We start from the raw sequence: 118,247 nt of genomic DNA on the forward strand, positions 1-118,247 counted from the left end.
CCCCCACACACTGCAGCCAACCTTGTCTACACGTGTTTGCTTAAGAACGAACTGCAGATGCTGGAAAATCGAAGGTAGACGTATGGAGATTGTACGTCAAAAACCGCGTGGGTTTTCCCCCCGGGTTGTGCTCCGGTTTCCCCCCCACACTCCAGAGACACAGTGCAAGTTTGTAGCCTAATTGACTTCTGTATAAAATGTCCCCAGTGTGCAAGACAGAACTAGGACTAGGTGGCTTAGGGCTGCATCTCAAAATTAAACTACGCACCCACACTAACCTCAATAACAAAGGGGTGCACATTATCCTCCATATAAGCAAGGAGAGGGTGGGTGCGGAGGGACCCTCCCTAGAGTCTAGTCCATGATTGTAGGGTGAAGGGTCACTGAGACTCAGATAATCCGATAATCCACTCAGTCTGGTGTGTTCAATAAAAAGCCATCGTATTGAGTATAGGAGCAGGGAGGTTCTACTGCAGTTGTACAGGGTCTTGGTGAGACCACACCTGGAGTATTTCATACAGTTTTGGTCTCCTAATCTGAGGAAAGCCATAGAGGGAGTACAGAGAAGGTTCACCAGACTGATTCCTGGGATGGCAGGACTTTCATATCAAGAAAGACTGGATAGACTTGGTTTGTACTCACTAGAATTTAGAAGATTGAGGGGGGATCTTATAGACACTTACAAAATTCATAAGGGGTTGGACAGGCTAGATGCAGGAAGATTGTTCTCGATGTTGGGGAAGTCCAGAACAAGGGGTCACAGTTTAAGGATAAGGGGGAAGTCTTTTAGGACCGAGATGAGAAAATCATTTTTTACACAGAGAGTGGTGAATCTGTGAAATTATCTGCCACAGAAGGTAGTTGAGGCCAGTTCATTGGCTATATTTAAGAGGGAGTTAGATGTGGCCCTTGTGGCTAAAGGGATCAGGGGGTATGGAGATAAGGCAGGAACAGGATACTGAGTTGGATGATCAGCCATGATCATATTGAATGGCGGTGCAGGCTAGAAGGGCCAAAGGGGCTACTCCTGCACCTATTTTCTATGTATTGATCACCACTTCCCTTGCATTTCATTAACCATGTACACCCTTGTGGCCAGCTGCCTTGCTTCATCAACATAAAACTATTTCTGCTGAAACTTAAAACGTCAATGCAGGAGCGGTGGAGTTGCTGCCTCACACAGCACCAGAGACCCGGGTTCCATCCTGACTATGGGCGCTGTGTCTGTACGTTCTCCCTGTGACCACGTGGGTTTTCTCCAGGTGCTCCGGTTTCCTCCCACACTCCAAAGACGCAGTGCACAGGACCAGTATTAGTGGAACCATGTGTGCAGGAAGGAACTGCAGGCGCTGGTTTAAACCGAAGACAGACACAAAATGCTGGAGTGACTCAGCGGGATCAGGCAGCATCTCTGGAGGGAAGGGATAGGCGACTTTCAGGCCTCGACCCGAAACGTCACCCATTGCTTCTCTCCAGAGATGCTGCCTGTCCCACTGAGTCACTCCAGCAGTTTGTGGCTATCTTTGGTGTAAATCAGCAGCTGCAGTTCCTTCTTACACCTCAGTGAAGGATTGTATTGATGACAATGGGTGGCACCCAAACAAAGTATTTTTGTTTTTTGCCTGTGTTGACTGCTGTTGTGGGCCAGCTGGAAACACTGAAACCCTCTAGGGTCGTTGCCGTAATCCCAACCATCCATGTCCAATGGCCATGAAATTCCACAACCGTTTCAGATTCCCAGGAGAACCTGTCGCCGTTCACATCATGCTGCTTCGGGAGATCCAGCCAATCTGTTCAAACCTTCCCTGAGAATTCCAGGGAAAGTGGAGCATAAAGGTAACATTTTCCCGGCCTATACCACGGTGGCTCAGTGCCACCGCGGTAGAGTTGCTGCCCCACAGCGCCAGAGACCCGGGTTCGATCCTGACTACGGGCGCTGTATCTGTACAGATTTTGTACGTTCTCCCCGTGACCTCCTGGGCTTTCTCCGGTTTCCGCCCACATTCCAAAAACCTACAGGTTTGTTGGTTAATTGGCATTGGCGAAAATTGTAAATTGTCCCTAGTGTGTGTAGGATTGTGCTAGTGTACAGGGTGATCGCTGGTCGGCACGAACTAGGTGGGCCGAAGGGCATGTTTGTTTCCCCAATGTATGTCTAGAGCTAAACTAAACCTGGGTTTAAGCTCCACATAATCCACCCGCTTCTCTAATTACTTCTTCTTCTTTCGTGTGGCGTGCACAGCCTAAAGTTGTTGGACAACTTGTTCTATTTGATCTTCCGTTTGTGTACGTCGAGTTGATTGCATTAGTCGAAACAGGGTGGACCACGTGAAGGTTGCAATCTTCCCACCCCCTCCAATTACCGTACATCTTTCCCTTTGCCCTCTGCCCTTTCGCTTTCTACTTTGTCACCCATGTGTCAGCCTTTAACATGCATCGTTTCAGCCGGTCCATGTGAAAACGAATCCCATATTCTCATCACTCTGCAAAAACATTCATCTTTCTTTGATCTGTTCGTGACAAGTTCATGCTAATATCTCTCAGTTCTGGACCTGCCCATGTGGAAACACTTTCTCCACGGTCATTCCATTTGTACATCTTTGAGGCGATGTTTGAAATTCCAAGGAAAGAAAGAAAAAGTATTGGAATACAGGGTGCGGTGGTGGAGTTGCTGCCTTACAGCGCCAGAGACGCGGGTTCGATCCTGACTAAGGGTGCTGTGTGTGTGTGTGTGTGTGTGTGTGTGTGTGTGTGTGTGTGTGTGTGTGTGTGTGTGTGTGTGTGTGTGTGTGTGTGTGTGTGTGTGTGTGTGTGTGTGTGTGTGTGTGTGTGTGTGTGTGTGTGTGTGTGGGGGGGGTTTGTACGTTCTCCCCGTGACCGCATGGAGCTTTCCCCGTATGCTCCGGTCAATGTTCATACCGCTGGGGTGTAAACTACCCAATGAAATATGAGGTGCTGCTCCTCCACCTGGGATTAGTAACCATTTAGACTGGACACATGAAGAATACAATTATACATTATTTCTTCCAAACTCCCAAATTTCACTCCGCTATATTGCTACATCTCATCGCAGGGTTTTCTTTCCCCCCCTTGGTGTTATTGACAACGTCTCAGAGTGTCTTAGAGTCGTACAGGATTTGGGATTTGTCTGAGCCCAAATGAGCAGACGGATGCCTTCATTACAACAGGCACTAGGCCCCATAGCAGAAGCATCCACGTGGCGGGGCTGGAGTCTGGAAGTATCTTGAGCTAATTCTGCCACCATCATCATCTATTGCAACAAGTGATGGCTTCCCACTGATTGTCGCCGGAAGCTTGCATCCTTTACAGGACTGACAATGACAGCGAGGCCAACATTTGTAACAAGATGGACACGAAAAGAAGAAGAAACAGTCACTACACTTCCCAAAGTTATGCACTGCTTGTAAAATGCTTCGGGATGCCCTGACTGTTTAAAGAGTCTTCCTATCTCGGGACTGGGCGAGTGCCAAGGTCACTTTGGTTTTGGAGAAGCTGATGATAAAGTGGGCTGGGGCGATAGACTCTGTCCAAACTCTGACAGATATCTTACTCATGTGGTTCCTTTGATCACCCCACAGTCCCTCTTCTTGGCACATCTACAGTCAACCTCGAATAACACGACTGCTTATCTGATGCTATTCTGTTCCAAGAGTTTACTTTAGTTTGGAGACACAGCATGACCAGCGATCATCCCGTGCACTAACACTATCCTACAAACACACACACACTAGGGACAGTTTTAGTGATAACAAGCAAATAAACCTGAAAAAATGCTAGTCTTTGAAGTGTGGGAGGAAACCGGAGATCCCGGAGAAAACCCACGCGGGTCACGGGGAGAATGTACAAACTCCGGTCAGACAGCATGCGTAGTCAGGATCGAACCGCGGGAATCTGGCGCTGTGAGGCAGCAACTCTACCGCCGCGCCACCGTGCCATTCTGACACTGGAAAAAGAACACACCACAGTTTCCAGGGTTAGACAGTGATGCTCCCTCTACCGTCTCTTCACACAGTGAAGGTATTGGGTAAAGTGTCCTCACCCTTGAAAACATACCCACACCTAATCGTACCTAACCCTGACCAGAATGGGCCAATGACCTGTAGACACAAGGAACTGCAGATGCTGGTTTACAAAAAGACATAAAGTGCTGGAGTAACTCAGTGGATCAGGCAGCATCCCTGGAGAACATGGATCGGTGACGTTTCGGGTCGGGGCCCATCTTCGGTGGGAGTTGTGGGAGAGGGGGGAGGGGGAAGAAAGCCGGAAGAGAGATGGGGATAGGACAACTCTGGCAAGCGATAGGTGGATACAGGTGTGGGGAGTTACTGATTGGTTGAGGTCTGGACAAAGGCTAGAGATGAAAAGACAAAAAGTGTGAGATAAGGATTAGAAGTGTGAAGCTAGAGGATGGAATATTGGTGGAAGGGAAGGGGATGGGGTGAGGGTGAGGAGGGGGTTGGGGGGGAGGGGTGGTAGGGATAAATGGGTGCGGATTCAGATGGTGAACAGGGAAGAGGGGAAAAAGGTGGAGCAGGAGGTGGTTTATAGAGCAGTTACATAAAATCAGAGACTTCAATGTCGTTGTGAGCTGGCCAAATGGAATATGAGGTGCTATACCTCCAGTTTACGTGTGGACTCACTCAGGCAATGGAGGAGGCCCAGGAAGGTCGTCCCCCACCAGGAAGGTCTTAAAGCCCTCTGTACCGTCCTTGACTGGCCCAGTTTGAGGAGTTGGCCACATCTCGAACCAGAAACGTCACCCATTTTTTCTATCCAGAGATACTGCCTGTCCCACTGAGTTGCTCCAGCTTTTTGTGTCTATCCCAAGACAGAAAGGTCAGTGTGGGAATGGGGAGGGGAGTTAAAATGTGAACATCTAATGGGCATCCTCATTCCCTACGCTGTTGATGCGAGAATTGTGCGGATTTCTCCAACCAGTCAGTGTTTAATTGAGACTCTTTCTTTAAGGGGAGGGGAAACACGGAGAGACTAATATTAAAGGTAGACGCACAATGCTGCAGTAACTCGGTGGGACAGGCAGCATCTCTGGAGAGAAGGAATGGGTGACGTTTCGGGTCGAGACCCTTTTTCAGACTGATCTATTGAGACTAATATTGACCTTTCAGTGAATGGATCAGGGATGGACTACCACGGTTGGAGATAATGTTGGGCCCGCAGTTGGTTCTGGCAGCACAAAGGATTTCAGGCTGAGCGGCAGCTGTTTGCTGACCCCTTGTGTTCAAACAATATCGCCAGTGTAAGAGTCAATTTCAAGAGTATTTTATTGTGTAAGAAGGAACTGCAGATGCTGGTTTAAACCGAAGGTAGACACAAAAAGCTGGTGTAACTTAACGGGTCAGGCAGCACCTCTGGAGAGAAGGAATGGTTGACGTTTCGGGTCAAGACCCTTCTTTCGACTAGAGTCAGGGGAGGGGGCGGGACAAAGATAGAATGCAGTCGGAGACAGTAAGACTGGTGGGAGAACTGGGAAGGGGAAGGGGATGGAGAGGGAAAGCAAGGGCTTTCTGAAGTTAGAGAAGTCAATGTTCGTACCGCTGGGGTGTAAACTACTTATGAGGTGCTGTTCCTCCACCTGGGATTAGTAACCGCTTAGACTGGACAAATGAAGAAAGGTGTAGATGGTGATGTAGAGAGATATAGAACAAATGAATGAAAGATATGCCAAAAAAGTGACGAAGGTGAAGGAAACAGATCATTGTGAGCTGTTTGACAATGGCCTGCTTCCTTCATCTCCGTTACTTTTTTACATGCCTTTCCCGATCTCTCTGTCTCCATCACAGTGGACAGGCTAATGTTGTAAGCTGGCCAAATGGAATATGAGGTGGAGGAGGCCCAACTACACCTCCTCCCACCCTGCCTCTAGCCAGGACGCTATCCGCTATTCTCAATTCCTCCGCCTTCGCAGATCTGTTCCCAAAATTAAACTTTCAGCTCAAGAACATTTGAGATGTCCTCTTTCTCAAATATACATGCCCCCCCCCCCCCCCCCCACCCTCCACTTTCAGACAAATTTAAACTTGTAAACTTTAGAGATCCAGCCTAGTTCCTGGGGGTCAACATCTCCGATGACCTCTCCTGGACCCACAATACCTCAACTCTGGTCAAGAAGGCTCACCGGCGTCTCTTCTTCCTGAGGAGGCTGAAGAAGGTCCATCTGTCTCCTCAGATCCTGGTGAACTTCTACCGCTGCACCATCTGCCCAACGCATCACCGGTTCCTCACTCCCCTCCATTGAGTCTGTCCAAAGCAAGCGTTGTCTGCGAAGGGCGCTCAGCATCGCCAAGGACTGCTCTCACCCCAACCACAGACTGTTTACCCTCCTACCATCCGGGAGGCGCTACAGGTCTCTCCGTTGCCGGACCAGCAGGTCTAGGAACAGCTTCTTCCCTGCGGCTGTTACACTACTCAACACTGTACCTCGGTGATTACCCCCGGACACTCCTCCCACAGGAAACAAATAATTGCACTACTATGACTGCACGTAAATATATTTATTTATTGCTCATATTCGATGTCACTCTTCTAGGGAGATGCTAACTGCATTTCGTTGTCTCTGTACTGTACACTGCACAATGGCAATAAAGTTTGAATCTGAATCTGAAATAGACCCTTCGATTCAGCGAGTCTGTGCCGACCAGCAATCACCCCATACACTAGCACTATCCTACACACTAGGCACAATTTACAGAAGCCAAATAAACCACAAGCCTGTGCGTCTAGGGGTGTTTCCTAGTCTAAATAATTTGGAAGATGACCAACCAACCAATGCCAACATTATTCGAGTGGTCACAAATGGAACTGCAGATGCTGGCATCCTGAGCAAAACACGAAGTACAGGAAACTCAACACTATTCCCATGGCTTCCTCTTTTCGTACTCGCCTGCCGGTCATCAGGCCCTGGGAATTTCTCAGCTTTCAGTCCCAATTCTTTGCTCAGCATTGTGAAGTCTCAAATCTGACTGTCAGGAACCTAATTCCTTGGTCCTTCATGTCTTCCTTCACTGATCATTTTCTATTTGCATATGCTCTGATAAGAAGTGAAAATGAAAGTGCAAACTCAAAACATATTACAAACTGTGGGAGTTTCCAGCCAAACTGAAGGTTGAGTTGTGGTTTCTGGTGATCAAACATGAAGCCACACCCTTCACTTTCTCTTCCCCTCTCTTTTCCCACTCCCTCTGGCCTCCTTTCTCTTCCCTCTGTCCCCCTCCCTCCCCCAGCTCCCAATCTCTCTCTTTCCCCATCCCATCTTCTTCTTTCTGTTCCCCTCACTCCCTGCCTCCTTCCCGAGCGTTTGACGGCACTGGGCCTGTACTCACTGGAGTTTAGAAGGATGAGGGGCCCCCTCATTATTAAAGCTTTATTTCAGACACAGGTCCATATACACATCAAACAGTACAAAGAATTACAAAGATACATTAAGAAATTGCATATTAGCCTAAAATATATATAAGCTATTGCACCAATGCCGTCTTAGCCTAGAAGTGAATCTATAGCAGCTTTTCAGAGGGCTGAATAAGGTTTCAATTATGTGGTTCTCTGACTTGTCCAGGCGACACATAAAACTAAACATCAGCTGTCTTAAGAGTGCCTCACAGGTTGGCACTCTAGTGGACACAAACAATTGACTGGCACTATGCCACCTAGGGACACGAAGTAGCAACCTCATTGCATCATTGTATGCTACCTTAAGCCTCTGCATACTCTTTTTCTTATACTTAGACCACAATTGAGCAGTATATAACGGTGTGATGTAGGTTCTGAACAGGGAACACTTCACATGGTCAGAGCACATATAAAACTTCCTTATAAGCATGTTGGCTTGAAGATAAATTTTACTTCATTGAATCAATCATTGAAACTTACCGAATAGTGAAAGGCCTGGACAGAGTGGATGTGGAGAGGATATTTCCACGAGTGGGAAAGTCTAGGACTAGAGGTCACAGCCTCAGAATTAAAGGACGTTCCTTCAGGAAGGAGATGAGGGATGTCTTTAGTCAGAGGGTGGTGAATCTGTGGAATTCTTTGCCACATAAGACACTGGAGGCCAAGTCAATGGACATTTTTCTTACATAGATGGATTGTTGATTAGTATGGGTGTCAGGGGGTTATGGAGAGAAGGTGATGGGGTTTGGAGGGAGAGATAGACCAACCACAATTTTCTTTTCTCTCACCCCTCATCACCTCACCCCCCTCCTCTCTCTCTCCCCCCGCCCTCCCCCCCCCCTTCCTCCTCCTCTCTCCCCCCTCCTCTCTCTCCTCCCCCTCTCTCTCCCATTCTCTCTCCCCCCATTCTCATCTCCCGTCTATCTCCCTTCTCTCCTTCCCTTCCCTCTCTCCCCCTCCTCTCTCTCTCCCGCCTCCTCTACCCCCCTCCTCCCCTCTCCCCCTCCTCTCTCTCCTCCTCCTCCTCCTCTCCCTCCTCTCTCCCCTCCTCCCTCCCCCTCCTCCTCTCTCTCCCCTCCCTCTCTCTCCCCCTCCCTCTCTCCTCTCTCTCCCCTCTCCCCTCTCTCTCTAACCAATCCATCTCTCCCCCCCCCCTTCCCTCTCCTCCTCTCTCCCCCCCCCCCTCCTCTCTCCCCTCCTCTTCCTCTCCTCTCTATCCCCTCCTCCCTCTCCCCCTCCTCCGTTATCTCCACTCCTCTCCCTCTCCCCTCCTCTCTCTCTCTCTCTCTCAGGCAGGGGCGGAAAACCCGGGGGGGGGGGGGGGGGGGTGGGGGCAGAGAGGACACGTCCCCCCCATGTTTTGATAGCGTGTTCCGCTCTCTCTCTCTCAGGGACTCTTCTTCTTCTTCTATGTAGTGTTTTTTAGCGGTTGGCAAACAACTTTTTTGGTGCATTACCGCCACCAACTGGCATGGAGTGTGGATCAAACAACACCATTACATATACTAATATCCTATATCCTTCCGAACAAATTGGTTACCCTAAGATAAAGCAACAGGATTTGATAGCACTTATATGAACTCCCTTGCAAAATATCTACCAAATCAAATTGTACTCTTTCTTTTCTGAACTGCTCACTCATCCGTTCTCTCTCCTCCTCATACCTCTCACAATGTACAATGACATGCTCTATTCATCCCAGTTTGGGGATCTTATAGAAACTTACAAAATTCTTAAGGGGTTGGACAGGCCTAGATGCAGGAAGGTTGCTCCCGATGTTGGGGAAGTCCAGGACAAGGGGTCACAGCTTAAGGATAAGGGGGAAATCCTTTAAAACCGAGATGAGAGGAACTTTTTTCACACAGAGAGTGGTGAATCTGTGGAACTCTCTGCCGCAGAGGGTAGTCGAGGCCAGTTCATTGGCTTTATTTAAGAGGGAGTTAGATGTGGCCCTTGTGGCTAAGGGGATCAGACGGTATGGAGAGAAGGCAGGTACGGGATAGTGAGTTGAATGATCAGCCATGATCATATTGAATGGTGGTGCAGGTTCGAAGGGCCGAATGGCCTACTCCTGCACCTAATGTTTCTATGTTTCTATTGTCTCTTCTTGCCCACAGTATTCACATCTGCCTGTATTATGCTTGCCTATTATAAAAAGTGTACTGTTCAGCCCAGTGTGTCCAAATCTAATTCTTGAAATTACTGTCTCCTCTTTTCTGTTTTTTCCTGCACATCTCATCTCTCCCACTTTCCTCTGGACTCTGTAGAACCACCGTCCTTTCCGCTCTTCCTCCCATTGCTTTTGCCATCTTTCCTTCAGTCTTTGCTTAATAATGTCTTTGATTTCAGTTTTACCTATGTAGGTATGTTACAAAACCTACCTGAATCGTCATTGGGAATCTGCCCTCAGCCATGGCCGCGATTTTGGCGCTGTTTGGAGGGGGCGGGTTTAAAACGCGATTTTTACTAGGCTGTACTAATCGCACATGTTCAGCCTAGTAAATCATTAACGAAAAATCGCTGCAAGACCCGGTCGCAAAAGGTATTATTAGTTTTATAGGCCTCGATAATATAGTTCTAATAGTTTTAAAATTACTGTCTCATTCCGCAACCTCTCGCAGCCCCAGGGTTTTATAAAGCAAACAATTAAAGGTATGTACCTTATTTTTACATTAAATGGGACATATATATAACCCTATGTATCAAGTTATCTATAGCGAGTAGTTCATTTTGGGCTTTTTATATCCCGCAGTATTTTTCTCGGCATTTGAGGGCACTAATCCAGCGCTATGTCAACGTTCTAAACCAGCGCGTTCCACATGAACCCACTACAAAGCCGATTTAAATGGGCATTTATTTACAGCAATTGAACACTAAATTCCTTCCATTTGGCCTATAAATTAATGTAAATTAGATATAAAAATCATGTTATATTGTGAATTATTTGTGAATAATCTTTGGACACTTAGGCTATTTAAAAATGTTAATCTTTCCTTAAGAAATGGGCTTTTGACTATCCAAGATCACAGCTTTTTTGTAATGTCCATTGAAAATCAATAGGGAACAAGATGCTAATTTCCGAGTATGAAAATGGCCATAACTTTTTTAATACTTGAGATATGAAAGTGAATTTGGTGTCAAATTAAACTTATTGTTATGCTTTATCTGATGGGATAAATTGCAGACTTGATTTTTTAAATCTCAAAATTTTGTAACATTGCTAACCTATGTTAATACTTAAATCAATCTTATTTCTTTTTGTTACCTCTTTTGCTACCTTATCTGCCATTTCGTTTCCTCTAATGCCAATGTGTGCTGGTGCCCATACAAATATGACTGTAAGCTCCATCATTGTCTCTCAGGGACTCTGTGGAAATTTCCAGATTTCGAGTTCTCATTCCACTGACGTCAACCGGACGTCTGACGTAATGAAACGAGCGTTACCTCAGCGCGCGCGGCGCGCAGTTGTCTGGCAGTTGGCTGGCAGTTGACGCCGGGGTGGGGGGGGGGTCAGTTGACGTCAGTGCGCTATATAAGCGTGCGGGCGCGGACTGACGCACACACACACACTCACGGACGGACAAGGACAACAACAACAACGAGAACGACATGGAGCTGAGAGAGACGGATGGATCTAGCACTAGAGACAGCATCAGCGCAGCGACACGACGGGCACGGAGGCACCGACGACTCACACACACTCGCAATGCACGGACACCGCCCGACGGGGACTGATCGCCGCGACAGGTATGTGTGTGTGTGTGTGGCTGGAGCCGTCACCCCCACATAGGCCGGGGCAGGGGAGTGGGGGGGGGGGGACAGGGTGTGGGGGAGCATGGTGGGGGAGGTGGGGGACAGGGGGTGTGGGGTGAGGGGGAGGTGGGGGGGGACAGGGTGAGGGACAGGGTGTGGGGGGTGGTGGGAGGGGGACAGGAGGGGGTGGGGACAGGGTGAGAGGGGGGGACAGGGTGGGTGGGGGGAGGGGGACAGGGGGTGGGGGGTGGGGACAGGGTGGGGGGGGGGGAGCATGGTGTAGAGTGGGGACAGGGTGGGGCGAGGGGGAGTGGGGGACAGGGTGATGGGGCAGGGTGTGAGGGGGACAGGGGGTGGGGGTGGGGTGAGGGGGGTGGGGACAGGGTGAGGGTGTGGGGGACAGGGTGCAGGGGGCAGGGTGAGGGGGGTGGGGACAGGGGTGAGGGTGTGGGGATAGGGTGAGGGGGGGACAGGGTGAGGGGGGGGGGAGGGGGACAGGGTGAGGGTGTGGGGGACAGGGTGCGGGGGGCAGGGTGAAGGAGTCGGGGTGTGGGTGACAGGGTGAGGGAGGGGTAGGGATGGGGTGGGTTAGGGCAGAGAGAGTACGGGAGAGGGGCAGGTGAGAGAGAAGCTAGTTGTGAGGTGGGCTAGTTGTGAGGTGGGCAAGGTCGGGGCAGGTTAGGGTCGGGGAGAAGTGGAAGAGAGGATGGCCGGGAGGTGGGGAATGGGTGCTTGTCTCTTGCCCAGCAGCTAAGCCCCCTCATCTATTGTAAGTCCAATGCGTACATCCCAGTGCTGATAATCTACTTTTCCTTTTTGTTATGCAGTTGTACTGTACACTTTGACGTGGAGTTGCTCAAAATGGTTCCATCTTCACCCTACGATGGACCCTTCCTGGAGAAGAACCACCTTCTGCCCTGGATTACTGGTGTGTGGTGGACACTTCTGAAGGTCTGCCTGTTCCTGCTCAATGAACTATTTTCCACAGTTGGAGGTGGAATTCTATTTTATAAGCTGCCAGAAGAGATGCGGAAGAAAGGCATTTGCCACCATCCACTAGGCACCAACATGGCGGGCATGGAGAATAGAGACACTGAATTTCACACCAGGAACTGTCTGAGTCCGTTACAATACACTGGTGGTGTTGACCCTTTGCTACCTCATTATATTCCACCGGGAGACGGATCAATGGCTGAAGAGATGTTAACCGGGGAACGTGACTGCCAGATGGATACTTGGCCTGAAGAGCAAAGTGAAATGGATTTCAACTGCACAAATCCACTCATTCTAACTATGATCTGGCCAAGCAGTGAAGAGAAGGCCCGGTCTTCGGACCGGGCTGATGAGGATGAGGAGAACATGGATGACGCAGAGTCCATTGACTGGTCCACTGACGATTCCGATGATGATTCCGGTGATGAAAGTCAGTCTCAAGTTCTGTGGGACTCCTTTTTTCAACATGACCCGTACAACCCATTGAATTTTTCGGCAACCACTGGACATCAGGACCTGGCCGGTAAGACTGATACGGAGGAAGATGTGGAGGATTCTGCCTCGAGCCAGATTAAATCGGAAGAGTCTGAAAATGACGAGTTGTGGGACTCGTTCTTTCAAAGCGCCGACCCTTTCAACCCATTGAACTTCTCTGCTTGCACCACCACAAGTGAAGCCAGCAACCAAGGAATGAAGGGAGGCAGCAAGCTGTCGGAGGAAGGACAGCCAGACACTCCTGATCTGTGCCACAACGCAGATCCTACTGGTGTGGACCAGGCCACCGCAACTATAAAACACGAAACCAGTGGGAACCAGAGAAAAACTACCAAAAAGGTATGCTTTAGCCTGGTTTCATTTACCTAGATACCGTGAAAAGCATTTGTTTGCATGCTATACATGATTGCAATCAAACTCCCACAGTGCAAAGAGGCAGGAGGTGGGGCGGCTTTATCCTGCAGGAAAAATGTTCCCAATGTTGGGTGAGTCCAGAACCAGGGGCCACAGTCTTAGAATAAAGGACTGAGATGAGAAAAAACTTTTTCACCCCGAGTTGTGAATTTGTGGAATTCCCTGCCACAGAGGGCAGTGGAGGCCAAGTCACTGGATGGGTTTAAGAGAGTTAGATAGAGCTCTAGGGGCTAGTGGAATGAAGGGATATGGGGAGAAGGCAGGCACGGGTTATTGATTGGGGACGATCAGACATGATGACAATGAATAGCGGTGCTGACTCGAAGGGCTGAATAGCCTCCTCGTGCACCTATTTCCTATGTTTCTATGTTTATTCGGATTGCCATGGGTTTCTGTTTAACCCAGTAGATGTACCTGTGTCTCTGGTATCTGTAGAAGTCTCGACCTCAAACATTCACTTATCCTTGTTCTCCAGATATGTTACCCGACTTGCTGAGTTACTCCAGCACTTTGTGTCCTTTTATGTAAACCAGCACCTTCAGTTCCTTATTTCTACATGTACTGTGAAGGTTGTATTCCATTCCCCAGTACAGTCCCATCTCTGGAACTTTGCTCCCACCTTCCATAGCACTCCCTTTACTCTGACTCAGCTGTTGCGTGGTAACCTAATGCAATGTGTTCAGAGAAGAATGGTAAATGCAATCTATGACTCAGCTGGGCATGGTGACTCGTGATCAATAACTCCCTGTTCAGCTTCCTGCTTTATTTAGCTGGATTTGAGGGAGCCAACAATAGAAACATAGAAAATAGGTGCAGGAGGAGGCCATTCGACCCTTCGAGTCAGCACTGGCATTCATTGTGATCATAGGTAGACAAAAATGCTGGAGAAACTCAGCGAGTGAGGCAGCATCTATGGAGTGAAGGAAATGGGCAACGTTTCGGGCCAAAACCCTTCTTCAGACTGTGATCATGGACTCTAGACTCTAACTCGCTCTTGAATCCATCCAGTGACTTGGCCTCCACTGCCCTCTGTGGCAGGGAATTCCATAAATTCACAACTCTGGGCAAAAAAGTATTTTCTCACCTCAGTCTTAAATGAACTCCCCTTTATTCTAAGACTGTGGTTCTGGACTCGCCCAACATTGGGAACAATGGTTAACAAACCAGAATTTGGTTGTGACATTAAGCATGTGTATGAAGTGACTGTATCTGGGGTGTCATAGTCATGCAACCAAGCCTATGCTGACTGAAATGCCCCATCTACACCAGTTCCACCTGCTTCAAATTGGCTCATATCCCTCAACCTTTCCTATCTGAGGTGGCTGTGAAATTTCTTTTGTCCGAGGTACTACAATACATACACAATCTTGGTTAAGTGCAAGTGTATAGGAACAGTATGCTGAGACGGTATACAAGAATCAGTACGTTTTGTTCCCAGTTCGAGTCTACAAGTTGATATAAATGTTGAGGTCCTGACCACGGGGGGAAATGGAGGACTGGCCAAATTTTGTGCCTTCCACTACAGTGATGAATGCTGTGGTGGATATTTGTGTTCAAATTTTATTGTGTTTTTGTGTGTTCTTTCTCATTGTACTGCTGCTGGCAAATTCATTTCACTTGCACTTTATGTGCAATGTGACGAATAAAACTTATTGTATTGTAAATGTGGCATTTTATACAAAGGACATTTGTAGCAGATGTGCCAAATGTGAACAAAGGATAAATGTGGGTGTTTAGCCAAAGTTGTGGGGGAATATCTTCATGGCCAATGTTACTTTCTTCCCCAGGTTCGATTCTGTCCCGATGTTAAAGTTCACCGGATGATTGTGTGGGACTTTGCCTCTCGAGCTGCTCGCAAGGGTCCCTGGGAGCAGCATGCGCGTGATCGGAGCAGGTTCCAACGCCGCATTGCCAATACAGAGGCAGCGATTGGCTTCTGTTTGGATCCAAAGCACCGACTGGCTGTGTGGACTAAATACCAAGGAGAGACAGACCAAGTACTACTGCAGAGAAACAACAACAGAAAACACTGACAGTCTCTCAGACCCAAAACATTGACTCCATTCTCTTCCACAGATGAGCCATGACATGAATATTTCCAGTATTTTGTATTTATCTGGCATATACTACAGTTGTTTGACTTTAGTTATGGAAAGATGTTCTTGACACTCCCTCTATTAGTGTTCCCATCAGAAATTGTATGAGCAGTCTCATTATTGGGCCTCCCTAACTTGCCCGCACCGGCCAACATGTCCCATCTACACTAGCCTCCCCTGCTTGCGTTTGGCCCATATCCCTCAACCAGTCTTATCCATGTGCCTGTTTAAGAAGGAACTGCAGATGCTGGAAAATCGAAGGTAGACAAAAATGCTGGAGAAACTCAGCGGGTGAGGCAGCATCTATGGAGCGAAGGAATAGGCGACGTTTCGTGTCGGGACCCTTCTTCAGTCTTATTTTGTCTATTATCCATGTACCTGTGTGTTTCTTAAACATGGTGATAGTCCCTGCCTCAACTACCTCCTTGTGTATTTGAAACTTGAATGCAACTCAGTGCAATGTAGACATTTGATATTTATTCTGTTGTTTGTCTAATAAAGGATTATTTCTGACACTATTCCTATTCTCAATTACCAACTCCTGTCTGTTTAATGAATTTGGGAAGTGGAGTTAATAGGTGGTAGGTACAACTCAGCGGGTGCAGCAGCATCTATGGAGTGAAGGAAATAGGTAACTTTTCGGGCCGAAACCCTTCTTCAGACTGACAGGTGGTAAGCAGGCAAATTGGACCAAAGCTTGGAATAAAAGCACAAAGCCACAAAATCAATTATCCCTAGATTTTTTGAACTGGCTAATTAACTATTTATTTTGTGGGGGGGTGAACCTGTGGTAAATAGAGTTTATCATCATATGCACAAATACAGCGAGGTACAAGTATAATGAAAATATTGCAGTAGCAACACAGGGGCACAAACTTGGATGATAACACAGACATTTGTACTCATGGTAGTCCCAGAGGTGGTCTGTAGCATTCTGTTTCTGAGGTAGGATTCAGGTGGAGGGTTAGTTCAAGAGCCTGATAATGGTAGGGAAGTAGGTGTTTCTGAACCAGGTAGGTTTTGATCCTTCGTGCCTAATATTAGCAGTGAGAAGAGGGGTTTAACTGGATGGTAGGGATGAATCCTTGATGACATGCCATCATTACCTTGGAGACAGGGTCTCATGCAGATGCTTGTGATGGACTGTGCTAAGTCCGCCACTCTCTGGAGACTCTTGCATTCCCGAGTGTTGTAATTGAAGTCCCAGGCCATGATGCAACTGCAGGAAATACGTGCAAATTCCACACTGAGATAAGGATTAAACCAGCTCCAGCTATTACAAAAATGTGGCAGAAGTGTGAACAACGCTGAGAGCCGAATGGTCAAAGATATTTAACATTAGCGGTGACGAGGGAAGGGTGGGTAGTTCTTAAGGATGGGCTTAATATAGCAGAGGGGAATCTTTCTCCAGGCAGATCTTATAAAATGTAGATTGATTTGGGTGGTGCTAAGATATGGTAAAGGTCTAAATATTGGAAGTTATTAATAAGCCACCAAATTGTAGTAGTTGTAATTAGAAATTGTAACTAGAAACATGAAAGGTTTAGATTAGTGTGGAAATAGACCTTTCAGCCTGATATGTCTGCACCAATCAGCGATCATCCATTCACTAGTTCTATCCCACACTAGGGACAATGTACAAAGCCAATTAACTTACAAACTCGCACGTCTTTGGAATTTGGGAGGAAACCAGAGCACACAGAGAAAACCCACGCGGTCACAGGGAAACTCCGTACAGACAGCACCCGTAGTCAGGATCGAACCTGGGTCCCTGGTGCTGTAAGGCAGCAACTCTACTGCTGGATCAACCTAATGGTCTAATCATGGAATACTTTGTGTAGAAGGGACAAGTTTCAAGTCGTGAAAATGCGAAGGATGAATTAAAAATGTTTTTTCTAGATCAGCAGGTTAAGGATTCAACTGGGGAAAAAAGGCTATCGAGAGCTCATTTTGTGCAGTGAAAAAAATTAATTGACAATCTTATTGTAAAAGGGCTGTCAGGGAAGAGCGACCATAATGAGCTTTACATTGAGTGTGAATGTGCTGCAGTTTCATCTGAAACTAGGGTATGAAAGGAATTTAAGGTAGGAGAGGATGAATTAGCTGTGGGCGGTTGGAGAAAATGCTTAATTACTGGTATGACTGGCAATGATTATAAGTTAGGAAATATTGCATAATTTGCAGAATGAATCGCTTTCATCTTTTCGGGGAATCCAATTTAAAAAGTGGTTCGTCATTTGCTGACAGGAGAAATTAAAGTTCGCTGAAAGAGGATTGAGAGCATTTTAGAAATTGGCAAAGAAAGGCCAAGAAATCAATCAAGCCAAGAGAATGGAGGTAAATGATCAAGAACCAGAAATAGATGTCATGAGTTTTTATAGGTCGGTAAAATGGAAAAGACGAGTGAGGGCAAATGTGATCTCGCCAGAAATAATTTGTACAGAGCCACCCATTTAGGTCAGCAGTTCTTGCCATGTGTTGATAGGATGTCACCATTACTGACCAAAGATAGATTCATCGAGTCATACAGCATTGGACTAGTTGAAACCATCCTCTCCACATCCACTCTATCCAAGCCTTCTGTACGTTCTATTCTGTGCATTTCAATTAGGTTTCCCCCCCCCCCCCCCCACCCTCATTCTTCTTAATGAGGCCCAGTTCCATCAAACGCTCATCATATGCTAACCCACTCATTCTTGTAAACCTCCTCTGGACCCTCTCCAGAGCCAGCACATCCTTCAGTGGGCTGAAGGGCCTGTTTCCTGTGTTGCTAAACTAAACTATGTATGTGTTCTACTCTCGGGAAAAGTGGAATAAGACGTCACCACAATGGCCCAGTCACACCCTTTATTTCACAAATGCTCATTAATCAAAACACACAATTCTCAACCTTGCATCGAATGCTTAAAAAGTGCATTATTTTAAAAATCAGATGCTCAATTCCTCCCTCGCTGCTCTCAGCAGGGACAGCACGTGGCCAGGAAGCTCGAGCTCCTTTGGTAGAATTTCCACCATTAATGTATATTATTCTCTGTTGCTGTGGGCACAGGTTTTAACTCATTCTGCAATATTCTAAAACATTGAAACACCTTTGCACACCGGGATCCATTCAAAGTAAATGGGAGAAACCAAAACGGGATGAGTCAGCGGCCTGGGACACAAGGTTGGGCATCATTGCGGAAACAAAGCCTGGGCTTGTGATCGCTCATCTATAGCACGCACTTGGACACCTGCTTGTCCTCCACTACAGCGTCGGGTCATCAAGCACAAAAAAAAATCGTGCCCGCTTTCCCCTTTGCCCAGTACGCAACGAGGAGCTTCCTCTCAACTCAACCCTCCGTGACCAGCGGCCAGCGTAATGTGGGATTATGCTCCCAGTCAGCAGAAGAGGGAGGCGTGGTGATGTGACGTTCAAAGCTGGAGCGACAGGGACAAAAGATGGGTACAGTGCAAGGTGTGAACTATAAAATATTCTGTATGACTGACTCAGACTTACACAGGATGAATACCCCTGATTGAGCAGAATCTGATCCTGCTGCTTCGAAACAGTGATTTATGGGACAGTCAGATGTTTGAGGTCACTATAACGGCACGGCCTGTTCTGCTTGCTTCCCCTCGGGGTCATGGGCGGCCGGTGCTGGTGGAGCGGCCTGGTGACCAGGTGGCAGTGGTTGGTTAGCCTGGTGACCGGGTGGCAGTGGTTGGTTAGCCTGGTGACTGGGTGGCAGTGGATGGTCAGCCTGGTGACTGGGTGGCAGTGGATGGTCAGCCTGGTGTCCAGGTGGCTGTGGATGGTCAGCCTGGTGTCCAGGTGCATGGTCCAGCCGCTCTACCTCAGGCTGCACCTGCGCTGGTTCATTGACCGGAGCTCGGACATCTGAAAGATCCAGAGATGCAACAAATTTTACTCAAAAGTTAACAGCTGGCAGAGCTGGGGGGGGGGGGGGCTCAACATTCAAACAATCCCATCATTGAGCACAACCCCACTAATGCAGATGGTATTCAGCACTGAACCTCCGAAATGTTGGCCTGACATAGACATTCTGGACCAAATCCCCTACTGAGCTATCATTTTCCAAGATAAGCCAAATCCCCATGTCTTAATCCCCATCCCCATGTCCCCAAGAAGGCTCATCAGCGTCTCTCCTTCCTGAGGAGACTGAAGAAGGTCCATCTGGGATCCTGGTGAACTTCTACCGCTGCACCATCGAGAGCATCCTTACCAACTGTATCACAGTATGGATGGCACTGCTCTGTCTCCGACCGGAAGGCATTGCAGAGGGTGGTGAAAATTGCCCAACGCATCACCGGTTCCACGCTCCCCTCCATTGCGTCTGTCCAAAGCAAGCGCTGCCTGCGGAGGGCGCTCAGCATCGCCAAGGACTGCTCTCACCCCAACCATGGACTGTTTACCCTCCTACCATCCGGGAGGCGCTACAGGTCTCTCCGTTGCTGAACCAGCAGGTCGAGGAACAGCCTTCTTTCGGCGGATGTCTACTAAACAACGTACCTCGGTGCTGCCAATGACACTTATTATTTTTTTTTTAAATTCAAATCGTTTGCTATGTCGCTCTTCAAGGGAGATGCTAAATGCATTTCGTTGTCTCTGTACTGTACACTGACAATGACAATTTAACTTGAATCTGAATCTGAATCTTACAATGCTGTGAACGTTTTACATTGGGTATGCAAGCAAAGAACTTCACTGTGCCTTGTCACACATGACAATAAAGTATTCCTATATTCTGCACTCTGTACCTTCCCCTTTGGTCTGTCTATCCTACTTAACTGTCACTTGAGTGTGTTTATATAAAGTAGATATATGATATGATTGGATGGCATGCAAACTAATGCTTTTCACTGTACCATGGTACCTGTGATAATAATGAACCCAAAGCTAAATAATAGAAGGTACACAAAAAAGCTGGAGAAACTCAGCGGTTGCAGCAGCATCTATGGATGCTGCTGCACCCGCTGAGTTTCTCCAGCTTTTTTGTGTACCTTCGATTTTCCAGCATCAGCAGTTCCTTCTTGAACGCTAAACAATTGAATCCTGAGTAGACACAAAGAACTGCAGATGGTGGTTTATACCAAAGATAGACACAAAGTGCTGGAGTAACTCAATGGGTCAGATAGTATCCCTGAGAAAAAGGGAGGGTGACGTTTTGGGATGGGATCATTCTTCAGATTGCTTTTTAACTGTTCCAGGCTAAAGAAGGATCTCAACCCGAAAGGTCACCCATTCTTTCTCTCCAGAGATGCTGCCTGTCCCGATGAGTTACTCCAACATTTTGTGTCTGTCTTGGGTTTAAACCAGCATCTGCAGTTCCTTCCTACCCATTAGTCTAAAGGGCCTGTCCCACTTTCGCAACCTAATTCTCGACTTCTGCCGAGTTTGCCCTTGACTCATACTCGCAGCATGGTCGTCACGAGGTCATAGGAGATCGTGATGCTAGTCATAGGTACTCGTGGCATCAAGTAGGTCGGGGCGTTTTTCTAGCCTGATGAAAAATGTTCATGAGTAAAGGAGGTCGTGAATTAGGTCGGGAAAGTGGGACAGGCCCTTAAGTAGTCTGACATAGACATTCAGGGCCAAATGAACCACTGAGCTGTCATTTAACAAGATAAGGCAGATTCTGATCAGCTTTAACTGCACCTACTGACATTTGCTTGTGGAGTTTCTCAGTTATGAAGGACCATTAAATCAATATGGATTAGTGGTTGTTGCCCATATCAAGTCACCTGTAGTTGGTCATGCCATTTCAAAGGGGAGTTAACAATCCAACATGTTGGTCTAGGATGGCGCCCAGGCCAGGCGAGTGCGTGTGCGTGTGCGTGTGTGTGTGTGCGCGTGTGTGTTTGCTGGCCACAGAAGTGGAATATGCACAACTCCAGAATCGGGGACGGACAGTTTCTTCCAAGCTATTATCAGGCAACTGAACCATTCTCTCAACAACCAGAGAACAGTCCTGAGCCACCATTTACCACATTTGAGACCCTCGGACTATCTTTAATCGGACTTTATCCTGCACGACACGTTATTCCCTTCATCATGTGTCTGTATACTGTGGATGTGGATCGATTGTAATCATGTACTGTCTTCCCGCTGACTGGTTAGTGTGCAACAAAAGCTTTTCACTGTACCTCAGCACACGTGACAATAAACTAAACTACGTTGAGTTGTGAGTTGTGAAACTTACAAAATTCTTAAGGGGTTGGACAGGCTAGATGCAGGAAGATTGTTCCCGATGTTAGGGAAGTCCAGGACAAGGGGTCACAGCTTAAGGATAAAGGGGAAATCCTTTAAAACCGAGATGAGATGAACTTTTTTCACGCAGAGAGTGGTGAATCTCTGGAACTCTCTGCCACAGAGGGTAGTTGAGGCCAGTTCATTGGCTATATTTAAGAGGGAGTTAGATGTGGCCCTTGTGGCTAAGGGGATCAGGGGGTATGGAGAGAAGGCAGGTATGGAGAGAAGGCAGGTATGGGATACTGAGTTGGATGATCAGCCATGATCATATTGAATGGCGGTGCAGGGCCGAAGGGCCGAATGGCCTACTCCTGCACCTAATTTCTATGTTTCTATGTTTTTGATTAGACCAAAGCAGAGGTGGACCACAGATCTACATGGCTTCTGGTTAATAATGTGGCAGCTTCTAATTTTGTGCAATGCCTTCATGTCCGGAGTAGGCTTTCAATGCCATGGTATCAATGGGAGAGGAAAGGACAGGCAAAGTCTTGGTGAAGGTATACACATTGAACATGGGTGACAAGGTTACCAACACCACCGATCACCAGAATGATCTGGAGACGATAAGGCTTATCTCAACATCAGATCTCCTTACCTGCCGCTGCTTCAGGGGGCTGGAATTTCAGCTCTCCTCCGGGACCAGAAGGGGGGGCTTTGTCTTTCTGCTGGGATTTCTTCTGCTCCATCTGCTGCAAGGCCTGGATCACAAGAAAGAGAGAAGTCAGGGAAGGGCCGCCAGGTGCCGAGTGCGAGAGGTAGCAACGCCATCCCCGTACTGGGATGGTGATTGTCAGTGGTCTGCATAAGGACTCACCAACCCATGGTCAATACCGAATTACTACCTCAGTAGCAACAATTGGTCTGAGAACCCATGGCTAGGGAAGGAAGTATTTGGGTCGCAAACAGTGTCAGTGATACTTTCCAATGGCCACCAAAAGGATGTGCAGTCACAGAAACAGGCCCTTACATCCCTCAAGTCCCACCAAGCACCCATTTCACATTCATTCTGTTTTTCCTTCACACTCCCATACCCCTCGCTCCCACTCTACTAATCACCTTCTCACCAGAGGCAATTTACAGCCAATTCACCTGTTAACTTGCACGCTGTGTATGAGGATATTGCATGGTTCAAGAGCCTGAGCTATAGGGAAAAGTTGGGCAGGCTAGGCGTTTATTCCTTGGAGTGCAGGAGGCCGAGAGGTGATCTTATAGAGGTGTATAAAATCCTGCAGCAAATCAATAGGGTGAACTTCATTTTTACCCAGGGAAAGTGAACCATGAATAAAATAGGAACCACATGGGCACATTTTTCACTCACAGGGTGATGGGTTTATGAAGCAAGCTATCAAGGGGGGTAGACACACTGAACTGCAGATGCTGGTTTATTATAAAAAAAAGTCCAAAGTGCTGGAGTCATTTAGGTCAGGCCTGCCTGGACATCTAAGTTACTCCAGCACTTTGTGTCTTTTTTTGTCAAAGGAGGCAGTTTCTATAATACGTGTAGCATTTAAAGGACATTTGGGCAGGTATATGGATAGGAAAGGTTTAGTGGGACACGGGCTTAACATGGGCAAATGTTGACAAATGTTGTCCAGAACAAGGGGTCACAGTTTGAGGATAAGGGGGAAGTCTTTTAGGTCCGAGATGAGCACATTTTTTTTCACACAGAGTGGTGAATCTGTGGAATTCTCTGCCACAGAAGGTAGTTGAGGCCACAGTTCATTGGCTATATTTAAGAGGGAGTTAGATGTGGCCCTTGCGGCTAAAGGGATCAGGGGGTATGGAGAGAAGGCAGGGATGGGATACTGATTTGGATGATCAGCCATGATCATATTGAATGGTGGTGCAGGTTCGAAGGGCCGAATGGCCTACTCCTGCACCTATTTTCTATCCTGCAGGGACACAGGGTCAGAAGGGGGGGGGCTCTCACCTGTTGGTATTCCTTCTTCTGGGCGTCGAGCTCACTCTGCCTCCGCTGCAGGTCCTCGTGCTCCTTCCTCAGCTGCTCCACCTTGTGGGCGATCTCAGCCTCCTGCTCGGCCAGTTCCCGCTCGTACTGACGCAGCTCCTCCTCCGTGTAGATTTGCGTCTCGTCCAGCGTCTGCTCCAGAGTAAGGGGGAGAGGTCAGTGGATCGGCAGCCCAAACCTGTGCCCACAAGCCCACTGACCTAACAGAGTCACACAGTGACTGCATCTCTTCCCCCCCACCCCACCCCCGTCATCCCCACTCTCACTACTCTCACCCCAACCATGGACTGTTTACCCTCCTACCATCCGGGAGGCGCTACAGGTCTCTCCGTTGCAGAACCAGCAGGTCGAGGAACAGCTTCTTTCCGGCGGCTGTCACTCTACTCAACAACGTACCTCGGTGACTGCCAATCACCACCCCCCCCCCGGACACTTATTATTATTTATTCAAATCGTTTGCTATGTCGCTCTTCCAGGGAGATGCTAAATGCATTTCGTTGTCTCTGTACTGTACACTGACAATGACAATTAAAATTGAATCTGAATCTGAAGTTCCTATGAGTTTAGTTTAGCGTCACGTGTACTGAGGTACAGTAAAAAGCTTTTGCTGCGTGCTGACCAGTCAAGCGAAGTACAGTACACATGGTTACAATCAAGCCATCCACAGTGTTTAAGAAAGAACTGCAGATGCCGGAACAATCGAAGGTAGACAAAAAATGCTGGAGAAACTCAGTGGGTGAGGCAGCAACTATGGAGTGAAGGAAATAGGCAACGTTTCGGGCTGAAAACCTTCTTCAGACTTTCCTATCCATGTATCTGTCCAAGTGTCTTTTAAAAAAAACGTCACATGAGGAAGGGTCTCGACCTGAAACATCACCTCTGTGTTCTCCAGAGATGCTGCCTGACCCGCTGAGTTTCTCCAGCATTTTTTGTCTACAGTGTACAGATACGAATGAAAGGAAATAACATGAATCGCGTTTACTTTAAGATAAAGTCTGATCAAAGATAGTCGGAGGGTCTCCAATGACGTGGATAGTATCTCAGGACTGGTATCGAGTTGTTGGTTGGATGGTTCAGTTGCCTGATAACACCCGAGAGGAAACTGCCCCTGAATCCGGAGGTGTGCGTTTTCACACTTCCATACCTTTTGCCCGATGGGAGAGAGGAGAAGAGGGAGGGGGCTGGGGTGCGACTCGTCCTTGATTATGCTGCTGGCCTTGCCCAGGCAGCGTGAGGTATAAATGGAATCAATGGAAGGGAGGTTGGTTTGCGTGACGGGTATAGACAACATCGGCAATCTGCCTTGGACTAGCCACATCGAGGCTGTGGGCCAGAAAGCACACCGACACCTCTACTTCCTTAGAATTTCCTTCGAAAGCTTAGGAAGTTCGGCATGTCCCCAACAACTCTCGCCAACTTCTACAGATGCGCCGCGGAAAGCATTTTATCGGGATGCATCACAGCACAGTTTGGGAACGGCTCTGTCCAAGACTGCAAGAAGTTGCAGCGAATTGTGGATGTAGCCCAGACCATTGCACACACAAACCTTCTTCCCATTGTCTCCATCTACACTTCACGCTTCCTTGGCAAGACCAGAAGCATAACCAAGGAACAGTCTCACCCCGGTCACTCCCTTTTCTATCCTCTCCCATCGGGCAAGAGATACAGAAGATTAAAAACGCACACCCCCAGGTTCAGGGACAGTGTCTTCCGAGCTGTTATCAGACAACTGAACAGTCCTCTCGTCCACTAGTGAATGGCCCTGCCCTCCCATCTACCTCATTGGAGACCTTTGAACAATCCTTAATCGGACATTTTTCTTGCACTAAATATTGCATCCTGAATCTATACACTGTGGATGGTTTAATTGTAATCATATATAGTCTTTTCTTTGACTGGATTGCACGCAAACGAAAGCTTTTCACTGTACCTTGGTACATGTGACAATAAACTAAACTAAATCTCCAACCCCCCCAAAAACCCTAAAGGGCCTGTCCCACTGTACGAGGTAATTCACGAGTTCTCCCGAGTTTTCCCCCCCTGACTCAAACTCGGAGAATGTCCGTAACGGGTCCGTGGGAGTTCGTGGATGTCTCGTAGCGGCTCGTACGAGTAAAAAGTAACAAATCCTTTCATCGCGAGTATTTTTTTAAACTCGTGGACATTTTTCACAGTGTGCTAAAAAAACGTCACGAGTTTACCGGATTTCCCGAGTACCTACCGTTACTCGTACGAGCCGCTACGGGACACCCACGAACTCCTACGGACCCGCTACGGGCATTCTCCGAGTTCGAATCAGTGGAAAACTCGGGAGAATTACCTCGTACAGTGGGATAAGCCCTTAAGGCTCCATCTTCCCCCCCCCCCCCCCCACCCACCCCCCCCCCCACCCACACTCTCTCCCAGGTCAGCACAGCCTTGAACCAGCACCAGCCACTAACCCCCCCCCCCACCCTCCCTCTGCTCACTCACATCACACCCACACAAGACATGAGTACCACAGTCAGCCACTCTCACACCATTCACCACTGCGTTCAACCCCGCTCCACTCATCCCTCCCTCCTGGTAACCAGGCACTGACCTCCCACTCCTCCGGCTCCAGGAACTCCTTCTTCTCTGTGGATTTCAGGAATTCCTCCAGGGTGACCAGCCGATCCTTGTCGGTGTCCACCTGCCAGGCAAGTAGATGGTCAGTGAGGTGAAGAGTCATGCAGGCAGGAGTCCTGGCCTGGAGACATTGCCTGTCCATTCCAGGGGCAATATCTCCAGATTTTAAATGGGAGAGCGAGATCAGGACATGAATTCCCAATAACGTCCAGCTACTTTTGACATAGAAATGCCTTGCTTATTAAAAGAGACAGAACAGAGGGAGCAGGGGAGAGAATACTGATGCTACAGCAGGAATGTTTGACCCTTAACTTAGATTGAATTAAACTGACTAGTCATGCTGTATAGCATTTAGTCATTACACCCTGTTGAAACAAGGAACTGCAGATGCTGATTTACACAAAAGGACACAAAGTGCTGGAGAAACTCAGCAGGTCAGGCAGCAACAATGGAGAACGTGAACAGGTGACGTTTCGGGTCAGGACCTTTCCTCAGACCAGCAGAAATCACAGAGGGGGAGGGTCTCACAGGACTCCAGTCGGAGAGAGGAGGAGAGCTTCTTCAAAGTTGCCATACCTTGAGGAGATTTAGTGGCGGAGCAGTCAAAATGACGAAACAAGGAACTGCAGGTGCTAGTACACACAAAAGGACACAAAGTACTGGAGTAACTCAGCGGGTCAGGCAGCATCTCTGGAGAACACAGATACCCGATGTTTCAGGTTGGGACCCATCATCAGACACTGAAGAAGCCTGAAGATGGGGCCCCTATCTGAAACATCACCTATCCATGTTCTCTGGGGATGTTGCCTGACCCACTGAGTTACTCCAGCAGTTTGAGTCATTACATCTTGATGGGATCACACTGCTCCATTCCAGCAAAGGAGTTTTTGGAGTGGAGCTCTGTATAAAAATGAATCGTTAAGGAACAGTGACAGACACCCCTCCAAGCATGACCGTCCGAAGGGGGGGGGGGGGGGGCATTGGGTGCGACCGCACCCCCCTTTTTTCTCCCAGAGTAAGAAAAAATCCGGAGGAAGAAGAAGGGAAAAAAATTGGAGGCAATCAGCGTTGCCACTTTGTCGGAAACCGTCCGAAATTCTGGTTCAGGCCGCAGGATGATTTGGGAGAAGAGGGGAAAATAATGCGTCCATCCGTGCCCTCGCAGTTTGGGAAGCGACGCATACAAGTCTGGCTCAGCTATCTGAGCCCAGGACTAAACTCACCTCATTCATCACATGCTCCCTCATCCGCAGCCGCTCCTCTTCCATCTCCACCATGTCATCCTCCTCGTTTTTGGGATCGTAAACTTTCTCCAGCTTCACGTGATGCAAAAAAAGTTTTTAAATTAATATCTACAGGGCCCTGCAAGTCACACAGTGACTGAGAGACCGGCAATTAACACCCCCTATCTGCAACCCTCCTGAACGGTTCACCAGACTGATTCCTGGGATGTCAGGACTGTCTTATGAAGAAAGACTGGATAGACTTGGTTTATACTCTCTAGCATTTAGGAGATTGAGAGGGGATCACCATTGAAACTTACCAAAATACCTTAAGGGGTTGGACAGGCCAACGGAAGATCCTGTTCCCCTATGTTAGGATTAGCTCCATGTGAACAGGGGTCACAGCTTATAGGGGGGGAAATCCTTTAAAACATGAGAAGAACTTTTTAGATTTGCAGTGGTGGTCTGGAACTCTCTGCCACACCTGGGTAGTTGAGGCCAATTCATTCTACGGTCAATAGGGAATTTAGATGTCGGGCCCTTGTGGCTAAGGGGATTAGGGGGTATGGAGAGAAGGCAGGTACGGGATACTGAGTTGGATGATCAGCCATGATCATATTGAATGGCGGTGCAGGCTCGAAGGGCCGAATGGCCTACTCCTGCACCTAATTTCTATGTTTCTATGTTTCTATGAACACTCGGGCAAAAACATGCGAGGAGCACCTTCTGAGATCGGCCACGATCTGAAGCCTGGGTCAAGGAAGATCACCATTGCCTTACCGATACCCGAGCAGTCAACGGGAGACCCTGCCTACCTAGCAGAGGATTAGCTCATGTGAACAGCACCTCAAATTCAATAGGGTACGTCGATGGCACAGCAGTTAGATTTGCAGACTGGTCCTCCAAAGGCAACACCTGGATGGAGTTTAAATCCCATCACGGTCAATAGGGAATTGAATCTCGGTTAATAATTTGGCATTTGGAGAAAACATCACCATCGTGATCTCAAAAGTTACCAGACTGCCATGGAAACCAACCTGATGCCTTGACACGGTTAGGACTCTAGACATATCCCAGGACATTGACTATTAAATTTATTTTGAAATGGCTGAGCAAACCACTCTGTTCAGGGCCATCCAGAGAGGGGCAGTAAGCCCTGGCATTGCCAGTGGTGCCCAGATCCCCAAAACGAAATAGTACAGTAGAAATTGGGTGAAAATACTCAAGGGGGGTTTGGGGGGGGGGAAATTTAGGCAAGTGTGTTCGAATCTGCGAAAGACCTGAGCCTGCGGAAGGCAACACTCACTATCGATTTAAGGAAAGGTTACATGCGCCTGGTACCGGGATATCTGACACAGGGTCACCCAGTCAACGTTTAGACGACTGGGGAAGAGAGTACCTCGCAGTCCCGGTGAACAAGTGCACTGCCACACACTCACACAGCTAGGTGTCAGAGGCTGGGAGACTACTGTCAAGCACACCAGGGTCTGGGCTACCCCAGACATGGATACAAGAGGTTCAATTTCAATTGTCATTGTAAACAGTGCTTCAGTTCCTGAGACAAACGCCGTGCATTTAGCATATCCCTGGAAGAGTGACATAGAAAATGATTTGAATAAATAATAATAAGTGACAGAACAGCGGGGGGTACCGGGAGATCACCACAGGAGGTAGGATGAGTAGAGTGACACTGGGGAAGGGCTCACTGTTCCTCGAGATTGTGTGGTATTGGGCAACGACCTGACTGGGAGATAAAAGAACCAGGGGAGGGGCTACACCAAGATCCCGGTGGGGTGGGGTGGGCTACGGAAAGGAAAAGGGATCAGTGAGAGTGGGTTGATAGATTTTGGGAGAGGGATGGAGACCACATAGTGCGATCAAAAGGGGTGGACTAGGTGGATAGAGGGACGTCGATAGAAGAGAGGGTCTCCCTTGACCATGTGAGGCTGGAAACAGAGTGGGAACGAGGGAAAGCAGTGGGTCTGGCGAAGGAACCCCTTGTAGTTTACCATGCAGTTTGAAGAAAGTCTTTGGGTTGAACTCGTTGGGGTCGAGACCGTCCGTTTCCTCCCACACCTCCTTCAACTGGTCCCGGCTCCCCTGTCACAGAGACAAAAACAAAGGCCATCAACAAGGGCTCCAGCTAACCCTTCACTTCAAACCCCACTGATCAAAGCAATCTCCTTGTAGACCAGAAGTTTGAAGGATACGTACAGAAGGTGGCTCTATAGGAAAGGTGCAAGCATGTGCAATGCTATTGACCAAAGGATGTTTCATGTTCCTGAATTGGATGGAGCATTTGTGACAGAAACCAGTGAAGTGCATTGTAAGGGCAGCACAATGGTGCAGAGACCCGGGTTCTATCCATGCAGATTTCTATCTAAATGGCGACAAGTTGGGAAAAGGGGAAGTACAACGGGATCTGGGGGTCCTTGTACATCAGTCTATGAAAGTAAGCATGCAGGTACAGCATGAAAGCGAATGTGAAGAAAGCGAATGGCATGTTGGTCTTTATAACAAGAGGAATTGAATATAGGAGCAAAGAGATCATTCTTCAGTTGTACAGAGACCTAGTGAGACTAGACCTGGAGTATTGTGTGCAGTTTTGGTCCCCTAATTTGATTTGAGAAAGGACATTCTTGCTATTGAGGGGGTGCAGCGTAGGTTTACAAGGTTAATTCCTGGGATGGCGGGACTGTCATATGCTGAGAGAATGGAGCAGCTGGGCTTGTACATTCTGGAGTTTAGAAGGATGAGAGGGAATCTCATCTTATTGTTAAGGGTTTGGACACGCTATAGGCAGGAAGCATGTTCCCGATGTTAGGGGAGTCCAGAACCAGGGGCCACAGTTTAAGAATAAGGAGTAAGCCATTTAGAACGGAAACACTTTTTCTCACAGAGAGTGGTGAGTCTGTGGAATTCTCTGTCTCAGAGGGCGATGGAGGCCGGTTCTCTGGTTGCTTTCAAGAGAGAGCTCGATAGGGCTCTTAAAAATAGCGGAGTCAGGGGATATGGGGAGAAGGCAGGAACGGGGTACTGATTGGGGATGATCAGCCATGATCACATTGAATGGCGGTGCTGGCTCGAGGGACCGAATGGCCTACTCCTGCATTATTGTCTATTGATCCTGGGTTCGGGCGCTGTCTACATGAAGTTAGCACTTTCTCTCTGTGGCCTACATCCGGGTTCTCCGGTTTCCTCTCACACGCCCAAGACGTGCGGGTTTGTAGGTTAAATGGCCTCTGTAAAATTGCCCCTAGTGTGTAGGCAGCGGACTCGAAAGTGGTATAACATAGAACCAGTGTGAATGGGTGATCGATGGTCGGCATGGACTTTGTGGGCCGAAGGGCCCGTTTCCTCGCTACATTTTTTGTAATCAATCAAAATAATAGAAAATGCCTGAGCAATTTAGACTGGAGGTAAAAGATCAGTTTGCATGAATATTGTGAATGGATCAGTTATTTTGAATGTGGGGAGGGTCAGGGCTGGCGATCACCCGGTGAACGAGCAAGCTTCTGGTGGCACTGAAGGATGGTTCTCTCTCGTTTGCCCGAGTCAAAGGTCTACACCATCCTCCCGCCCCCTCTGCCCTCACCGGCACGTTGACCTTTGGATGTTCCTTGTGTTTCTCCTTCATCTGCTGGAACCGAGCCTCCTCCGCGTTGCGCTTCTCCTCGTCCAGAGATTTGAGGTACTCCCGCCTCTCGTGCTCCTTCAGCATCTCGTAGCGTTTGAACTCCTCGTGGTGGGCTTGGTCGTAGTGCTCCAGATCTTTGGTGGCCTGCAGATCCACACCAGTACTGAGTGTTAGTCACTCCATTGTACAGCAGGAGGAAGAGTGGTTGATGTCCCTGTCCACTATTTCACCACTGCTCGCCCACCAGCAGCCACTGCCCTTCCTTCAATCTCCACCTTCAGGGCTCACAAGATCATAAGTGATACGAGCAGAATTAGGCCATTCGGCCCATCAAGTCTACTCCGCCATTCAATCCATCTCTCCCTCCTTACCCCATTCTCCATCCTCCCCATAACCCCTGGCACCCGCATTAATCAAGAATCTCTTATCAGTCTGAAGAAGGGTCTCGACCCAAAACATCCTTCTCTCCAGAGATGCTGCCTTCTCTCCAGAGATTCCTTCACCCATTCTTTCTCTCCAGAGATGTTGCCTGTCCCGCTGAGTTACTCCAGTTTTTTGTGTCTATCTTCAGTTTAAACCAGCCTCTGCAGTTCCTTCCTAAACATATTCCATCATGGCTGATCTATCTCTCCCTCCTAACCACATTCTCCTGCCTTCTCCCCATAACCTCTGACACCCATACTAAACAAGAATCTATCTATCTCTGCCTTAAAAATATCGACTGTCAGCATCCACAATTCCACAGATTCACTACCTTCTGACTAAAGAAATTCCTCCTCGTCTCCTTCCTAAAATAACACCCTTTAATTCTGATGCTATGTCCTCTAGTCCTAGACTCTCCCACCAGTGGAAACATCACTCCGAACCGAGTTTCTCCCATTAAGATACCCAATGGCAGCAGAGCAGCTCACAACATGCACCACCCACCGCTTGGATCAGCAGCTCCAAGTCTCGAGCCTCGAAGGTGTGGGCATTCTTCGGATCCAGGTGTTCAATCTGCTTCAGTAGGTTCAGGTGATCGATCTGCACACCTGGGAAGACGGGAGGGGGAAATGGGTGAACGCTGAGCTCAAGTTGGGGCTGATAAATCCACCAGGTTTAATACTGCTTGACCAAACACGGGCGGCACCGCGGTAGAGTTGCTGCAACTGAGATCTGGGTTCGATCCTGACTACAGGTGCTGCCTGTACGGAGTTTGTATGTTCTCCACGCGACCTGCATGGGTTTCCTCTGGTTTAGTCCCACACTCCAAAGACGTGCAGGGCTGCAGGCTAATTGAAAATTGTCCCCAGTGTGTGTCGGATGGTTAGTGTGGGGGAGGGGATCGCTCGGTGGGCTTTAGGGCCCGTTTCTGCTCTGTACCTCTAAAGCTAAAGACACCTTGCCTGTGGTTTCCCCTGCATCATCCCCACAATCTTTCCTCAAGGCCAACACCATGCCCACAACTATGTGACTCCATGTACTACCCCAAGGCTCTGCCAGCATTTCCTCCCCCCTATTCCTACTCAAGACGTTGAAAACCAGCGGTTCTACCCTAACTCAAGAAGCCCACAGTTGCCCGAGCTCATGTGCCAGGGCCCCTGCCAATGTCACCAGACAAACACCAAGATCCCCGCTCCACCCACAATACCTGATTCTCATTTGCAATTTTGTCTCATCACATTCTCCCATTAACCCCCCCACCTTTTTCACATCCCCACATTCTTTCCCCCCCTCTTACATCTTTCCCCTTTCCCCCCCACCCAACATCCAGTCAGGGGATATGGAGAGCGCTGGCTCTGATTGGGGATGACTAGCCTGATCACAGTGAATGGCGGGCGCTGGCTCGAATTGGCCTACTATTGCACCTATTGGCTATTATCTATTGTCTAACTCTCTGAGCCGCCACTAAACCCCAGGCCATTATTCCACCCCTATCATTCATTATGGGCTCCTGGAATTCATTCCAACCAACAGAGACCATTAACACTTTGCCCGGTGATTAACTTTGCCTTCCCCACCATGAGAACAACAGAGTGGTGGAGCTGGACAGCACGGAAACAAGCCCCACCTCCGCCCAACTCATCCGCGCCAACCCAAGTTGCCAAAACGAGCTGGTCCCACTTGCAGCACCTGGCCCACACACATATCCATGTACTTGTCCTCGTGCCTTTTTAAATGTCAATGACAAGGGAACCATCAAGGCCACCAAGTCGGAGCCTGATCAGTTCTGTATTCATGCCTATTATATTGTGCTGAAGCAAAGCAAGAATGTAATTGTCCCATCTGGAACATATGACAATAAACTCTCTTGACTCGACAGCCTGCCATCACTCCTCGTACCCAGTGAGACAAAGCACCTCCACTGTGGTTCCCCACAACCTTCACCATTCCCCCAGTCTCCCCTCAACTCCAATGCCATGCCCACAAGGATGTCCCTGCCTCTACCACTTCCTCTGGCAGCCCGTTCCATAAACCCACCACCCTTTCTGTGGAAAAAGTTGCCCTCCGTGTCCCTATTGATTTTTTCCCCTTCACAGCGTTAACCTATAGCCCTGTAGTTTCTGACTCGCTGGCCCCTGGGAAGAAGAATCCGAGCTAATGCAAGAAAATGCTCTCACTCTCTCCTTGCTCAGCGTCCATCTTTGCCTTGATCAGCATCCGCAGCCTGGACACCTCCTGCCGCTTCAGCTCATCCAGCTTGGTTCGGATGTGGTGACTGACAAAATCCAGCTCTGTACTCAGCTTCCCACTCTGTGGAATGAACCAGCATTTCAATAACAAGGGACAACCCAAGCGACCGATTCGGAGCCCGACAGTACACCATCGTCCCTCGTAACACCGATTTCCCCCAACCCCATCCCTTCACCATTCCCACAATCTGCCCCCGACTCTAATGCCATCCCCACAAGAATGTGACCCCGTGTACTATTCCAATACCCTGCCAGCAATTCCTCCCCCATTCCTATTCAAGAAAAGCTGCAGTACTACTCTAACTCAAGAAGCAAACAGTTTCATGTCTTCAGGTGCCAGGGCATTGCCCTGCCAATGTCACCGGACACCGAGACCCCCCCCACACACAATACCTGATCCCTGTTTGCAGTTCTGTCCAGTCTCATTTTCCCATTGCCCCCCCCTTTAATCCTCCCTTAAACCCCTGTCCCACTGTACAAGTTCATTCCAAGAGTTCTCCCGAATTTGCCCTGATTCGAACTCGGAGATTTACGGTAATGGCCGCTCATCGGTACTCGGGGCTCTCGTGGACATTTTTCAACAAGTTGAAAAATCTTCAAGAGTCTTCCCGAGCTTACCTGCCGTTAGCGAGTCTTCCCGAGTACCAGCCGTTAGCGTTACGAGCCGCTAAGAGACACCCCCGAGCTCCGACGTACCCGCTATGTTCATTCTCAGTGCTTACCACGAATCTGATTTTTTTTTAAAACTTGGGAGAGCTCTTGGAATGAACTTGGGGCAGGGCTATTACACCTTCCCCCTTCGATTTTCCAACTCTACATTAAACTCCAGGCCATTAGTCAAATCCCAGACTACATGGTTCTCTCCCTCCTCGCCTCTTGGACCCGGGCCACTGATCCTCAGTCTCTCCGTGCCAATTCCAAAACAAGTTCAGAATCCATGGGTGGATTCACGAGTCAGGGTTCCCAAAGCCGGACCCACCCTGCCAACCCAACATGACTTCCGCTGATCCAGCTCGCTGCTCCCCTCCATCCTCTGGTTGACCCTCCACTGACCTTGATGTCTTCTACATTGGCCGTCTGCAACTTCTCACGGAAGTGGGTGTCAGTCTCCAGGACGTCGATCACTTCGCGGAGGTAGCGATCGTAGTACAAGCCCGTGTCCTGCACCAGAGCAAATGGACAGTCAGATCACGCCGCTGGCTCGGAACCAAGTGCGCCACAAGAAGATGGGGGACCTTGGGAGCTGGATTGCTGCTCTAACCAGTGTCCATTGTCCTCCCATACCCAACGGATGCTACTTTAGATGGAGTCAAATTCATTTTAATATAAATATTACATAGATATAAAAATGCGCAGCAGTGATTGCAGTGGCGAGCACTGGTTGTGGTGGTGGAAGAGGAGACAGAGACAAGAGACGAGAGACAAGAGACGAGAGACAGAGAGAGAGAGAGACAGAGGAGAGAGAGACAGAGAGAGAGAGAGAGAGAGAGAGAGAGAGACAGAGGAGAGAGAGACAGAGAGAGAGGACGAGAGAGAGAGAGAGAGAGACAGAGAGAGAGAGAGAGAGAGAAAGAGAGAGAGAGAGAGAGAGAGAGAGAGAGAGAGAGAGAGAGAGAGAGAGACAGAGAGAGAGAGAGAGACAGAGAGAGAGAGAGAGAGACAGAGAGAGACAGAGAGAGAGAGAGAGAGACAGAGAGAGACAGAGAGAGAGAGAGGAGAGACATAGAGACATAGACACAGATACACACACAGACAGAGAGACACAGACACACAGAGAGACAGGCACACACACACACACACACACACACACTAGGAAAGCTGCAAGAAATGGTGTCCATCTGCCTCTGCTCTTCCCCATTCCCATCAATGTGGAAAGGAGTAGAGATGTGATGAGGGATAGAGATAATCCAAGGAATTAGAGGCCTATGAGCCTCGCGTCAGTGGTAGAAAAGGCACTGGAGAGGATTTTTCGGGATAGGATTTACTTCCATTAGGAAAGGGATGGGTTAATTACGGACATCAAAAATCCTTCCTTAAACACAGAATCCAATACAGTACTCAAGATAAAGTCTAATCAATGTTCGATACAACTGAAGCATTAACTTCCCCGTTTTATTTCTGAACACACTGTTTTCTGTGAGCCAGCCAATGTTTCATCCTACACCATGTGATTTGTTTGTTGCAAAAACCTTTCATGCTTTCTGTAAACCCACCAGTAACCCTTCATCCAGAAGACCTATTACTGACTCAGTTTATTAAGTGAGTCACGCATGACTTCCTCATCACAAAACCACATTGACGTTGCTTGATTATCTTGAACTTTGCATGTTCCTGCCATAACCTTTGATGACTGTCTAAAATGTTCCCTATGACAGACGTTAAGCTAACTGGCCTTTCTGTTTTTCTGTCTCCCTCTCGCTTAGAATTAAGAGCGGCGCAGTGGCACAGCGGTAGAGTTGCTTTTCACAGCGGTGGAGACCCGGGTTTGATCTTGACTATGTGTGCTGTCTGTATGGGGTTTGTACGTTCTCCCAGTGACCGCGTGGGATTTCGCTGGGTGCTCCGGTCTCCTCCAATATCCCAAAGAGTGCAGGTTTGTAGGTTAATTGGCTTTGAAAATTGTCCCTCGTGTGTAGGATAGAATTAGTTGTTGGTCGACGAGGATTTGGTGTGTTAAAGTGGCTTGTTTCACTACACTAAAACTAAACTAAGAAGGTCGACAAGAAATGCTGGATAAACTCAGCAGGTGAGGCAGCATCTATGGAGCGACGGAATAGGCGACGTTTCGAGACGAGACCCTTCTTCAGACTGATGTCAGGGTGGGGGGGGAGAGAGAAAGGAAGAGGCGGAGACAGTAGGATGTGGGAGAACTGGGAAGGGGAGGGGAAGGAGGGAGAAAGCAAGGGCTATCTAAAATTAGGGAATTCAGCGTTCATACTGCTGGGGTGCAAACTACCCAAGCGAAATATGAGATGCTGATCCTCCAATTTGCGCTGGGCCTCACTCTGGCAATGGTGGAGGCCCAGGACAGAAAGGTCAGATTGGGAATGGGAGGGGGAGTTGAAGTGCTGAGCGATCAGGTTGGTTCACAGGGACTGAGCGGAGGTGTTCAGCGAAGCGACGCCGAGCCTGCGCTTGGTCTCGCAGATGTAGAGAGGTTGACACCTAGAACAGCAGATGCAGTAGATGAGGTTGGAGGAGGTGCAGGTGAACCTCTGCCTCACCTGGAAAGACTGATAGGGTCCTTGAATGGAGTTGAGGGAGGGGACGTATAGGGACAAGTGTTACATTTCCTGTGGTTGCAGGGGAAAGTACCTGGGGAGGGGGTGGTTTGGGTGGGAAAGGCCGAATTGACCAGGGAGTTACGAAGGGAACGGTCTCTGCGGAAAGCAGAAAGGGGTGGAGATGGGAAGTTCCATTTGCTATTTTCCAATTTAACAGAATCTTCCCTGAATCTGAAACCAGCTTTTTAAAAAAAATTTAATGAATGCATAAGATGGTGTTCATCTGGACCCAGAGACTTGTCTGCCCACAACTCGACTCATGATCGACTCTGCGTTCCTCTTTCCCTTCCAATTCTTCATGACAGCTATTTTTGGGATGTTCCCCACATTCTCCATCATGATGACTGGTGCAAAATACCTACATGTTCATTTGGCAAAGTAAAATGTCAAGGGAAGTACCAACCACTGGTTATCTGAAAATGTTAAAACATTTGTGAAAAAGGCAGGTGACCGGTCAGAAGATAAGAGAATAGCTTTCTGAGGAGAACACCTTTCTGAGGAGGCTCAAGAAAGCTCACCTGCCCCCCCCCAGATCCTGTCCAACTTCTACCGCTGTACTATCGAAAGCATCCTGACCACCTGCTTCACGGTATGGTACAGCAGCTGCACCGCAGCTGACAGGAAGGCACTGCAACGGGTGGTGAAAACCACTCAGCACATCATCGGTGCCCCGCTCCCTGCCATGGATGCCCTCCACCGAAAACGGTGTCTGAGACGGGCCGGGAAAATCATCAAGGACCCCTCTCACCCTAACCATGGACTGTTTGCCCTCCTCCCATCAGGGAGACGGTACAGGAGCCTCAGGTCTCGCACAAGCAGGCTGAGGAACAGCTTTTTCAACAACACCATTACACTGCTGAACTCGGAGTCCCGACGCTAGCCATCCTTAGACTCTCCCACTTGTATAAAGTTATCTGCCTATGTATCAGTTTTAATTCATCCACAATCCACACATTGTTAACCAGTATTTTTTTTAACTTTTATTGTATGCCAACTTTGTATTTTTATTTTTACTTCTACTATCTTGCACTATGACTATGACCAGACGCTAAACTGCATTTCGTTGTACCTATACTTGTATTTGTGCAATGACAATAAAGTTGAATTGAATTGAAAAAAAAAAGAAAACGGCAGAAAACAATAAAATATGAAAAAAAAGTAAAACTTCAAGCAGGATATAAAGGTGGTCTGAAATATGAAATGTTATACAGCTTTAATTCTAGCCCTTTAGAAAGTTAGCTTCAGAAATCATTAATGTAAATCAACAATATGGCAAAACGGGGACAAATGACTTCTAGAGCTGGTGTCCTGAACTTACATCATTGCTCTCTATTGCACTATGACCATCATGAGTTAAGTCATGACGCATTTCTCTATCTTATCCTAGTTTCTTATCCTTGTATGTCAATGTTCTAGATCCCAATGTATATTATGCAACCACTTCTCTGTATTAGGCTTGATGAGATCATATTTATTTTTAATTGCACTCGGAGTTCATCTGTTTTGTTTCAAAGGATACATCTCCTCAGAAACAGAACCCTTATCTTTGTCATGTTTATTTAAACTGCGGGTTTAATCTACTGATCTACCCTTTGAATTGTACTTTCTGTCCCTTCCTGTCACAGCCTGTCATTTTCCATTTTAATATCTTCACCAGTCTTCGCTCTTACAGTAATGCTTTGCTGATTTAAAGATAATTTGGAAAATAAAAACAATTTTATGCAAGCAGCAGTTCGCATCTGGAATGCACTGGCCGATGGAAACTGGCATAGATTCAATCATGGTTTTTAGAAGCGAATTCGGTCACAAACCAAACACATAAAAAGCACAACAATGGGGCAAAAAGGTAGAGGACTGGAGTTCACAGGTTTGCTCCTGAAGAGAACTAGTACAGCGGAGATAAAATTGATTAAATAATTAATCAAAGCGCAGAAATAGGTCAAAGTATAAGAACTACGGATACAATAACAGCGGATGCTGTTACCTGGTGCATAAATCAAACTGCTGGAGGAACTCATGGATACTGTGGAATTATCTGCCAATCTGTGGAACTGTCTGCCACAGAAGGTAGTTCAGGCCAGTTCATTGGCTAGATTTAAGAAGGAGTTAGATGTGGCCCTTGTGGCTAAAGGGATCAGCGGGTATGGAGAGAAGGCAGGTATGGGATATTGATTTGGATGATCAGCCATGATCATATTGAATGGCGGTGCAGGCTCGAAGGGCCGAATGGCCTACTCCTGCACCTATTTTCTATGTTTCTATACAAAGAACTGCAGTTGCTGGTTTACAAAAAAGAGAAGCATAGGGTTGCAGTAAAACTCAGCGGGTCTGGAAAACGTGGATAGGCGATGTTTCGAGTCAGGACATTTATTCACACTGATTGGGTTGGTTTCCTTAAATTGTAGAAGTCAATGTTCAAACTGTTAGGTTGTTAGCTACCCAGGCAGAAAACGAGGTGCTGTTCTTCCAGTTTACGGGTGGCCTCACTCTGGCAATGGACAGAAAGGTCAGTGTCGGAATGGGTAGGGGAGTTAAAATGGTTAGCAACCGAGAGATCCAGCAGGCTTTGTCAGACCGAGCGTTAGAATTGGATGAAATCATTCCTCGTCTACGCTTAGTCTTGCCAATGTAAAGATGGCCACATTGAGAAAAGTGAATGCAGGAGATGAAGTTGGAGGAGGTGCATACTGCCCATTGACAGAATGACACAGCAGATGGTAGACTGCCTAGCAGCTCCAAGCCCGGGTTTGAATCTGATCTTGGGAACCATCTATGTGAAGTTTGAATGTTTTTGTGATCACAATAGCTTTTTCCAGGAAAAGACACAAAGTGCTGGAGTAACACAGCAGGCCAGGCCGCATCTCTGGAGAACGTGGATGGGTAACCGAAAACGTTACATATCTATATGCTTCTAAGATGCTGCCTGATCTGCTGACTTACTACAGCACTTTGTGCTTATTTTTGTTAACCAGCACCTGCAGTTCCTAGTTTCTTGTGGGTGTCCCGCCTTCCCCCATATCCCACAGACCTGTTGGTACGCCAACTGTTTATTGTGAATTACCCCTTGGTGTAAGTTAGTGGCAAAATGAATCAAAGGAGAACTTATGGGGACATATGCAAGAAAATAGGTTGGCGGCGGTACAAGGAACTAGATAATAAGACAGCATGGACCCAAAGAGTCAAATAACCTCCTTCTGCATTATTCCAAACACACAATCATCTCCAACTAAGCTGATCGGCATCTTGCCACTTTCATTTCACTGCACATCTCGTATGTGTACGTGACAAATAAACCTGACTTGACTTGATCATGTTAGCTCGCTGATTAGGAAAACATTTAGCGCCAATAACCCCATTGACAGTCAGAGAAGAAGCACACAGCAACTCGCGATTACACACCCACCGGTGACTCGGGTTTGATCTGCTTCTCATCTTTCTTCTTTGACCGGTCGATGGGCACTGCCACAACCGATGCTAGGACGGCAGCAACAAGATACCAAAGCTCCATTAGTTCTGCAAATGGTTACCTAGTATAAAAGATGAATGGATTTAGTTTAGTTTAAGGATACAGCAGCTCATGAGTTCACTCTGACTATTGCCCATTCACACTAGTTTCCTGTTTTCCCAGTTTCAACTAATAACCCCCCCCCCCCCCCATCCACAGGTAGTCAAATGCAACAATTCTTTAACCAAATTCTCTGGTTTGGGGACACACTGCACCTTATTCTGTGCGTCAGATTTCAAGAAGTGGCAACAGGATAGTCTCCTTGTCGGGAGCAAGTGGCCACGAGGAGAGGGGAGCAAGTGGCAACCAGGACAGGGGAGCCAGTGGCCACTAGACAGGGGTGCAAGTGATCAATAGGACAGGGGAGCCAGTGGCCATCAGACAGGGGAGCAAGTGGCCATCAAACAGGGGAGCCAGTGGCCACCAGACAGGGGAGCAAGTGGCCACCAGGACAGGGGAGCCAGTGGCCACCAGACAGGGGAGCCAGTGGCCATCAGACAGGGGAGCCAGTGGCCACCAGACAGGGGAGCCAGTGGCCACCAGACAGGGGAGCCAGTGGCCATCAGACAGGGGAGCCAGTGGCCACCAGACAGGGGAGCCAGTGGCCACCAGACAGGGGAGCCAGTGGCCACCAGACAGGGGAGCCAGTGGCCACCAGACAGGGGAGCCAGTGGCCACCAGACAGGGGAGCCAGTGGCCACCAGACAGGGGAGCAAGTGGCCACCAGACAGGGGAGCAAGTGGCCACCAGACAGGGGAGCAAGTGGCCACCAGACAGGGGAGCAAGTGGCCATCAGACAGGGGAGCCAGTGGCCACCAGACAGGGGAGCCAGTGGCCATCAGACAGGGGAGCCAGTGGCCACCAGACAGGGGAGCCAGTGGCCATCAGACAGGGGAGCCAGTGGCCACCAGACAGAGGGTCTGTGGCCACCAGGAGAGGGGAGCAAGTGGCCACCAGACAGAGGGTCTGTGGCCACCAGGAGAGGGGAGCAATGAAAATGAAAATGAAAATGAAAGTGCCCATCCCCGCTGCCCTGGGCCAACAGCCGGCCCTGATCAGCCCCCAGCTCAGTCTATGGGAGGCCGCTGGATCACTCGGCCCGTCGCATCCGCCTAACCCCAAGCCCTCCCGCCAAGGGGGGAGCGGCCATTCCGCCCCGCTCTCCGCGGCTCTGCCCTGGGCTCCGGCTTACCGTGCTCGGCCCCCGGGCTGCTGCTGCCGCTGTCTGTGCTGCTGTGCCGCTGTCTCCGCGCCGCCGCCACACACACGCTCCGGAAGGAATGGCTGCTCTCCGCCTGCGGCCCTGACAACCGGCCTCAGCGCGTCTGACGCAGCCGGCGCGATGACCTCAGCGCGTCGGATTCTGCCGGCGCAATGACCTCAGCGCGTCGGACGTTGCCGGCCCGATGACCTCAGCGCGTCTGACGTCCTGACGTCAGCGGAGAGGAGGGTCTGATGCTGGGATACCATGGAGATCTCACCCAATGGGCATCCCTTCAGCCCCATAGGGATAGAACAAGAATGGAACCAGCAGCTGGCAGTGCTGGGATACCATGGAGATCTCACCCAATGGGCAACCCTTCAGCCCCAAAGGGATAGAACAAGAATGGAACCAGCAGCTGACAGTGCTGGGATACCATGGAGACCTCATCCAATGGACATCCCTGCCGCCTCATGAGATAGCCCAAGAATGGAACCAGCAACTGACAGTGCTGGGATACCATGGAGACTTCACCCAATGGACAACCCTGCTGCCTCATGAGAAACACCAAGGATGGAGTCAGCTGCTGACAACTGGAGATACTTCGGGTTCATAAATAACTTGGGACGGAGAGGGAGGGGATGCAAGGGTTACTTGAAGTTAGATAAATCAATATTCATAACGCTGGATTGTAAGCTGCCCAAGTAGAATATGAGATGCTGCTCCTCCAATTTGCGTTTGGCCTCACTCTGACAATGGAGGAGGCCCAGGAAAGAGAGATTAATGTGGGAATGGGAATGGGAATTAAAGTGTTTGGCAACCAGGAGATCAGGTAGGTCCAGGTGGATTGAGAGAAGATGTTCAGCGAAACGATCGCCCAGTCTACGTTTGATCTCGCCGATGTATAAGAGTCCACATCTTGAACAACAGATACTGTAAATAGATGCCGAACTGGGCAAGTGCTTGCTGCCTTGCAGTGGGCAGTATCACACAGTGATGTGGGAGTTCTGTGCTGTTGGAAAACTGTACTAGGAAATTATTGCACTATTGGTGAGGCTGTGCCAAGTGTCAAAGGGACCGTATTGAGGGACTGCTGCAATGCCAGAGGAGCAGTACTAAGAGAACATCTTTTTGGACGGACGATGCTAAGGAAATACTGCAAGGTTAGAGACAAAGTTCTGATAGCTTGTTAAAAGAGAGATTGCACTGAGGGAGCACTGGCAGATTTTAGAGAGCACTGTGGTCATAAGGACATAAGTGATAGGAGCAGAATTAGGCCATTTGGCCTATCAAGTCTACTCCAATTGATGGAAGATAGACACAAAAAACTGAAGTAACTGAATGGGTCAGACAGCATCTCTGGAGAAAAGGAATAGGTAACGTTTTGGGTCGAGACCCTTCTTCAGCCTCTATCTTGATTGATCTGTATTCATAAGTTCACAAGTTATAGGAGCAGAATTAGGCCATTCAGCTCATCAAGTCTACTCCACCATTCAATCTGATTTATTTCTGCCTCCTAATCCCATTCTCCTGCCTTCTCCCCATAACCCCTGACAATCTGACATCCGTATGAATCAACGAACAACTAACTAAGAAGCGTTCACATTTGCTCATGTAAAATTGAGGACATATTACCATGGAAGGTAGTTTCTACTGTATGGGATAATTTTTATTTATTCGTTCTTATTCAGGGATCTGGAAATTACTGGCCTAACCCCTGACGCATTCACCCCATCACCCCTGACACTTACATAGATACATAGAAAATAGGCGCAGGGGTAGGCCATTCGGCCCTTCAAGCCAGCACCACCACTCAATGTGATCATGGCTGATCATCCACAATCAGCACCCCAGTCCTGCCTTCTCTCCATATCCCTTGATTCCTCTAGCCCTAAGAGCTCTATCTATCTATGTTTGAATGCATCCAATGAATCGGCCTCCACTGACTTCTGAGGCAGAGAAGTCCACACATTCACAACTCTCTGGATGAAAAAGTTTTTCTCTCATCTCAGTTCAAAATGGCCTACCCCTTATTCTTAAAATGTGGTCCCAGGTTCTGGACTCCCCCAACATCGGGAACATATTTACTGTATCTAGCTTGTCCAATCCCTTAAGAATGTTATATGTTTCAATAAGATTTCCTCTCATCCTGAATTGCAGTGAATACAAGCCCAGCTGCTCCATTCTTTCATCATATGACAGTCCCTCCATCCCGGGAATTAACCTTGTGATCCTACGCTGCACTCCCGCAATAGCAAGAATGTCCTTCCTCAAATTAGGAGCCCAAAACTGCACACAATACTCCAGGTGTGGTCTCACCAGGGCCCTATAGAACTGCAGAAGGACCTCATTGCTCCTTTACTCAAATCCTCTCGTTATGAAAGCCAACATGCCATTAGTTTTCTTCACTGCCTGCTGTACCTGCATGCTTACATTCGGTGACTGATGTACACGCAGGTCTCATTGCACTTCCCCTTTTCCTAATCTGACACCATTCAGATAGTAATCTGCCTTCTTGTTCTTGCCACCAAAGTGGATAACCTCACGTTTATCCACAATATACTGCTTCTTGCACTAATTAAGAATCTATCTATTTCTGCCTTAAAATTATCCATTGACTTGCCCTCCGCATCCTTCTGTGGCAATGAATTCCACAGATTCACCACCCTTATGGTTATGGGGAGAAGGCAGGAGAATGGTGGTAAGAGGGGAAGATGGAAGAAGGGTTTTGGCTCGAAACGTTGCCTATTTCCTTTGCTCCATAGATGCTGCTGCACCCGCTGAGTTTCTCCAGCACTTTTGTCTACCGAAGATAGATTAGCCATGATTGAATGGCGGAGTAGACTTGATGGGCCGAATACATAGATACATAGAAAATAGTTGAAGGAGGCCATTCGGCCCTTCGAGCCAGCACCGCCATTCATTGTGATCATGGTGGATCGTCCCCTATCAATAACCCGTGCCTGCCTTCTCCCCATATCCCTTGACTCCACTAGCCCCTAGAGCTCGATCTAACTCTCTCTTAAATCTTATGGCCTAATTCCGCTCTTTATTGTTTACAGTGTGTTATGTTTACATATTCAGTTGTGTGGCTGCAAGTAGGAATGTCATTGTGTTCTATCTGGGACATATGACAATAAGGATCCCTTGGTCTCTCGTGACCTCATGGACAGGGGGTGGTGGGCCTGTCCCTTTAAGGGCCAAGGCGGGCGGAGATGTGACGCGACAAAGGGGGCGTTCCAGCCTGAAGGTGACGTCAGGTAGCCCTGGCAACCGGCGGCCAATGGCAGTGTCGGCATCTGTTTAAGACGGGGCGCCGCGGCCGGGACGCGAGGGGACTGCGGAAGTAGCGGCGGGGCGGCGGCGTGTGAACTAGGATGAGTTCCATGCTAGTGGACATGGCCAGGTAGGGCAGCCCAGGCTGCAGCCGCTCTCAGGGCCGCTCCAGCAGGCAGGCAGGGAGGGAGGGAGGGGGGGAGGGGGACTGGCGCTTGACAGCAGCTGTGTGGGACCCTTCCTCCCCCTCCCATCCCTTCCCATCCCTTCCCATCCCCTCCATCCATCCCCTCCCTCCCTCCCATCCCCTCCTATCCCATCCCCTCCCACCCCTTCGCCTCCCTCCCCCCATCCCCCTTCCATCCCCTCTCCTCCCCTTCCTCCCCTCCCCTCCTCCCTTTTCCATCCCCCCCTCCCCTTCCATCCCCTCCCCTCCCCTTCCATCAGTTCCCTTCCTCCCTTCCATCCCATCCCTCTCTTCCCCTTTCCTCCCCCTCTCCATCCCTCTCTCCTCCCCTTTCCTCCCCAGTTCCATCCCCTCTCCTCCCCTTCCATCCCATCCCCATCCCTTCCCTCCCCTTCCTCCCTCCAACCCCTCCTCCTCCTCCTCCCTGGCTCCGGGAGGTTTGGACCCAGACACAGCTCCGGAGTGAGTGAAGTTGAAACCCAGTAGCACATACACCACAGTGGCGAGTCTCTGTGCCAGTGGTGCCAGAGGAGCTGTCATGGGACCCAGTGGCAGGCACGGCACGAGAAGTAGTGGCATCTGAGTCGGACAGCCACACAGCAAGTGTAATGGCAATTTCTTAACTTTCTCAATGCCCAACTTTGATAGCCATTACTACCCGGGGATGTGGTGGAGATATAGCTTATGCACAAGACAGCAGATAGCAAAAATGAATCTTCCAGTCCAGGCAAAAAATAATCCAATCTATGATCTGCGCTAGCCTCCTCAGATGTTGACACGTTCCTCTACGTGTCAAATCCCACCCACAAGCATACAAGAAGATAAAACTGGAAATATCTAGACATGGCTATAATTAAGCATAAATGGGTCCTACAGCAAGGAAACAGGTTTTTGTCCATTTTCCAGCATCTGCAGTTCCTTCTTAAACAGGTTTTTGTCCATGCCTACCAAGATGCCCCATCTAAAATACTCCCATTTACTCCCGTTTGACCCATTGTCCTCTAAACTTTTCCTACCCATGTACTTGTCCAAATGCCCTCAACATGTTGTTTTTCTACCTGTCTCAACTACTTCCTTTGATAGCTTGTTTCATATGACAACCTGTGAAAATGCTGTTCCTTAGGTTCCCATTGAATCTATCCCCTCTCATATTGAACCTCTGCCCTTCAGTTCTTAATCTGGTGATTGGTACCAGGGTTTACAGTGGGACCAGCGCCCTCTTCTCCCACTGCCCACTGTATTTCCAGGGCATCTTTCACCAGTCACTTTGAACCAGTTACCTAAGCTCAGCTGTTCTGCATTAAACCCTTGTCAATCGGATTACCCTCTAATTTGGGCGTCAGCATTTGAGGGATTAGCCATCTCAAGGCTCAATCCCTCACTGTCAGCTGCTCGTGCAAACACACAGCCCTCCCTTCAATCCTTGCACCCATTCTTGTATCAAGATACCTTTTAAGCTGGACGGTTTGCAAATGGAGTCCAGCACTGATCTGTGAGTAGACACAAAATGCTGGAGTAACTCAGCGGGACAGGCAGCATCTCTGGGGAGAAGGAATGGGCGAAGTTTCGGGTCGAGACTGATGGCAGGGGAGAGAGATAGAATGTAATCGGAGACAGTAAGACTGGTCGGAGAACTGGGAAGGGGGAGGGTATGGAGAGAGAGGGAAAGCAAGGGTTACTTGAAGTTAGAGAAGTCAATGTTCATACAGCTGGGGTGTAAGCTGCCCAAGCGAAATACGAGGTGCTGTTCCTTCAATTTGCACTGGGCCTCACTGACAATGGAGGAGGCCCAGGACAGAAAGGTCAGATTGGGAATGGGAGGGGGAGTTAAAGTGCTTTGTGAGTATTGTGGCATGTGAATGGAAGTGTGGAGTCCACCCTGCCTACACCAACATGCCTCAATGACGTCCGCTTTTGGCTACGTTCACTGAAGAGGCAAAGGGCAAAAAGGTCAAGGGAAGATGAAGCCAATGAAGTAGCAATGATTGGGCTTTCGGCTTTTGAGTTGTTGATTTCAGGGGAAGGGATAAACAGTCTGTCTCAGGGACCAGAGCGATGTTAATACTGGGTGTGAGCATGGGTTGAAAGGGAGAGGGAATGTAAAGGGGTGTGAGTGAGGGAGAGTGGAGGCGAAGAGAGGGCAAGTGAGGGGATGTTTGTGGGGAGAGTTGGAGGAAATATGTCTATCTTCATTTTGTGTCTATCATCGGCAAACGCCAGCATCTGCAGTTCCTATCTACACGCATCTTGTTGCTTTGACGGAATCCTAGCAGGTTGGATTCACTCCTGGAGATTGGAATCTCCTAGTGGCCACGGGCATGTTGTGATCTGGCTCAAATTGCCAGCTCTAATCTATCAGCTCCCTGGGGAGAACCTTTCCCACGGGGAGTCCTCGCCTCCTCACGCTGCGGTGACCGTGTTTAAAAGGCACTGACCCTGCTGAAAGGACATCCTGTGCTCTTGCTATCATGGCGATGCCACATGCCAACGATGCAATGACGATGTAAGCTCAGAGTCTTGTGTTCCACGATCAGGATCGTTGCAGGGGGAGCAAGTGCACTGTTCTGCACAGTAAATCCTGGATTTTACATTAGCTTTGTACTGACAATAGACAATGGGTGCAGGAGTAGGCCATTCGGCCCCTCGAGCCAGTACCGCCATTCAATGTGATCATGGCTGATCATCCCCAATCAGTACCCCGTTCCTGCCTTCTCCCCATATCCCCTGACTCCGCTATCTTTAAGAGCCCTATCTAGCTCTCTCTTGAAAGTATCCAGAGAACCGGCCTCCACTGCCCTCTGAGGCAGAGAATTCCGCAGACACAACTCTCTGTGAGAAAAAGTGTTTCCTCGTCTCCGTTCTAAATGGCTTACCCCTTAATCTCACGACAACTCCTAGTCCCACTCCATCACTGACCCTGCAGTAGCTCCAGACTGTCCTACACTGCATGGTATCTACCTCATTGGAGGCTTTCTCATGAAGTAGATGGGAGGAAGGAACTGCAGATGCTCATTTACACTGAAGATAGACACAAAATGCTTGATTAACGCAGCGGGCCAGGCAACATCTCTGGAAAAAAGGAATAGGTGACGTTTCGGGTCGAGACCCTTCTTCAGGTTTCGACCCGAAATGTCACCTATTCCTTTTCTCCAGCGATGCTGCCTGGCCCGCTGAGTTACTCCACCTGTTTGTGTCAATCCTAGAGGTAGATGGTTGGTCAGGATCACTAATAAGAGAGCAGTCCTGGCCTACCATGTATCTCATTGGAGACTCCCGTACTATCTTTAATCAGACTTTAATGGACCTTATCTTGCATTAAACTTTATTCCCTTTATCCTGTATCTGTACACTGTGGGCGGCTTGATTGTTTGATTGTAATCTTGTCTAGACTTTCCACTGACTGGATATCACACAACAAAAAATCTTTTCACTGTATCTTGTTACAAGTGACAATAAAACTAAACCAAACTGAAAATATTTCTAACAGTATTTAAAAGAACAAAGTCGTTATTTTCAGTTCCAATAGGTAAACCTTGTTCCCCTGCATCAGCTCCCTTCGCCCAGAAACCAATCATAAGGTCATAAGTGATAGGAATAGAATTAGGCCATTCGGCCCATCAAGTCTACTCCGTCAATAGGCAATAGACAATAGACAATAGGTGCACGAGTAGGCCATCAATATGATCATGGCTAATCATCCCCAATCAGGAGCCCGTTCCTGCATTCTCCCCATATCCCCTGACTCCACTATCTTTAAGAGTCCTATCTAGCTCTCTCTTGAAAGTATCCAGAGAACCTGCCTCCACCGCCCACTAAGGCAGAGAATTCCACACTCACAACTCTCTGTGAGAAAAAGTGTTTCCTCGTCTCCGTTCTAAATGGCTTACTCCTTATTCTTAAACTGTGGCCCCTGGTTCTGCATCGGGAACATGTTTCCTGCCTCTAGCGTGTCCAAACCCTTAACAATCTTATATGTTTCAATGAGATGCCCTCTCATCCTTCTAAACTCCAGAGTGTACAAACCCAGCTGCTCCATTCTCTCAGCATATGACAGTCCCGCCATCCCAGGACTTAACCTTGTAAACCTACGCTGCACTCCCTCAATAGCAACAATGTCCTTCCTCAAATTAGGGGTCCAAAACTGCACACAATACTCCAGGTGTGGTCTCACTAGGGCTCTATACAACTGTCATTCAATCATGGCTGATCTATCGGTCCCTCCTAACCCTATTCTCCTGCCTTCTCCCCATAACTTCTGAAACCCGTACTAATCAAAAATCTATCTATCTCTGCCTCTAAATTATCCACTGACTTAGCCTCTACCGCCTTCTGTGGCAAAGAATTCCACAGATTCACCACCCTCTGAATAAAGATCCAGACCTGTCACAATGCTGTTGCCATACATAATCCTGACTGGTTAGCAAGCAACAAAATATTTTCACTAAACCTCGGTACACGTGACATTAAACTCAACTCAAACTCAAACATGGCTAAAGCCATCCAATTGTGCAACATTACCTAACCCTCCCCTTTCCCGATAACCTTTCAACGTCTCTCATTCCTCAGATTCTGCACTCTGGTGTATTATCTCTTTGTGCTTGTGTGTTGTCTCTTGATTGTACTCTTGTAGAGCATCATCTGATTTAATTATATAGCAGCGAACAAAAGCTTTTTACTATATGTCGGTACAAGCAACAATAGTATAACTATAACCATTATCAAATGCTGGTCTTTTGTTCATTCCTGAATATTACTTCAGCTGTTTCAATCCTAAACACAGGATTCCCCCCCCGCCCCCATCCAACTCACTTTCTCCTTCCAAGATGCTCCTTGAAAGCTGCTTGTTTAACTAACCGTTTAATCCTGTCTCAATATCTCCTTATGTGGCTCAGTATCAGTTTTATCTCTGACAACATCCCCGAGGGACACCTTGGGATGTTTTTGAAGCATTTAAATAATCTGTATTCAGTTTGGTTTAGTTTAGAGATAGAGCGTGGAAAAAGGCCCTTCGGCCCACCGGGTCTATGCCGGCCAACGATCACCCGTGCACTAGTTCTATCCCACACACTAAGGACAATTTACAGAAGCCAATTAACTTACAAACCTGCACGTCTTTGGGATGTGGGAGGAAACCGGAGCACCCGGAGGAAACCCGTACGGTCTCAGGGAGAACAATAGACAATAGACAATAGGTGCAGGAGTAGGCCATTCGGCCCTTCAAGCCAGCACCGCCATTCATTGTGATCATGGCTGATCATCCCCAATCAGTACCCCGTTCCTGCCTTCCCCCCATATCCCCTGACTCCGCTATTTTTAAGAGCCCTATCTAGCTCTCTCTTGAAAGCATCCAGAGAACCTGACTCCACTGCCCTCTGAGTCAGAGAATTCCACAGACTCACCACTCTCTGTGGGGAAAAGTGTTCTCCACCACTCTCTGTGAGAACGTACAAACTCCGTACAGACAGCACCCGTAGTCAGGATGGAAGCCAGATGTCTGGCGCTGTGAGGCAGCAACTCTACCGCTGCGCCACTGTGCCACCAGTGTGATCAACTTGCCCCCTCATTTCCGTACTGGGAGAAACCCTTGGACACAGGCAGCATAGTGACGGCAACTAGATAAGTCTAAATTCATTAGTAGTAATTCTGTCTCTTTATTTGTCTGCATCCTTCCCTCCCTACGGACGATCCCAGGACTGAGAATTCTTCAATGTATTCCACAATGCTCCCAGGAAGGTAGAGTTGAATATTCTTTCTGCTATATTTAATTCTGGAAGTTTTATTTTGTATACAGTTTGCTTGGTGCCATGTGCCAAGTGGTTATATGGGAGGTGTTGCTTTGCTTTCTCCAGCTCTGCTCTCACCTCTCGTTCTGCACCTAGTCTGAATTCTGCCTCATGTCACACTTGCTCCCCAAAACAATAACCCCTCCACTTCATATAGTCCACCCGTGCCTGCCACCTGATGGACCCCACACATCATCCACTGCAAGCTCCCCTCCTCTACATTTCTGGTCTGCACCCACATCACTTGCCTCTCTCTTCCCATCCCCTGCAGTTCCATCCACTCTCACGCCAACCTCCTCTCCCCCACCCACTCGCCACCCACCTCCCTTTCCCTTCCCCATCCCACCGATCCAGACCCTTCACTCTACTCCACCCAGCACTTTGGGTTATGGGGAGAAGGTTGGAGAATGGGGTTGGGAGGGAAAGGTAGATCAGCCGTGATTGAATGGCGGAGTAGACTTGATGGGCCGAATGGCCTAATTCTGCTCCTATCACTCCCACTCCCACTATCAATTCAGTCCCATCTCCATCAGGAAGAAGGTACAGGAGCCTGAAAACCATAACGTTCATATTGCTTCCTCCCTACAAGCCATCAGGCTATTAAACATTATGACCTCCAAAATAGGTGTGTGTGTGTGTGTGTGTGTGTGTGTGTGTGTGTGTGTGTGTGTGTGTGTGTGTGTGTGTGTGTGTGTGTGTGTGTGTGTGTGTAAAGATATAGATAGATAGATAGATAGATAGATAGATAGATAGATAGATAGATAGATAGATAGATAGATAGACACACACACATTTTATATTTAGATGCACATAAATATATATTTAGAGAAACAAATGTTTTTTATTCTTTATTATGGTGTTTACGGTGTATAATGTTTACATGTCTGTTGTACTGCTGCAAGTAAGAATTTCATTGATCCGTTTCGGGACATATGATACCAAGATACTTTTCACTCTTTGCTCGTCTACTGTGCTCCTAACTCCACGCCCCCCCCACCGTTCACTGCCTGTACTGCGTACGTTGACATCCTTGTGTCTCTGCTCTCCACGCAGTGCTTTGGACGAGGATGGTCAGAGATTGCGTCGGCAGCGGCTCGACAATCAGGTAGGAGGACTGGCAGACCCCGGTAAAGGAGGGAACCGAAACGTCACCCATTCCTTCTCTCCAGAGATGATTCCTGTCCCGCTGGGTTACTCCAGCATTTGGTGTCTACCTTCACTGTCTCACAATGGTGGGCCTGTGACTATAATGGTGTAATACCGTACCAGTGTCCACACCACTGGATATTTGGTACAAGACTGGGAAAAGGAGCATATAATAAGCTTCATGTATCTAATCTTGTTGGGGTGCAATATAGACAGTCACCATTGCTCTGTATTGAGCTGTGCTCTGCCTACTTTGGGATCATTTGATTGAATAATATACATGCAGCTTTGCACTATCAACTGTACACCCGTCCTTTGGAGGAATAGAACAATGTAGAGGAGCTTTACTCTGTCACATGCCTCTAATATCTTTGCTCTGGGATTATTTAAGAATGAGTGTTAAGATAAATTTGGAGATTCAACATGGAAACAGGCACTTCGGCCCACTCACACCAAACCATCGATCACCCGTTCACACTAATTCTATGTCACGCCACTTTCCCATCCAGTCATACACACTTGGGGCAATTTACAGGGGGCCAATTAACCTCGCAGCTTGCACGTTTAATTTAGAGATTCAGCCTGTCAATAGACAATAGACAATAGGTGCAGGAGTAGGCCATTCGGCCCTTCGAGCCAGCACCGCCATTCAATGTGATCATGGCTGATCATTCCCAATCAGTACCCCGTTCCTGCCTTCTCCCCATATCCCCTGACTCCGCTATTTTTAAGAGCCCTATCTAGCTCTCTCTTGAAAGCATCCAGAGAACCGGCCTCCACCGCCCTCTGAGGCAGAGAATTCCACAGACTCGCCACTCTCTGTGTGAAAAAGTGTTTCCTCGTCTCCGTTATAAATGGTTTACTCCTTATTCTTAAACTGTGGCCCCTGGTTCTGGACTCCCCAAACATCGGGAACATGTTTCCTGTCTCTAGCGTGTCCAAACCCTTAACAATCTTATATGTTTCAATGAGATACCCTCTCTCATTCTTCTAAACTCCAGAGTGTACAAGCCAAGCTGCTCCATTCTCTCAGCGTATGACAGTCCCGCCATCCCGGGAATTAACCCTGTAATAGACACTTTGGCTCACCGAGTCCACGCCAGGCATTGATCACCCCTTCATACTAGTTCTATGTTATCTCACTTTCGCATCCAGTCCTACACTCTAGGGGGCAAGTTACAGAGGGCCAATTAGCTTGTAAACCTGCACATATCTGGGATTTGGGAGGAGACCCACACGATCGCAGAGGGAACGTGCAAACTCCCCACAGACAGCACCCGAGGTCAGGATCTCAGGTAGCGGAGTTAAGGGATAGTGGAACCAGGGGATATGAGGCGAAGGCAGGAACGGGGTACTGATTGGGGATGATCTACCACGATCACAGTGAATGGCGGTGCTGGCTCGAAGGTCCGAATGGCCTACTCCTGCACCTATTGTTGTCTAGTGATCGGACCCGGGTCTCTGGCGCTGTGAGGCAGCAGTTCTATCTGGGGCTGTGTGGAGAGGGTGATTTCTGTGCTGCTTTGCACTGGGTCTAATGCTTCATTGTCTCTGCTTTCTCAGTGGAACCTCTTGAAGCAGAAACAGAGACGGAAACGGCAGGATATTCTAATGGTTCAGGCTAACCCAGATGCCAAGGTGAAGCCCAGGCAGCTCAAAAAGGCTGAAGGGCAGTCCTCGGCATTCGAAACACATAGTATCAACATGCTTGCAGGTACTACATCTAATCTTGTGCCACAGTGGGACTCTTGGACATCAAATTAATTCTTGGACACTGTTGGACAACCTGTCATACACAGAGAGATTGAATGGTGGTTTTACTATCACATGTGCAACCACAGAGTGGAATTATTTTCTTACATACAATCCAGTCCCGTATTCCTATACCTAAGCACATCCTCGATTAGCAAGTGTACGGAAATTGTATTGTATTGTATTCAAATTTATTGTCATTGTCTCAATTTGAGACAACGAAATGAAATAGTCTGCTGATCCCGCATGCAAAAGCTGCAAAGATTTAGCGCTATTTTCAAACTCCAGTCCGTGCTCTAGGCCTTATGAGCAGTGCCCGATCCAGGCGAGCCCCAGGCTTCTGCAGGGCCTCCAGCCATCGCCTTCCTTCAACACGACATCCCTCTCCTTGCCCGTCCACCTTTGTGCTTCAGGAGTGCCTCACTTGAGGGCACGGTTGGCCAGACCCCGTTCCCCTCTCCTATGCTCCTCGCCCATGATCACAGGCTCATTCGTCCCGCTTTGGCCCGTCATCTCCGGTATGGGGGGGGGCCGCTGTGTGGTACAATGGACAATAGAGGACCCGACGTGGGGGGGGACTGCCATGGGGGATGGGGGGAAGAACAAAGTCAAGACTTAAAACTCATCTCTACTCCCGAGCCTTTTTTGATGTCCTCTGAGCGAGGGCTATATGTATGTAGTGATGTTTGTATTTAACCTATGAACCACTGTTGTTTGTTATACTATTCTTATACCAAGGTAAAGCACTTTGGCCAACGAGAGTTGTTTTTTAAATGTGCTATATAAATAAAAGTGACTTGACTTGACTTGAAAGGGGGATGGCGCAGTGGGGGGAGCTTGTAACTTTGTAAACGCCCTTTATGGGTGACTGTTGCATATTGTGGCAAGGGATGCAAGCAAGGAATTTCACTGCGACATGTCACCTGACAATAAAGAATTCAATTCAATTCAATAATCAATTCGTTGGCTCGTCTCCAGTTGGTCCAAAATGCTGCCGCTCACCTTTTAACCGGAACTCGAAAGAGGGAGCACATTACGCCAATTATGGCCTCCCTTCACTGGCTTCCAGTGCACTTTCGAGTTCATTTTAAAATTATTTTATTTGGTTTTAAATCATTGAATGGCCTCGCCCCGCCTTACCTCTCTGAGCTGCTCCACCTATATGCTCCTGCCCGGTGCCTCAGGTCAGCGGATCAGCTGCTCCTTGAGGTACCAAGGTCTAAGCGGAAGCTCAGAGGGGATAGAGCCTTTTCTGTTGCTGCCCCGGCACTCTGGAACACCTTGCCGCTGCAGATCAGACAGGCCCCTTCACTGTCCATCTTTAAACCTCCCTAAAAACTCACTTTTATTCACTGGCTTTCGACACTGGCTGAGACATTGTTCCTGTTTTAGTGCTTTTAAATGTCTTTTAATTTTTATTGTTTTTATAGTCCTGTCGTCTTAATGGTTTTAGTAGTTTGTAATAACTTTTTGTTGACTTCCCATGTACAGCACTTTGTGGTAACTGATGTTGTCTAAAAGCGCTTTATAAATAAAGTTATTATTATTATTAATAAATCCATCATGGGTTTGGAACTTTCTACCCAGTAGCAAGTTGGGGATTTGGTCGATTATATTATGTGATATAATATCCCTTTGGCCTTTACTTGTGGGTTGAAGGGGAGAAATAGTAAACATGGAGGGGCTTCTATTGGAAGAGAAAGGGTCTGACTCAAGGAGGGTCGTAATAGACCGAGCTGAAAGAGGGAATGGATCAGATTAGGATGGGGAGCATTGGGCGGTGCCAAGCCCTGGTAACTCCTGAGGATATTTGACTTGGAAACCTATCTGAGAGCAGGCACTGTGTCCTTAAATCAACATGTGAATAATCCATACATCATGTGAAGAGAGTGGAGCTCTTTAGCTCTTTAGTTTATTGTCACGTGTACCGAGGTACAGTGGAAAACTGTTTTGTTGCGCGCTATCCAGTCAGCGGAAAGACTCCATGCACAATTACAACCGAGCTGTCCACAGTGTACAGATACAGGATAACTGGGATAATGTTTAGTGCAAGGTTAAGTCTGATTAAAGATAGTCCAAGGGGCTCCAATGAGGTAGATGGGAGGTCAGTAACACTCTGTAGCTGGTGAGTAGATGGTTCAGTTGCCTGATAGAAGATTGAGGGGGGATCTTATAGAAACTTACAAGATTCTTAAGGGGCTGGACAGGCTAGATGCAGGTAGATTGTTTCACGATGTTGGGGAAGTCCAGGACAAGGGGTCACAGTTTGAGGATAAGGGGGAAGTCTTTTAGGACCGAGATGAGAAAAACATTTTTCACACAGAGAGTGGTGAATCTGTGGAATTCTCTGCCACAGAAGGTAGTTGAGGCCAGTTCATTGGCTATATTTAAGATGTGGCCCTTGTGGCTAAAGGGATCAGGGGGTATGGAGAGTAGGCAGGTACAGGATACTGAGTTGGATGATCAGCCATGATCATATTGAATGACGGTGCAGGCTCGAAGGGCCGAATGGCCTACTCCTGCACCTATTTTCTATGTTTCTATGTTTCTATGAAGACTGCAACAACCAGTTTTCTATAACAGCTGAGAAAAAACTGCCCCTGAATCTGAGGTGTGCGTTTGCGCCTGGCTGTCCGTCTGTGCCCTTGTGTGCAGTAAAGAGCGACTGAAGATACATTTGGCAGAGAAGGGGGAGGATTCGGATTGAGATGTTGGTGTGTGGGACTGAACTGGGAACAGTTAGCAGCTCCCTAGACTGACTAGGGTAATGGATGTGTCGTTCTTCTCTAATAATCTCCTCTTTCCCTCTCTGTCGCACCTTCCCAAGACTTCTCCTGCAAGATCCCAGTGGAGGAGATATCCAGCGCCCAGCTCCGCTTAGAGTCTCTGGATAATGGGGACAGCTTGCTTCTGGACCGAGAGATTCACAACAAGGCTATGATCACCAAGGAGCAGGCATGGAGTCTGGAAGAAGGTATGGATGAGGGCCTGATAGATACTTTCAGATCCATTACTTTCAGGCAATGATGAGGTGCTTGGAATTAGAATCAGGAACTGGTTGTGAGGTCTTTAATGACAATTGGGGCTGTTAAAATATGTCAATCTGTACTTCAAAGAATTCTGAACATTTTATCCTGCCAGCAGTTGTCATGGAACCGGATTGATAAATAGTTTGTTTTTTTGAGTCGGGGCTGGATGAGATAAAATCGGATCTGGGATCTGGGAATAACCGTGCATAGTTCCTTGAAGTTGGAATCTCATATAGATAGGGTGGTAAAGAAAGCTTTTGGTATGCTAGCCTTTATAAATCGGAGCATTGAATATAGAAGCTGGGATGTAATGTTAAAATTGTACAAGGCATTGGTGAGACCAAATCTGGAGTATGGTGTACAATTTTGGTCGCCCAATTATAGGAAGGATGTCAACAAAATAGAGAGAGTACAGAGGAGATTTACTAGAATGTTGCCTGGGTTTCAACAACTAAGTTACAGAGAAAGGTTGAATAAGTTAGGTCTTTATTCTCTGGAGCGCAGAAGGTTAAGGGGGAACTTGATAGAGGTCCCTAAGTTCAGGTTTCCTAAGTGGGACAGGGGCATTACGTACTTACTTACTTACTGCCGATGATGCCTCCTGGCATGTAGGGCAGCAACGAAGGTCCTCCACTCAGTGGTGCTGATTCCTTCAGTTGCTGTTTCCGTAACATGTTTGTTTCACGAGACAGGGTTGTTGGCCCTGTGCTCAACTTCCAACCTGGAGGACCAGTGGATCACTCTTCATCTCGCCTCTACCCTTCCACCTGTCCAGCATGGGAGACCCTAACAGCAGACGAATCTCCCGCTGGCATAGCTCTAGGGGTCACTGAGACACACAAGCTCCCCGACCACGACAAGGTTGCAATCCAAGAGTATTGGTCTCTTGGATGTGGTCAACTTCAATGGTTGAGTATCCAGAGCAAAGCCAATGGATGTAGTATGTAGGTAGACACAATATACAGATGTAGTCCGTATCTCTGCTCAGGAACTGGAACAGTCTAGGGGAAGCAATCCATCCCATTGAGGAACAAGGACAGGTGAGTGAACAGTGGTGTGCTCGGCTTCCACTGACTGTTACTCATCTTGCTCATCCCCCTCTCTCCCATCTTTTAGTTTAGTTTAGAGATACAGCACAGAAACAGGCCCTTCAGCCCACCGAGTCCGTGCCGACCCATGCGGTCCCTGTATACTGATGTGTGTTGCTGTTTCCTGATACCGCAGATGTCCTGGAGGTGTCCGTGGAGGAGCTGCAGGAGAACGTAGTGGGGGGCCCACAAAATCTATTCAAGCTTTGTGAACATCCGGCGGTAATGGCTGAGAGAGGCCCGAGATTAAAGAAAGGTCCGAGTCCATCCAAACACAGGAGCTCAGCCGTTCCACCTGGTATGTCCCCACAGCACAGGGCATAGACACTCACTCACTCTCACCCTCACTCACTCACTCACTCACCCACTCACTCACCCACCCACTCACCCACCCACTCACTCACTCACCCACTCACTCACTCACTGACCCACTCACCCACTCACTCACCCACTCACTCACCCACTCACCCACTCACTCACCCACTCACCCACCCACTCACTAACTAACTCACCCACCCACTCCCACACTCACTCACCCTCACCCACTCACCCACTCACCCACCCACTCCCTCACTCACTCACCCACCCACTCACTCACCCACTCACCCACTCACTCTCCCTCTCACTCACCCACCCACTCACCCACCCACCCACTCACCCACTCACTCACCCACTCACCCACCCACTCACTCACCCACTCACCCAGCCACTCACTCACTCACTCACCCACCCACTCACCCACTCACTCACCCACCCACTCACCCACCCACTCACCCACCCACCACCCACCCACTCACTCACCCACCCACTCACCCACCCACTCACACTCCCACCCACCCACCCACCCACCCACCCACCCACCCACTCACCCACTCACCCACCCACTCACCCACCCACTCACTCACCCTCACTCACTCACCCACTCACTCACCCTCACTCACACCCTCAACCCCCCTCACTCACACCCTCACCCTCACACACTAACTATCCCCCTCACCCTCACTCACCCTCACTCTCACCCTCACTCACCCTCACTCACCCTCACTCACCCTCACTCACCCTCACTCACCCTCACTCTCACCCTCACTCTCACCCTCACTCTCACCCTCACTCACCCACCCACTCACTCACCCACCCACTCACCACTCCCCACCCACTCACCCACCCCCCACCCACCCTCACCCACCCACCCACTCACCCACCCACCCACCCACCACCCCACCCACCCACCCACCCACTCACCCACCCACTCACTCACTCACTCACTCACCCACTCACCCACCCACTCACCCACTCACCCACTCACTCCCCACCCACCCACTCACCACCCACCCACTCACCCACCCACTCACTCACCCACTCACTCACTCACCTCACCCATCCACCCACCCACTCACCCACCCACTCACACCACTCACTCACCCACTCACCACCCACCCACTCACTCACCACTCACTCACTCACCCTCACCCATCACCCAACCCACCCACCCACCCACCCACCCCACCCACTCACTCACCCACTCACCCACCCACCCACTCACTCCCTCACTCACTCACTCACTCACTCACTCCCTCCCTCCCTCCCTCCCTCCCTCACTCCACTCACTCACTCACTCACTCACTCACACACTCACTCACCCACTCACTCACCCACACACACACCCACTCACCCACTCACCCACTCACTCACCCACCCACTCACCCACCCACTCACCCACCTCACTCACTCACCCACCCACTCACCCTCCCACCCACCCACCCACCCACCCACCCACCCACCCACCCACCCACCCACCCACCCACCCACCCACCCACCACTCACCCACCCACTCACCCACCCACCCACTCTCTCCACACACCCACCCACCCACCCACCCACCCACCCACCACCCACCCACCCACCACCCACTCACCCCCCACTCACCCACCCACCCACCCACCCACCCACCCACCCACCCACTCACTCACTCACCCATCCACCCACCCGCACACCCACCCACCCACACACCCACCCCCCCACACACTCACTCACTCACCCACTCCACCCATTCACTCTCACTCCCCCTCACCCACCCCCCCTCACCCACCCCCTCACACTCTCAGACACTCGCCGTCACACTCACCCACTCTCATTCATTCACTCACTCTTTACTCACTCACACTCACTCACTCACCCACCCACTCACTCACACCACCCACCCACCCACCCACCCACCCACTCACCCACCACCCACCACCCACCCACCCACCCACCCACTCACCCTCACTCACCCCTCACTCACCCACCCACCCACTCACTCACCCACTCCCCCACCCACTCACCCACTCACCCACTCACCCACTCACCCACTCACCCTCACTCTCACTCACCCACCCACTCTCACTCACACTCACCCCCACTCACCCACCCACTCACCCACTCACCCACCCACTCACTCACTCACCCATAGGCTGTATGGTCGTGATAGGTCTCCAAAGAGTCGTAGCGTCTTTCTGGTGAAATTTTGAAAATTTTGGCGACCTTTCACGGGTGCCGGCATTCGCCTGTAAAGGTCGCGTAAGTGGGACAGGCTCTTTACTCTCCAATTCCAAGTCCTCTGTCCCTCGCTCCCTCGCTCCCTCGCTCGCCGTCCGTGTGCGTCTCTTCCTCCACCCGAGCCACTTAGCGTGTCCCCGCCCCTGCCCTGCCTCCACCACTTGAATACAATGAGAGTCCCTGGCCCTAACCCTAACCCTAACCCCGCCGCTGACGTCTCCCTCCGCTCTCCGCAGATTCGTTAGCCGACGACTTGAAAGTGACCGACACCGGCCACAAGCTCCAAACCCCCCTGAAGGTGATATCCCGGACGGGAGCAAACGGCGAGAAGAGGCAGTGGTGGAAGGAAGGTGAGAGAGATCCCCGTACGTGCCTGCATGCCCCGACAGACCCGGTCAACACCCACCGCGTCCTTCCCGGTTGGGAAGGAAAGAGTGCTGGAGGAACTCGGCGGGTCAGGCAGCGTCTGAGGAGGGAAATGGCGTTGCGGTCACTGACTGAAGAAGGATCTCGGGTCAAAACATTGTGCGTCCATTTCCCTCCTCAGATGCTGTCCCTCCAGCTGTTATATTAGTTTTGCTCAGGATTCCAGCATTTTAAGTCTCTTGCAATGTCCTTCCCAGCTGCAGACAGTGTGATATGTGCAATGTGAACGTCTTTGTGTCTGTCTCTGTGTCTCTGTGTCTGTCTCTGTCTCTGTGTCTCTGTGTCTGTGCGTCTGTCTGTGTCTCTGTCTGTGTCTCTGTGTGTGTCTGTGTCTCTGTGTCTGTGTCTCTGTGTCTCTGTGTGTCTGTGTCTGTGTCTGTGTCTGTGTCTGTCTCTGTGTGTCTGTCTCTGTGTGTCTGTCTCTGTGTGTCTGTCTCTGTGTGTGTGTCTCTGTGTGTCTGTCTCTGTGTCTGTCTGTGTGTCTGTCTCTGTGTCTGTCTCTGTGTCTGTCTCTGTGTCTGTCTCTGTGTCTGTCTCTGTGTCTGTGTCTCTGTGTCTGTGTCTCTGTGTCTGTGTCTCTGTGTCTGTGTCTCTGTGTCTGTGTCTCTGTGTCTCTGTGTCTGTCTCTGTGTCTGTCTCTGTGTCTGTCTCTGTGTCTCTGTCTCTCTGTGTCTGTGTCTGTGTCTGTGTCTCTCTGTCTCTGTCTCTGTGTCTCTCTGTCTCTCTTTGTCTCTCTCTGCATTTGTTTTTTTTAGCGGGGAGGGCGAGGGGAGGAAGATAATGGAGGCGAGGGGTGAAGATAGGGGAAAGAGAGTGGTGGAAGATAGTTGAGAGGAAGGGGTGGGGCAGGCAGGTGGGAGAATGGCACAGGGTACATATTTGGAAGCTGCCTTGTGGAATGGCTGAAGAGAGTGAAATAATTCAAATGTGAGAGGAGAGGGAGAGAGAGGTAAGCTGGGAATCTGGCAACGTCCAGTGTGGGTGGAGAAAGCCTTCAGGAGGTGCCTCTGTCTCAGCCCCCCTCCTTCTGAAGGACATTGGGTTGCAGAGTGACCGCGTGGAAGGGGATTTTGACCTGTTCCCTCCCCCGCTCACCACGAACGCCTCCCTCTGTGCTTCCAGCGGGCGATGAGATTGTGGCCTTTCGGGAAGAGGTGGAGGAGACAGACCGGAAGGTTGAAATCTTCACGGTGGACGACTCAAGCGAAGACCTGGAGGAAGTTGTCACTGTGCCAGCTTCGACGAAGAGGAACAGGCGAAGGAAGATGAGAGGTGAGCTGTGCAGTCATTCAGGAGTCTCTGACTGATGCTTTGGGTGCCCCAACCCTTCCCATCACCTGGACTTGGTCAACACTCTGTTCACCTGCTCGCCTGGGGGGGGGGGGGGGGGGGGGGGGGGGGGGGGGCAGAGAGAACACAGAGGGACTCAGTGTGGGGTTTGGGAGTGGGTGGAGGACACCAAGAGAGCAGAGGGGGACTATTGGGGATAGACACAGAATGCTGGAGTAACTGGAGCAGGACAGGCAGCATCTCTGGAGAGAAGGAATGGGTGAAGTCTGAAGACTGAAGAAGGGTCTCGACCCGAAACGTCACCCGTTCCTTCTCTCCAGAGATGCTGCCTGTCCAGCATTTTGTGTCCATCTTTCGGTTTAAACCAGCATCTGCAGTTCAAGGATGTTTACGAGGATGTTTCCGTAACCGGCTTCCGTCTCCGCACTAGTATCTTTGCTCCGCTGTGATGGGATGTTTGGTGCGGAGACGGAAGCCGGTTACGGAAATGGGGCCGAAAAATACCCATGAATCTGCCCATGACTGTACTACGTCTTTTTCGTCGAGTGATCGATCTTGCTCACTATAGGACGTCCATAATCCAGAATCCAACAAGCTTCTCACACCCTGTCGAGTCCCCATTCACCTCGGTGGTTTATATATATTTCTTGGCCTACTCGGCCGTTTCAGACCTCATTTAAAAGTCAACTATAGGTGCCAAGTCAAAGAGAGGCACGATGGCGCAGCGGTGGAGTGCTGCCTGCCGCACAGCGCCAGAGACCTGGGTTTGATCCTAACCACAGGTGTTGTCTATACGGAGATTGTACGTCCTCCCTGCGACCTTGTGGGTTTTCTCCGGGTGCTCTGGTTTCCTCCCACACTCCAAAGACATACAGGTTTTTAGGTTAATTGGCATTGGTAAGCTATAAAATTGTCCCTGATGTGTTACATAGTGTACGGGGTGATCGCTGGTCGGCGTGGACTCGGGCCGAAGGGCCAGTTTCCACTTTGTATCTCTAAAGTCTAATGAGCAAAGGTGGAGGGGTCTGGGGTCTGGGACTGGTCTGGAGACTAGACCAGGGCGGAAAACTTCGGCCTGAAGAAGTCTCCCGACCTGAAACCTCTTCTGTCCAATTCATAGAAACATAGAAAATAGGTGCAGGAGGAGGCCATTCGGCCCTTCGAGCCATTGTGATCATGGCTGATCCTTTCACAGATGCTGCCTGACCTGATGAGTTCCTCCAGCACTTTGTGTTTTTTAACTCGAGGTTCCAGCGTTTGAAGTCAGGACAAATTTCCTCCCCTGAGCGGCTGGTGAACGATGGATTTTAATACAATTCATCATTTGTTTGTGATCCTTACTAATGCCTTTTTTAGTGCTTTTTTAAAAGTCATTTTTGAAATAGGCATTTTTTTAAAGGCCTTTTTTAAATGGACATTTTTATAATGAGAGTTTTTTTTAAATGCGCGTTTGTTAAATGGGCATTTTTTAAATGGACATTTTTTCAATGCCTTTTTTTAATACAACTCAGCATTTGCTTGTGATCCTTACTATTGCCTTAAATTTCAATGTAAATTTTGGTTGTCCCTGTGACAATCTTGGTCTAAAGCATCAACACTGTTCACTCTCCTCTGCAGCTCCAGCACGGAAGAAGCTCATCGACAAGGAGTTGGATGAGGAGAAGGCGATGGAAGAGACGGAAGCAGGGGAGGAAGTGGAGGATGAGGACGAGGAAGATGAGGATGAGGATGAAGATGAGGATGATGATGGTGATGATGATGATGATGATGATGATGAGGAGGAGGAGAGAGAAGAGGAGGAGAGTATCTCCCCTCAGATCCACAACAGCGAGAAGTCAGACTCCATCCCACCCATCATCACCTGCGACGTAAGACACAACTTTATCTTGCTCCCCTTTTTTCCTTCCCCTCTGCGACCCCTTTTTTCATTCTCCTCTGCGAAAAGATGCCGCCTGACCTGCTGAGTTTTACTCCAGCATTAGTGTGTATCTTTGGATTAACTCAGCATCTGCAGTTCATTTTTATTAAACCCAATTCTTCACTGGCTTGTAAAAGATGCCAATGAGATGTATTCTTCCTTCCGCCTTCTTTCACTGAGTTGAAGTATTTTACTCACTAATGCCCCTGTCCCACTTGGGAAACCTGAACGGAAACCTCTGGAGACTTTGCGCCCCACCCAAGGTTTCCGCGCAGTTCCCGGAGGTTTTTGTCAGTCTCCCTACATGCTTCCACTACCTGCAACCACCTGCAACCTCCAGGAACCGCACGGAAACCTTGGGTGGGGCGCAAAGTCTCCAGAGGTTTCATTTCAGGTTTCCTAAGTGGGACAGGGGCTTGGGTTTCCTCTGTTATTTGCTGCCTACTGCATCGGTGACAGTCTGTCTTATTATCCAGGATGAATCCAGAACTGAGGGTGTCCCAATTAAAGTGGGAAACGTGGAAGAATTTGCCTTCAAGCCTGCGCCCCAAGGAACCGTTGTCAAATGTCGGATCACACGGGACAAGAAGGGAATGGATAAGGGAATATTCCCGACCTACTACCTACACTTGGAGAAGGGTGATGGGAAAAAGGTACAGGTTCATCAGTCAGTCCGATATCTTGGGTTGGAATCCATATGGACCAGGAATCATGGCATTCCCAATCCTGGAGAATCCTTGCTTATTGGTCTAAATGTAGATGAGTGAGGATGGGGGGGAGGGAGGTGTGGGGGTGATCTGTTCTCTGTCTGTGGGCATTATGGACGTCCCCAGCCATGAAGAGTAAATGCCTGGTTACACAGAAAAGCTGGAGAAACTCAGCGGGTGCAGCAGCATCTATGGAGCGAAGGAAATAGGCAACGTTTCGGGCCGAAACCCTTCTTCAGACTGATCGGGGGGGGGGGGGGGGGGGGACAAGAAAGGGAAAAGGAGGAGTAGCCAGAAGGCTGGAGGGTGGGAGGAGTGAATGAATTCTCCCAATTTTGTTAGTCCTTGCTGTCTCCTCCCCTTCCTCGGCTCCCCTGCTGTCTCCTCCCTTCGAAGGGTTTCGGCCCGAAACGTTGCCTATTTCCTTCACTCCATAGATGCTGCTGCACCCGCTGAGTTTCTCCAGCTTTTCTGTGTAACCTTCGATTCTCCAGCATCTGCAGTTCCCTCTTAAACACAAGAGTAAATGCCTGCTGTGTGGTCACGTGTCCCGCAGGTTTTCTTGATGGCCGGACGGAAACGCAAGAAGAGCAAAACATCCAACTACCTCATCTCTACCGACCCAACAAACCTGTCCCGCGCCGGCGAGAGTTTCATCGGCAAGTTGAGGTGAGACAAAGGCAACAGATCGGATCTGGATGGCAAAGCTGCCCCCTCCCCCTCTCCCACAATACCAATGGCCTGGGTGGGAGGGGGATCAGCATTGACCTGAAGCTCACCCTCTTCACCCTTGCTCTTCCCCTTCTGCCTGTCTTAAAAGGCTGCTGAAGCAAAAGGGCTACTGCAAACAGCAGTAAAATGTACATGGTCGAAGCCAGTGTTCAACGTGGTCGAAGCAGGTTCAGGAATAGCAACCATCAGGCTATTAAACTTGGCTCGGACAAAACTCTGAACATTAATAACCCATTATCTGTTTATTTGCACTTTATCAGTTTATTTATTAATGTGTGTTTATATTTATACAATGGTATATGGACACACTGATCTGTTCTGCAGTCAATGCCTACTATGTTCTGTTGTGCTGAAGCAAAGCAAGAATTTCATTGTCCTATCAGGGACACATGACAATAAACTCTCTTGAATCTTGAATCTTGTTCATAGTCGTGGGAGGTCCTCAACATAGTCGTAGGAGGCCGAAGGCATAATCGTGGAAGGTCATAGGTTACCGCGACCTTGATTTTTTTTAGGTCGTTTAAGGTCGTCAGAGGTCGCGAATTAGGTTGTGAAAGCGGGACAGTGGCTTAAGTATAGTTAGTACAGTAGTAGTAGTAGGGAGTTAGTACAGGGGTTGAATTTCACTGACTGCATATCCCGATATAACCAGACGTATGTTTCTTCTTGACACAGGTCCAATGTGTTTGGGACCAAGTTCACGGTATTTGATAATGGCGTTAATCCAGAGAAGATTCCCATTGTTGCTGAGAGCCCGGCCATCCGCGAGGAGATCGTGGCAGTCTGCTATGTGAGTATATACACAATGCCAGGGAAATCTAACGAGGATAAGGACTACAGAGAGTGTCACATCCATTGCAGAGGAGCCAGGGGTGGGAGGGAGGAGGACTGTGGAAGAGGTGGGAGAGATCACATCCCAGGATCCTGATCTCGGGTGCTGTCTGTGTGGAGTTTGCACCTTCTCCCTGTGACCGCGTGAGTATCCACCAGGTGCTCCTGCGTAGGGAGCGGATGCAAAAAAATGGGCAAACATAGAATTAGTGTGTGTGGGCCATCGATGGGTCGAAGGGCCTGTTTCCATGCTAACTCCTAACTAAAGTAAGCTTGCAGAAGAGGAGCAAGGATTGGAGGTTGTGGATGGCGATCAGACTAACCCAGAGCTCCTTCTACAATGCAGGAAACCAACATTCTCGGGTTTAAAGGACCTCGGAAAATGACAGTGATTATTCCAGGAATGAACATGGAGTGCGAGAGGATTTCCATTCGACCAAAGAACGTGAGTCCCAGCCTTTGGGTAACTGCAGCATTTCCCTTTCACTAACTCCGAAGTCATTCCAGGTCCCGACCCGAAACGTCACCCGTTCCTTAATCCTTAGAGATGCTGCCTGACCTGCTGAGTTACTCTAGCCCACAGTTCATGTCCTTTCACAAGTTCACAAGTGATAGGAGTAAAATTAGGCCATTCAGCCCATCGAATCATGGCTGATTCAATCATGGCTGATCTCTGCCTCCTAATCCCAGTTTCCTGCCTTCTCCCCATAAAACGTTACACCCGTTCTAATCAGGAATTTGTCTAACTCTGCCTTAAAGATATCCACTGACTTGGCCTCCACGGCCCTCTGAGCAATGAGTTCCACCCTCAGTAGCTTAACTACCCTCTGACTATAGAAGTTCCTCCTCACCTTTCTAAACGAGTGCCTACTAATCCCAAGGCTCTGACCTCTGGTCCGAGACTCTCCCACCAGTGGAAACATTGATACTCAGGATTTTCTTTCAGTGACAAAACTAAGCAAAAAAAATAGCTAAATACATCAAAAACAGTCAGCAGGACAGGCAGCATCAGAGCTGAGAAACATCTCAAGAAAAACTTCCAAAAACACACAAAACAAATGAAGGGTTTCGGCCCGAAACGTCGCCTATTTCCTTCGCTCCATAGATGCTGCCTCACCCACCGAGTTTCTCCAGCGTTTTTGTCTACAAAAACAAATGAACTATTTCTTAATGGAAACAAGGAACTGCAGATGCTGGTTTATACCCAAAGATAGACACAAAGTGCTGGAGTAACTCGGCAGGTCAGGCAGCAACTCTGGGGAAATGGGATGGGTGATGTTTCGGGTCTGAAGAAGGATCCCAACCTGAAATGTTACCCATCCTTTTTCTCCTGAGATTCTGCCTTGACCCGCTGATGTACTCCAGCAATTTGTGTCTATCTTTGAGTTATTTCTTCGTTTTGATATGAGTCAATGACTGGAAACATTGGTCTCAGTCTCCACAGATGCTGCCTGACCTACTGGGTGTTTCCGGCGTCTATTTTTATTGGAGCCATTAATTGATTGCAGTTCCCCCCTCCCCCCCCCAGGGAACTTGGTGAGAGTCATGCAGTGTGGAACCCGGCCCTTCGGTCCAACCTGCCCACGCCGACCAACATGTCCCATCGACACTAGATGCCATTGGTTATTGGGCAGTGGGCAGTGAGAAGCTGTGCATCTCTCGATCCATGGGTACCAGTGATGGTTTTTCGGAGCAGTGGGCAGTCGCCCGTCAGATCTGCTGTGTGCCTGGAACCTGGGTCATGGGCTGTGTCGGAAGGAACTGCAGATGCTGTTTTAAACTGAAGATAGACACAAAAAGCTGCAGTAACTCAGCGGGATCAGGCAGCATCTCAGGATTTGGTGACGATTCGGTTCGAGACCCTTCTTCAGTCTGACGGAGGGTCTCGACCCGAAACGTCGCCTATTCCCTTTTCTCCGCAGATGCAGTCGGACTGGCCGAGTTACTCCGGCTTTTTTTTGGGTCAGGAGCTGTTGCCTGCCCTGGGCTTTGGGCTGAGTATTGACCAGTGTTTTTCCACGGCAGGACCACGAGACGCTGCTGACACGTTGGCAAAACAAGAACATGGAGAACATCATCGAGCTGCACAACAAGGCCCCGGTCTGGAATGAAGACACTCAGTCCTACGTGCTAAACTTCCACGGGCGAGTCACCCAGGCCTCTGTGAAGAACTTCCAGATAATCCACGCCAATGACCGTGAGTAGCACGTTGACGGGCCCCGACGGAAAGCTTCGCGGTCCCCGTAGCGGAGGGATGAAGGGAATGGCTCCAGATAGTACAGGACTGGGGTGGCAGTAGAGTTGCTGCCTCACAGCACCAGAGACCCGGGTTCGATCCCGACTACGGGTGCTTGTCTGTATGGAGTTTGTACGTTCTGCCTGTGACCACGTGGGTTTTCTCCGGCTGCTCCGGTTTCCTCCCACACTCCAAAGACGTGCAGGTTTGTAGGTTAAATTGGCTCGATCTAATTGTAAAACCCCTGTCCCACTTTCCCGAGTTACTCACGAATTCTCCCGAGTTTTCCCCTTGAATCAAACTTGGGGAATGTCCGTAGCGAGTCCGTAGGAGGCCGTAGATATATCGTAGCGGCTCGTATTGCCATCCGTAGGTACTCGGGGCATCAGGTAAGTCGGGACGGTTTTTCAGCATGTTGAAAAATGACCTACGGCAGGCATCTCCGGGTCTGAATCAAGGGGAAAACTCAGGAGAATTCGTGAGTAACTCGGGAAAGTGGAACAGGGGCTTAAGCTGTCTCTAAGTTGTAGGATAGAGTTAGTGTGCAGGGATCGCTGGTCGGCACGGACTTGGTGGGCCAAAGGGCCTGTTTCTGTGCTGTATCTCTAAAGACTTGAATGAGCCATAGAAAGACTTGGGGCAGAAGGTAGGCATTAAATACTGGAGTAACGCAGCGCATGAGGCAGCCTCTCTGGAGAGAAGACACAGGAGAAAAGTACGGGACAAGGCTGAATATGTGGAGAGGGTCGAGATGGGGGTTGAGTGGAGGAAGGTTCAGAGGACAAGCTGGAATTGGATGGGGGTGACTTCAACAGAATGAATTGGAATGAACCAACTAAGTCTCTCTCTTCAGAAGAAGAAGTCTCTACCCGAACGGCCAACCATTCCTTCTCTCCAGAGATGCTGCCTGAGTCACTCCAGCATTTTGTATCTATCTTTGATTTAATCCAGCATCTGCAGTTCCTTCCTACATATTAATTCTCTCTCTCTCTCTCCCTTGGTTCCAGCTGATTATATCATCATGCAGTTTGGCCGGGTGGCAGATGACGTATTCACCATGGACTACAACTATCCCATGTGCCCCCTTCAGGCCTTTGCAGTCGCCCTTTCTAGTTTTGACAGCAAGCTGGCTTGCGAGTAGCGAACTGAGGCCTCCCTGCCGCTGCACTGAAGGGCTTCTGACTCCCAAATCATCCGCAAAGCTGGAGAAGATGGAAGTGACACCAGCTGATCGATGTAGAAATCCACAGACCTTCTGTCAATTTACTGGGTTATCTGACTTTGATCCTGGGACATTGTTTCTAAGGAATACTGCCAGAGTCCGGGAAAAGTTTAATGATGATCATGATAAATCTTTGTACTGCACAACGTGTGTGTGTGTGTGTGCTACTGTGTGTGTGTGCTACTGTGTGTGTGTGTGTGTGCTACTGTGTCTATGTGTGTGTGTGTGTGTGTGCTACTGTGTGTGTGTGTGTGCTACTGTGTGTGTGTGTGTGTGTGTGTGTGTGTGTGTGTGTGTGTGTGTGTGTGTGTGTGTGTGTGTGTGTGTGTGTGTGTGTGTGTGTGTGTGTGTGTGTGTGTGTGTGTGTGCGTGTGTGTGTGTGTGTGCTACTGTGTGTGTGTGTGTGTGTGTGTGTACTGTGTGTGTGTGTGTGTGTGTGTGTGTGTGTGTGTGTGTGTGTGTGTGTACTGTGTGTGTGTGTGTGTGTGCTATATGTGTGTGTGTCTGTCTGTGTGCACCCCTCCTCTCTCTCCCTCTCCCCTTCTCTCTCTCTCTCCCTCTCCCCTTCTCCCCCTCTCTCCCTCTCTGTCGCCATGTGTGTATATGTGTGTGTGTGTGTGTGTACTGTGTGTGTGTGTGTGTGTACTGTGTGTGTGTGTATGTGTGTGCTACTGTAACTGTGTGTGTGTGCTATGTGTGTGTGTGTGTGTGTGTGTGTGTGTGTGTGCTAGTGTGTGTGTGTGTGTGTGTGTGTGTGTGTGTGTGTGTGTGTGTGTGTGTGTGTGTGTGTGTGTGTGTGTGTGTGTGTGTGTGTGCTACTGTGTGTGTGTTACTGTGTGTGTGTGCTACAGTGTGTGTGTGTGTGTGCTACTGTGTGTGTGTGTGTGTGTGTGCGCGTGCTACTGTGTGTGTGTGTGTGTTTTTGCACTGTTGTGTGTGTGCTACTGTGTGTGTGTGTGTTACTGTGTGTGTGTGTGCTACTGTGTGTGTGTGTGTGCTACTGTGTGTGTGTGTGTGTTTACAGTGTGTGTGTGTGTGTGTTACTGTGTGTGTGTGTGTGTGTGTGTGTGCTACTGTGTGTGTGTGTGTGTGTGTGTGCTACTGTGTGTGTGTGTTACTGTGTGTGTGTGCTACTGTGTGTGTGTGTGGTACTGTGTCTGTGTGTGTGTGTGTGTGTGTGTGTGTGTTACTGTGTGTGTGTGTGTGTGTGTGTAGTGCTACTGTGTGTGTGTGTGTGTGTGCACTACTGTGTGTGTGTGTGTGTGCTACTGTGTGTGTGTGCTACTGTCTGTGTGTGTGTGTGCTACTGTCTGTGTGTGTGTGTGTGTGCCAGTGTGTGTGTGTGTGCTACTGTGTGTGTGTGTGTGTGTCTGGTGTGTGTGTTTGTATACTGTGTGTGTGTGTGTGTGCTACTGTGTGTGTGCTACTGTGTGTGTGCTACTGTGTGTGTGCTGTGTGTGTGTGTGTGTGTGCCACTGTGTCTGTGTGTGTGTGTGCTACTGTGTGTGTGTGTTCTACTGTGTGTGTGTGCTACTGTGTGTGCGTGTGTGCTATTGTGTGTGTGTGTGTGCTACTGTGTGTGTGTGTGTGCTACTGTGTGTGTGCTACTGTGTGTGCGTGTGTGCTACTGCCCATTGTCCTTATGGATTCACTCACCCCTGTATAATGTGGTGTTCCAGAGTCTTACAGCATGGAAACAGGCCCTTCGGTCCAACTTTTGCCCACACCCGCCAACATTTCCCATCTACACTAGTCCCGCCAACCTGCGTTTGGCAGCCGTTCCATACACCAACCACCCTTTGTGTGAAAGAGTTAACCCTCACATTCTTTCCTCCCTCGCCTTAAACCAATGATTCTCATTTCCCCTACTCTGGGCATCTACCTGATCTATTCCTCTCGTGATTTGATGCACCTCTTATAAGATCACCCATCATCCTCCTACGCTCCAAGGAATAGAGTCCCAGCCTGTCCAACCTCTCCCCGTAGCTCAGGCCCTCGAGCCCTGGCAACATCCTCGTAAATCTTCTCTGCACCCTTTCCAGCTGGACAACACATTTCCTCTAACGTGGAGCCCATGACTGAACGCAATACTATAAATGCAGCCTCACCAACCTCTTATACAACTGCAACAGGACCTCCCAACTTCTATATTCAATGTTCAGACTGGTGAAGGCCAATGTGCCAAAAGCCTTTATGACCACCTTGTATACCTGTGACAATAGCCAATAGACAATAGGTGCAGGAGTAGGCCATTCGGCCCTTCGAGCCAGCACCGCCATTCAATGTGATCATGGCTGATCATCCACAATCAGTCCCCCGTCCCTGCCTTCTCCCCATATCCCCTGACTCCGCTATTTTTAAGAGCCCTATCTAACTCTCTCTTGAAAGCATCCAGAGAACCTGCCTCCACCGCCCTCTTGAGGCAGAGAATTCCACAGACTCACAACTCTCTGTGAGAAAATGTGTTTCCGCGTCTCCGTTCTCAATGGCTTACCCCTTATTCTTAAACTGTGGCACCTGGTTCTGGACTCCCCCAACATCGGGAACATGTTTCCTGCCTCTAATGTGTCCAAGCCCCTAACAATCTTATATGTTTCAATAAGATACCCTCTCATCCTTCTAAACTCCAGAGTGTACAAGCCCAGCTGCTCCATTCTCTCAGCATACGACAGTCCCGCCATCCCGGGAATTAACCTTGTAAACCTACGCTGCACTCCTTCAATAGCAAGAGTGTCCTTCCTCAAATTAGGGGACCAAAACTGCACACAAGACTCTTGCGTGATGCCACTTTCAACGATGTGATGGTCGCATGTTCGACCCGGACAGTATGTTTTCCTCTCTGCTTCCTGGACTTCCTGATCCTCTGGGAGATTCCTTGCATCTCCAGTCCACTGCCTCTTCCAATCCCAACTTTTCCATCTCTTCCTCCCATTTCTCATATTCACGGAGAGATGGGGAAACAGGCCCTGTGGCCCCCACTGAGGCGCGGGACGGTGGTGCAGCAGTAGAGCTGCTGCCTTATAGTGGTAGAGATGTGGGTTCGATCCTGAATACGGGCACTGTCTGTACATTCTCCCTGTGACCGCGTGGGTTTTCTCCAGTTTCCTCCCACACTCCAACGCCATGCAGGTTTGTTGGTTAATAGGCTTCTGTAAATTGCCCCTAGTGTGTAGAATAGGACTAGTGTACGGGGTGATTGCTGCTCAGCACAGTCTCGGTGGGCCGAAGGGCCTGTTTCCACGTTGTACCTCTAAAGGCTAAAGATCCTCTGCTCAGCACTAACCACCCCTTTACACTGACCCAGCTTTAATCCCAGTTTTTATTCTTTCCCCTTCCTCTCCCCGTCAACTCTCCCCAGTTTTGCAGCAGGCGCAAGGGGCAATTTACAGAGGCTGATAAACCTACCGGTTCCTACATCTGTATGATGTGGGAGAAAACCAGTGCACCAGCAGAAGAACGTGCAAACACCACACAAGACAGCACCCGAGGTCAGGATCAAACCTGTCAGGGTCTCTGTTGCTGTGAGGCAGCAGCTCTACCCGCTGCGCCATTGTGCCACCCCTATTTCTTCCCACTGCCCCCTTTCCATGTGGACATCGCTGAGGAGGTGACGTGGGCCTGGGCCTTCACGTGGGCTGAGGCCCTCAGTCTACAGCTGGGTCTGCGGACACTGGGCCTTTATGCGAGTCTGAGCCTGGGCCTGACCCTGGGCCTAAGCCTGACCCTGGGCCTAAGCCTGACCCTGGGCCTAAGCCTAAGCCTGGGCCTAAGCCAGACCCTGGGCCTGGGCCTAAGCCTGAGCCTGGGCCTAAGCCTGACCCTGGGTCTGGGCCTAAGCCTGGGCCTGGGCCTAAGCCTGAGCCTGGGCCTAAGCCTGACCCTGGGTCTGGGCCTAAGCCTGAGCCTGGGCCTAAGCCCGACCCTGGGTCTGAGCCTGTGCTTGACCATGAGCCTGGGCCTCAGCCCACTGCACCTACTGTTTGCTTCAACAGCCTGCAAGCGGCTCCACATTGCAATAACAATCTAATGTTGGGCCAGTTTCGGGTGGGTGCAGGAAGGAACTGCAGACGCTGATTTAAACCGAAGATAGACGCAAAACGCTGGAGTAACTCAGCGGGACTGGCAGCATCTCTGGAGGGAAGGAATGGGTGGCGTTTCGGGTCGAGACCCTTCTTCAGACTGATATCAGGGGAGAGGTAGATAAGGAAGTGTAAGGTGTGAAAAATGGGACAAAGGGGAAGGAGACGAAGGAAAATGTCGAATAGATTGGTGTTAGCTGGGAGAAGTTAACGACAAAGCAAACAGATAAAATGTAGTCGGAGACAGACTGGTTGGAGAACAGGGAAGGGGGAGGGATGAAGAGAGGGGGAAAGCAAAGGCTACTTGAAGTTAGAGAAATCAATGAGTAAGCCACTCAAGTGAAATATGAGGTGCTGTTCCTCCAATTTGCACTGGGCCTCACTCTGACAGTGGAGGAGGCCCAGGACAGTAAAGGCTGTGTGGGTATAAGGCAGCAGCTAGGAGGAGCAGCGGGAAGTGGGGACGTGTAGGGAGGGAATGCCAGAATCCGGATAGCTGGAGCTACAGACACCTCCACGGAGAGGTGACATCATGGCTGATGTCTGCCACCAAATCCCATTTTCCTGCCTTCTCCCCATAATCCTTGACACTCATTCTAATCAAAAACCTGTCTATCTCTACCATGGCAAAATATCCACGGACTCCACAGCCCTCTGTGGCAATGAGTTCCACAGATTAACCACCGTCTGACTCAAGAAGTTCCTCCTCACCTCCTTTTTAAAAGAGCGCCCTTTAATTCTGAAGGTGGGACCTCTGGTCCTAGAATCCCCCACCAGTGGAAGCATCCTCTCCACATCCACTCTATGCCTCATCACTGTTCCTCGGTACATGCGGCAATGAACTAAACGGAAACTCCAGTCGCTGTGGTGCTCCACCCACCGTCCTCAGACCATTCCACCATTGAGGTCTTCTTCTTGGGCCACGCTTTGTCAAGAGCCTACCCCCTCCCCTCGACCTGTCCACCGTGGGTGACCCTGCCAAGAGCACCGCTCACAGGCTCATTGGCAACGGCAAGCTTCTCAACGTGGCAAGGCGAGGACTTGTAAACCGTGAATTAAACGATGTCTGACAGTAACCACAACTCCTCCCCCCGACCCGCGACCCAATAGACAATAGGTGCAGGAGTAGGCCATTCGGCCCTTCGAGCCAGCACTGCCATTCAATGTGATCATGGCTGATCATCCCCAATCAGTACCCCGTTCCTGCCTTCTCCCCATATCCCCTGACTCCGCTATCTTTAAGAGCCCTATCTAGCTCTCCCTTTGAAAGCATCCAGAGAACCGGCCTCCACCGCCCTCTGAGGCAGAGAATTCCACAGACTCACCACTCTCTGTGAGAAAAAGTGTTTCCTCGCCTCTGTTCTAAATGGCTTGCTTACCCCTTATTCTTAAACTGTGTTGCCCCTGATTCTGGACTCCCCCAAGATCGGGAAAGTGTTTCCTGCCTCTAGCGTGTCCAAACCTTTAACAATCTTATATGTTTCAATGAGATTTCCTCTCATCCTTGTAAACGAGAATTCCCAAAGGGTCACACGCCTGGAGATATATATCATTTATATATTTTATTTTTTTTTGTTTCATTATCTTTGACTTCCAGTTTGGGTCTGTCCCTCCACTCCGGCGAGAGTGGGAGCAGAGAGGGAGGAAGTGATGATCCTGGGTGAAGCAATAAGCAGAGGCGTTGGGAGGTGTATCCGGGCAGAGGGGGGGTGGGTGGGGGGTGGGGGGGGGGGGGGGTTCGCTCAGGGCGGGGTGGCCGCGGACCCCCTGTGGGGGTAGATGTGCTGCATCAGCTTCACCCAGTGCTGGAACATCTCATCCTCATACCGGGGGTCCACCCCCACCAGCTGCAGGTAGAAGGACTGGTGGGTGGCCAGTCTCAGCCGCAGGCGGTGGTTCTTCTCGTCGTAGACGGAGATCTTCGTCAGCTTCAGGGGGAAAAGCCTGGGGAGTCAACAGGAGAAAACACATGAGCATGAGACTTCAAAACTCTTGGAAACAGGCCCTTCAGGCCACACTGACCATTGATCACCCATTCACACTAGTTCTATGTAAGCTACTAGAAACTACGCATGCAGGTACAGCAGGCAGTGAAGAAAGCGAATGGCATGTTGGCCTTTATAACAAGAGGAATCTAATATAGGAGCAAAGAGGTCCTTCTGCAGTTGTACAGGGCCCTAGTGAGACTACACCTGGAGTATTGTGTGCAGTTTTGGTCCCCTAATTTGAGGAAGAGGGAGTGCAACGTAGGTTTACGAGGTTAATTCCCGGGATGGCGGGACTGTCATATGCTGAGAGAATGGAGCAGCTGGGCTTGCACACTCTGGAGTTTAGAAGGATGAGTGGAGATCTCATTGAAACATATAAGATTGTTAATGGCTTGGACACGCTAGAGGCAGGAAACATGATCCCGATGTTGGGGGAGTCCAGAACCAGGGGCCACAGTTTAAGAATAAGGAGTAAGCCATTTAGAACGGAGACGAGGAAACACTTTTTCTCACAGAGAGTGGTGAGTCTGTGGACTTCTCTGCCTCAAAGGGCGGTGGAGGCAGGTTCTCTGGATGCTTTCAAGAGAGAGCTAGATAAGGCTCTTAAAAATAGCAGTCAGGGGATATGGGGAGAAGGCAGGAACGGGGTACTGATTGGGGATGATCAGTCATGATCACATTGAATGGCGGTGCTGGCTCGAAGGGCCAAATGGCCTACTCCTGCACCTATTGTCTATTGTAAAAGAAAAAAAACAAACTATACCTATCCCAAATTCAAGGGTGTGCAAAAGACATGACCAGTGTGATGGATATGCCAAAGTAACATAGAAGGGTAGGCACTGGAGAGGATGACTGAGTGAGTGGACCATCTTCACAGATACTGAAGAACTTGATCGATTGGCCAGGTGGGCTGAGGAATGGTTGATGGAATTTAATACAGAGAAATGTGAGGTGTTACATTTTGGCAGGACCTGCAATGGTAGGGCTCTGGATAGTGTTGTAGAGCAGAGGGATCTAGGAGTGCAGGTGCATGGTTCCATGGAGGTGCAGTCGCAGGTAGATAGGATAGTCAAAAAGGCTTTTGGCACATTGACTTTCATCAGTAAGAGTATTGAGTACAGAAGTTGGGAGGTCGTGTTGCAGTTGTATAAGACGTTGGTGAGGCCGCATTTAGAGTATTACGTTCAGTTCTGGGCACCATGTTATCGGAAAGATATTGTCAAGCTGGAAAGGGTACAGAGAAGATATATGAGGATGTTGCCAGGATTAGAGGCTCTGAGCTTTAGGGAGAGGTTGAGTAGGCTGGGACTCTATTCCTTGGAGCACACGAGGGTGAGGGGTGATCTTATGGAGGTGTATAAAATCATGAGAGGAATAGATTGGGCAGATGCACAGTCTCTTGCCCAGAGTAGAGGAATTAAGGTGAAGGGGAAAAAATTTAATAGGAATCTGAGGGGTAATCTTTTCACACAGGGGGTGGTGGGCATCTGGAACAAGCTGCCAGAGGAGGTAGTTGAGGCAGGGACTATCCCAATGTTTTAAGAAACAGTTAGACAGGTACATGGATAGGACAGGTGTGGAGGGATATGGGCCAAAAGTGGGTAGCTGGGACATGTTGGCCGGCGTGGGCAAGTTTTGTGTAGCTGGGACATGTTGGCCGGTGTGGGGAGGTCTTGTGTAGCCGGAACATGTTGGCCAGTGTGGGGAGGTCTTGTGTAGCCGGGACATGTTGGCAGGTGTGGGGAGGTCTTGTGTAGCTGGGACATGTTGGCCAGTGTGGGGAGGTCTTGTGTAGCTGGGACATGTTGGCCGGTGTGGGGAGGTCTTGTGTAGCTGGGACATGTTGGCTGGTGTGGGCAAGTCTTGTGTAGCCGGGACATGTTGGCCGGTGTGGGCAAGTCTTGTGTAGCTGGGACATGTTGGCTGGTGTGGGGAGGTCTTGTGTAGCTGGGACATGTTGGCTGGTGTGGGCAAGTCTTGTGTAGCTGGGACATGTTGGCTGGTGTGGGGAGGTCTTGTGTAGCTGGGACATGTTGGCTGGTGTGGGGAGGTCTTGTGTAGCTGGGACATGTTGGCTGGTGTGGGGAGGTCTTGTGTAGCTGGGACATGTTGGCCGGTGTGGGGAGGTCTTGTGTAGCTGGGACATGTTGGCTGGTGTGGGGAGGTCTTGTGTAGCTGGGACATGTTGGCTGGTGTGGGCAAGTCTTGTGTAGCTGGGACATGTTGGCTGGTGTGGGCAAGTCTTGTGTAGCTGGGACATGTTGGCTGGTGTGGGCAAGTCTTGTGTAGCTGGGACATGTTGGCTGGTGTGGGGAGGTCTTGTGTAGCTGGGACATGTTGGCTGGTGTGGGCAAGTCTTGTGTAGCCGGGACATGTTGGCCGGTGTGGGCAGGTCTTGTGTAGCTGGGACATGTTGGCCGGTGTGGACAAGTCTTGTGTAGCCGGGACATGTTGGCCGGTGTGGACAAGTCTTGTGTAGCTGGGACATGTTGGCTGGTGTGGGCAAGTCTTGTGTAGCTGGGACATGTTGGCTGGTGTGGGCAAGTCTTGTGTAGCCGGGACATGTTGGGTGTGGGCCGGTCTTGTGTAGCTGGGACATGTTGGCCTGGGCAAGTGTGTAGGCTGGGACATTTGGCTGGTGTGGGCAAGTCTTGTGTAGCTGGGACATGTTGGCCGGCATGGGCAAGTTGGGCCTGTTTCCATACTGTATCACTCTATGACTCTAATGCCTCACCTCAGCAGTTGAAGAGGGGTGTAGGCGTCCCCAGGGAGCTGCGACTCTGGACTCAAGATTTCCCCCGGCTTCCTGTTGAATATCTGCAGCTGGAGCTGCCTCTGTCGGTCACTGGGTTGGGCGATGAGCAGAACATCAGGGGTATAGAGCGTGGGGTCTGTGGAGGAGACTCCTAACGTCACCATGGTCACTCGGTGATGGATGTCACTCACGTGGCCCTTCTTACTGACCTACAATCACAAGTTTGGGATTTATTCAGGGACAGTTTCTTCCCAGCTGTTCCCAGGCAACGGGCCCATCCGACCACAACTAGGACAACGGGTGGCGCAGCGGGTAGAGTTACTGCCCTTTATGCCCCTGTCCCACTTATGCCCCTGTCCCACTTAGGAGACCCGAACGGAAACCTCTGGAGACTTTGCGCCCCACCCAAGGTTTCCATGCGGTTCCTGGAGGTTTTTCTCAGTCTCCCTACCTGCTTCCACTACCTGCAACCTCCGGCAACCACCTGCAACCTCCGGGAACCACCTGCCACCTCCGGGAACCACCTGCACCCTCCGGGAACCGCACGGAGACCTTGGGTGGGGCGCAAAGTCTCCCGAGGTTTCCGTTCAGGTTTCCTAAGTGGGACGGGGCATTTACAGCACCAGAGACCCAGGTCCAATCCCGACTGCGGGTGCTGTCTCTACGGAGTTTGCACGTTCTCCCCAAGACCCGCGAGGCTTTCCTCCGAGATCTTCAGTTTCCTCCCACACTCCAAAAACATGCAGCTTTGTAGGTTAATTGGCTTGGTGTAAATGTAAAATTGTTCCTGATGTGTGTAGGATAGTGTTAGTGTGCGGGCATCACTGGTCGGTGCGGACTCGGTGGGCCGAAGGGCCTGGTTCCGCGCTGTATCTCTGAGCTAAACTAAAAACCTAAGACGACCAAGTTGGAAGATGTTGTTTTTACCTCACCTGTATAAAATTGCTTTCAAAAACAGGCGCAGTCTTAAAGAGGGCGAAATCACCGTTGTACAGATGCTGCTGCATTTCTCCTGCAAACGAGGCCGGCACAGCTCCAATGTCCTCAAGAAGTTTGTAAAACAAGTAGGATCTGATATCAAGTGTGGCCTTTTCAGAACTTGACAAGATGTTGGCAATTAATACAAATAGGACACGCAATGAATAATTCTTAACCAATGTTATTCAAAGGTTTAGAGCTTTCTAAAACCACGTCTTTGTTCACAAGTATCTGATCATAGCAAAAGGATTTGAGTATAGGAGCAGGGAGGTTCTACTGCAGTTGTACAGGGTCTTGGTGAAACCACGCCTGGAGTATTGCGTACAGTTTTGGTCTCCTAATCTGAGGAAAGACATTCTTGCCATAGAGGGAGTACAGAGAAGGTTCGCCAGACTGATTCCTGGGATGTCAGGACTTTCATGTGAAGAAAGACTGGATAGACTCGGCTTGTACACACTAGAATTTAGAAGATTGAGGGGAGATCTTATAGAAACGTACAACATTTTAAAGGGGTTGGACAGGCTAGATGCAGGAAGATTATTCCCGATGTTGGGGAAGTCCAGAACTAGGGGTCACAGTTTAAGGATAAGAGGGAAGTCTTTTAGGACCGAGATGAGAAAACCATTTTTTTCACACAGAGAGTGGTGAATCTGTGGAATTCTCTGCCACAGAAGGTAGTTGAGGCCAGTTCATTGGCTATATTTAAGAGGGAGTTAGATGTGGCCCTTGTGGCTAAAGGGATCAGGGGGTATGGAGAGAAGGCAGGGATGGGATACTGAGTTGGATGATCAGCCATGATCATACTGAATGGCGGTGCAGGCTCGAAGGGCCGAATGGCCTACTCCTGCACCTATTTTCTATGTTTCTATCAAAGCTCCTGGAAGTTCTGGAAAAAGTCCATTGACCCCAATCTTTACTCTGTGTCTCTCCATGATAATTATCTGCTCTGTAGATTTACTTCTCTTATCTTAACCCTACAATTAGCGAGAAGTCTGAGGGCAGCATCAGCATCTGCAGGTTCCCCAACAAGTCATTCACTGTTCTGACCCGGAAATAGAGGCGCAAGGAACTGCAGATGCTGGAACCTGGAGCAAAGCCCAAAGTCCTGGAGGAACTCAGAGGGTCAGGCAGCATCTGTGAAGGGGACCACGTGTGCAGGAAGGAACTACAGATGCTGTTTTCTACCGAAGAAAGACACAAAATGCTGGAGCAACTCAGAGAGTCACAACATTTTGGGTTGTCTGACCATTCCCTTCACAGTTGCTGCCTCACAGCGCCAGAGAATCGGGTTCGATCTGAACTACGGGTGCTGTCTGTGTGGAGTTTGTACGTTTTCCCTGTGACCCCGTGGGTTTTCTCCGGGTGCTTGGGTTTCCTCCCACACTCCAAAGACGTACAGGTTTGTAGGTTAATTAGCTTGGTAAAATTGTAAATTGTCCCTAGTGTGTGTAGGATAGTGTTAGTGATCGCTAGTCGGCGCGCACTCTGTTAGCTAAAGGGCCTGTTTCCACGCTGTATCTCTAAACTAAAGTAAACCGAGATGCTGCCTGACCCACTTAGTTCCTCCAGCTCTTTGTGTTTTGCTGACTTTGAAATATCTGACTATTGGAGAAAAAATAATGAGTTGAAGAAACTCAACAGGTCGGGTAGTATCTTTGGGGTGGTGGGGGGGTTGAGGAATGGACAGGCGATGCCACCCTTCCTAATCATCAGTGTGAAGAATGGTCCACACCCAAAATGTGGTTGTCCGTTTCCCTCCACAGATGCTGCCTGATCCACCTAGATCCTACAACTGTTTGCTTTCCTCACAAGATTTTAGCATCTCTTGTGCCTCCAGTTCATGGCTATTGCCATAATCCTGGAGGGTCTAAATCCTGGACCCTCTGCCCAACAAGTGTTGTCAGCAGAAGGGGCCTCGCCGCCACCTTCTCAAGGACATTGAGGAACTTGCTCGTCAATTTCTCGCCAGTGGGTTTGGTCCTTCAAAAGATAACAGAACCTTCCCCCGGGGAAGCGAGCAAACGTCCAACTCTCACCAGATCCGTGGCTCGGTGAGTCTGGACTCGGCTGACTGCTCGGGCATTAAAGTAATGGTTGGATGTAACCGGGAAACCTTCGACTAGAGCGCCTCATTCTTGGGCAAACTTTCTCTCCGCGGCTGAGGTCAGCGGTGAGTCGACTGGCGGTCTGTTCGCGCACAAAGGCTCGGCGTTTGCAGGAGTTCTGTCGCAACCAGAGGCGGGGATACCAACGCTCAGACTCGCCAGCTTGGGAAGTACAACCCAGGGCGGACTGATCCCCCTGGGCGAGGACACACACACACACACACGCGGGACAAGGATATGACACCTAAAGTGGGGATCAGAGCGGGGGTGTTTATCTGGGTCAACCACAAACATTAAAGAGTCCAGTTGATTTATTTGTCATATGTCTTGAAACGCAACAATGCAATTCGTACTTGCAGCCGCACACCAGATCTGTAAACATTGTACACTGTCAACACATACTGTATACATATGGTAGACAAAAATGCTGGAGAAACTCAGCGGGTGCAGCAGCATCTATGGAGCGAAGGAAATAGGGAACGTTTCGGGCCGAAATCCTTCTTCAGACTGACTGTATATATATATGTGTGTGTGTGTAAATATCAGTTAGTAGGGTAGATAGATAGATACCCAGTAATATATATATATATACTGCAAGACTTCAATAGAGTTTATTGTCATGTGTCCCAGATAGGACAATGACATTCTTGCTTTGCTTCAGCACAACAGAATATTGTCGGCATAAATACAGAACAGGTCAGTGTGTCCATATACCATAAATATATATATACACACATCAGTAAACAGATAAAGTGCAATAGGCTGTTATAGTTCAGAGTTTGTTTGAAGTTGTGTTTAATAGTCTGATGGCTGTGGGGAAGCAGCTATTCCTGAACCTGGATGTTGCAGAGTTTCAGGCTCCTGTACCTTCTACCTGAAGGTAGTGGGGAGGTGAGTGTGTGGCCAGGATCAAACGTTCATCAGATATTAACCCAATCATCCCTGGGATCATTCTCGTAAACCTCCTCTGGATCCTCTCCAACGCCAGCACATCCTTCACCAGATATGGGGCTGTATTATTGTTGTAGTAGACATTTAGCATAACTCAGTATATTACAAGCATATCAAGTTACCTTTCATTTTGTCTGCCCATGTCATTATGTGGGTGGGATTAATACATGGTCTGGGGCGTGTTCTTGGCTAGAGGATTCTGGCGCAGACTCCCAGATGGTTAGTTCAGTTTGGTGAAGGTCATGGAAGACAGTTTTCGACCATGTCCATGACCAGGAGGTAAGAGCATAATTGATATATTTGTTGTCAGATGATGTGCTTTTACGAGAAGAAGTTTTATGAATTATCTTACTGCTTTGTACTACAATAAACTATTAATTAAGAGACTGTTTCTGGAATATTAATCTTTCGACTGCTTGGAATGTCTCGTGGTGAGCTCGCGGGATGTGTACACAGAAAACAGAAAATAGGTGCAGGAGGAGGCCATTCGGCCCTTCGAGTCAGCACCGCCATTCATTGTGATCATGGCTGATCGTCCCCAATCAATAACCCGTGCCTGCCTTCTCCCCATATACCTTGACTCCACCAGCCCCTAGAGCTCTATCTAACTCTCTCTTAAATCCATCCAGTGATTTGGCCTCCACTGCCCTGTGTGGCAGGGAATTCCACAAATCACTGGGTGAAAAAGTTTTTTCTCACCTCAGTCCTAAATGGCCTCCCCTTTATTCTATGTAACGATACTTATCTAACCATGACCAGCACCTTAATGACTATCGGGGACTAAAACCTTGAGACGTCGTAAAGACTGTCACTACATTAGATCTGGTTTAATCTTACACTAACTGGGATCCAAAATAAACCGTTCGTAACAGAATTATCGTTTTGTCTAGCCTACTTTAATGCAACTTATTAAGTCCTATGCATATTCAACATGGTCAAATTAAAATCTACTTTAAATCTTTGTAATTTGCATCTGCACCTAGGTTTAGAACCCACCACTGAGATAATCGCAAGTGAACACTTAAAAGACTGCATGTAGGAAGGAACTGCAAATGCTGATTTAAACCAAAGAAAGGCACAAAATGCTGGAATAACTCAGCGGGACAGGCAGCATCTCTGGAGGGAAGGAATGGGTGACTTTTCGGGTCGAAACCCTTCTTCAGACTGCACTTAATTCCTCTTATTGTATTAAGGCATTATTCCGATTGAAATGTCTGAAAATGTGAAATTGCCTCTCAAACATTATAAACGCTCATTGTTGACACCAGAGTCTGAGTTACATGTGAATAAATATCAATGGTAATGATAGCATTATTAACGATATATAAACTTTTTAACATCTACAAAATAGGGATAAGATTTAGATTGCATTTCACAAATGATATTGAGATGGCTAAATATTATTCTACGGATGAACCGAGTAGTTTGTATTTGAAAATTTCTTCAACACTTGGGAGGTTCTCAGATTGTGTGAATATTTGCACAATCTGCTGAATGAAAACTGGCTTTAATCTCTGTCTACTCTTCATTCCAGTGGCTGGTGTCATCAGAAAGGTCAAAAGCAACAAGTCTCACTAAATAAAAAAAAGTATCTGTGTTTCCCTTGTATTCTCCCTGGGATTCCACATAATCCTATTTTCTAAATATTCATTTAACTACAGTTCCCACTTTAGGAGGGCCTGGCTCCTGTTGGATATAGGCTCCTTTACATTGCCAAGTGATCATATTTCACACAAATGATCATGAAGTTCACCTATGCTATAGGGCGGTGTTGTATAAGTATTCCTAGTAAATCATCTGCATTTAAATTTGCCGTATGTGAACCCTTGACAAAAATTGACGACATTTGTTGTTTCTTTCACACTTAGTTTCTCACATAATCTCTGTAAGTGGATTTTTATTCCTTATCTCAAATACTTTAGTAGTGATTTGTGAACTCTATGGGGGGGGGGGTGCCTTAATTTAATCGTGGGAGCATTAAAAAAAAAATCCATCTTGCAAACTGCCATTATGGATAAACCTTTGCTCTCAAAATCTGATTTCCAGTTTGTCCTTAATATGAGCTAGGTTAAGCTCAGATAACTCAGCATAGATGTGAGGCTAGAAAGATTTTATATAGGATAAAATTACAGCTTTATGAGTTAATCACAATGTTCGAATCAAATGCTGTTTAATTCTGTACTTTACATAAAATACATAAAAGCACCTTTTTCTTTCTAATTAATCATAGCTCCTGTAAAGAGGCGATCGTGTTTCCCCAATATTTGTTCCAACCTTTGGGAATGATTAGCTGTTTTCTACTGCATAAAATCAGACAGATCATATGATAAAGCATTTATTACATTCCTGAGGGTACTTTTTGCTTTACTATTTTTTAATTAGAAAGTCCGTCAGTAGTGGGACACAGTGGGTCACAATTAAATTATCTGAATCATACAAAAATGTTTTGTTCAGACATAACCATCAGCTTTAAGTTATTTTATTCCTGTTTACAAAACTGAATATAATGAATGTAGGTAGAAAATGGGTTTGGATTCACATTTTGCATTCACGGAGCAAAAACGTTTATTTAACAGGTATTTACACGAGAACAATTTACAATTAATCAATCATTGACATTTTCTTTCCAGTAAATTGTTTGAAAGCCAGCTGCCACAAAGTAAACAAACGTTATCAGTACCTAGAGGCATCTGATTTGACTTGACTTTGTTAAGAGAAGGTTGAATACTGCAATGACATTACATAAAAAATATTTCCAGCCTAAAGTCAGATATTAATTTTTAATTGTGCTGTAACACTACTGATCGTGGTAAAGGATTCTGCCTATGTGGTACTTCCGATGAAATCTTCAATACTGTCCAGAACTGTTTGCGCTAATCTTAGAACCTCTTGCTCATGACCCGACTTGAAATGATCATTCGGGACAAGGGGCTGTATGTGATAGTTGGGATATTGAGTCTTCTTGCTATCTACTCCATGTTCTTTGAGTTTATTCACCAAGCTCCCCAGCTCTGATAGTTTTGCACCATACTTTGATACCTGTTTGGCAAGGAAGGTGATGCTCTGGTCACTGCCACATTTTCCGCTTTTCTTGTACTCTGCAGCGATTAAAGCTTTTTCAACAGCTTGATGAATTTTAAAATACAACCATTCGGTGGCAGTACAGTCTTGGCCGGCAGAGCCCAGGTCATTGAAAGCTGCTCGGAGATCACATTTTGCTTGTCTGAGCCACCTTTCAGCCTCTTCTGGATTGGGCTGGTTTTTGTTTGGGAATGACCAGAATTCACTGGCAGATTGACTTTTTTTCTGCTGTGGTGGTCTCTGCTTATGTCTCGACGCCTCACTATTCCATTGATTAAAAAATGAAGAAAAATCTTCCTCTTTTCTGGAAAAGGAGCTTTTGTAATTTGATGAGGTGCTTCCACTCTCCGCTCCGATTATGTCCAGCTGCTTCACTTTCTCTTGAATAAAGTGACACAGCTTTGTCGTTACTTCCACATTGCTTGGGTTTTTGTCTGGATGCCACTTCAGATACAGGCGACGAATTGCTTTCTGTCTCTCATCCTTAGGGAGATTTCTAACTTCCTTTAGATATTCCTGAATTTCTTTCTTAATGCTGTCCAATGACTCAAATTTCTGGCTGGATGTTTGCAGTTTATCTTTTGATGTATCCAATACAACAGCTTTCTGGCATATTTCTTCGGGCATCTTATGTTGACCAAATTTGTACAAATCCAGATGGTTGACAGTGATGAAGATATCTGTAGCGATCTTTATCTTACACTTTTCTATCCTTATATCTTTGGTAAACTTATCTGTTTTGAAACACTCAATAAAAATGGCATATACATAATCATTTGCAGAGGGGTCCTTGTAAGCTATATATTCACCAGGTTTGAAATTATGTGCAATATCCATTTCCAATGTGTGAATCAGTTCTTCTGGAATGGGATCTCCGGGACTAGGCTGGTTCGTCGGCATCTGGACTTTTAACTTACGAGTGAGGATGCCTTTGTCTTCCAACACTTTCTGTATGTCATGTGGATTTTCACAGCTGAGCATCAGCACCAGAATTAACAGTGAATCTTTGTTTAAGGCATTCTTCAACAGTGAATTGAGCTCAGTCGCCAAAGAATGTATGATGACAGTTCTCATACTGAATGGTACATTATCTCTGTGTTCTAGGTACACCACACCAGTACCTGTGTTGCTTATCTTGGTGTAGACTTGTTTCTCGATGCTGGTGTTAATCAGCTGTTCTGACCCTAAGCAAAGAATTGTTTCCAGTTTTTCGCAGCAAATAATTTGTATTTTAGAAAATACATTTTCAAAATCACGCTGAATGTCACTCACAGGCAGCTCTCCACAGCACTGAGCCTTTAACAAGCTCACTAACCCACCTCTAAAATTAGAGGACACAAGAAGCTTGTAGAAATCATTCCTGAACATGCAATCATCTCCATATGGACAAAGGCACAGAACCGATTCATTGAGAATTTCCTCTGTTAACTGTGAAAGCATCTTTGGACGAATTTCTTCAGGTAGAAATTGTAAAAGATTTATCTGCTTGTAAGGATCAGAACTCAAATGACATTCGCCCAGATCGAGAAGAAAATTAAACTTTCCTTTTAACACACTGACATCTATTCTGGATCCTGTACTAATTCTATCATTGAAACATAGTGTATTGGAAGGATACATAATACCATCACTTGCTGGGAGATGCAGTGGCTTTAATTTTTCGACTGTCCGTTCCTCTGTTCTAGATTCCAAAAGAGTAAACAGATGATACAAGGTTCGCTTCACAGTTATCATTTGGTTTGGATTTAAGCTAATCACTTTGCTGGAATCTTCATAAAGAGATATGAGTATCTGAACAAGATGAGAAGCTGATGGCTCCAGGGCAACACCCAACTTCTGGAAGAACTCATGGTATGGTGCTAGCACTGGAGGGAGCCGATATAAATAAGGATGAAACTCATCATAATTTTGTAATGAGAACACCACCTGGCTGATCTTTATCAGCAGAGTGTCTTCTTCTACAAGAACAATTGGAAGATCAGCAAGAGACAGCACATCAAATGAATGATTTTGAAGGAAGCTATACGCAGTCTGAAGCACTTTGGATCTGGTTTTTAAGGCACTGTGATTTTTACAGGCAGCAAAGCAAATTTTCCGAAGGTTTGCTATGACTATTGTTTCTGGAGGAACAAAAAGAGCACCAACAGCTTTTAGCCTACTCATATTTCTTGACAGTGCACACTTTGATGGTAAAATAGGCATGGAAGTCCAAACCAAGTCCTCGTCTTCCTCCCGCTGTTTCACCAATGAGTTCTTCAATGGAACAAAACTCCTCCCTTCTGCATAAGGTGGATGTAAGCTACGTAAAAACTCTCGAACTTTGTGTGGATAAACAAATTTAATATCTGCCACCTTTTCATAAAAATCCTTTTGAAGGTTCTCCTCTTCTACATTACAGAAGTATGTGAGCAAAGCATCACTTTTTTCAATTAGTTCTTTCAAAGGAGCATGCATGTTCACCTCTTCTGAAACTTGCAATGCAAAAGTGATAAAATCATCAGAAGAAACTGAGCGCTTAATTCCCAGATCCTTCAGCAATTTGATTAAATTGGAATCATCATAATAGCAACCCATACTTTTAAAAAAACTCTCAGGAACAAACTTTTCTGTTGTAATCATAATTTTAAATAAGGGTTCTTTCTTCTCGTAGAAATATGACACTTTTTGAAATATTCCATTCTTGGCTTTGATCAGTTTTATGCTTTTGAGATTAGACATAATTTTTTCTTTTTTCTTTTCATAATCTGTATTATAACAGCAGATTATATTATACAAGAAACGTAAGACATCCAGCTTTTGATCATTAAATATTTGTTCAATGTTAGGAATGATGTAATCCATAAAAAATTGTAAATCGTCAATTATATGAATTCCCAAATCTTCTGACACCTCAGTATTTATCCTTGTTTTTTTCAAAAATACAGACGAGCTGTCCAATTTATATAAATGTGGAAATGTATTGATGAATTGAGTATTTAGAATGTAAATCATATTGTACATCTCAATACTTTCAAAACTCCCTTCCATTGTTTCATAAAGTGGAAGAGTTTTTAGCTGATCCTGGTATTTATGTCGATCATCACTTGATTCCATTCCAGAGTGAAGGAACCTCAATATAGTTTCAATTTCCCACTCACTTAAATTATTCCAGCTTAATTTTGTCAACCGCAGGTGTTGTAAAATTGAGGCTTTGTCATCAGTTCTTAAAGAATGAGGTCTAATGCAATTAAATAGTACTTTCATGGAAAAGTAATCTGTAGAAATTTTAGCAAAACCAAGCTTTAGCAGAATTTGTGCGATGGTGGTTTGAGTCATTTCACAGATAACACTATTTAACGATCCCATGGGTGCGAGTAGACATTGGCCTTGATAAAGTGGACATACTACAGGCAATATTGCAAGATCTGAGAATATTAATTTGAGATTATCAAATGTGTTCTCATTGTCATTATCACATTTTACATGGCCCTCAAAATACCTCCAGAGTTTCTTCAGCCATTCTGTATATTGTTCATTTTCAGTGACGTTTATCCATAAGTGTGGATCAGTAGACTTAATTTGAAATCTACATCCAAGTTTGTTTCGGATGAATTGTTCTGACCTTGAAATTGTGAAATCTTCCAAAATAAGAGCTGCCATGAGAAGATCTTTATATTTTTTGTTGACATCATAGTTTGCGAAATGTGCCAGGGATTCTGGAAATAAATCGTAGAATTTAGTGATATATTTTGGAGCGGCTCGTTTAAATTTTCCCAGCATATTGTCTTGCGTGACTAACAAAGGTAAATGATTTAGAGCATTATAATTTCCTTCCTTGACATCAGAGAGACAGTAGTCTAAAAGAGCCATGCATCTGCTACCATCTTTAATCAAGGATTCACTGAGTGGGAGGGGATAGTTGCTATTTGTTGACTCTGTGTTGTTCAGTGGATGGATTAGAAGAAACTTCCTGACTGTTCCAGGGTTTAAAACAGCGATATCCAAACAAGCTCTTTCTAAAGCTTTCAAAACTTTGGACATATAGATAGACTGTAAGACTAAATTCATACCAATATCTTCTAAAATTTCAGTCAGTTTTCCTGTTATGTGAGTAGTCACAAAGTGAGGAACTTCGTCTTTTTTCTCCTTGTTCAAACTGGACCAAGAAATATGAATAGCTTTCTTCTCATTGCACAATATACTGCTTTCGTGTTTGACCACCGGGATCAGACACAGGCCCTTTTGATGTATGCATTTGTAAACCTGATTTATCATTAATTGCCATTCCTGAGGAACTTCTTCAGAGACATGAGGGAAGAACCAGAGATAACTGGGTTCAACAATGTTTCTGCATAATTCCAAACTGTTAAATTTGAGTGGACCTGCTTTATTACCAGGTAAATGTGTCCGAATGTAATCAAGTAAATCTGCATACAAAGGTGCAATCAGATGTAATTTTAAAAAGTTGTTCCATTTCATCTTTCCGCTTTGGCCATCCTGTTTCCAAAGGTCTCGCCTGGCAAAGTCAACAGCAAAGTTTCCATTGATGTGTACAGGCAGCCCAGTTTCTATCGGCAAAGGCAAGAAGCAAAAGGCTTTACCTTGAAAACTGCTGCAGTTAATACAGGCAGCAACAGAACCCCGGGGCAAAAATGTCTGACCCAGGTTGGAATAAAGGTTCTGCACTGTCTCAGTAACTTCTGCTTCATGAACACCCACTTTATTTGCCAAAATCCATCTGGTCGGATTTTTGATAGAAGAACGAATCTCCATTTCATATGTTACTTGAGGAAATTCTTCTTTAGGTGCTATAGCTTTTGAAGTTGAATACTTCTGTATATAATTCTTCAGCTGCTCCTGCTTGTTAATGCTTTCTTGTGATATTTCTATTACTGCAGTAAATATTTCATGTATTTCACTCGTTTTTTTGTCCACTTTGTGGAAACAAATTTTCTTGATATTATTTAAAAACAAAAGGAGACTATCACAATCTGCTTTCAACAATTCCAGCAATTCGAGAATGACATCCTTTGTGACTGCTTGCTTTGAGATATCTGATTTTTCAGCCATTTCTGCTGTTCTCAATGGCAATCGGAACATGGTACCCAATTCAAGCTTGAAGAAGGTAGGAAGAAAAGTAGTGTAAACATCCTCAAAAGTAGTTTTAAATTTCTGGTTGACTGTAAACATTCCTCCTGGAGAATGTGGCTTTGCTGTGGCAAGCACAGCTAAATGGGGATCAAAGATGCACAGCATTCTGTCACCCGACAGAAAAGAGGGGCAGTCTGTCAAGTGATACACTGAATTAAAACCAAGCCCATACTTTCCAGTTTTCTCTGGACTATTGCGTTTGCCTCCTTCCCCAAGTTGTTGTATACCTTCAACGTCCTTATCTGTGAATTTTTTGTTGTTGTAAACACACAATGCTGGTCCCTGAAGTGTATTCCATTCCTCACCAAAGGTTTTTGTGCTGCCATGTTTTCTGGGATCCCAAATAAAATGGATTTCCGAGGCTTCAGCATCATCTGCATTCTGAATTAATTCCTTTAGTATATCTTTCTTGGATGGATAGGCTTTGATGATATTTTTTAAACGAACTGTTAATTTTTCCTGTTGGCCAAATTCCTGTGCCCATAAGGACAAATCTTTGACTTGCAGATTTTTCATTGCCTTGTCTTTAGTCGTCTGAACAAGGAAGCGGACAGCTGTTTCTCTAGCTATCTGATTATGGCAGAGATTGACATCGTCTCCTACAACAAGCCATGGTGTGTCATTGTATTGTAAAGTTTGAGCAGAATGTAGGATGCAGTGTTGATTGGGTAGGAGAACATTCTGCAAGTTTTCCTCCTGTTCGGAAGCCTCAGTGAATCCTGTTGTAACAATTCTAAGACACACAGCAAGATCGCTGTCAGAGAGCCTTGTTCCGTTGTATTTCTCCGACATTCCTGTCAGGACAGAGATGTAATCTTGTAGTTTAAATTGTTCTTTGATCTCGAGGCATTTCCACAATTCGTCACAGTCTATATATTCTTTGGGAAGTTCATATAGGTATGGAGCAGCATCAAATGAAACCTTCCGTGCAACCAGGTTCGCCGAGACAAACTGTCCATGTACTAAAATAAAAGGGAATTCTTGAGTAGCACTTAAGATCAGCTTTTTTGATTCTGGATCTCCCTTTAATTGTTTAGTCAAGTAGATGTAACATTCTTTAGTTAATCTCTTCAGATCACTCATTGCCAAATTTTTACACATAGACGCCTGCTTCAGTTGTTTCAACACAATCTCAACAGGTGGTTGTTTGTTTAAACTTAGAAGAAAAATGGCTTCTATAGACAGTTTGATCCCTCTCAACAGCTCTTTGTCTAAAACCATTTCTGTCATATTTACCAGTGCATAGTATTTGCAACTGTATACATCTTTTGCTTTCATTAAAACAACAGTATCTAAAGTACTATTTTTTTCCTGGCTAAATGGGAGAAAAGCAGGGAGGAATGGAACATTTTGTAACATTTCCTGGTCACAACTGTTGACTTCATCAAAATCTTTGAGCAATTCCAAAATATGACGAACTCTTTGATATGCTTTGTTCTTATCAAGGGGCCATATTTGCCCAATTGTCTCCGCCCTGTTAATTAAATCAAGAAAAGCAATTTTATCTTTTACCATCCCAAGTATTTCAAATCTTAACAGTCTCTCAGGATGGAGAAAATCCTTAGCAGTTCCAAAGGGGAATCGCCCTTCTTCTTCATCATAAAGACAAGCAACTTTGCCTTCTGGATGTACCAGATGTTTAATGTATTGGAGATCTCTCTTTCCACTAGATGGAATGCATGGTTTTGTCACTAGCATTTCATCAATAAATGAATCTCTCATATCAATTGCATAAATAATAAAATCATTCCTAATCTTGTGATTTATATCCTTTAAGTTCTGAAATATAATTTCCTTGTAAAATGATTCCCAAATATATGTGTTTTGCTCAATCAAATGGCCACATCCACTGGCAACGAAGCCCTGCTTAACCCATTCTGGTAAATTAACTGAAATTAAGGGCTTTGATAGGTATTTGGAAAATTCACTCATTGCAGCCCCTCCAATTTTTTTGCATTCAATGATTGACGAATCCAAAAATCGAGCATGGTTTATTGGGCACCAGTCTTTTCCATTGCTAAATGCTTTCACTCGAACACCATTAATTCCATGTGCAATTGCTCTGTAGAAATTATCCACAATAACTCTAAACTGTTTATCCACATTCTTCACATTAGGCCAAAATGTGAAGTAATCATAATTTTCAAATTCTCCTTTTTGAGACATTTGCTGCATAAGTGAAATAGATGTGATGTAAGCTGCAGAAACAGCATCTTCCAATAGGGCTTGATTCCAATCTCCCTTTGGTCCAGAACTCCAAAGATTCTTCCTATTTGAGGTTACAGCAAAAGATCCATTAATGTGAATGGGAAGACCACACTGAAGAGAAAGTGGCAGAAAACAAAACACCTGTCCCACATGGGATTCTGTGTTTGGAGTCCAGTGTCCAGTTTCTTTCTTCTTTTTGAGTGGAATAGCCACACTTCCAAGAGGAGGGGCAAAATAAGCATTTGTCGCTTTATTGCATGCAATCTGCAAGGCCTTTGCCATTCCAAAACATGAATGAACCAACCAATACTTTACATGACTGGGATTATCGATTGTTTCTTCTGTAATCTGTATGATAGTTGAGATCCTCAGATTTCTGATTTTTTTTAGAGAATTTATTTGTGCTCTCCAATATGTTCACAGCATTTTCTTGCATTTTCTTTAGTGGGAAATTATCTGCCATTTCAATGATGTTAATTATTTGCCTTTCCATTTTGAAAACAGAGATTAGCTGGTTTTCGTGAGATGTATGCTCGTTAATAAATTTCAGTGAAACCTTTCTCACGTTCTTTAAGAATATGATGAGATCTTTTGATGTCTGTTTGAAACTATCCACCAAAGTCATGATGTGTTTCTGATTATAATACTTGTTGGAGATCCCGGATACTGCAGCCTCCTCTGGAGTCCTGAAGGGTAACTTAATGAGAGTCCCATCATAATAGAAATTTTCTCCAGTGGAAATTTTAAAATTACATCCAAATATTCCATTGTATGGGTTAAACTGTCCAGGGAATTTTTGAATTAATCGTTTATGCTCAAAAAGATCAAGTTTTATTCCAGGGTTCGATACAGAATGAATATATTTCTTGAGATGGGTAACGTTTGGATCGAATATAAGTAAATATTTTCCACTGAGGATCGATGGTACATCGGTTATGTGATAAACTGAATTAAATCCAAGACCAAATTTACCAATCTTATCAACTTGGTTTTCTTTCGAAGCTGTTCCAATTCTAGTTATATTGTGGAAATCTTCATCAGTGAAACACTCATTGTTGTATGACCAGAGTGCTGGTCCATGGCATGAAGCCATACCAGGATCAATTAGACTTTCTGGTGAATCTTTGTGTTGTCTCATGTCTACTAGGAAACTACAAAGCGCAGAACCAGCATCTTCGGCATTCTGAAGCAGCTCTTTGAAGAGATCATGTTCCTGATCATATTCTTTCAAAATGTTCTTAATTCTCAGTACAATGGGCTCCACCTGGCCATATTGCTCAATTCCAATTAATTCAGAATGCTGCATCTTGCTGCTTAAAGGGGGCACATTAAGCCACTCAATAATGGCAACGCTTATTTCTTTATGAAGAATATGAATATTTTCTTCACATTTATTAAATGCCTCCAATGCTCCCTTATCTAAATCACATAAAACAGCCTTGGAACATGGTGTCAAGCAGAATCCACCCTGGGTGCCTTTCCACACAGGCACAGGAAGGTCATTATTTGGTGGTATGTTATTTCTACGCATCCAATCTAATATGGAAATAATAGTCCTCAATTCATTTGGGTTACCATAGCCAGCATTTGTTTTAACTGTATTATCTCTTATCTGATAAAGTATTTGAATAACTTCACGGTTGCTGTAGCCAGTTTTCACCCCACATTCAAGTAGTAACTCTCTGTACTGAGATATTTCCTTTGGGATTTTCCTGACATAACCACTGAGATCCAAATCCTCAGGATAGGAGAAAACAATACTTTGAGGGTGTGCAAACCCAGCCCCATTCCATACCCATGGCTGTTCGATAGCCAAGAGGAGTGACTTAAATTGACCAAGATTTTTTTGCATGTAATCATATATGGTTTGCAAATCCACCAGGAAATTGTGTTGAGTGTTGCTGACGTTGGACATCTGGTCAATTATTAATAGGAAATGTTCAACTACCTTCCCAGCTGGTGGTAAGTTCAGCAGTCCCAAGATTTTGCCTGCCTTCTCTGTAAACTTGTCAGTAAGTGGCATCACTAGCCCAACGAGGTTAGCATACCTTGAATCTCTTACATCTTCAAGTTTATTAAAATCAATCTTTTCTTTCTTATGTTCTGTCAATGCTTTTTGGCGACTGTTACAGGGCACCCACTGCAAAGAACATAATTGTTCCACAGTTTGATAAGAACTGATCGCCAAAACTGAAGTTGTATTGCACAATTTAATCAAAGCTTCTGCTTTTTTACAAAGACAGTCAATGTCACTGGTATGGTTGTGTTGTTTATTTATCAATTGCGCAACCTTTAAAAGGTCATCTGGTGAAATATTGTCTTCTTTTGACTTCAGCCCAAGTTTTTGCAATGTCTGTAAACTTTTCTCATCCTTACAATAAAGTGGAGGGGGAAACAAGTGCTGATATTCTGGCTGAAAGAGATGCTGAAAAGCCTCATTATTTGGATCAAATAAAGTAGAAGCTTCGACAACCTTGTCCTTTGAAGTTAAAAATCGAAGTGTTTTGCACCTATTGAATAATTCTGGCTTCTGTTTAAAAAGTACCTCACTATTTTTTAGAATCCAGAGCATCACCTTTTCAATTTGTTCAGGCTCATACTTTTGGGTCTCTATTCCCTTCATCATAAGCAAAGCAACATCTGCTGCTGTCATTAACTTTCCTTTCATCAGCAGCAGTTTCCTGTCATTTTCATCAACACATTTAAGTACCGTTTCTGGTAGAGGCACATCATCTGGGATCTCAGGATACACATCATTGCTCAGGGCTCCGTGTGTTCCAGCTGTGATAAGTCCTTTACTTGTAGGCCGAAGGGAAGTCATCTGGTGAAAGATTGGTAACTTGAATAACATATTTATCTCATCCGTCTCAAAAATGGATGCTTCAGCAAGAAAACCTCTCAAAGATCTTCTGTCGTCAATTGACATACTACCAATCTCTTTTACTACTCGATCACAACCCAGATTCAAAAATACTTTTAAAACATTATTTGGATTGGGTGAAAATACATACTCAGATAACTGCTGATGCTTTAGAAATTCGTCACAGTCTTGAACAATACTGCCTCCAACTCTCGTAATTATACTTGCAATTGTATCTGGTAAATTGTAACCATTTTGCATTCGAAAAATTGTCGTAATGTTCTTCGATAAATGTGCGAGTTGGATACTGTTCACACAATCTTTAAGTGAGTTGAGTGGTATGAGTGGTAACCCTTCAAATTTCTCTAGCGTTTTACAATTGTTATTCAGGAAATCCCAAAATCCTGAAAGCCAGTGCACTGGAGGGTGCTGTCTATTTATGAGATCCCATGTTACATGACCAAGTGTTTTAGTCCAGTCTTCAGGAAGAGCTTTTCGAATGTACTCCCGCACAGCATTCACATTCAAGCAGATGACATTTGCAAATATTTCTGGAAAAAGAACAGAACAAAGAATTTCCAGTGTAAGGTTCCAGTGTAAGATTAATAAACGTTAACACTTTCAATTAATCAATGGATTGAACATCACAAATAGCAATAAAAGAATGAAATCTGGTAATTTAACTTGCTCCTTCATTCATCAAGTTCATAGCCCATTTTCTACTTCAATTACATTTTGCAGTGGGATTCCCATATCCCTCGATTTTATTGATTTCTATTTTGAATGATTATGTCTGAACTTTGACAGGCCTCCAGGGTAGAGAATTTTAAAGACTCACCTCCCTCTAATTGAAGATATTTCTCCTTATCTGTTCTAAAAAGCCAACCCCTTAGTTTAAAGTAGAAACAAAGAATTCCAGATGCTGGATGGAAGTTTCAATTACAAAATAAATATTTAATAGATTAAACAAATAGGGGAAATAGTGGCAAGTCAACTCCAAAGTAGGCAAGTGTAAGGGGATCCACCTTGTAGTAAACAAAAAAACACTGTAGTCGTGAATGCTTTCTAAATGGTGAAAAGGTTCAAGCAGTTGAAGTCCATATATTCATAGCATAGTGACAAAATGTAAGAAGACTATTCGACTTTCAAGTTCATACGGGCAGTTTGCACAGCAGTATAGCTAATCATGCTCCTCCAAGCTGCCTTTTTCCCATACTTATCTTCTTTTGTTTACAAGCATTCTATCTCCATTATTTAAACTGTCATAACTACCCACTGCTCGTGCAAATTTATCGCCCTGGTTTAACTTGGTTAGCCTATGTTTTATATATTGGCAGGTGGCTGAATTTCTGATCTATGAACTGTTTGGGTTATGGACAGTTTTCAGGAATGGACTATTGTAACCTGGGAAGGACTTGTAAATAATCATTTTTTTGTGCAGTACATGTTATAATCTGGAATGCACTGCCTGTAAAGATGGTGGAAGAACTCTTTAATTAGCTTCAAAAGAGAACTGAATAAGCAGCTGAGGAGAAAATAATTACAGGGGAATGGCAAACGAACAAGGTTGTGGACAAATTGATGGTTGTACCAAAGAGCCAGCACAAGAACAAGAGGCTGAGTGGCCTACATCTATACCGTATTATTCCATTATCATGGTTTCATGTTTTTCCAACATTTTCAGTTGCATTGTCTGATTATATACAAAAGCCTTTATTTTGCCATCAGACCACATCTCAGTTGGAAACAAAGCTGTCTCTAGGGAAAAGATAGTTTCCACATACTGTAAATTCTGAACCATATTACATGATTACATGCAAAAGTTGTACTAATAACTAATATTAACATAGTAATTAGTCATGGAAAGTGCTTTAAAAGAGCAGATTTTCAACTAATCGTGACTCACAAAAAAGTTACATGTCAAAAAAACCCTTTAAAATGCACCTCTCTCCAAGGACTCTTAAATGCTGAATGTGAATTTTAGTGTTGGTGTAAAATGAGCTGATGCATCTTCTTATGATAGCAGCTCAACAGTCCATCATATATTTAGGCTAGGATTCTCCTTTACCTTATCTGCCTCTAAGCTATCTTATGGTCTCTGTTTGTCTCAAGTGATTGATTTCCCTCAAGTGGACTCCAACATCACTTATACTCAATGCATTTGCTTGATTCCAGCACCCTATAACTGACATATGCCACCTCCCTTTTCTAACCAGAATCTTAATATCTCATGTGAACCAGGGTTTCCTGACCATGCTACTCTAACAGGGACATGCTCGCTCTGAATTCTCCCAATCTCACTGTTAAAAGCCCCCCACTTGCACTTAGTGCAAGAGGAGTCCAATCAATATTAGGGAAGATTAAATTACCCAATATTACAATGATGCGAAATAAAACACTCTTGACTATTATTCTTGTAGCTATCTGCTTTGTCTTTACATATTTGCTCCTCCAATTTCCGCTGACAGTTTTGCAGCATAAAGTATAATCCCATGAAAGTGATCACCCCCTTCTTATTTATTTCTGAATTCCATCTATTTAGCCTAATTTCACAATTCCCCAAGAATATCCTCTGTGTGACAGTACTGCTGTGATGTTCTCTCAAATCAAAAATGCAACAACTCCTTCTCTTACCTCCACCTCTATCATGCCTGTAGAATCTGTACCCTGGAATACTTGAACTGCCAGTCCGCCCATCCCTCAACCCTGTTTTGTAATAGCCATAATACGCCAGTTCTCTGTATGTCCCGAGTTAATTTGACCTTGACTGTCAATTTTCTTACATTAAAGTGATCCCAATGGTCCAAGAACCTGGATCCCTCCCTCCTGCACAAATTCCTCAGGCACACATTTATCACTGAAGACCAATCTTACCCCAGTAACCCAGATTTGTTCTCTTTTTGCTTTCCACCCAAAATACAAAACATCTAAGGGTATCTTTATGCTGCCACAGATTTCTTGTCCATAACTTTAGTAATCAAAGCTCAAGAAGAAGTATATCTTACGACTGTAAGCTATTTTCTTTAGATGGTCCGACAATGTATCATTAAGATCTTCAGGTAGAAATCTCTCCTCAAAACCTGGAAGCAAAATCCTACAAACATAAAAAAAAAAATCAGTTCATACATTTTATAGCAAAAGGAGGAGATAGGAATTGTTTAAGTACTGCTTAATGAAGTAAGCTTTACATTGGAATAAATGTGACCACACCAGGTTGTAAAAGTAAAGTGTTTGAGGTTCATTAAGAATATAACCAAGATTATGGAGCAATATAACTGTGGATTTAACAACACATCCTGCAAGAAGATGTTTTGTTATGATCTATCCTATTCACTTTTTCCTCTTCCATTCCACTCCATTGCTTCTTTAATCAGAAAGACAATTTGCATTTTGAGAGCTTTCATGACCTCACTATGTCCCAAAAAGATTCCAAAGTAATTTAATTAGACTGCACTTTTTGTTACAGCGGTGTAACTATTAAGTAGCATTGAATATAAATTAAAGAACATTGTATTATGTTCAAAATTCAATAATGCTCTCTGTACTGACACGGACGTTCCAACATGACTTATGTTTCATTACCACATTGTGCATAATCCTTTATTTATTGGGCATTGGTAGTACCAAATACTTTTGTTTCATTTTCTAACCCTCCACCAATGAATAATTCTGTGATTAAAAACAGAAATGCTGAAAACACCCAGCAGTACAGTGCACGACCTACTGAGAGCTTCCAGCATTTTTTGTTTTTATTTCAGATTTCCAGCATCTACAGTTCTTTTGATTTTCATATACTGTTGAATTCCCTTTCATTTCTCGACCAGTACAGCCTATCCACAGCTGTTGATGCTGCAAGTGCTTCCAATATTTTTTGTTTTTATTTCAAAAGCTGCAGTCTATATGATTTTGTTATTTATGTGATTCCCAACAAGTTCTTGAAACTAAAAGTGATTTCCTGCACATCCAACAGCTGTATACAGTACAAGGACATTAAGAAGAATTCTACGTCATCACTTCTGTACAAGTTTAATTGCAGTCTCATTGATGGAATATGATATGTGATTCTTTCATGAATGTATATATGTTATGCTTTGCAAAAACAAATGTTGAAATAAATCTTGCTTAGAAAATATGGCCAATCACACTGATTATTAGCTAATTGTTCAAGAGTACCAAACAAGATTATTGGATTACCTTGCATTAAAAGTCTGTAGAAACATTACTAAATACAAATTCCCTGCTTACATCACAGTTCTTGATTCTACTTTACGGAAACTTCTTAACTGGCTCTGTATTCCCTATATTACTTCAGTAGTTACTATCTAATGGCATTTTAAATCTGTTTGTCATCTGAGACCATGAAAAAGTTATAGAAATGAAAATTACCTTATTATTAATGAAACAGTACCAAATGTAATGAGAAAAAGACTTAAAAGGAGAGAACCTAGCTAAAAATATTCTTGCATTATATGTAGTTGAATCCATTGTTAAATTGTTCCATAAACCTGGTTATTTTCCCAATGAACCTACAGCACTTTGCTTTTTACATAAGAACACATGGATTAGATGCATGAATATGCTACTTAATCCCCTGAGTTTGTTCTACCATTCATTTCGTTCATAGCTGATGTGGCTGTAATTTCAATTCCACTTTCCTGTTCATGTTCTGGTAAAATTTCACCCTTATCTATCTATATAAAGTATTAAAAAACTCTGCTTTAGCTCTCCATTAAGGAAACTAATTGCAAAGGAGACACAAAAAACTGTCAAAGCTGGAATCCTGAACAAAACACAGTGCTGGAGGAACTCAGCGGGTCAGGCAGCATCTGTGAAGTTTTGGGTTGGGACCTGAAGATAGTTCCAAAGACTGACAACTGAGGAAAAACATCACTCTGTCTGCCTTAAATATATCCACCATTTATTTTTTTAACAATGGTCCCTAGTGCTAAATTCTTTCACAAGAGGAAAGATCCACTCCGTATCCATCCTTTCAAGATCCTTCACATGCTTGTATACAATTGTATTACAACAGAATGCTTTGTTCATTTAACACAATTATGATGGTTCATCTTCAAGATTTCACTCGCAGCCCAGATTTTTCTTACGTCTGACTTTGCTTTCCCTAACCAATTGGTATTGTCCATGAGGAAAAATGCAGAGAGTTCCTAAGGTTTGAATAAGGCTCGGAAAACAGTAATATTTAGAGCTCAGAAATAATTTTTAAAACTGATATTAAAAACATATTTTCACAGCAAATATATTTCCTCTTCACTAAAAGTTCTATAACTTAAAGCCTTCTCTAGTTTACCCAAGGCCTCCTTGTTCATAAAGAATACCTTTGTTGGTAAAAATCAGAGCTTAGCTGAACGCCGTCTTCTTTTGATATTTATACGGTATATTTTTGTTTTCTAGTGTAAGAAATGATATAACTAAGGTGACTCTGGTTGCTACTTCATTTATTGTTACCCATTCAAACTGCTCCATTACCCTAGATAAGTCTAGTGAACAAAAAAATAAGGAAACTTCTTTAAATGCATGGCAAAATTGCCCAGGAAAATAACAATGTTGTCAGTACTGCACTGTACGTTTCTTTAATATATTAACATGTTTCTAACAGGATATTGAGCTAAATTATATATTAAAAATTACACAAGCAATCCTGAATGCAGCCATTTTGCTTCTTATTCTTAAACCATCTACACTACTCCAGTACTCTTTGTAGAGTTTGCATGTGCTCCCCATGACAAGTGGGTTTTCACCCGGAAACTCCAGTTTCCTTCCACCTTCTAAAAATGTGTGAGTTGGTTAGTTTAATCTGTCACTACAAATTGCTCTTAGCATGTAGGTAAGTGGTAGAATCTGGGGAGAAAACAGGTTGCAGTGGAAAATTAGTCAAAGAAGGGGATGGTTTGGTAAACTAGCATTGATTGTATGGACTGATATGAACTAGGTTGTCAGAAAATGGGAGAAAGAAATGGGGGGAAAAAAGCCTTACCTTGGAAATTTTGCTGAGTCAGTAAACACGAGTTCTTCACAGGAACTGATCTGAAATCTTACAAAGGATCCCTTGGTGAGTGGCAGTAGTGGAAGGTTGTTGAGGGAACTGTATTGCTCATCACTTAAAACATATTCTAGAAGTAGTAATTTTTGTTCATATGGGAAAGTATACAAATCACAATGCTGAAGAATGTTTCGGAGGGATGTTGGAGTGATTACATTTAATTCACTATGATTACCCAAGGCAAATTTCAAGGCCTTGAATATATGAACTGGGATTCTAACCAAAGGTTGAGCCTCTTTTATCAAAACATTTTCAATTGCCTGCATCATGTCAAGCCGATCATAGCACTGTAAAAATATGCCTTTGGTAGCAGATATCCAGTTTTCTTCATTGGCAGCCAAGCACAGTGTATCAAGTTTCATCAAAGATTTTATGGTTTCTTTAGATATCTTAATCCAACGGTCTTTATGATTCATTTTCTCAAGGTCTGGCCATATATGATACACTGATAAAGGTTTTAACACTGAGGTTTTAGTCAGAGTAATGGCATCCAAGATAAGTTGGCAATAGGCATAGGGAAGGATCTTGTCTATCAGGAGCTCGTTCCATTGTGCTGCTTCATCATATCTTTGGTCTGATTCGATCCACTTTATATGTCTCCGGTTGTCTGAAAGTCCAAAGAACGCATTTATATGGACTGGCAATCCTGTCTTGTTGGCCTCATTATTTGGAAGTGGTAGAAAGAAATTAAGACGCCCTTCAAAATCTGTTCTTGTACTAGTTTCTGTAGATTCTAGTTTATTCAAAGGAAAGGCCAATCCAACACATGGTGTATAACTCAGCTTCTCAGCCAGATCATCTAATTTACCCAATTCACCTCTAATGCCTGTGCAATTTGTTATTAACCAGTGATTGTGATTCTTCTCTTTTACAAAGAATTGAGAAATAGCTCTGATACTGGTAGAAGTTTTAACCTTAGAGACTAGTTCTTGGCTTTGAACACCTACGTTCCGATTAAAACAGGGCATGTGTTCAGGTTGCAAGGCTGCTATTTTTGAAAGGTCCTTCACATTTCCACTGTTGTCAACATGCTTAATTGAGACAGATGAAACATTTCTGAGAAACAAAAGATTCATATCTTCATCTGCTCTGAAGGAGTCAAAGAGATCAAAAATTTTATCTCTATCATACAAGCCAGCTAATATTTCTGAAGGTTCAGTTCTCAATGGAAACCGAAACAATGTTCCTTTGAAATAATTCTCTTTTAATGCATTAATCCATGTTGTTGTCCCAATAACTTCCATGGCATATTTGAATGGTCTGAACTGATCTTTGGAGTGTTCAAGAACCTTTTTGTCGTCAGGGTCATCAAGAGACCATATATACCCTGCTTCCTGTTCTCCAAACAGCTTTTGTTGTGGGTCAAGTATACCAATATATTTACCACTGAATATACTTGGTACATCTGGAAAATAAAATTATAAATATTTTAAGAGATCACAATTCTCTTGTCTAAATTCAGTTGTCAATTTAACTTACAATTCCCAAAAATATGTAGCAACCAAATTTTAGATTCAACTAAAATGAATGGCCTTAAACATTCCCGATCAATATACAAGCAAATAACAAAACTGTTTTCCTCTTCAACAAATGTAAATATAGTTTTTATGATATTGTACTCAGTGATACTGCACGATAATATATTGGAAAAGTTACCTTTTATAAAGAAAAGATTCTAAATGAAACTTAGCTAGTTTATCATGACTTTATACTATTTGTTATAGTTCAAAATAATGTTTCACCTGTGATGTGATAAATAGTATTGAATCCAAGGCCAAATTGGCCAACTTTGCTGGGATCATTACGTTTATTACTGACTCCTGTAGTCTGAATACTATGCCAATCCTCTTCTGAGAACACGGAATCATTGTACACTATTAGAGCTGGACCTAATAGAGGAAAACAAAATGTAAAGGTGGCAAATGTGACACCAGGTAATTCAAGTGCTTCGGCAATTCAACATACTTATTGGATGGTTAAATCATTGCACCAATGATCAAGAAAGAGTCTGAATTAAAGATTTGGGCTCAAGCTCCTTGATCATAGCAATTACAGAATTTAATCAAATGATTAAATAATTTGAAATCAGATTACCTCATTAATGTTGACTATTCAACTAAGAATATTCCCAGAAAAAACATATGCCTGGTTCACTATTATCCTTCAGGGACAGAAATCCTGCTGCCCTTATCTAGTCTGAGTGGCTCCATACCCTCAAAACAATGACTGACCTTGAACTAAAATAGCTGAGTAAGCCTTTCAGCTGTACCACACAGATATACCTAAATACAAGAAGAAAATGATGTTCCCAAGAATTGATCTAGATAACAAATATAATGACCACATGCACACACATAGCTCAATAAATTCTTCTTTGCAAACATCCAGTTGATGAGAGACAGTTGATGAGAGACAGTTCAGTTGCCTGATAACAGATGGGAAAAAACTGTACTTGAAGCTGGAGGTATACATTTTCACACTTCTGTTTAATGGGAGAGGGAAGGAGAGTGACTGGGGTGAGACACTTCTTTGGCTGGTGGCCTTGACGCGGCAGTGTGAAGGTGTGAAGTGCAGATGGTGTTAATGGAAGGGAGGTTTGTTTGCGTGATGGTCTCTGCAATTCCTTGCAGTCTTGGATGGAGCTGTTCCCAAACCTCAATGAAATGCTTTCAATGGCACATCTGTAGAAGTTGGTGAGAGTTGTTCGGGTTAAGAGGAAGAGATGCAAGATTTTCATTGATTAAGATGGTTTCCCAAAATCAAGGAAATATATTGCAGAACAAGGAGAAGTGTAATTAGATGTATCAGAAATCTACCAACTTGTCTTATGTTGACACAATTAGAATGCTACCCTACATGTACCTTTGTAGGGCTGTACCTTTTAATTGCCATTTTGTTTGATCTTATATGTTGTCCTGAAAATAAAATCAAAATTCGCTTTAGGATTTTTCTTGCTTTTCATTAGTTTAACATCTGGAATTCACATACCTTGAAACTTCTTAAGATCTTTCATAAACAAAGATGTTGACCCGTAAGTTCTTTCGTCAAATATAAACACCACCTCATTGGCTTCTGCATCATCCGCATTTTGAAGTAATTCCTGAGAAATAAATCATAGAACAATATTAACTACATGGATAAATCCCATTCCTTCAGTGCTCCATTCCATTGTCTCCAATTAATTTATAATTTACTATGCTGGATCACAATAATGACATAGAAACATAGAAAATAGGTGCAGGAGGAGGCCATTCGGCCCTTTGAGCCAGCACCGCCATTCATTGTGAAATTGGCTGATCGTCCCCAATCAATAACCCGTACCTGCCTTCTCCCCATATCTCTTGATTCCACTAGCCCCTAGAGCTCTATCTAACTCTCTCTTAAATCCATCCAGTGACTTGGCCTCCACTGCCCTCTGTGGCAGGGTATTCCACATTGAGACTAGATCAACATATGTTAAGGTCACAGTCACATATGAAAAATGATAGTAGTAGTAATTGTCTATTACTGGACAGAATAAAATATAAAGAGCATTTACCTTAAGAATCTGGCCTCCATCGGGGTATCGACGCAGTATCTCTTTCAGGTAATCAATAAATGGTGGAGCAGTTGCACCAAATTTCTTCCTATATCAATAAAAGATAATCTATCACTTGTACTTTCATTCCAAATGAATGTTGTACCATGGCTTCTTTCTTTAATTGCAACACCCAATTATTTTATTTTACTGCTGTGCCATCATAGTCCAGGGACTGCTTAGTATAAAAATAAACGACATGTTGGTTGCGAACAGTGCAGTCTTGACTGTGGAGAGGAGAAAAGAGAGAATGACCAGGGTGTGGGTGCTCCTTGATTATGTTTGCTGCTTTCCGAGGCAGTGTGATGTGTCAGAAGCAGTCCATGTGAATTTGAGGGCAGGGTGGAGATTGGAGGCAAAGGTGATAAAATTCTCCCCCTTTCCTTCTACTTTGTTTGCAACTCAGTTGCATATTTTTGAATTTCATCCTACAATTTATACATGGTCTGAGAATGATGCGAACTCACTTGAAAATATGTGCAAAATTGGTTAATGCCATCTAAATATGTTTTAATTTGTGCAATCCAGTGTATTTGGGGGCATGGGGCCAAATAATTTTTAGGCCCAAATTTAAAATAGATTCAATAAAAAAAGAGGAACTCAAATATGTTCCAAGAATTATCTTCTATGCCAATCGGTAGAGCTAGAATTAGGGAACACTGAGAAGGGACTGGATTTCAAAATAGAATTGCATGCCCAGCAGAATAAATTTATTTGGCTATACAATGTGTTTTATCATTGAATTTTCTTCTGCTTTAATGCACAAATTAAAAAGACCAGAAAGACTATTCCAACCAGTCTGAATAGACTCATTAGTTATAAGGGTTAAATTCAAATGTGGGTATGTAAAGAAATGTGGATCAATGTTTTCAAAATAATTGACTGGCAATTTATTGTCTTTTACACATAAATGTATTATTCCATGTTCATCACTAGACATTAATCAGATTAGTTAAGTCTTATTTTCTACTGAACAAATTTGTTTCAAATTTCCATTTGAACAAAATACATGGACACCTTCTTAACATAACTCGCCTCAAAAGCCTTTCCTGCATCATACCTGATTTTTTTGCTATTGCTGTCGACACTGCCATCAGCTTTATTTTTACGATGCAGTAGAGAAGACATCATAAGAGATGTCGCTGCATGCCTAAATGAAGGTAAAACAACCATTGTCATTACAAATACCCCTCAATATAATGGATCTAGGGGATCAGGGAGTGGGGAGGGGGAGTGTCCATTATTCCTATTTGTCCACTATAACTGAGCAAGGAGGGTAAATATGTACAGTATTGGATAAACATACACTAAATTAAACATACACTAAATAAGACACACATTAAACAGAAAAGATAACCACTGACTGAAACAAGATTCACTCCAACCACCCAGCGGTCACTCTGTCTTTGGTTCCCGATACGACCGAACGCCTCGGTTACAACAGATTTCATCTGCTGTAACCGAAAATCGTTATAAAGAAGTCCACAAAAACAAAGCTAGGCTGTATTGCTTGTGGAACATCAAGAGACTCGAGCCAAGTCATAATATTTTGATTTTCCTGGATACATATTTTCAAGAGCTAGTTTTCAGTGGTAAAGATAATGCATTTGTATGGAGTTCATTGGCAATAAAATGTTCAACTTCATGACAATCACTTAAGGAATGCATTCATTCTTTCAATGTATTGGTTTAGCCAGGTTACTAATAATCTTTGTTGATGGAAAACGAACCAACTACAAGTATCTTTAGCCTATCTCCTTCAGTGAAACAATGGAACAATTTTAAAATCTTTAAAATTGCACAGGGGTGCAACTAGTGGAGCTCTTGCCTCATATTGCCAGAGGCCCAGATTTAATCCTGGCCTCTGGTGGAGTTTGTATGTTCCCTATTGACTGTGTGGTTTTCCAATGGGTACTCCTGTTTCTTCCTCCATTCAAAAGACGTACAGCTCACTTGGAGACAGTTTATTGGCTACTGGAGATCGCCCCCTAGTGGGTAGGTAAATAATACAAACTGGGGGGAGTTTACAGAAGGTAGACAAAATGCTGGAGAAACTCAGCGGGTGAGGCAGCAATCTAAGGAGCGAAGGAAATAGGCAACGTTTTGGACCAAAACCCTTCTTCAGACTGTTTACAGAATGTAGGGAGACTATGGTTAGTGTAGGATTAGTGTAAACAGATAGTTGATTGTTGACAAAGGATTGGTAGACTAAAGGACCTTTTTTTGTATGGTTCTAAAATCCACTTCACACATACCCATATAAACACTAGTTGATTTTCAGGGTTGCTTTAATCCAAAATTTCTTCTGAGGATCAAATCAAAAGAGAACATGTCAATTATTAGTAATAAAATGTAATCGTTTTTTGATTGCTGTGTCCATTTTTGCACGATTAATAAGCAATAAACCAGCACTTGATGTGAAGGAGTTCAAAACTTGATGACGGAATTCATTAAAAACAATCCAAAAATATTTGCATCATTAGTAACCGCAGGTTTTTGGGATATTGGAGGAGACCTCAGAGTGCCCAGAGGAAAGCCGCAGTCAATACAGAACATGCAAACTACACGCAGACAGCACACAAGGTCAGGATTAATCCTAGGTCTCTGTCAGTATCAGTATGACGCAGCAAGAGAAGCAAGTCAAGAGTATTATTGTCAAATGTACCAAAACAGAACAATGAAATTCTTACTTGCAGCAGCACAAGTGGTTTGTAAACACAGTACTCAATAGTTTATATACTAAACAAAGAAAAATGTTAAATAAATAAAAAATACAATATTGTGCAAAACAAATACAAAGCTCAAAGTCCCCAGTGCAACCAAGGCAGTTCATAGTTTAGTTGAATTCATAGTTTTCAATAGCCTGATGGTTGGTGGCAAGAAGCTATTCCTGAACCCGAATGTTATAGTTTTCCATCTCCTAAACCTTCTTCCCGATGGCAGGAGTGAAATGAGAACATGGCCAAGGTGGTATGGGTCCTTGATGATGCTGGCAGCTTTTTTGAGGCAACGCCTCCTTTAGATCCCTTCGATGGTGGAGCCAGTACCTGTGATGGACCAAGCAGTTGTTCACCATTTTTTGTAATCTCCTTTGTTCCATAATGTTTGAGTTGCCGAACCAGGCTGTTACGCAACCAGTCAATAAGCTCTCCCCCCTACCCCTGTTGATGTTCAAGAGAACATTTGTTGACATACCAAATCTCAATATTCTAAGGAGGTAGAGGCATTGATGGGCTTTTTTATGATTACATCAATTGCGGGCTCCAGGATAGCCCAGGAATTTGCTTGAGTCCCTCCACCACTGATCCGTCGATGAGGGCATGTTCATAGACGCTCAGGCTTCTTCTTCTACAATCAAGTCCTTGATTTTACTAACTTTGAGCAAGGTTGTTGTTCTGGCACTATTCAATCAGACAATTGATCTCCCTCCTATACTGATTCATTATTGTCTGTAATTCGTTCAACCATGGTGGTGTAATTGGCAAATTTAAATATGGAATTGTTATGGAATTGGTCTGGCTACACAGTCATGGGTACAGAATGAGTAGAGCAGGGGGCTGAGCACACAGCCTTGACGTGCCACTGTGTTGAATGGTTATCAAGGAGGAAGTGTTGTTGCCAATTGCAATTGGTCTACAATTGCATTTGACATGAATTAAACCGTGATAGCAAACTATCCAATTATTTGGAAATCCTGATGGTTCAACATCCATCTTGTGACACACCATCCTATCATCCGTCTACTTTCCAAGGCACAGTACTTCCAACCCTTCTGTCACCCATCCCTCACCAGCATCAACCAAACCCACATTTTGAATCCCTGCAGACATGATCAAATCCCAGCCTCAACCACCATCCCAAGCCATGCATCTTGATCTCCTCCCTCAATCCCTTCCATGCTCACATCACCTTACTCATTACCCACCCCATACACTCTCATCTCACTTTACCACCCATCCCATCCCACCATTACCTCATTGCACCCACATCACATCCATCTTCACCCAACATCCCACCTGGCCCATTTACTCTTACCCCATCCACCCCACCCTCATCCCAACCCTCCGCCTTCCTAGCTGGCCCTCCTACCCTTACCTCACTTTCCCACCGGCCCACACACTTGTACCCCACTTTCCCACCCAGCCCATCCACCCTCAGCCCAATTTCCCACCCAACTCAACCATTCTCATCCCAATTTCTTACTTGATCCATTCAATCCTCATCCCAATTCCCCCTAAGGATGTTCATCCATGCCATGCACAGGTGTAACCATCCATAACTGACCCACCCACACCACCACATGCACCCTCACCTGATCCTATCCATCCTTCCACCCTCCACTCCTTCCCTCACCCCCACTGCTTCCCTCACCCCACTCAGTCCACCCCCACAGCTTCCCTTACACCATTCCTTACACCTCCCATAGCTTCCACTCCTCCCACCCCTCACTCCTTCTCACCCACTCCTTCCAACCCCCAGCTTCCACCATTTATTTTCTCACCTCCATTCCTTTCCTCACCTCCCCACGTATTTCCCTCTCACCCACTCCTTCCCTCTCACCCACTCCTTCCCTCTCACCCCACTCCTTCCCTCTCACCCCCTCCTTCCCTCTCACCCCCACATCACCTCCCCATTCCTCCTTCCCTCACCTCGTTTCCCTCACACCCACCCCTTCCACTTCCAACTCCCACAACTTCCTTTAGCCCCACTCCTTCCCTCCCCCCAACTCCTTCCGCAGCTTCCACCGAAACCCCACCACCATCATCGACACAATCCCCCGTCTACAGACCCCCGCTCACGTCCGTGCTCCTTCGGTGGTGTCCACATGGGTTGTTTTTTTGGTACCTGTTGCCGGGCTTCATGGCCGCTGCTCGACGCCCGCAGCGGAGGCCGTGGCCGTTTGGCGCGAGGCGAGGGCGGGCGGGGGGCCACGAGGAAACCGTTGGCGCTTGAACGGGTGGGGCGGGCGGGCGCGCGCCGCGCGGGAGAGAGCCCGGGGAGAGGGAGGAATGGCCGAGGTTCGCTTCCAGTGTGGGACATGCTGAGGTATGAATTGGTGGGGGTGGCTTTATTTTGTTTAGTTTTATACAGCGTGGAAACAGGCCCTTCGGCCCACCGAGTCCGCACCGACCGGCGATCCCCGCACAGTAACACTATCCTACCTCTGGGTATGTTTAGGAAGGAGACGAGGAGGAATTTCTTTAGTCAGAGGGTGGTGAATCTGTGGAATACTTTGCCACAGAAGGCAGTGGAGGTCCAGTCAATTGATATTTTCAAAGCAGAAATAGATAGATGGGGAGAAGGCAGGAGAATGGGGGAAGGAGGAAGTGATAGATCAGCCACGATTGAATGTTGGAGTAGACTTGATGGGCCGAATGGCCGAATTCTGCTCCTATCACATGATGGTAGGGGCATTGAGGTCTGGATGGATGGAAGTGGGTGTAGGAGATATTAATGTTGAAAAGTTGTCATGTAGCAGATTAGTGCTTCTGATGTTGGGAGGGTCGGTAGAAGTTGGAGAATTTGGGAATCTGGAAAATATTGAGAGAGGAGGTGGAGAACTAGGAGAGCAGAGAAGAGAGGAAAGAGGGGAAGGGTGAGAGCCCAGGGGGAAAGTTATTGAAGAGTTCTGTGTTTTTGGAGGGAGGAATAGGATGGAGTTGGGAGGAGGCGAGAGAGAGAAAGAGAGAGGCCGAAGACTGCAATATTATTTTTTGGGGAAGAGGTAAAGGTTGGTGGTGGAGATCCCTCTGGAACAGGAAGCTTGGGTAGAGGAGAGAAACTGGACAGTGTGGAGGGGAAGGGAGCTTGAAAGGTGTGAGGGAGCTCAAGTGGAAGAGAGGGGAAAGATCTTGAGTGTTTAGCAATCAGTAACTTTATATCTAACTACTTTTATGTAATGGTACTACATTATCCAAACTCTCAATGCAACTTTAATGTTTAAGATATAAAAACAGTAATTTCTGGAAAACAGGGCAGGAAGCATCAGTGGAAATAGATTAATATTTTGCATAAAGACATTTCATCCCAATTTGTCTTCCTCCCCAGAGCCTTCTGAACAGTCTGAACAAACAAATTTACATAATTTTTAGCAATTTTGTTTCTTTCTAAATTCAGGTGTAACTATTAGGATTCCTCTTTCCATTTGGACCTAGTATTAATGTTTGGCATTGCAAAATGTTTAAGCAATCATTGTAACATTTTTTGTTAGCAATACCTTTTAGATTGTTGCATTTTCTTGGGCACCCATTGTCTGTCAAGAAAAAACAGCATCAGCATATACATACAAACAGGGTGCTTAACAGAAATGGTTATTAAACCCTAATTGGAATGGAATACTTTATTGTCACATGTGATTAGGAGGTCTGAATCAGTGGGATTGGATGCCACCACCTGAAATTGAAGAAGTCAATGTTCATACCGCTGGGGTGTAATCTGCCCAAGCGAAATATGAGGTACTGCTCCTCCGATTGCGGTGGGACTCACTCAGGCCATGGAGAAGGCCCAGGACAGAAAGGTCGGATTCGGAATGGGAGGGGGAGTTGAAGTGCTGGGCCACCGGGAGATCAGGTTGGTTAGTGCGAACCGAGCGGAGGTGTTGGGCGAAGCGGTCGTCAAGCCTATGCTTGGTCTCACCGATATAGAGCAGCGGATGCAATAGATGAGGTTGGAGGAGGCGCAGGTGAACCTCTGCCGCACCTGGAAAGACTGTTTGGGTCCTTGGATGGAGTCAAGGGGGGAGGTAAAACGACAAGTGTAGCATTTCCTGCGGGTGCAAGGGAAAGTACCAGGGGAGGGGGTGGTTTGGGCGGGAAGAGACGAATTGACCAGGGAGTTACGGAGGGAATGGTCTCTACTGAAAGCCGAAAGGGGAGGAGATGGGAAGATGTGGCCAGTGGTGGGATCCCTTTGGAGGTGTTGAAAATGTCGGAGGATTGTCTGTTGTATGTGACGGCTGATGGGGTGGAAGGTGAGGACAAGGGGGACTCTATCCTTGTTATGAGTGGGGGGATGGGGAGTGAGAGCAGAGCTACGGGATATAGAGGAGACCCTGGTGAGAGCCTAGAATAGAATAGTTTTAGAATAGTTTCTTTATTGTCATTGTAACATGGGCCATGTACAACGAAATTTAAAATGTCAGCCAGTCAGTGCAGCATTCAAACATTTCTAAAGCTAACGAAACATCCACGGTAAAATAATAAAGATAAGCAAATAAATAAAAATCACAGACAAAGCACGCATACACACCCAACCCTCCATCCTTCTGTCGATTTCACCGTTACCACAGTCCCTTAGTCTGTATCCTCATCTGTAGTAGAAGAGGGGAACCTCCGCTCCCTAAAGAATGAGGACATCTCTGATGCCCTGGTTTGGAATACCTCATCCTGGGTGCAGGTGCAGAGTAGAGGGAGGAATTGGGAGCAGGGGATAGAGTCCTTACAGGAAGCAGGGTGGGAAGAAGTGTAGTCCAGATAGCCATGGGAGTCATAAATCATATAAATGATTTATAGGTCTGATGACTGCTGTGAAGGTTTGATTGTGGCATTAAGCTTGCTTTGGCCACACCTCTGTGGGGCACCATAATCCAACATAGTGCCATTTAACTGTCCCCCTCACTCTACTTTCAACACTCTCCCCTCCACCCTTCGCATTTGCTTTTCTTTAACATTATCAACCTGCTTCACAATAGGCAATGCACAAATCAGATTGTAGCTGTGAATTCAGGCAACGGCTACTATCTGTGAATAAACAAACTGGCAATTCACTTTACAGTTCACTTTTTTTGTACTTCACATTTAGTATTAGGGCAAAATGTAATTCCCCTTTAGCTCACCAAAGATGCAAGGAATCCATTTTCTAGGATGCTGTTTCTTTTCAATGCAAAAACAAGGTGAACAAGATTATTACTGAGGGCCCTTCCCACGAAATGTGCAGTTTGTGACATTAGATGCGCAAGAATTTAACAGGAAGTATAGTATATTTGGTAGAAAGTGTTGGTGTGCATTGTAACTGAATTATAGTTTTAAAGTGATGAGTTTCGATACAGACCACTGATGAACGACTGTTGCTGCAAAACTAGGTTATTCTCAAAAAATGGTTCAAGAATAAGAGAACTTAATAGGAAAGTATTAGGAATAGAAAGGGATGGCTGATACATAATCTCGGTAAATGTGCTTAATGGATGGGTAGAGTGTGATAGCCAATTGTAACAGAAAGTCTGCAGTTGTTAATAGCTATCATATGAGAACATTCCACATCCTTCCCCACCGCTTAAATTAAGGATCAGCTTTGCAAATATCCAAAGTAGTACATTTGTGCTGTTACTAACATAGAAAGGAAACAAGACCATCAACCTCTTAAACCTGTTCAATTATACAATAGGATCTGTGACTTAACGCACAATGACCCAAGTACCAGTACTTTAGTCATGCATTGCATCTCCATACCATTTGACCTTGGGCTTTTAAATTGATGTCAGAGGAAGTTCTTGATTCGTGGCTGCATTTAATAGAGCTAATTTGAAATGTTCATAATAATTTTTCATTTGGTCACTGCACTAAGAAGCAAAGACTTTATTTTGGGCTAGATTTGTTAAACCTATTTCCCTTTGGCAAGCCAGCTGCTGTAAGAAAGAGGCTTCTGTCATTTTCTTATAACAATAATTTACTCATACAGTGACTACCATGTTGTGGTACATTGTGCGACATAATTTTAGAACAGTTTTTTTATTCCAAAGCCTTCTTTATATATCTTGGTGATCTCACTGCTGTTATACCAAAACATCTCGTGCAGGTGATCTAATACCTTACACATGCAGCACGTGGACACGGTATAATGAATCATTCTGGCTCGGATCAGATTGAGACCAGCAGCATTTCACCTTCTTATGCTGTAGGTGGCAGTTGATACTGAACAATGCAGGATCAGAATTGGAGAGAGAATATAGGAAATCAACTTACCAAAAGAATAGAGGCGAATAGGAGACAATAATGTGATGAAACAGCGCACATTCAATCAGGAATCTCGGATTAAATCCAGTACAGATGACTATAATGTTAAAACTCTGCTTTCACTTAACAATTCCCAGCAAAATTGGTTTGAATGGACCAAATCAACTGAGTTCAAAGTGAGCATAAGTTTGCTGGACCAAGCTGCACGCAAATGGCCCCTTATCATATACTGCTTGAATCACAAAACTTGCTCTGTTTCATCACAATCACATGATGTAATTATAGTTGTCAATAATTTCAGGTGTTTATCAATGGTCAGTAAAACTTTTGATTTTACTGAAAAGCCTTACAAATGAAATGCAGGGTAATTAATGATTGTCCATAAACTTGGGTTAAAAATAGAAAGCGGAGGGGGTACCTGACTAGATTTGGATTATTTTCACTAGGTTCTTGATAACCCTACATTTAGTGCTCTTCTGTATTCAACCAGATAAGTAGCTAGAAACCTGCCAGTAATTGGTGTCAGTAAACCATGTGATGTTCGAAAGTTAGATGCTAGATACTTGTGCACTAAAATAATAGATAGGCAATTCCAAAGCTCTAAAATAATGATGTTAAAGGACTGTCATTTTTCCAATTTACCTTGCTTTCCAATACTCATTTTGCTACCCATTGTTGTGAATAAGAAAATTTATGGCTACTAACATATAGCCATAAAACTTGTCATTCTGCAAGTCCAAGTTTAGATTGTGCATAATGTGAAGCCATGGCATTTTAGGTGTGAAAGATCGCATGGCTGGGAAGTATTGTTGAGCTGAATCATTGCAGTGAATTCCATAGTTATTACATACTGTAGCTGCTGTGTGGCAGTAGTGTAGGCAATGTGCTGGTCTATTTAATAATCTTTTAAAGCCTCCTATTAGTGATCTCAAAGTGTTGATGATGGTGGACATCTGGTCAATGATGGCACTGCTAAAATGTCCTGAAGAGCTATGGGTTTATCTTTTCGTTTTATTGGTGATCATTGGTCTGGCCTTGTATGGCATGAATCTAAGGGAAGACTTGTCAGCTCAAGCCAATAATTTTTGAAGAAGTTGTGAATGGAGTTGAATGTCACAAATAATCAGTAAACTCGCCTGATAAAAGTGGAAAGTTATTGATGAGCAACTAAAAGAAAACAAAATTGATGTCTCTATAAAGAAAAAAAATCAGCGAATAAAGTCAATGCACTGATTTAGTATAACAATATTAATGCATTTATGATCATGATAATAACAATAAAACGGTACATCTTAACTGACAGTTTCAATCATGTATGACCAGTTTTTATTTGAATTACACACATGTAAGATTTACAGGATCAAAGACTGTTTGACAATTAGCAGCTTTGATTACAATATCTATTTCAGCATATTGAGAATGTTGTTTCTAGATTGTGCACAATTTCTTTGTTGGGTCAGTTGCATTAGAAACGGATAAATCTGTTCCACCTTGGAACATAGCTGCATCCATAGTGATGGTATTCCTTACCTTTTCAAGCATTTGCTTTCCAGATCTTAGTTTACATTATGGTAAAATTTTCATTTTTCTCTTTGTACTTATTAACTCGAACTGTCACATGATAGAGTGATACTCTTGAAAAAATTACCTCTAACCAAATTACACCTTTGACTTATCTCCACCAGCTTTCCAATTTAGAAGTGTGCTACAAATTTATTTTAGATCCATCAAAAAGTGAAAAAATAAAAAATTACAAATGCAGGAAATCTGAAATATTATCAGGAAATGTTTGAAACACTTATAGCATTTAGCATTTGTAAAATCACTTTCCACGGATGCTGCCTGACCTACATATTTACAGCATTGTAGATTAACTCTGAAGACAATTTTCTGTACATTATTATCGTTTGGAAAGTTTGTCTTTTCATTTTGCAGCAGTTTCAGTGTGAAGATTCTTCAAATGGTTGTGTAAAACTCGCAATTTGCCTGCAATGGGATTTTAAACTACATTTGTTCTGAAAAGTAATAGTTATTATTACCTCGTGGGATAATATTTCTACAAATCATGATTCCCATGAAACTGTGCTCTTTAAAAGCCCATCACTCAAATTGAACTTTCAACTTACTCAAATCTGTAACCTCCTATGACCTCAAACATTGGCTCAAAAATATACGTTGACTACATTGCCAATGAGCTCCTTGGTCTTCTTGGTGTTAAGGGCCAGGTTGTTGTCAGCGCACCATGCTGCAATTGTTCCATGTTTATGTTCATGTTCCATGAGTTTATGGTTCGTCTGGCTGGGCCATCTAGAACTAGGCTCATGGTCTCCACCAGTCAAGACAGCGATCAAAGGATTTTTATATGCAAAGAAAATCAATGGATATGGGATTGCTATCAGAAAGTGCGCTGAGTTAGAAGATCAATCATGATATTTATTGAATGACCGAAGAGGCACAAGGTGACGAATGACCTCTCCTGCTTCTACTTCTTGTCTTATTTTCTTTCCAATGGCTCATGACTTTGAGAAAATCCAGAATAAACTGTAGGTGCTAGAAATCTGAAATATGAAATCAGAAAATACTGAAAAAAACTCAACTGGATTTACTGAGTTTTTTTTAGCTTATTTATTTTAACCTGGAGAATAATGTTTGGGGTGTTTAAAGATAGAAGAAAAATAAAATGCTATAATTGTAACTTGCTCAATTTCATTGATTTTGATAATGTTCTGATTATGGAAAATGTCAGTATGAGTAACAAAAGGGTTAAAGTGAAAAGCAAATTACAGACCTGACTTTTCAAGTTTCTAATTTAGCCGTCCCTTCATTCCTCAGAGTTCTGGCTTTAAATCAATTGGGACATTTTCACTTTCCAGTCAGTTGCAGACGCTACATCTCCACTCCTAGCATCAAGCCAATCAGTTGCAACCTCTCCATCTCCACCCTCACCCCCACCCCTTGCTGCACCAATCAACTACAAGGACACACCACCCACTGAAACTATTGCTGCTCACAAGTTTTGTACACAGCCAATACCTCCTTATATAATTGGCACATACCAAGAAACCACCAGTTTCCGTGCCTTTTTATTACTGGAAACAAAAAGAACGTCACATAATGTTTTAATCTTACGAAGTATAGCAACCTGTTGTATACATACACAAACACTGAAGTAAACAAAGAAAGGGACAGCATTGGAAAGAATTGACATTATATACCAGTCCAAAAGATCAGATGATAGTTATGAGTTAATATTGTTGTCCTTAAGATTTCAGAACCTTAAACAAAAATGTAATACATATTATTAGGAAAATCAGTTGCAAGAATATTGGATCATTATAGAAAGTAGTAGATAGAAAGCAAATAACATCAAACAAAAGAGAGCTGATAGCAGCAGATTAATCACTTATTTTAGCATTAAAATTAGTTTTGGGTTGAAGCATATTTATTAAAGACACAGGTGATGAGGATCCACTCCAAAACCATCAACCCTATCCTTATGCACAGCACTGCTCTAGAAGAAACATTCACAAACCTAGGCAATGTTGTGGACATCACTGGAGGGGCAGAGGCAGACATAAAAAGTAGAATCAATAAGGCTAGGGTGGTGTTTAACATGCTCAGGAAGATCTGGAGCCCAAAACACATTTCAATCAACACCAAAATACGCATCTTTAACTCAAATGTGAAACAGGTTCTGCTGTATGGATCAGAGACATGGAAAACAACAAAACACACTACAAACAGGTTGCAAACATTCATTAACACCTGCCTTTGGAGAATACTTAACATCTGATGGAGAGACAAAATAAGCAATGTGGACCTGTGGAAAAGAACA

At 46.0% G+C, this 118,247-nt stretch overlaps 5 protein-coding genes across 6 annotated transcripts; 2 read left to right on the plus strand and 3 right to left on the minus strand.

Annotated features, from left to right (window-relative positions):
* The first annotated feature begins 11,008 nt into the window (after nucleotides 1-11,008).
* On the plus strand, nucleotides 11,009-15,697 carry LOC129713838 (protein phosphatase 1 regulatory subunit 15B-like). Its single transcript, XM_055663170.1, has 3 exons — nucleotides 11,009-11,175; nucleotides 12,009-13,008; nucleotides 14,871-15,697. Exons 1-3 carry the CDS (start codon nucleotides 11,057-11,059, stop codon nucleotides 15,114-15,116), a joined length of 1,365 nt encoding a protein of 454 aa, XP_055519145.1. The 5' UTR covers nucleotides 11,009-11,056; the 3' UTR covers nucleotides 15,117-15,697.
* A 2,315-nt stretch (nucleotides 15,698-18,012) lies between these two features.
* LOC129713839 (nucleobindin-2-like) lies at nucleotides 18,013-41,671 on the minus strand. The gene is given in 13 exon segments (XM_055663171.1): nucleotides 18,013-19,056; nucleotides 22,025-22,127; nucleotides 23,360-23,530; nucleotides 25,980-26,069; nucleotides 27,229-27,322; nucleotides 27,324-27,357; nucleotides 29,238-29,328; nucleotides 30,824-31,009; nucleotides 31,793-31,896; nucleotides 33,466-33,598; nucleotides 34,591-34,698; nucleotides 40,225-40,348; nucleotides 41,519-41,671. Coding segments are annotated over 12 exon segments (1,515 nt in total). The 5' UTR covers nucleotides 40,330-40,348; nucleotides 41,519-41,671; the 3' UTR covers nucleotides 18,013-18,760.
* A 3,157-nt stretch (nucleotides 41,672-44,828) lies between these two features.
* Nucleotides 44,829-69,828, plus strand: LOC129713840 (tubby protein-like). 2 transcript variants are annotated; one of them, XM_055663172.1, is made up of 15 exons: nucleotides 44,829-44,933; nucleotides 50,682-50,723; nucleotides 51,827-51,878; nucleotides 53,483-53,633; nucleotides 56,499-56,645; nucleotides 57,925-58,086; nucleotides 60,563-60,691; nucleotides 61,875-62,024; nucleotides 63,660-63,910; nucleotides 64,437-64,613; nucleotides 65,224-65,336; nucleotides 66,075-66,189; nucleotides 66,577-66,675; nucleotides 68,256-68,427; nucleotides 69,474-69,828. In XM_055663172.1, the coding sequence occupies exons 1-15, from the start codon at nucleotides 44,905-44,907 to the stop codon at nucleotides 69,605-69,607; spliced, it is 1,923 nt and encodes a 640-aa protein (XP_055519147.1). In that variant the 5' UTR covers nucleotides 44,829-44,904; the 3' UTR covers nucleotides 69,608-69,828. The 2 variants fall into 2 exon arrangements, with proteins under 2 accessions (XP_055519147.1, XP_055519148.1); XM_055663173.1 differs by having other exon boundaries at nucleotides 60,563-60,676.
* Nucleotides 69,829-75,484: 5,656 nt separating this feature from the next.
* Nucleotides 75,485-81,784, minus strand: LOC129713721 (Golgi-associated RAB2 interactor protein 6-like). Its single transcript, XM_055662972.1, has 4 exons — nucleotides 81,525-81,784; nucleotides 79,443-79,608; nucleotides 78,490-78,719; nucleotides 75,485-75,711 (listed from the first exon to the last, which is right to left on the minus strand). The coding sequence occupies exons 1-4, from the start codon at nucleotides 81,569-81,571 to the stop codon at nucleotides 75,510-75,512; spliced, it is 645 nt and encodes a 214-aa protein (XP_055518947.1). The 5' UTR covers nucleotides 81,572-81,784; the 3' UTR covers nucleotides 75,485-75,509.
* Nucleotides 81,785-93,277: 11,493 nt separating this feature from the next.
* On the minus strand, nucleotides 93,278-106,293 carry LOC129713841 (sacsin-like). The gene is made up of 6 exons (XM_055663174.1): nucleotides 105,423-106,293; nucleotides 104,873-104,984; nucleotides 103,627-103,773; nucleotides 101,819-103,289; nucleotides 98,829-98,917; nucleotides 93,278-96,374 (listed from the first exon to the last, which is right to left on the minus strand). The coding sequence occupies exons 2-6, from the start codon at nucleotides 104,895-104,897 to the stop codon at nucleotides 93,289-93,291; spliced, it is 4,818 nt and encodes a 1,605-aa protein (XP_055519149.1). The 5' UTR covers nucleotides 104,898-104,984; nucleotides 105,423-106,293; the 3' UTR covers nucleotides 93,278-93,288.
* Between the last annotated feature and the right edge of the window lie 11,954 nt (nucleotides 106,294-118,247).

This window comes from Leucoraja erinacea, chromosome 37 (genome assembly GCF_028641065.1).
Source record: "Leucoraja erinacea ecotype New England chromosome 37, Leri_hhj_1, whole genome shotgun sequence".
In the NCBI taxonomy this organism is placed as follows: Eukaryota; Metazoa; Chordata; class Chondrichthyes; order Rajiformes; family Rajidae; genus Leucoraja; species Leucoraja erinaceus.

Excerpts from the sequence above, each read along its gene's own strand:
- LOC129713841 (XM_055663174.1), bottom strand. The coding sequence starts at position 104,897 with ATGAAAGATCTTAAGAAGTTTCAAG. Across the intron at positions 103,290-103,626 it reads TACTATTTATCACATCACAG|ATGTACCAAGTATATTCAGT; the intron begins GTGAAACATTAT and ends TTTATTTTCCAG. Across the intron at positions 96,375-98,828 it reads AAAGAAAATAGCTTACAGTC|AAATATTTGCAAATGTCATC; the intron begins GTAAGATATACT and ends TTCTTTTTCCAG.
- LOC129713721 (XM_055662972.1), bottom strand. The coding sequence starts at position 81,571 with ATGCCCGAGCAGTCAGCCGAGTCCAGACTCACCGAGCCACGGATCTG. Across the intron at positions 79,609-81,524 it reads CTCACCGAGCCACGGATCTG|TTCTGAAAAGGCCACACTTG; the intron begins GTGAGAGTTGGA and ends CATCTTGTCAAG. Across the intron at positions 75,712-78,489 it reads ACCCCTCTTCAACTGCTGAG|GCTTTTCCCCCTGAAGCTGA; the intron begins GTGAGGCATTAG and ends TTGACTCCCCAG.
- LOC129713838 (XM_055663170.1), top strand. The coding sequence starts at position 11,057 with ATGGATCTAGCACTAGAGACAGCATCAGCGCAGCGACACGACGGGCAC. Across the intron at positions 11,176-12,008 it reads GGGACTGATCGCCGCGACAG|TTGTACTGTACACTTTGACG; the intron begins GTATGTGTGTGT and ends TTTGTTATGCAG. Across the intron at positions 13,009-14,870 it reads AGAGAAAAACTACCAAAAAG|GTTCGATTCTGTCCCGATGT; the intron begins GTATGCTTTAGC and ends TTTCTTCCCCAG.
- LOC129713840 (XM_055663172.1), top strand. The coding sequence starts at position 44,905 with ATGAGTTCCATGCTAGTGGACATGGCCAG. Across the intron at positions 60,692-61,874 it reads GGAAGGTGAGAGAGATCCCC|CGGGCGATGAGATTGTGGCC; the intron begins GTACGTGCCTGC and ends CTGTGCTTCCAG. Across the intron at positions 64,614-65,223 it reads AGAAGGGTGATGGGAAAAAG|GTTTTCTTGATGGCCGGACG; the intron begins GTACAGGTTCAT and ends CGTGTCCCGCAG.